The sequence below is a fragment of the Molossus molossus genome, unplaced genomic scaffold (genome assembly GCF_014108415.1).
Source record: "Molossus molossus isolate mMolMol1 unplaced genomic scaffold, mMolMol1.p scaffold_m16_p_13, whole genome shotgun sequence".
NCBI lineage: Eukaryota > Metazoa > Chordata > Mammalia > Chiroptera > Molossidae > Molossus > Molossus molossus.
This window is the reverse complement of record NW_023425348.1, coordinates 31096064-31240242: the sequence shown is the minus strand read 5'-3', so window position 1 is coordinate 31240242 and position 144179 is coordinate 31096064. Positions and strand designations below refer to the sequence as shown.

The 144179-nt window shown below is 37.9% G+C and overlaps 2 protein-coding genes and 1 pseudogene across 4 annotated transcripts; 2 read left to right on the top strand and 1 right to left on the bottom strand.

Moving 5' to 3' along the window:
- Positions 1–37351: 37351 nt before the first annotated feature.
- Positions 37352–37827, top strand: LOC118628515 (annotated as a pseudogene).
- A 13666-nt stretch (positions 37828–51493) lies between these two features.
- FOLH1B (folate hydrolase 1B) lies at positions 51494–111187 on the top strand. 2 transcript variants are annotated; one of them, XM_036257860.1, is made up of 19 exons: positions 51494–51747; positions 54330–54438; positions 59419–59605; positions 63197–63298; positions 71468–71593; positions 72522–72708; positions 75187–75280; positions 84337–84435; positions 85843–85928; positions 88109–88228; positions 90156–90238; positions 91426–91489; positions 93345–93412; positions 99292–99383; positions 101943–102033; positions 104664–104928; positions 105206–105287; positions 108584–108676; positions 110036–111187. In XM_036257860.1, the coding sequence occupies exons 1-19, from the start codon at positions 51630–51632 to the stop codon at positions 110223–110225; spliced, it is 2256 nt and encodes a 751-aa protein (XP_036113753.1). In that variant the 5' UTR covers positions 51494–51629; the 3' UTR covers positions 110226–111187. The 2 variants fall into 2 exon arrangements, with proteins under 2 accessions (XP_036113753.1, XP_036113754.1); XM_036257861.1 differs by lacking the exons at positions 51494–51747; positions 54330–54438; positions 59419–59605; ... (1 more) ...; positions 71468–71593; positions 72522–72708 and having other exon boundaries at positions 75240–75288.
- Positions 111188–127620: 16433 nt separating this feature from the next.
- LOC118627581 (tripartite motif-containing protein 77-like) lies at positions 127621–136383 on the bottom strand. 2 transcript variants are annotated; one of them, XM_036257862.1, is made up of 6 exons: positions 135976–136383; positions 134693–134788; positions 131385–131615; positions 130350–130353; positions 129868–129984; positions 127621–128105 (listed from the first exon to the last, which is right to left on the bottom strand). In XM_036257862.1, exons 1-6 carry the CDS (start codon positions 136381–136383, stop codon positions 127621–127623), a joined length of 1341 nt encoding a protein of 446 aa, XP_036113755.1. The 2 variants fall into 2 exon arrangements, with proteins under 2 accessions (XP_036113755.1, XP_036113756.1); XM_036257863.1 differs by lacking the exons at positions 130350–130353; positions 131385–131615 and having other exon boundaries at positions 134689–134788.
- Between the last annotated feature and the right edge of the window lie 7796 nt (positions 136384–144179).

The window sequence follows — 144179 nt, the reverse complement described above, 5'->3', positions numbered from 1 at the left end:
ATTCAGTCCTGGAAGATGCCAGGTGGGGATTCAGTAGAGCTAGAAGCAAGGCCGGTGTCCAAAGTTTTCATTCCATATTGGAGCTGGGTCCAGTGCAGCATTAGGCTAGTTGCAGTCCATCAGTCCACTGTGTGTGGGGTCCACATGGCCATGAGCTATGTGGGCGAATGCAGGAGTGTGAGAACCCCACAAGCCAGGAATCAAGCAAGAGGGCAAGAGTGCAAACCTAGAGAGCGAACTCCTTTGTTCAGGAGACTGAATATCTCAAATCTCCCTGAGCTTGCAGTGGCCACTCCTACTCTGGCCAATGATCTGCTCCCAGGTGTGACTGACCGGAAAGTGCCTTCCCTATGTCATCCAGACTTTACTGGGCATGTGTCTAAACTGCAACTTCCTGGCTTCTGCACAAATGACATGCCTACAAAATTCAGCCTTCCCTTTGCTCCTTTCCAGTAATTAATAACTGGGTTCAATTACAACGGCGTCACTACACTACAAGTGTAGCAAGAGGAAGGAATAGAAACATCAGAAGTTAGAGCTGGAAAGTTATAGAGACCACCTTCCTTTGCCCCACTTATTTTGAGATAAGGACCTCTTTCAGAGTCCATAAAGGTAAAGAAACTTACCAGGTAGTGGAAGAACTAAAAAATGTAGAGATGGGGCTAAAACACAAGATTTCTGATTCCCAGTCCAGTGTTTTTTGCCTAAACTAGGTGAAAATCATTAAAAAAATAAAATGCTAAAACTACCAGGCTTAGCATTCAAAATAATTTTTGCAAGGAAAAAGAGTGCTCTATGTTTCAATGTTGTCTTTGTTTCCTTCTTGTTTACTGGAGTGACATGGCCCACAGTCTCATAGTGACATCTGGTGTCCAAATCAGGATAATACAAAATATAGGAAGAATAAAAATAAAGCACCTTCCTATTTTTGTTTATTAACATTTTTCTATGGTAATTAAATCCAAAACTTGGAGGATATAATTTTTGAAGATGTATTTCCTGGTTTCCTTCCTCATTAATGAGTCTACAAAACTGTTTTATAGTAATTTTCTTTTTGTAATACCAGTGAATTCTTGGTAATCTTGTGCCATCTGAGACTAAATTACATAGTCTATTCAACAAAGATTTAAGAAAACTAACAATGTGACAAAAAAAGGTTTTAGCAAGATGAGGAGGAAGAGGGGAATAGATACAGGGAGGATAATTGATGATGGACAGAGACCTGACTTGGGGTGGTGAACACACAATACAGTGTACAGATGATGTGTTATAGAATTGTGCATCTGAAATTTGTACAATTTTGTTAACCAGTATCACCTCAATAAACTCAATAAGAAGGGGGAAGAAAAAAAGAAAGAAAGAAAACAGTTCCAGCGACCGGGGATGCAAAGATAGGTACCCATTACCTCTTTCTTCAGGAACATCACTGCCTACCTGAGAGAATGAACTCATTACAGGGAATTCTAATACAATGTGACAAGAGCTAAAATTAAGATATGTTGTCATATATGCTGAGGAAGAAGTGACTGGGAAGTCAGAAATGTTTCAGAGAAAATGAGACCTTTATGACTTAATATTAGGAAGGGTTGGGAAATCCACATGAGTTCTCAATTTATTCTCTCATATATATTTTATACTAAATATATATATATATATAAATCATCTAGCATCTAAATATATTTTTATTAAATTTCATTCTATGAGTATGACTGTCACTGATATGTCTTCAGTACTAATCAACTTGGCCCTTGTAGAGAAAAAGAGTATATCACTGTTTCTGGTCAATAATACAGGGGTATTCCTAATATTCTCAATATTTCTTATTTCTATATTTGGTAAGTAGAAAAACTTGGGGTAAAAAATAATAAGCTAGAGTTGCTAATTTTGAAGTATTCAAGTGTTACTTATATTTTTCATGGGGCTGGAGATTAAACAGTGAACAAAACCCATGCCTTATTGTACTTACATTCTAGTGGGGAGGACAGTCAATAAATATATAGTAAGTCAGATGACTATAAATAAATATTATTTTAAAAAATTAACCAGGAATGAAAGATGGATAGTGCTGGGAAGGGTATAATTTTAAATATGGTGGTCACAGAAAGCCTCCCTGAGAAATCTACATTTTAGATTATTTATACATTTTGAAGGTATGATTAACAGTGTTGATTGATGGATCAAATGCATATGAGAAAAAGAGAAAAGTCACTTGGGGGGGTGTGACTCCTAGTTTCTTAAGCAACTGGAAGGAGCTGACACTAAGAAATCAGGAAAGGATGATCAGGTTTGCAGGAGCTGGACATCAAGAGTCCAATTTAGGATACATTACATTTGAGATGTCTATTAACAGACGTCTAGAGGGAGTTGAATAGAATCTTTAATTCATTGGAAAGGACATGTGAGCAATAATTACATACAGATAATATCTAAAGCCATAGGACTGGGTAAAATCACTTTGGAGGTGAGTGTTGATAGAGAAGAGAAGGGATTTAAGGACTGAACGCCAGTGAATGCCAGTTTAAAAATGAGGACCAATCAGTAAAAAGAGCTTCAAGAGTCCGGCCGGTGAGGCTCAGTGGATTGAGCATTGCTCCATGGACTGAAAAGTCCCCGTTTGATTCCCGGTCAGGGCACAGACCTAGGTTGCAGACTCGATCCCCAGTGTGGGGTGTGCAGGAGGCAGCTGGTTGATGTTTCTCTTTGACATCGATGTTTCTATCTCTCTCTCCCTTCCTTTCTCTAAGAAATTTATAAAAACATATTTAAAAAAAAAAAAAAAAAAAAAGAGCTACAAGAAGCCACCAAAGAGATTAAGAGATTTGAAAAAGTAGTTTCCAGAAGCCAAGTGAAAAAAGGATAGAGTCACCCAGGGCATCAAAGCTGCTGAGAGCTGAACTAAGACTGAGAGTGTGTTTCCTCTATTCCCACTGAGAGTTTTTATCATAAATGAATGCTGGCTTTTGTCAAATGCTTTTTATTCTACATCCATTGATAAAATCATATGATATTTATCCTTCATTTTGTTTCTGTAGTGATCACTGAAATTGATTTGTGGATATTGAATCTCAACATCATAAAAGCCATATATAAAAAACCCACAGCTAACATCATATTCAATGGGGAAATGCAAAAAAGTGTTCTCCTTAAAATCAGGAACAAGACAAGATGTCCACTTTCACCACTTTTATTAAACATAGTACTGGAAGTCCTAGCCACAGCAATCAAACAAGAAAAAGAAGCAAAAGGCATGCAAATTTGACAGGAAGAAGTGTACCTGTCATTATTTGCAGGTGACATGATACTATATAGAGAGAACCCTAAATATTTCACTAAAAATAAAACTATTAGAACTGGTAAGTTAATTCAACAAAGTAGGAGGATACAAAATTAATATTCAGAAATCAGTTGCATTTTTATTAACCAATAACAAACTATCAGAAAAAGAAATTTATAAAATCAAACCCATTTAACATTGCATCAAAAAAAAGTCCTGGCCAGTTTAGCTCAGCGGTTACAGCATTGACCCACAGATCAAAGGGTTGGGGGTTTGATTCCCAGTCAAGAGCACATACTTGGGTTGCAGATCCAATCCCCAGGCCTGGTCGGGGTCATGCAGGAGGCAACCAATTGATGTGTCTCTCTCACATCAATGCTTCTCTCCCTCTCCATCCCTTCTTTCCACTCTATCTAAAAATCAAGAAAAAATATTTTCAAGTGAGGATTAACAAAAATAATAATAATAAGACTCAGTGAATTAGAGGACAGGGTATAAAAAAATCAATCAATCTGAAAACCAAAAGGAAAAAACAATTAAAAAACAGGAAGACAGCTTAAGAGAACTATGGGACAACTGGAAGCATAATAATATTCGCATCACAGGAGTCCCCAAAGAAGAAGAAAATGAGCAAGAATTAGAGAATATATTTGAAGAAATAGTGACAGAAAACTTCCCTAATTGGTGAAAGAAGAAGGCATTCAAGTTCAAGAAGCACAGAGAGCTCCAAGTAAGAAGAACCCAAACAGGCCTACACAGAGACACATAGTAATTAAAATGCCAAAAATTAAAGACAAAGAGAGAATCCTAAAAGCAGCAAAAGATAAGTAACAGGTTACCTACAAAGGAACCCCCATAAGGCTCTCAGCTGACTCCTCAACAGAAACACTATAGGCCAGAAGGAAGTGGCATGAAGTAATCAAGGTCATGAAAAACAAGGATCTGAATCCCAGACTACTCTACCCAGCAAGACTGTCATTCAAAATAGAAGGTCAAATAACGAGCTTCCCAGAGTCTTTATTAAAAAAAGGCTAAGGGAATACATTAGCACCAAACCAGCACTGCAAGAAATGTTAAAAGGACTGCTGTAATTAGTAGAAGAAATAGGAAGAAAAATATAACCAAACTAAACAAGAATGGCAATAAATAAGTACATCTCAATAATCACCTTAAATGTAAATGGATTGAATGCTCCCATGAAAAGACACAGAGTAGCTGATTGGATAAGAAAGCATGACTCATCTATATGTTGTTTACAAGAGACCCACCTCTCAACAAAAGACTCACATCGGTTGAAAGTGAAGGGATGGAAAAAAATCTTCCAAGCAAACAGAAAGGGAAAAAAAGCTGGGGTAGCAATACTCATATCTGATAAAGTAGATTTCAAAATGAAGGCCATAACTAGAGACAAAGAAGGCCACTACATAATATTGAAAGGATCTATCCAACAGGAAACTATAACCTTGATAAACATGCACGCACCCAATATAGGACCACCAAAATTTATTAAAAATCTTCTGGAGGACTTCCAAGGAGAAATCGACAGCAATACAATCAGAGCAGGGGACTTCAACACCCCGCTGACATCACTGGATAGATTCCCTACACAAAAAAGTAGCAAGGAAAAAGAGACTCTAAATGAAGCACTAGAACAAATAGATTTAATAGATATCTACAGAGAATTACACCGCAAAACTACAGAATTCACATTCTTCTCAAGTACACATGGGAAATTCTCAAAGATAGACCACGTGTTAGGACACAAACTAAATCTCTACAAGTTCAAGAAGATTGAAATCATATCAAGCATCTTCTCAGATCACAATGGCATGAAACTAGAAATTAATTGCAACAAGAGCATGCAAAGACATTTTTTAAAATGGAAGTTAAATAGCATGTTATTAAACAATGAACGGCTTACAGAAAGGGATAAAGGAAGAAATTAAAAACTTCCTGGAAACCAATGAAATTCATAGCACTACAGACCTACCTCAAGAAACAAGAAACATTTCTAATAGACTATCTAACCTCACAACTTAAAGAATTAGAAACAAACAGAAAGAAAACCCCAGAGAAAGTAGAAGGAAGGAAATATTTAAAGATCAGAGCAGAAATAAATGACATAGAGACCAAAAAAAAACAATTCAAAGGACCAATGAAACAAAGAGCTGGTTTTTCAAAAAGATAAACAAGATTGATGGACTCTTAGCTAGACTCACCAAGAAACAAAGAGAGAGAACCCAAATACACAAAATCAGAAATGAAAGAGAAGTAACAATTGACACCACAGAAATACAAAAGATCGTTAACAACTACTATGAACAATTATAAGGCAACAAATTCGACAATCTAAGCAAAATGGACAAATTTCTAGAAACACACAGTCTCCCAAAACTGAACCGGGAAGAGATAGAAAACTTGAACAGACCAATAACAACTAAGGAAATTGAAGAGGTCATCAAGACTCTCCCAGAAAACAAAAGCCCAGGCCCCGATGGCTTCACGAAGGAGTTTTACCAAACATTCAGAAAAGAACTAACACCCATTCTCCTCGATCTATTTCAAAAAATAGAAGAAGAAAGACTTCCAGACATGTTTAATGAGGCCAGCATAATTCTAATTACAAAACCAAAAAAGACACTACAAAGAAAGAAAAATACAGGGCAATATTCCTGATGAACATAGACACCAAAACCCTGAACAAAATACTAGCAAATCAGATCCAGCAATACATCAAAAAATTATTCACCATGACCAAGTGAGATTCATCCCAGGGATGCAAGTCTGGTACAATATTCACAAATCAATAAATGTGATACATCACATAAATAAAATGAAGAATAAAAACCATATGATCTTATCAATAGATGCTGAAAAAGCATTCGACAAAATCCAGCATTCATTTCTGATAAAAACGCTCAGCAATGTGGGAATAGAGGGATCATATCTCGACATAATAAAGGCGTTATATGAAAGACCTACAGCCAACATCATACTCAATGGGCAGAAACTAAAAGCATTTCCCTTAAAAGCAGGAACAAGACAGGGATGCTCATTCTCCACTCTTATTTAACATAGCACTGGAAGTTTTAGCCACAGAAATCAGACAGAAAGAAAAAATAAAAGGGATCCAAACTGGAAAGGAGGGAGTAAAACTATCATTATTTGCAGATGACATGATATTATACATAGAAAATCCTAAAGACTCCATCAAAAATCTACTAGAGTTAATAAATGAATTTGGCAAAGTAGCAGGATACAAAATTAACATCAAGAAATCAGAGAGAAAAAAATGGCGGCGGAGTGAATGGAAGCTACACAGACCGTCTCCCAGAACCAAACTGGAATTACAACTATAGCACAGACAAATCGACGGGAAAAATCAACAGAAAAGCAGCTTGCAAGGACCATACTACGAGGGACACTGACTCCATCCCGGTAGGCTTGCGAAGGCGCGAGACGGGGTCTGGGAGCCCACGGTCGGCAGCTCGGCAGCGGCCTTAGCTGGGAGCGGCGCCCTCGGGTTACACTCCCAGGCGGCTCCACAGCGCAGAGCCGGACAGAGGCTGAAACAGCCACAGCCACTCACCTTGGGCCCCGGCAGAGGGAGGGCAGACTGGACTGGAACTGGGTGGGGACACTCGGGATTTGGAGGGTGCTCAGAGCTTTGGCTGAGTGCAACCATGCAGGACTGTGGCCAACTTACTCCTTCCCAGGGCTCTGAGGAGAGGCAGCAGCCCCTCTCTCGGAGATCCAACCCCACCCTGTGGGCCATTGAAGTGCTAATTGAGGCTCACTAACAACCAGCATCTGCCCCACCCTCGGGAAATCCCCTTGTGCTAAGCACCTAAGGGAGCTTTTCAATCAACTGACAACCAAAAACTCATCAAGTAACCTAGACTGCTAGCCTCCAGGCAAAAAGCTAGAGGATAACAGTACCTTTCCTGGGCTGGCAACTTTAACCAGGAAAGTAAGACTTGACAGTGGTGTTCAAAGTGGGTCCTCCCTCGCTCATCTAAACACAGGAGAGGGAGCCACAAACAGCAGAACACCAACACCCACAGGGAAAACTTGACAGGCTCCAAAGCCCACAGTGATAGCCAAAATGGTGAAACAAGAAACAGAAGCCAAATAAAAGAGCAAGAGACTTCCACCGAAGATAAGATCAATGTGGAGCAATTAGGCATGTTAACAGAGCTAGAATTCAGAGGCATGATCTTGAGGAAGCTGAACAGCATAAGGACATAGAGACACTGAAAATAAGCCAACTGGAAATTAAAAACCAACAAGAAGAGATAAAAAATGACATATCAGAAATGAAAAACACATTGGAAGGTTTAAAAAGCAGAGTAAATGAAGCTGAGGACTGGATCAGTGAATTAGAAGACAGGGTACAAAAAAAATCAATCAATCTGAAAACCAAAAGGAAAAAACTATTTAAAAAAAAGGAAGACAGCTTAAGAGAACTATGGGACAACTGGAAACGTAATAATATTCACATCATAGGAGTCCCCTAAGAAGAAGAAAATGAGCAAGGAATAGAGGATATATTCAAAAAAATAATGACAGAAAACTTCCCTAATTTGGTGAAGGAAGAAGGCATTCAAGTTCAAGAAGCACAGAGAGTCCCAAGTAAGAAGAACCCAAACAGGCCCACACCAAGACACATAGTAATTAAAATGCCACAAATTAAAGACAAAGAGAGAACCCTAAAAGCAGCAAGAGATAAGCAACAGGTTACCTACAAAGGGAACCCCATAAGGCTCTCAGCTGACTTCTCACAAGAAACACTACAGGCCAGAAGAGAATGGCATGAAGTAATCAAAGTCATGAAAAACAAGAATCTGAATCCAAGACTACTCTACCCAGCAAGGCTATCATTAAAATAGAAGATCAAATAAAGAGCTTCCCAGACAAAAAAAAGGCTAAGGGAATACATTAGCACCAAACCAGCACTGCGAGAAATGTTAAAAGGACTGCTGTAATTAGCAGTAGAAATGGGAAGAAAAATAGAACCACACTAAAAAAATGGCAATAAATAAGTACATATCAATAATCACCTTAAACGTAATTGGATTGAATGTTCCCATAAAAAGACACAGAGTAGCTGATTGGATAAGAAAGCATGACTCATCTATATGTTGTTTACAAGAGACGCACCTCACAACAAAAGACTCACATCGGTTGAAAGTGAAGGGATGGAAAAAAATCTTCCAAGCAAACAGAAAGGGAAAAAAAGCTGGGGTAGCAATTCTCATATCTGATAAAGTAGATTTTAAAATGAAGACCATAACTAGAGACAAAGAAGGCCACTATATAATATTGAAAGGATCTATCCAACAGGAAGATATAACCTTGATAAACTTATTTGCACCCAATATAGGAGGACCAAAATATATTAAAATCTTCTGGAGGACTTCCAAGGAGAAATCGACAACAATACAATCATAGCAGGGGACTTCAACACCCCGTTGACAGCACTGGATAGATCCTCTAGGCAAAAAATTAGCAAGGAAACAGAGACTCTAAATGAAGCACTAGATCAAATGGATTTAATAGATATCTACAGAGAATTACACCCCAAAACTACAGAATTCACATTCTTCTCAAGTGCACATGGGACATTCTCAAAGATAGACCACATGATAGGACACAAACTGAATCTCTACAAGTTCAAGAAGATTGAAATCATATCAAATATCTTCTCAGATCACAATGGCATGAAACTAGAAATCAATTGCAACAAGAACATTCAAAGACATTTCAACACATGGAGGCTAAATAGCATGTTATTAAACAATGAATGGGTCACCGAGGAGATCAAGGAAGAAACTAAAAACTTCCTGGAAACCAATGAAAATGAACACACAACAACACAAAATCTATGGGATGCAGCGAAAGCAGTTCTGAGAGGGAAGTTCAAAGCACTACAGGCCAACCTCAAAAAAACAAGAAAAATTTCTAATTGACTGTCTAACCTCACAACTTAAAGAATTAGAAAGCAAACAAAAAGAAAACCCCAGAGCAAGTAGAAGGAAGGAAATAGTAAAGATCAGAGCAGAAATAAATGACATAGAGACCAAAAAAACAATTCAAAGGACCAATGAAACAAAGAGCTGGTTTTTCAAAAAGATAAACAAGATTGATGGACCCTTAGCTAGACTCACCAAGAAACAAAGAGAGAGAACCCAAATACACAAAATCAGAAATGAAAGAGAAGTAACAATTGACACCACGGAAATACAAAAGATCGTTAACAACCACTATGAACAACTATATGGCAACAAATTCGACAATCTAAGCAAAATGGACAAATTTCTAGAAACACACAGTCTCCCAAAACTGAACCGGGAAGAGATAGAAAACTTGAACAGACCAATAACAACTAAGGAAATTGAAGAGGTAATCAAGACTCTCCCAGCAAACAAAAACCCAGGCCCAGATGGCTTCACGGGGGAGTTTTACCGAATATTCAAAAAAGAACTAACACCCATTCTCCTCAAACTATTTCAAAAAATTCAAGAAGAAGGAAGACTTCCAAACACGTTCTATGAGGCCAGCATAGTTCTAATTCCAAAAACCAGAAAAAGACACTACGAAGAAAGAAAACTACAGGCCAATATCCCTGATGAACATAGACGCCAAAATCCTGAACGAAATATTATTAAATCGGATCCAGAAATACATCAAAAATATTATTCACCATGACCAAGTGGGATTCAACCCAGGGATGCAAGGCTGGTACAATATTCGCAAATCAATAAACGTGATACACCACATAAACAAAATGAAGAATAAAAACCACATGATCATATCAATAGATGCTGAAAAAACATTTGACAAAATCCAGCATCCATTTCTGATAAAAACGCTCAGCAATGTAGGAATAGAGGGACCATATCTCGACATAATAAAGGCCATATATGAAAGACCTACAGCCAACATCATACTCAATGGACAGAAACTAAACACATTTCCATTAAGAACAGGAACAAGACAGGGATGTCCACTTTCGCCACTCTTATATAACATTGTACTGGAAGTCTTAGCCACAGCAATCAGACATGAAGAAAAAATAAAAGGGATCCAAATTGGGAAGGAGGAAGTGAAACTGTCATTATTTGCAGATGACGTGATATTATATATAGAAAACCCTAAAGACTCCATCAAAAATCTACTAGACTTAATAAATGAATTTGGGAAAATAGCAGGATACAAAATTAATGTCAAGAAATCGACGGCATTCTTGTACACCAATGATGAACTCACAGAAAGAGAAACTGAAAAAACAATCCCGTTTACCATCGCGCCAAAAAAATTACGATACCTAGGAATAAACTTAATCAAAGAAGTAAAGGACCTATTTGCAGAAAACTACAGGTCATTGAAAAAAGAAATAGAGCAAGATATAAAAAAGTGGAAGCACATACCCTGTTCATGGATTGGGAGAATTAACATCATTAAAATGTCCATACTACCCAAAGCAATCTATAGATTCAATGCAATCCCCATCAAAATACCAACGACATATTTCATAGAACTAGAACAAATATTTCAAAAGTTCATATGAAACCAAAAAAGACCACGAATAGCCACAGCAATCTTGAAAAAAAAGAACAAAGTAGGTGGGATCACAATACCAGATATCAGGTTATACTACAAAGCGACTGTAATCAAAACAGCCTGGTACTGGCACAAGAACAGGCATATAGACCAGTGGAACAGAACTGAAAACCCAGAAATGGACCCAAAGCAATACGCTCAATTAATATTTGACAAAGGTGGCAAGAGCATAGAGTGGAGTAAAGACAGCCTCTTTAATAAATGGTGTTGGGAAAATTGGACAGCTACATGCAAAAAAATGAAACTAGACCATCAACTTACACCATACACAAAAATAAACTCGAAATGGATAAAAGACTTAAATGTGACCCATGAATCCATAAAAATTCTAGAAGAAAATGTAGGCAACAAAATTTAGGACATCATACGGAGCAGAATTTTCACTGATACATCACCTAAGGCAACAGAAATAAAGGAGAAAATGAACACATGGGACTACATCAAACTAAAAAAGCTTCTGCACAGCAAAAGAAACAATCATCAAAATGGAAAGGCAACCCACTGTATGGGAGAGCATAATTGCCAATGATGTATCAGATAAGGGGTTAATTTCCAATATATATAGAGTGCTCATACAACTCAACAAAAGGAAGACAAAGAACCCAATTAAAAAATGGGCAGAGGAGCTGAATAGACATCTCTCCAAACAGGACATACAAATGGCCAAAAGACATATGAAGAAATGCTCAACATCACTAATCATCAGAGAGATGCAAATTAAAACAACAATGAGCTATCACCTGACACCTGTCAGAATGGCCGCCATCAACAAATCCTCAAACAACAAGTGTTGGTGAGGGTGTGGAGAAAAGGGGACTCTAGTACACTGCTGGTGGGAATGCAGACTGGTGCAGCCACTATGGAAAACAATATGGTGCTACCTCAAACAAATTAAAAATTGAACTTCCATTTGACCCAGTGATCCTACTGCTGGGAATATACCCTAAGAAACCTGAAACACCAATCAGGAAGAATATATGTACCCCCATGTTCATAGCAGCACTATATACAATAGCTAAGATCTGGAAACAGCCCAAGTGTCCACCAGTAGACGAATGGATAAAAAAGCAGTGGTACATATACACAATGGAGTACTATGCAGCGGTAAGAAAGAACAATCTCTTATCCTTTGAGACGACATGGAGGGACCTGGAAAGTATTATCCTAAGTGAAAGAAGCCAAGCAGAAAAAGACAAATACCACATGATCTCACTTATATATGGAATATAATGAACATAACAGACTGAGGAATACTGTAGACCCAGAAACATGGAAGTAGGGCACTGACTGACATCCCTCAGAAGAGGGGGGGTGTGGGTGGGTGGGAAGAGATATACCACAGAACTTATATGCATGTATGCATGACCAATGGACATGGACAACTAAGCCGAGGATGGGGCGGAGGTGGGGTAGGTGGTGCCAATGGGGTAAAAAGGTAAAATATCTGTAACAAAAAAGTAAATAAAAATTTCATAAAAAGAAAAAAAAGAAATCGATGGCATTCTTATACACCAATGATGAACTCACAGAAAGAGAAACTGAAAAAACAATCCCATTTACCATCACAGTAAAAAAATTAAGATACCTAGGAATAAACTTAACCAAAGAAGTAAAGGACCTGTTTGCAGAAAAGATTAAGACATTGAAAAAAGAAATAGAGGAAGATATAAAAAAGTGGAAGCACATACCTTGTTAGAAGAATTAACATCATTAAAATGTCCATATTACCCAAGACAATCTATAGATTCAATGTAATCCCCATCAAAATACCAATGACATATTACACAGAACTAGAACAAATACTTCAAAAGTTCATATGGAACCAAAAAAGACCCCGAATAGCCACGGCAATCTTGAAAAAGAAGGACAATGTAGGTGGGATCACAATACCAGATATCTGGTTATAAAACAACACTACTGTAATCAAACAACCTGGTACTGGCACAAGAACAGGCAAGAGCATACAATGGCATAAAAACCGCCTCTTTAATAAATGGTGCTGGGAAAATTGGACAGCTACATGCAAAAAAAATGAAACTAGACCATTAACTTACGCCATACACAAAAATAAACGCAAAATGGATAAAAGACTTTAATGTGATCCGTGAATGCATACAAATCCTAGAAGACATGCAGGCAACAAAATTTCGGACATCAGCCCTGGCCAGTTTGGCTCAGCGGTTAGAGCGTCGGCCTGCGGTCCGGAGAGACCCGGGTTCGGTTCCCGCTAAGGGCACATACTTCGGTTGCAGTTTGTCCCTGGCCCTGGTTGGTCGTGCGGGTGGCAGCCACTCGATGTGTCCCTTCACATCTATGTTTCTCTCTCTCTCTCCCTTCCTCTCCCTCCCTCCCACTCTATCTGTGCAAAAAATGGAAAAATATCCTCGGGTGAGGATAAAAAATAAAAAAAATAAAAAATAAAAATAAATAAATAAACAAAATTTCGGACATCATACGCAGCAGAATTTTCACTGATACATCACCTAAGGCAACAGAAACAAAGGAGAAAATGAATATATGGGACTACATCAAACTCAAAAATTTCTGTACAGCAAAGGAATCAACCATCAAAATGGAAAGGCAACCCACCCTATGGGAGAGCATCATTGCCAATGATACATCAGATAAGGGGTTAATTTCCAAAATATATAGAGTGCTCATACAACTCAACAAAAGGAAAACAAACAACCCAATTAAAAAATGGGCAGAGGAGCTGAATAGATACCTCTCCAAATAGGACATTCAAATGGTCAAGAGACATATGAAAAAATACAAAACATCACTAATTATCAGAGAGATGCAAATTAAAACCACAATGAGGTATCACCTCACACCTGTCAGAATGGCCACCATCAACAAATCATCAAACAAGTGTTGGCCAGGATGTGGAGAAAAGGGGACTTGAGTACACTGCTGGTGGGAATGCAGACTGGTGCAGCCACTATGGAAAACAATATGGTGTTACCTCAAAAATTAAAAATTGAGCTGACATTTGACCCAGTGATCTTACTTCTAGGAATATACCCTAAGAAACCTGAAACACCAATCAGAAAGAATATATTTACCCCCATGTTCATAGCAGCACTATTTACAATAGCTAAGATCTGGAAACAGCCCAAGTATCCATCAGTAGACGAATGGATAAAAAAGCAGTGGTACATATACACAATGGAGTACTATGCAGCTGTAAGAAAGAACAATCTCTTATCCTTTGAGACAACATGGAGGGACCTGGAAAGTATTATCCTAAGCGAAACAAGCCAAGCAGAAAAACACAAATACCACATGATCTCACTTATATGTGGAATATAATGAACATAACAGTCTGCGGAATAAGGTAGACCCAGAGACATGGAAGTACGGTACAGAGTGACAACCCTCCGAAGATGGGGTGGGGGGGAAAGAGATAAACCACATAACTTATATGCATGTATGCATAACCAATGGACATGAACAACAAACCCAGGGATGGGTGGGGGGGGGGGATGGGAAGGAGGGTGTCAATGGGGTAAAAAAGGAGAAACATCTGTAACAAAAATGAAATAAAAAAATATTTTTTAAAAAGACTTATTACCAGGGTTCCTTAAGGATAGAAATCCATGAGTTGCAGCCATGAAGTCAAGGACTGTTCAGTTTGTAGATTCGTGTCCATGATGATGCCAGGGGGCAGAACTGGCCAAGGTCCAGCCCGCTGTGTGCATGCTGAGCAACACCACAGCAGTTGTAAGGGCCTGGGCCTGCCTAGACCACAGATTTGACCTCATGTATCCCAAAAGGGCATTTCTACATTGGTACATCAGAGAAGGTATAGAAGAAGGAAGGTTCAGAGGCCAGGGAAGATGTGGTAACTCTGGAGAAGGATTGTTAAGAGGTGGAGAAAAGTTTCTGTTGCATACATAACATTGAAAATGAATGTTAAGTGCCATGCTTACTTTTCAGTAAGTAAGTACTTATACGGATAGTGGGTATAGTTCCCTTGATTAGAAGAAGAAATAAATAAAATCAAGCAAGAACAAAAGTTGTACACTAAGTTAAATCAGCCAACATTAACAATGAGCATACCTGTTCTTGTCTGTTAGTATAATTCAGCACTGCTACTGTGAATCTTCTAAGTTTTGGAGTCCTTTCTGGGTCATGTTTGGTTTGTTTGTGTTTGTTTTGTTGTTGTTGCTTGTTTGCTTGTTTGGTTTTGTCAGAATGGAAACCTGGCTATATGCTTTGCTTTTTCAACCATGACGCTATGAAACCCTAAAATTAATGCTTTCCCTGTCTTATACCTGATGTAGAAAACAGCACAATTTTGATTACTAATGTTATGTTCTCCCTGTCTATATTTTGTACATTGATTAAATAATGAGCATTTTTAGTATAATTCATTTCCTTCCATTGTGGGCCTTAAGGTCTCAGTTTATTTTTTTGTATAAGCAAATAACAAGAATATTCTTGAGTTTTTCACAAATTTAAATGTGTGTGTCCTGTAGGTCAGAAGGTGAAAGTGATCTCTTACAACTTTCCTTCCTTAGGGAGGTATTTTCAAAGTATGGCCCATAGAACCCTGTATCAGAACCATTTTATAGGCTTAGCAAAAAAAAAGCAGATTCTTGAGCTTCACTGTGGACTTGGCTAAATGAGAAGTCCTGGGGATTGGAGGGAGTGTGACCTGAGGATTTGAAGTTTAAAAACAAACAATTAATGGTATTATTTTGGTATTAAATAGTATTACTGTTTGGTAACTTATTTTCAAATGAGTTATAATTTAAATTGTTGCTCTTGAGTTGAGAGTAAATTGTTTTCAGGTGCATTTATCTGTGGTGTTTACCTTTCAGTATTAGTCCTCCAGCTGTACTCTCTCTCTTGGCCTCGATATGGTCAGTGCTGTTGGTCTAGTAGGTCCTACAGCTTTGGCTAAAGGTGTAAAGTTGTGTGTTTTATTGTGAAATTTTCCAAATTGCAATGCTGCTACCTTCTTACATGTGTCACCTGGGCCCCAGAACTGCGGCTCTACCTTTAACATGTTCCTGGTAGATGCTTTTACATACTCAAATCACTGCCCTGAGATGTGGCCCTCAAGAGCTCCATTTGAACACGTACTGTTTTCCCTGTTTTTAACTCAAACCATTGTCACCATGGAGGCCAATGACCACAATTTGGTGCTAATGATATTTAGATATTTGTCAAGGGGTATGAAGACACGGTTTTCCAGCCCACACAACTATCAATGAGTTATTTCTCAGTCCTCAAGTCTCTGAGTATTTGGCTGGATCTTCTTCAGCCTTGGCTTCCAAGGCCCTCGGCCAAAAGTTCAATATATACTAACACCAAAACAATGTCATACCAGAGTTCCCTTAGGAACTGAGCACAGTTAATTCTAAAATGGAGCAGGACTTCCAATATAGTAACAGGGTAACAAATTTGACTCTAATTGTCATCTCTGAATTGCATTCCTCAAACAATTTGAAGAATAATTTTAAAAATATTTTTTCTCGATGCCAAAATCCTGAACAAAATACTAGCAAATTGAATCCAGCAAAACATAAAAAAAATTATTCACCATGACTAAGTGGGATTCATCCCAGGGATGCAAGTCTGGTACAATATTTACAAATTAATAAATGTGATACACCACATAAACAAAATAAAGAATAAAAATCATATGATCATATCAATAGATGCTAAAAAAGCATTTGACAAAATCCAGCACCAATTTCTGATAAAAGTGCTCAGCAATCTGGGAATAGAGGGATCATATCTTGACATAATAAAGGCCATATATGAAAGACCTACAGCCAACATCATACTCAATGGGCAAATATTAAAAGCATTTCCCTTAAGAACAGGAACAAGACAAGGATGCCCACTTTTGCCACTCTTATTTAACATAGTACTGGAAGTCTTAGCCACAACAATCAGACAGGAAGAAAAAAAAAAAGAGATCCAAATTGGAAAGGAGGAAGTGAAACTGTCATTGTTCGCAGATGACATGATACTATACATAGAAAACCCCAAAAACTCCATCAAAAATTTACTAGACTTAATTGATGAATTTGGCAACGTAGCAGGATACAAAATTAAAGTCAAGAAATGAATGGCATTCTTATATACCAATGATGAACTCACAGAAAGAGAAACTAAAACACAATCCCATTTACCATCATGTCAAAAAAATTAAGATACCTAGGAATAAACTTAACCAAAGAAATAAAGGACCTGTTCCAGAAAACTACAGGTCATTGAAAAAAGAAACAGAGGAAGATATAAAAAAAATGAAAGCACATATCTTGTTCATGGATTGGAAGAATTAGCATCATTAAAACGTCTATATTACCCAAAGCAATCTATAGATTCAATGCAATCCCCATCAAAATACCAATGACATACTTCACAGAACTAGAACAAATACTTTAAAAGTTCAAATGGAACCAAAAAAAGACCCCAGATAGCGACAGCAACCTTGAAAAAAAAGAACAAAATTGAAGGGATCACATTACCAGATTTCAGTTATACTACAAAGCCACTGTAATCAAAACACCCTGGTACTGGCACAAGAACAGGCATATAGACCAGTGGAACAGAACAGAGAACCCAGAAATGGACCCAAGACATTGTGCTCAATTAATATTTCACAAAGGTGGCAAGGGTATACAGTGGATTAAAGACAGCCTCTTTAATAAATGGTGTTGGGAAAACCAGACAGCTATATGCAGAAAAATGAAACTAGACCATCAACTTACACCATTCACAAGAATAAACTCAAAATGGAAAAAAGACTTAAATGTGACTCATGAATTCATAAAAATCCTAGAAGAAACTGTAGGCAACAAAATTTCAGACATCATACGCAACAGAATTTTCACTGCCACATCACCTAAGGCAACAGAAACAAAGGAGAAAATGAACACATGGGAATACATCAAACTCAAAAGCTTCTGCAAAGCAAAAGATATAATCATCAAAATAGAAAGGCAACCCACTGTATGGGAGAGCATAATTGCCAATGATACATCAGATAAGGGGTTAATTTCCAACATATAGAGAATGCTCATACAACTCAAAAAAAGGAAAACAACCCAATTAAAAAATGGGCAGAGGAAGTAAATAGACTCCTCTTCAAACAGGACATACAAATGGCTAAGAGACATATGAAGAAATGCTCAACATCATGAATCATCAGAGATGCAAATTAATACAACAACAAGGTATCACCTCACACCTGTCAGAATGGCCACCATCAACAAATCATCAAACAAGTGTTGGCCAGGATGTGGAGAAAAGGGGACTTGAGTACACTGCTGGTGGGAATGCAGACTGGTGCAGCCACTATGGAAAACAATATGGTGTTACCTCAAAAAATTAAAAATTGAACTGCCATTTGACCCAGAGATCTTACTTCTAGGAATATACCCTAAGAAGCCTGAAACACCAATCAGAAAGAATTTATGTACCCCCATGTTCATAGCAGCACTATTTACAATAGCTAAGATCTGGAAACAGCCCAAGTGTTCATCAGTGGATGAATGGATAAAAAAGCAGTGGTACATATACACAATAGAGTACTATGCAGCTGTAAGAAAGATAGATCTCGCCCTGGCCGGTTTGGCTCAGCGGTTAGAGCGTCGGCCTGCGGTCCGGAGAGACCCGGGTTCGGTTCCCGCTAAGGGCACGTACTTCGGTTGCGGTTTGTCCCCTGCCCTGGTTGGTCGTGCGGGTGGCAGCCACTCGATGTGTCCCTTCACGTCGATGTTTCTCTCTCTCTCTCTCTCCCTTCCTCTCTCTCCCTCCCACTCTATCTGTACAAAAAAATGGAAAAATGTCCTTGGGTGAGGATAAAAAAAAAAAAAAAAAGAAAAGAAAGATAGATCTCTTATCCTTTGAGAAGACATGGAGGGTCCTGGAAAGTATTATCCTAAGAAAAACAAGCCAAACAGAGAAAGACAAGTATTATATGATCTCACTTATTTGTGGAATATAATGAACATAACAGTCTAAGGAACAGGGCAGTCCCAGAGACGTGGAAGTAGGTTACAGACTGGCAATCCCCAGAAAAGGGGATGGAGGGGGAGAGAGAAACCACAGAACTTATATGCATGTATGCATGAACAGTGGACATGGACAACAAAGCTGGGGACAAGGTGGGGAGCGAGGGGGAAGGGGGAATCAATGGGGGAAAAAGGAGAAACATCTGTAACAAAAATAAATTAATTAATAAAAAATAAATAAATAAGAACTCATACAACTTAACATTTAAAAAACAACCCAATTCAAAAAGTACTAATAGGACCCGAATAGACATTTCTCTAAAGAAGACATACAGATAGCCCACAGACATAAAAAGATGCTCAATATTACTGTTACTAATAATCAGAGAAATGCAAAGAGATATCACATCACACCTGTCAGAATGTCTATAATCAATAACTCAACAAACAACGAGTGTTGGAGAGGTTAAGGTTAGGGAGGATGTAGAGAAAAGAGAACCCTCGTGTATTGCCCGTGGGATTACAAATTGGTGCAGCCACTATGAAAAACAGTATTAAGTTTCCTTAAAAAAATAAAAATAGAACTACCTCATGATTCAAAAATTCCACTTCTGGGTATTTATCCAAAGAAACTCAAAGCATCAATTCAAAAAGATATACGCACCCCTATGTTCATTGGAGCATTATTTACAATAACCAAAATATGAAAGCAACCTAAGTGCCTACCAATAGATGATAGATAAAAAAGAGATGGCATACATATACAACTGCAATTGGCAAACAAAAATGTTCAAAAAGATTGAGATTTTACCATTTAATTTAGCACTATGAAAGTCATGGGTAATTGTAAAAAGCTACTTTTTCTTTTTCATTTTTTATTTCTTTTATTTTTCTGTTTTAGTGTTTAGACCTTTGGGGTAGATTCAAGTGAGTATGGGAGTAGAGAAAGGAGACAGAGTGAACACAAGAATCTCTTTCAAGAAAGTTTGATGTATAGGGAAGGAGAAAAATTAGATGATAGTTGGAGGTTATTTTAAGGAAGGAGGTTATTTTAAAAAAGATGTTATAGTATGTTTACATGACTATGGGAATGACCCAGTCGAGAAAATTATTGCTGAAGTAAGAGAAAGAGTCCAATTGCAGATGTGAAGGAGAATGAGATCTGTTACACAAAGGTTACCAGATAGGATTATGGCCATTTCTTATTGGTAGTAACACAAAGGAAGAGATAATACATGTACAGAGAAGACAGGTTAGTCCATGTGGTAGCGGAACAGAGGAGTGACTGAGTATTCTCAGGTACAACCAAGATTTAGGTTGCTAAAGGAGAAGGAAAGTTCTCTGAAAAAGAGATCAGGGTGTGGAAATTTCAATCCATGATCATTTACCAAGATTTATGACAGGAGGGTTGTAAAAACTGATGTTAATACACACATGATACAATTCTAAAGCAATAGAGAAGAGTAATAGGTAATATACTCTGATGATATGAGCATCAAGTTGGATGACTGTTAAGGAAAACAGAGGGGAAATGATCTAGGAGAAACTGGAACAACTGTACATCTAAGTCCAGTGACAGTAGAGGTATGAGGAACAAACCAGCAACTACTTGAGAGCACATGTCTCCTATGTTTGTAACTGTGCTAGTTTTCTTTCAACAGAGATTTATTGGAATGCTTGTTATGTTCAGGTCAATTAATAAGGATTTAAAAAATACTCCAGCATTACTTGATCCTGCATTTATTTTAATAAGTTTCACTCCACTGACATCTATTGGCATCCAGCCCTTTTAGAGAAGGGCTTTCACATACCGCCAATTCCCAACTCAAACAACCATACTGTGCTTTCCTAACGTTTCAGTAGAAAAAGCTATTCTCTGCTTCCCCTCTATAGAAGTCAGCAGAAAGAACAGTGCCTGCATGTTCCCGGAGTGGGAGACTCTAATCAAGTGGTGCTTTATATTGTCTCCTGATGGTGACACTTCAAAGTGCTTTAAGTATCTCCAGAGTGTTTTAAGAGTCTGTGGAGGAAAAGCACCAATAAGACTTTCTAGGAACTTAATCATGCACCCTAAGAGGCCAATCACTCAGATATAATTGGTAGGGATTTTATTTTAATCTTTTTTTTTTGCTCACGTATCACCATCCCTGTGCCCCAGATGTTCTTTCTCCCAGACTTACAAATTGTGTTCTCTTGAATATGTTCTTTTTTCAGTTCACCCAACCCTAATGGTTCTTTTTTGTCAAGAGTCTTTCACTCTGACAGTTCAATTGAATTCATTCACATGCTTATTATGAGTAAGATCGCAGGTCCTAGGGGGACAGAGAATGAAAAGATGAATAAATTCTGGTCCCTGCTGACAAAAAGCTTGCTATGAAGAAGGAAGTTTGGCTCACACTGCCTCTCTAATCCTTTGGCTAGGCAAGAACAGAATATTGTCTCAGGTCTCCTCACATTAGCAATCTCTTGGGGTGGTGCCTAGAAAAAGGAATTATTAAAAGGCACCTCAGGTGCTTCTTGTGCATACTAAGCCTATATTTGTCATCTGGATCTTCCCTTTAGTGAGTGCTAAGGGATTCTACTTCCCAAAATTTCTTTCTCCTTCAAATTTCAGGTTACGTTACCACTCTGTAGAAGTTTTATTTCTGCATTTGCTTACTGTAAGTAAACTTTACAATCTTTAACTGGGAATACAAAATATTCTGAAATCTGCCTGCAAACTATTTTCTGACTGTGCAGTTTGAGGAACAGTACTCTTTCAAAAACAAAGCTTTAGAGTCAGAAACCTCATTCCAAGTCACAGTTATCCCTATGAGGAAGTCTTGGTGGTGTGCAGTATGGTAGAATTACATGAGTCCAAAGCAATGGTTGAGCAAACTTCAATATCCTCATCTGTAAACTGGGACAACTATAAGCAACCTCAAAAAATGTGAAGGTAAATTAGATAATGTAAATCTTTATTCTAGCCTCCAGAACTAAAATAGTAACAATGATAATAATAATAATAGCAGGTACCATTGACATCTCCTTATTCTATTTCTCTCTGCTCCAGGCAAATGGACTAGTGACCCAGAGGTTCTTTCTCTTTCCCATTATGACAAGTGAAAATGAGTTCTCTCCCTACCCTCTATCAAAATCAACTGTTCCTTGTAATTCCCTTAGTTTAAGGTCTTTCCAGACCATCCCATGCCAAGGTTATCAGTGCATCCTACTCTCTATACACAGCTGCTTCTTTCTGACTTGGCAATTATCACATATTTATTTGTATGCATAAAGTTACTGTTATAGCCTGGCTGTTGTGGCTCAGTGATTTAACACTGACCCATGCACCAAGAGGTCATCAGTTCAATTCCTGGTCAGGGCACATGCCCAGGTTGTGGGCCAAACCCCCAGTGGGGGGCATGCAGGAGGCAGCCAATTGATATTCTCTCTCATCGATGTTTCTATCTCTCTCTCCCTCTCCTTTTCTCTCTCAAATCAATAAAGAAAAAATTTTTTTTAAATATAGTTTGTCTTCTTTTCCTTTAACTTACTTATCATAATGTACAATTATTCTTTCTTTATGTGTGTTCTTAATGCACTACCCCACTGTCATCTTTGAGACTATTTGTTCCTTGGGTAGGGATCATCATCTCTTGTGTTCACTACTGTATGACCCATATTCTGATTGAGTAACTGTGGCATATTTATATCAGGCACTCAATAAATATTTGATAAATAAATTTTAGGTTGCCTTTCATTTTGTATCCCTTACAAAACTACCACAGAGAAAAGTACGTGACAGGCAAGGTTACTTTTCATGATGAATGCATACTCCAGTAGACAACAGAAACGCCAAAGAAAAAGTTTGCAGTTAACAAGATAAAACTTTTTTTTTTTTTTTTTTTTATCCTCACCCGAGGACATTTTTGCATTTTTTTGTTCAGACAGAGCGGGAGGGAGAGAGAGGAAGAGAGAGAGAGAGAAACATCGATGTGAAGGGACACATCGAGTGGTTGCCACCCGCACAACCAACCAGGGCCGGGGACAAACTGCAACCGAGGTACATGCCCTTAGCGGGAACCGAACCTGGGTCTCTCTGTACCGCAGGCCGATGCTCTAACCGCTGAGCCAAACCGGCCAGGGCAACAAGATAGAACTTTTAAGCGGAGCACCATATTATTATCCTAGGGTTGCTATAACAATTGAGTTTCTTAAAAATTTATTGTCTGACAGTTCTGGAGGCTAGAAGTCCAAAATCAACATGAGGCTCTGAGAGAAGGCTCTGTTCCATGACTCTACTCTACCTTCTGGTGGTTTGTTGATAATCATTGGCATTCCTTGGCATTTAGAAGCATCACCCTGACATTTGAATTCTTCTTCACAAGGCATTCTCTCTATATAAATGTCTATGTCTAAATATCCCCTTTTTATAAGGACATCAGTCATACTGAATTAGGGCTAACTTTAATGACCTCGTTTTAACTCGATTTTCTGTATAAAGACCCTCTCTTCAAAGAAGGTCAAATTCTGAAGAACTGGGGGTTAGGATTTCAATATAAATTTTGGGGGAACACAGTTAACATATAATAGGTATACAGAAGCACAGAGTGACATATTTCTATTCTCAGTCCAAATTTAAAAAAAAAAAAAAGATTTGAGGTGAGGTGCTTACAAAAGATTCACAAAGTACAACAGAATGAAAAATACAAAAGGATATAGGGAAGATGTGTTAAATTAGCATACTTCCCTAACATCTTATGGAACATAAAGTGATTAACCAATCATAATCCTAAATTAATTCAAAGGAAGATGTTAAATGCTTGTTACATGGGAAATGCCAGGTCATCCATATTTCTGTCCAATGGGAGGAACTTTTTTATTTGAGATCTTCATGAATAATATACTCTTTCTGTGAAGAGAACTAAATTTTAAATGATGCACGCACAGCAGTGGTCAACACACAGGGAGAAACAGAGAAGGGAAAGAGAGGTATTCTTACATATAATAGGGTAGTATGGTGAATTTTGAAAATTATGGATGTACATATATATGGTTAACTTATTTTAAGTACTAAGAAACGTCTGAATGCAAAGAGGGTATGGTAAAAGAACAGACTGTGAAGACATATAGAAGAGGATTTGCAGAATGTAGCCCAAGCAATAAAGAAAAGTTCAACCAAACCAGAATAAAAATGAGTATCATAGCCACTACTGCTTAAAGGATTACTAAAAAAAATTTAATATTTATACCAGACCAGGGCCTAAAGGTGAGCAATTCCAGGGTGCACAATCCACATTTAGCACCATTTGTGCCCCATGAGGAACTGGCTCTGACAGAACCTCATCATTTATCTTTGATAATATATTGCCCTAAGAACATTTAAATTGATGGTGTCAAAAAGTACATAGATATTATTCTTTTCTTTTTAAAAAAAAATTTTTTTCTTTATTGATTTTACAGAGTGAGGAAGGAAGAGGGAGAGAGAGATAGAAACATCGATGAGAGAGAACACTGATTGGCCACCTTCTGCATGCCCCCCAGTGGGGATTGGGCGCACAACCTGGGCCTGTGCCCTGACCAGGAATGGAACCAGTGACCTCTTGGTGCATGGGTCGATGTTCAACCACTGAACCACACCGGTTGGACTGTTTTTCTTTTCTTTAAAGGAAAGACATTTTCTCATTTTTCTTGAAAAATCACTGTGTTCCAAAGTCCTGAGTTATAGAACTTCTTGATATTTGAGCTGCAACAACTTTCTCTTCCTCTTGGTGTCAAAAATCTAGTACCCAGAATGTACCCCCACAGTAAGCAATGATAATAATAATAATAACAATAATAATAATAACAGGGATATCCTACCTGTCAAAATATGAGCTAGCACAAACATCTATCCCACTTATTTATTAACCCAAATTATGTCCCTGTGTGCAGAGTTTTAACAGAATGATCGAGGTTATCTAAGATGACAAAGTCCAGAAAGTGGTCTTTCTGTCAATAATTGACTTCATCTTCATGTGAAGTCAATAATAAAAATGGGAAGGGAAAGAAATATTGATGGCCTCATTTCTTTTCAGTTGAAGGAAGGTTAATAGAAACTTAAACACGAGACAGCTACTCTGCCCTTTTAAAAATCTTGGATTTATACCTCATTATGTAACACCATGTTCCCCCAGGGATTCTGAATAAAGGGTGTAACTCAGCTTCATTACATATCTGTGACAGTAAATATACCAGTCTTGCAATGCCCAGGCTGTGGGGACTGCTATTTGGTGGAAGTAAACATTCAGCTGCCTAGACTTAACAAAAAATAATAATAATAAAGGCAGACTTCTCTTCTATTTGGTTACTTAGCTTGACTATAAAAATTTCACTTGTCTGAAATATTGCCTACTTTTGTCTAAACACAAAGCACACTAATGATTGCACGTGTGAGGAAGGAGCAAACTTGTCTCTACTCTCAAGTTTCTTCTGGCTTATCTAATAATTAAATATACATGAGACAGATTAGCCAAAGAAAACAATCAAACTTAATACATACATGTATATGGGAACCCCATACATGAGAGAATCAGAGAGCCCACATGCAGGAGAGGTTCAGAGAGAGAAAGGGGAATTGAGGTCCCTAAGACATCCTGAGCTAGAGAGATAATGCACCTGGGAACTTCAAAGGGTCATTGCAGGATGATAAGAACAGACCTCTAGTAAACAACAGTATCTCATTTTTTCTTCAATCTTAGAAATTAGGGATGACAAAAATAGGTGGGCTTCAACTGCTTATAGAGCTGCATTTCTGGTTTCATAAAGATTTGCAGGATAAAATATTTTTTCTGGGTTAAAATGGAAGTGACATCACAGGTTGATGTACCTGTCTAACAATATAATCTCTATTTGCTTCTTTCCCTCTGGGTACATAGTTTTATTTTAGCATAGGGAGGGGGCTCAAAAAAATCCTATCAAATTCTGATATTAGTTTCCAATTTGACTAAATTTCTGGTTTAAAAAAAAGTTACTAAATCCTTTCAAATATTTTGTCAGGTTTAAGCTGGAACAAACAGTAAATATTTCTGGCATTTTTAAACAATTCAGTGAACCCCAAGAGTTTTTCCCTGTGATAACCAATGGAAGAACTGACAGCCTTCATGTCCCAGTTCCCCAGTGAGACAAAATGTCTATTTCCATAATACAATCAAGTAAAACAGATGCAATCCACTAAAGTTGACATAAACATTTCAATGTTTATAATCTTATCAATTCTTACATTTCCATAATTTTTAGTCCAATTGTAGCCTGTGTCAGGGTTTCACCAATGGGTTTTGTTACCACAGTTCAAAAATTCCCGTATCCAGTTCTTCTATCTCCTAATCATTTTAGCTACTCATGAAGAAAAAGGTTTTGGGTCCCCAGCAAGGGGTTTAGCCAAAAGACCCTGGCTGGCCCTGTTATCAATCTATGACTTGATTTCACTAGCCTGACTGTTGCCCCAAGTGATTACAGTTCAGGTTTCTCATTGTAATCACTTTCTGCCAGTCTTTTAACTATCTCTACAGTAAAGCAGACTTATTTGGAACCCTTAAATTCGGGGGGGGTGGAATATGGATCAATTTGGCCCATTCAGCCTTTGTTACAGCTGTACTAAAACACTTGCTTTAACCTCATCAATGCTCATTTTATTTAGCCCCATTTTTTTCCTAATTGGCATATTCTTCATAATAATAGTCACTGTAATTTTAGATTATATTTGCCTGGAGGGCCGGAAGCAGTTTGGTAGGACCCTAGTCATAAATGGAGTTTAGCCCCCATTTCTATCTGACCATATTTTATTTTATTTTTATTTTTATTTTATTTACCCTCACCCGAGGACATTTTTGCACTTATCTTCAGATAGAGGAGGAAGGAGAGAAGGAGAAAGAGAGACATAAAAACATCGATGTGAGAGAGACACATCGAATGGTTGCCATGCACATGACCCCAACTGGGGCCAGGGACAAACAGCGACTGAGGTACGTGCCGTTAGCATGAACTGAACCCAGGACTCTCCATCTGGTCTGTGGGCCGACGCTCTAACCGCTGAGTGATCCAGCCAGGGCAGTCTGACTATATTTTAGAGCTTTCATTCTGACAGTTACCTAGTCAAGTTCTTAGAACATAAAATTTTTAGATTGTCTTTTAGTAATATCTGGCCATTATTTTTCTTTCATTTTTATTCTTAAGTACAGGACAATTATATTTTCAATGTCCTGATTATTACAATATCTGCAAATAGATAAAGGCAAATAGGAAGAGGTTTGAGTGAACTTTGATTCTTATTCTAATTTCTGTTCTGCCATCTAATTAAGATAATTTTTATACTTAATTAATTTATTTATTCTTGTTACAGATGTTTCTCCTATTTCCCACTGATACCCCTCCCCCACACTCCACACCCTTTCCCCAGCTTTGTTGTCTATGTCCATTGTTCATGCATACATGCATATAAATTCTGTGGTTTATCTCTCTCCCTCCACCCCCTCTTCTGGGGATTGTCAGTCTGTACCACACTTCCACGTCTCTGGGACTACCCCATTCCTCAGATTGTTATGTTCATTATATTCCACAAATAAGTGAGATCATGTGATATTTGTCTGTCTCTGTTTGGCTAGTTTCACTTAGGATAATACTCTCCAGATCCCTCCATGTTGTCTCAAAGGATAAGAGATCTATCTTTCTTACAGCTGCATAGTACTCCATTGTGTATATGTACCACTGCTTTTTAATCCATTCGTCTACTGATGGACACTTGGGCTGTTTCCAGATCTTAGCTATTGTAAATAGTGCTGCTATGAACATGGAGTACATATATTCTTTCTGATTGGTGTTTCAGGCTTCTTAGGGTACATTCCTAGAAGTGGGATCACTGGGTCACATGGAAGTTCAATTTTTAATTTTTTGAGGTAACACCATATTGTTTTCCATAGTGGCTGCACCAGTCTGCATTTCCACCAGTAGTGTACTAGAGTCCCCTTTTCTTCACACCCTTGCCAACTCTTGTTGTTTGATGATGATTTGTTGATGGTGGCCATTCTGACAGGTATGAGGTGATACATCATTGTTATATTAATTTGCATCTCTCTGATGATTAGTGATGTTGAGCATTTCTTCTTAGGTCTCTTAGCCATTTGTATGTCCTGTTTAAAGAGGTGTCTATTTAGTTTCTTTGCCCTTTTTTAAATTGGGTTCTTCATCTTCCTTTTGTTGAGCTGTATAAGCACTCTATATATTTTGGAAATTAACCCCTTATCTGATGTATCATTGGCATTTATGCTCTCCCATAGAATGGGTTGCCTTTCCATTTTGGTGGTTGTTTTTTTTTTTGCTGTGCAGAACCTTTTGAGTTTGATGTAGTCCCATGTGTTCATTTTCTCCTTTGTTTCTGTTGCCTTAGGTGATTTATCAGTGAAAATTCTGCTGTATATGATGTCTGAAATTTTGTTACCTACATTTTCTTCTAGAATTTTTATGGATTCATGAGTCACATTTAAGTCTTTTTTTCCATTTTGAGTTTATATGTTGTGTATGGTGTAAGTTGATGGTCTAGTTTCATTTTTCTGCATGTAGCTGTCCAATTTTCCCAACAACATTTATTAAAGAGGCTGTATTTACTCCACTGTATGCTCTTGCCACCTTTGTCAAATATTAATTGAGCACATTGCCTTGGGTCCATTTCTGTGTTCTCTATTCTGTTCCACTGGTCTATATGCCTGTTCTTGTGCCAGTACCAGGCTGTTTTGATTACAGTGGCTTTATAGTATAACCTGAAATCTGGTAATGTGATCCCTCCAATTTTGTTCTACTTTTTCAAGATTGCTGTGGCTATTTGGGGTCTTTTTTTGTTTCCATATGAACTTTTGAAGTATTTGTTCTAGTTCTGTGAAGTATGTTGTTGATATTTTGATGGCGATTGCATTGAATCTATAGATTACTTTGGGTAGTATGGACATTTTAATGATGTTAATTATTCCAATCCATGAACAAGGTATGTGCTTCCATTTTTTTATATCTTCCTCTATTTCTTTTTTCAATGACCTGTAGTTTTCTGCAAATAGGTTCTTTATTTAGTTAAGTTTATTCCTAGGTATCTTAATTTTTTTTGCTGCGATGGTAAATTTTTTTTTTCAGTTTCTCTTCCTGGGAGTTCATCATTGGGGTATAAGAATGCCATCAATTTCTTTTTATCCTCACCTGAGGACATTTTTCGATATTTTGTTCAGATAGAGTGAAAGAGAGAGAGAGAGAAACATCGACATGAAAGGGACACATTGAGTGGTCACCACACACACGACCCAACCAGTGCCAGGGACAAACTACAACCGAGGTATGCGCCCTTAGCAGGAACTGAACCCGGGTCTCTCTGGACCACAGGCCAATGCTCTAACTGCTGAGCCAAACCGGCCAGGGCAAGTCTAGTAAATTTTTGATGGAGTATTTGAGGGTTTCTATGTATAATATCATGTCATCTGCAAATAATGACAGTTGCACTTCTTCCTTTCCAATTTGGATCCCTTTTATTTTTTAATTAATATAATCTTGCGTGGGCTAGTAACTCTAACTAGGAAAGACAGACTTGAGAGTGGTGTTTAAAGTGTGTCTTCCCTCGCTCATTCAAACCCAGAAGAGGAAGCCACAAATGGCAGAACACAACACCCAAAGGGAAAACTTGGCAGGCTCCAAAGCCCACTGTGATAGCCAAAATGGTGAAACACAGAAGCAAAAGCCAAATGAAAGAACAAGAGAGCTCTACCAAAGATGAGATAAATATGGAGCAGTTAGGCAAGTTAACAGAGCTAGAATTCAGAGCCATGATCTTGAGGAAGCTCAACAGCATGAGTAAGGACATAGAGATGCTAAAAATCAACCAATTGGAAATCAAAAACCATCAAAAAGAAATTAAGAATGACATATAAGAAATAAAGAACACATTGGAAGGTCTAAACACCAGAGTAGAGGAAGCAGAGGACCGGATCAGTGAATTAGAAAACAGGGTAGAAAAAATCAACCAATCAGACAACGAAAAGGATAAAACGATTAGAAAAGAGGAAGACAGCTTAAGAGAACTGTGGGATAACTGAAAACATAATAAAATTCGCATCATAGGAGTCCCCGAAGAAGAAGAAAATGAATAAGGGTTAGAGAATATATTCAAAAAAATAGTGACAGAAAACTTCCCTAATTTGGTGAAGGCAGAAGGCATTCAAGTTCAAGAAGCACAGAGAGCTCCAAGTAAGAAGAACCTAAACAGGCCCACACAAAGACACATAGTAATCAAAATGCCAAAAATTAAAGACAAAGGCAGAATCCTAAAAGCAGCAAGAGATAAGCAACAGGTTACCTACATAGGAACCCCCATCAGCTGACTTCTCACAAGAAACACTGCAAGCCAGAGGGGAATGGCATGAAGTGATCAAGGTCATTAAAAATAAGGATCTGAATCCAAGATTACTCTACCCAGCAAGGCTATCATTCAAAATAGAAGGTCAAATAAAGAGCTTCCCAGACCAAAAAAGGCTAAGGGAATACATTAGCACCCAACCAGCACTGCAAGAAATGTTAAAAGGACTGCTGTAATTAGTAGAAGAAATAGGAAGAAAAATATAACCAAACTAAACAAAAATGGCAATAAATAAGTACATTCCAATAATCACCTTAAATGTAAATGGACTGCATGCTCCCATGAAAAGACACAGAGTAGCTAATTGGATAAGAAAGCATGACTCATCTATATGTTGTTTACAAGAGACCCACCTCACATCAAAAGACTCACATAGGTTGAAAATGAAGGGATGGGAAAAAATCTTCCAAGCAAACGGAAAGCAAAAAAAGCTGGGATAGCAATACTCATATTTGATAAAATATATTTCAAAATGAAGGCCATAACTAGAGACAAAGAAGACCACTATATAATATTAAAAGGATCTATCGAACAGGAAGATATAACCTTGATGAACATATATGCACCCAATATAGGAGCACTAAAATATATTAAAAATCTTCTGAAGGACAAATCGACAGCAATACAATCATAGCAGGGGACTTCAACACTCTATTGACACCACTGGACAGATTCTCTAGACAGAAAATTAGCAAGGAAACAGAGATTCTAAATGAAGCACTAGACCAAATGGATTTAATGGATATCTACAGAGAATGACACCTCAAAACTACAGAATTCACATGCTTCTCAAGTGCACATGGAACATTCTCAATGATAGACCACATGATAGAACACAAATTAAATCTCTACAAGTTCAAGTAGATTTCAATCATATCAAGCATCTGCTCACATCAGAATGGCATGAAACTAGAAATCAATTGCAACAAAAATATGCAAAGACATTTGAACATATGGAGGCTAAATAGCATGTTATTAAACAATGAATGGGTTACCATGGAGATCAAGGAAGAAATTAAAAACTTCCTGGAAACCAATGAAAATGAACAAGCAATTGATGGGATGCAGCAAAAGCAGTTCTGAGAGGGAAGTTCATAGCACTACAGGCCTACCTCAAAAAACAAGAAACATTTCTAATTGACTGTCTAACCTCACAACTTAAAGAATTAGAAAACAAGCAAAAAGAAAACCCCAGAGCAAGTAGAAGGAAGGAAATAGTAAAGATCAGAGCAAAAATAAATGACATAGAGAAACCCCCCCCCAAAAAAAAAAAAACAATTCAAAGGATCAATGAAACAAAGAGCTGGTTTTTTGAAAAGATAAACAAGATTAATGGACCCTTAGCTAAACTCACCAAGAAACAAAGAGAGAGAACCCAAATACACAAAATCAGAAACGAAAGAGGAGAAGTAACAACTGATACCACAGAAATATAAAAGATCATTAACAGCTACTATGAACAATTATATGGCAACAAATTTGACAATCTAAGCGAAATGGACAATTTCTAGAAACACACAGTCTCCCAAAACTGGACGGGGAAGAGATAGAAAACTTGACCAGACCAATAACAACTAAGAAAATTGAAGATGTAATCAAGACTCTCCCAGTAAACAAAAGCCTAGGCCCAGATGGCTTCACGGGGGAGTTTTACTGAACATTCAAAAAAGAACTAATGCCCAACCATTCTCCTCAAACTATTTCAAAAAATTCAAGAAGAAGGAAGACTTCATAACTCATTTTATGAGGCCAGCATAATTCTAATTCCAAAACCAGAAAAAGATACTACAAAGAAAAAAACTACAGGCCAATATTCCTGATGAACATAGATGCCAAATTCCTGAACAAAATACTAGTAAATCAGATCCAGCAATACATCAAAAAAAATTATTCACCATGACCAAGTGGGATTCATCCCAGGGATGCAAGGCTGGTACAATATTCACAAATCAATAAATGTGATACACCACATAAACAAAATGAAGAATAAAAACCACATGATCATATCAATAGATGCTGAAAGAGCATTGAAAAAATACAGCATTCATTTCTGATAAAAAGCACTCAGCAATGTGGAAATAGAGGGATCATATCTCGACATGATAAAAGCCATATATGAAAGACCTACAGCCAACATCATACTCAATGGGCAGAAACTAAAATCATTTTTCTTAAGAACAGGAACAAGACAGCTCTTATTTAACATAGTCTTAGCCACAGCAATCAGACAAGAATGAAAAATAAAAGGGATCCAAATTGGAAAGGAGGAAGTGAAACTGTCAATATTTGCAGATGACATGATATTATACATAGAAAATCCTAAAGACTCTATCAAAAATCTACTAGACTTAATAAATGAATTTGGCAAAGTAGCAGGATACAAAATTAACGTCAAGAAATTGATGGCATTCTTGTACATCAATGATGAACTCACAGAAAGAGAAACTGAAAAAACAATCCCATTTACCACTGCGCCAAAAAAATTACGATACCTAGGAATAAACTTAACCAAAGAAGTAAAGGACCTATTTGCAGAAAACTACAGGACATTGAAAAAAGAAATAGAGAAAGTTATAAAAAAATGAAAACACATACCCTGTTCATGGATTGGAAGAATTGACATCATTAAAATGTCCATATTACCCAAAGCAATCTATAGATTCAATGCAATCCCCATCAAAACACCAAAGACATATTTAACAGAACTAGAACAAATACTTCAAAAGTTCATATGGAACCAAAAAGACCCCGAATAGCCACAGCAATCTTGAAAATGTAGAACAAAATTGGAGGGATCACATTACCAGATTTCAGGTTATACTATAAAGCCACTGTAATTAAAACAGCCTGGTACTGGCACAAGAACAGGCATATAGACCAGTGGAACAGAATAGAAAACACAGAAATGGACCCAAGGCAATATGCTCAATTAATATTTGACAAAGGTGGCAAGAGCATACAGTGGAGTAAATATAGCCTCCTTAATAAATGGTGTTTGGGAAATTGGACAGCTACATGCAAAAAAAAAAAAAAAATGAAACTAGACCATCAACTTACACCATATGCAAGATATAAACTCAAAATGGAAAAAAAGACTTAAATGTGACCCATGAATTCATAAAAATTCTAGAAGTAAATGTAGGCAACAAAATTTCAGACATCATACGCAGCAGAATTTTCACTGATACATCACCTAAGACAACAGAAACAAAGGAAAAAAAATGAACACATGGGACTACATCAAACTCAAAAGCTTCTGCACAGCAAAAGAAACAACCATCAAAATGGAAAGGCAACCCACTGTATGGGAGAACATCATTGCCAATGATACATCAGATAAGGGGTTAATTTCCAAAATATATAGAGTACTCATACAAGTCATCAAAAGGAAGACAAAGAACCCAATTAAAAAATGGGCAGAGGAGCTGAATAGACACCTCTCCAAATAGGACATACAAATGGCCAAGAGACATATGAAGAAATGCTCAACATCACTAATCATCAGAGAGAAGCAAATTAAAACAACAATGAGGTATCACCTCACACTTGTCAGAATGGCCGCCATCAACAAATCATCAAACAACAAGAGTTGGCAAGGGTGTGGAGAAAAGGGGACTCTGCTGGTGGGAATGCAGACTGGTGCAGCCACTATGGAAAACACTATGGTGTTACCTCAAAAAATTAAAAACTGAACTTCCATTTGACCCAGTGATCCCATTTTTAGGAATATACCCTAAGAAGCCTGAAACACCAATCAGAAAGCCTATATGTACTCCATGTTCATAGCAGCACTATTTACAATAGTTAAGATCTGGAAACAGCCCAAGTGTCCATCAGTAGACGAATGGATAAAAAAGCAATGGTACATATACACAATGGAGTACTATGCAGCTGTAAGAAAGAAAGATCTCTTATCCTTTGAAACGACATGGAGGGACCTGGAAAATATTATCCTAAGTGAAACAAGCTAAGCAGAAAAAGACAAATACCACATGATATCACTGATTTATGGAATATAATAAACATAACAGTCTGAGGAATTGGGTAGACCCAGAAACATGGAAGTAGGGTATAGACTGACAATCCCCAGAAGAAGGGGGGGAGGGGGGAGGGAAGAGATAAACCACAGAACTTATATGCATGTATGCATAACCAATGGAAATGGACAACAAAGCTGAGGACGGGGGCGGGGGGGATGTCAATGGGTAAAAAAGGAGAAACATCTGTAAGAAAAATAAAATTAATAAATAAATAAAAATATCTTAATGATTAGCTATTGTAACAATGAGTGCTCTCTAAGAAATAAGTCTATATATTTGTTTTTAATTTAGAAGTTTTTCCAATTAAAAAGATCCATTGTCTGGCCTTGATAGTAAGATCTACAGTGACCCGAACCAATACTATGGATACAAGTTCCCTAATAGAGTGTGGAATTAAATGCATACCACTGAGCTAGGCTATGAAAGATGGAGAGCCCTGTCTTTAAACCACTGTTTCAAAACACAGGGAATTTTGTGCTTCCCTCCCCTTGATCAGGATAAAATTTTAAATTCCCTAAGCTTCATATTTGTCATCCAACTGACAAAGATAATAGACCATGTTTGGGAGGAACAGAATAGACACCATCCTGCTGAATGTAGAGGCCAAGAGGGAAAATATTCTCACCAGTCATAAGGCCCAGCTCTCAGGACATATAACAAGATGAAAGGGGAGAACCAGACAGAGACAGCGAAAACCAAAACCCATGAGTACTTACACCAAGTAAAGAAGAATTGCTAGCCCAAGAAACTACTTTTGCAATTATTTTCTCCTGCCAATCTAAATGTAGAAGAGAGAAAAATATTCTCATGACATTTACTTTCACCAGATCCTAGAGATCTGGGGGTGTGCTGACATGGTAAGAACCCTTCCCTTCTCCTGGCCTGTGTCAGATGCCCCTGGATCTCCTCATATACAGCAGCCTCATGAGGAATTGTGGGGTTCCAGCCAGTGAGTTTATGCTACTCACAGCACCAACTGTGGGGGAGGAACAACTTTCTGTGCCCTCAAGGTTCTTCTGGCTTGTCAAATAATTAAATAAACATGAGACCTATTAGCAAGAGAAAATAACCAAATTTACTACATATATGTGTATGGGAACTTGACATATATGAGTCAGAGACCCCACATGCAGGAGAGGTTCATTTATAGAAAGGGGGTGTTGTATACAAAACATCCTGAGCTAGGGATGAGGTAAAGCAGCTTGGGAGCCTCAAAGGGTTATTACAGGTTGGTAAGAACAGACCTGTAGTAAACAGAAGACTGCCTGCCCTCTAGATAGGTCTAAGGAAGTTATCTCTGATCATCTCTTATGGGCAAGGCATCAAATTCAAATTCATCTGGTCAGTCAAAAATGGCAGGGTAAAAAACAGGAATCTGGCTCTAGAAACAACTCAAAGCCCTCCTATCTTTTACCAATTCCCAAACCTTCCTCTTTTATCTAAAAAGGCTTGCAGGTACTGTAAAAGTCTGAATTTAGGATAAAAAGACTTTTTGGAGGAACCTGCATTTTTTCTCTGTGCCTTTGAGATGTTAATGTTCTACTTGGTCTTACCAAAGAACCAAAACCTATCTCTTTGGGGGGAAAAAAAAAACTTTAGGGAGGTCATTTTTATCAGAAGGGAAAAAAGTGGGCGGGGGTGGGGGAAGCTACTTGGAAATTAGGCGAATAAAAATTCTTCAAAATCTTTTCCACAAATATTAGTAAAAGTTTAAGCCATATTAGCAGGTAAACAACATATGCATTTGTCAAAAATACAATTTGGATTCTATCTCTAGTTAACCCTGCTTTCTCTGTTCTTGTATCTCTGTGGTAATACTTCCAGCTACTTCATACTCCAATTCGACGCGTCAGCCAGAAAAGAATTTCCTCTAAATTGAATCAGGTTTCCATTCTTCATTCAGTTAATTGTGCCCAAGGGCATGACATTTTCAAGGGAGATGTACACTACAAGAATAGATTTGTATACCTTTTTTTTAACGTGCACATATCTTGAAGAATTTAAACTTCATTAGGTAGAGGAAAAGGGTAAAGATAAAGATTTCCAAGAGATGGATATGCCCATATTTTTTAGGAGAACACAAGTGTTAGTTGGGTATGAGTAAAAGAAGAGGAACCAAGGCTACTTTGTTTACTATTATATCTGCTGCACCTGACACAGTTCCTGATGCATAAAAGATACTCAGTAAATATTTCATAAATGAATGGACAGAGAATGACTTAGGTTTTTATCCGGAAGAGCAATGGTGCATGTTGCCATCCATTCAGATAGGGCAGATAGGGAAGCCTGCCAGGAGGTTGCCGAGAAGTTGAGGAGGTGGAGAGTAAATTTGTTGGCAGGGAGGATGGTTAATTTTGTATCAACTAGACTGGGCTGGAGAAAGCTGGCAAAGTGTTATTTCTGGGGATGTCCCTGAGCCTGTCTCAGGAAGAGATTAGCATTGGTTGGATTCAGTAGACGGAATAAAAAAGATCTGCCCTCACCAGTGTGATTGAGTCAGAACAGAAGCAAAAGTTGAAAGAAAGGTAAGCTCCCTTTTCCTCTTCTTGAGCTGGGATGTTTATCTTTTCCTGCCCTCTGACACTGGAAAAACTAGATCTCAGGACTTCAGATTTATACCAGAGATCCTGCTGAACCCCCTGACCCCCATGCACACCCCTTCTTCTGGGCTCCATAACCATCAGTTCCTATAATACATAGCTCGCTCGCCCTCTTTCTGATATATATATATGAAAAAAAAATGAAGGAATCTATTAAGATCAGTGATATTTGGTGACACCAGCTTCTATAACAAACAAATCCATTGGGTTAAAAAAAAAAAGTTTCCGGTAGTGCCCTCGGTATCCCTTGGATCTCTCTCTTGCTTCAAGTGTTTAGACGGAACGCCCCTTCCCAGGGGTGACCCTTCTTGCAGCCTCCGACCACCCTCCAACCTCTTTCCAGTCAACACCATAACCACCTCAGCCATACTCAGACTCCAAGACCAGTCAACATCATTTTTTTAATCTTTTCTCCTTATTGCCGAACAACCATGAGCTCCCAAATTTGTCAGAATTATTCCACCGAGGTGGAGGCTGCCATCAATCACTTGGCCAACCTGCACATGTGGGCCTCCTACACTTACCTCTCTCTGGGCTTCTATTTCGACCAAGATGATGTGGCTCTGGAGGGCGTGGGCCATTCCTTTCCTGAGTTGGTGGAGAAGAAGCACCAGGGTGCTGAACATCTCTTAAAGCTGCAATACCCGCATGGTGGCTGCGTTCTCTTCCAGGATGTGCTGAAGCCTTCCCAAGACGAGTGAGGCAAAACTCAGGACACCATGGAAGCCACCGTAGCCTTGGAGAGGAACCTGAACCAGGCCCTTGTGGCTCTGCAGGCCCTGGGTTCTACCCGGACAGACCCTCCTCTCTGTGACTTCCTGGAGAACCACTTCCTGGGTGAGAAGGTGAAACTCATCAAGAAGATGGGTGACACCTGACTCACTTCTGCAGGCTGGCTGGCCCCTAGGTGGGGCTGGGCAAATATCTGTTCAAAAGGTTCATCCTTAAGCACTACTAGGAGCCTTTGGAGCCCAGAGGACTTTGAGGGGCCCCTCTGCATTCCCCTGCTGTCTGGATTTTGCCTAAGCCTCTCCCCAAACCACTAGCCATTCTTTTAACCATCCCGGAGCCCTCTCCTATGCATTGGACTAAATGGAAATAATAAAGCTTTTTGAGGCAATATATGTATGTTTCACTTCTCTAAAGTCCAACTGGGCATTTTTTATTGCTGGTCACTCCTCCAAGCGATGATTCAGGAACCAGTGTTCCTCCATCATGAGGCTGGCCATCCTCCAGAATTCCCGATTCCTCTGCTAGATCCCATGCTTTCAGCCAATGATTGTGGTGAAAAGAGAGTGTGGAGGCTTGTGCAGCAAGTTTTGAAGGGCTAGGCTTAACAGTGACATGCATCATTCCTCCCATGTTTTATTAGCTCTTACACAGTTATATGGGCCTACCCAGCTTTGAAATAGAACTGAGACTTTTAGTCTCTATTTATATGCCTAGAAAACAAGATGTATTTGGTAAACTTCTAGCCAGTTTCTGCCAGAAATAGAATTTGAAATCTCACAAGATATACTATAGAAAGAGGAGAGCACAGGGCCAAAGGCAGAGCCTTGAGACACCCCAACATTTAAAGGGCTGATAAAGGAGGTGCTGGCAAGAAGACTGCAAAGGAATGCCAGCCAGCATGAGGGGAGTATCATCTGATCTAGAAGAGAAAGTTGTTAATTGGAGAACTATCAATTAAATGTGCTAAACTCTCTGAGTGTCTACACTGCAACACTTTGAAAAACAATGTCCTTGAGGGCAGACTTTATATAGAAAAAAACTGTTCAGAATTTTACTTTGATTTTTTATAACCAATATTTCGTTGACTGAAATGAAAATTTTAAATTCTTCTTTAATTTAGCATAGATATTTTATTCTACTTATAAATCTAACAAATATTTAACAGCTATGGCATTTTTATACTTTTAGTCTTATTATACACACTTAGTTAATTAAATACTGTCAAACATTTTAAACAGCACTTATACATTTAATTTATTCTATTAATTTTTAGTCGCTTCGATTGTCTTACAAACCTTCTCAAGCACTTGACATTAATCCTTATAAGCCTAGTAAATTTAATTTATACTTATGGGGAATTTTAACTTTTTTACATATTCCTGTAAAACTGCATATAAATACAGTAAGTAATTTCAATTTAAGACCTAGAAGATAAATTCAATTACTCAATTATACAACTTACATTAGAATCAAAGCTAATTGAGTATGCCAAATTACCCCCAAAATCAGACATTACATTTTTTTGAAATACTAAATATGCATACATTTCTTTTAGTTAATGGATTCAATTACCTATACATTTCTATGTTTAATCTATGTTTAAATATTTAGAGGTAAAAATATGCTTTCTCACAAGGGAAACATTGGTGTCACCACAGAGTCTTCAGGGACACTCTTAGGTGTTTGAAATGTGCTTTATATACATGAGATACTCACCTGGGATACCAACACGTATGCCTCTGACACCAGCTATATCAACTTACTAAATAATCATGTAGTTTTATATTCCATGTATATCTTTTCATGCTAAAGTTTAGATATTACCTGATTCTTCTTCTCACAAGACTCTGCAACCCTACTCTGGTGGTTACATCACTGGATTTGATTTTCTTTGGTTCTCATGTTATTTAAAATGCCTTCCTAGATAGATTTATGTATTTCTGATCTTCATAGAAACCTACACTTTTGTTATGCTTTTTATATTGGGTAAGAAAAGATGTTGTATGGGTCTAGATAATTCTCATGGTTATACAATTTCACCAAGCTCAGTTATTTCAGAGAGGAGAGGAGAGGGGAGGGGAAGGGAGGAGGGGGGAGGGGAAGGAAGGAGAGGAGGGGGGAGGAGGGGGGAGGGGAGGGGGAGAGAAGAATTGGCCACTGCCTTGAGAAGAGCATTTTCTGTGGAGTGGTAGAGAATATAAAACGGGTAAAACTGAACTATTTACCTATAATTGTGTATATAACTGAGATAGATTTACAACCAAGTATGTGTGATTTAAAAGACACAACTTTGGACTTCCGGTCAAGATGGCGGCGTAGGTAAACGCGGTATCGCATCCTCCCACAACCACATCAAAGTTACAACTAAACTACAGAACAACCATTATTCAAAACCGCCTGAAATCAAGCTGAATGGAAGTCGTACAACTACGGAACTAAGAAAAAAAAAGCAGCTACATCCAGACCGGTAGGAGGGGTGGCGGCGCGAGGGGAGGCGACGCAGCGGCGGAGCGACGGGCTAGTCCCACACCCAAGCGTGGTGGATAAAAATCAGGAGGCTCCCGCGGCTGGGAAGGTCCTTCCTGAGGACTGAGGGGTCCCCGTCCCACACCAGGTGCCCCGTTCAGGGTTCCAGTGCCAGGAAGAGAATCCCCATAACTTCTGGCTGGAAAAACCAGCGGAAACTGAGGCTCAGGGAAGCTGAAGCGGCTGGAGCCCCAGGCAGCTCCTTAAAGGGCCCGCACACGGACTTATCGGACTCTCTCCCTCTAAGCTTGGAGGGGAGGCAGCTCGAGGGGCGCCAGACACATACAGGGAAGAACTGAGCTGTTTGGCACTGGAGCAAGCGCTGGAGAGGGGTCTTCCTCGGGGACAAACGTGCTGTCAGAGGCCTTTGTTCCTTTGGTGAGCCCTTCCCGGGGGCGGCAGACAGAAGCCATATCTGGGACTCCAGCAACCCGGCTCACACTGGTAGCCCCGCCCTGGTGATTCCCTGAGGCCCCGTCCCACCCCAAACAACTTTCAAGTGCACCCAAGCTGTTGCCACTTGCTTAACCATAGGATTGGCCGGTCTTGGATCCTGCTTCAGGTTTTTCCTAAATTCTTTCAAACGAGCAGCACCGGGTCTCAGTGAGCCCCATACCTCTCATTAAGTAATACACAGAAACAAACACAGGGAGGCAGCCAAAATGAGGATACAAAGAAACAGGTCCCAAATGAAAGAACAGAACAAAACCCCAATAAAAGAACTAAGCGAAAGGGAGATAAGCAACCTAACAGATACTGAGTTCAAAATACTGCTTATAAGGATGCTCAATGAACTTAGTGAGAACCTCAGTGAACTTAGGGAGGGCCTCAAGAGCATAAAAAAGGACCAGTTAGAAATCATAGATTCACAGTTAGAATTAAAGGAGGCATTAACTGAAATAAAGAATAATTTACACAGCTTCAATAATAGAGTATGTAAATCCAAGGAGCAAACCATCGATTTGGAATATAAGGGAGCAGAAAATCCCCAATCAGAACAGCAAAAAGAAAAAAGAATCAAAAAATATGAGGATAGTGTTAGGAGCCTCTGGGACAACTTCAAGCGTGCCAACATGCGCATCTTGGAGGTGCCCGAAGGAGAAGAGAGAGAACAAGAAATCGAAAACCTGTTTGAAACAATAATGGCAGAAAACTTTCCTAACTTGGTGAAGGAAACAGACATACAAGTCCAGGAAGCACATAGGGTCCCAAACAAGATGAACCCCAAGAGGCACACACCAAGACACATCATCATCAAAATGCAAAAGGTTCAAGACAAAGAGAGAATCTTAAAAGCAGCAAGAGAAAGTCAGCTAGTTACCTACAAGGGAGTACCCATTAGGCTGTCAGCTGATTTCTCAAAAGAAACTTTGCAGGCCAGAAGGGAGTGGCAAGAAATATTCAGAGTGATGAAAACCAAGAACCTACAACCAAAATTACTCTATCCTGCAAAGCTGTCATTTAGAATTGATGGACATATAAAAACTTTCCCAGACAAGAAAAAGTTAAAGGAGTTCATCACTACCAAAACGTTATTATATGAAATGATGAAGGGTCTTTTTGAAGAAAAAGAGAAAATGTATGAACAAACAAAATGGCAATGAATACATATCTATCAACAATGGAATCTACAAACAAAATGAACAGGAAGAACAGAAACATTCTCATAGATACAGAGAACATTTTGTTGGTTGCCAGTTGGGAAGGGGGTTGGGGGAATGGGTGAAAAAGGTGAAGGGATTAAGAAGCACAAATTCATTGCTAGACTGACAAACCTCAAAGGGAAAGGGGTTGGGGGGGTGGGAAGAAATAAACCAAAGAACGTATATGCATAACCAATGGACACAGACAATAGTGTGGGAAAAGGTGGGAGGGGGGCGGGAGTGGGGAGGAGGGGGTCAATGGGGAAAAAATGTGGACATTTGTAATACATTTTACATCCAACAATAAAGATTTGAGGAAAAAAAAAAAAAAAAGTCACAACTTTGAGCCCTGGCTGGTTTGGCTTAGCAGTTAGAGCACACGCAGACCAGGGAGTTCCGGGTTTGGTTCCCACCAAGGGTTGCACCTTCGTTGCAGTTTGTCCCTGGCCCTGGTTGGGGATATGTGGGTGGCAACCACTTGATGTGTCTCCCTCAAATCGATGTTTCTCTCTCTCTCTCCTTCCCTCTGTCCCTCCCACTCTATCTGAAGATAAATGCAAAAATGTCCTCGGGTGAGGATAAAAAAAAAAGCCTAAAATAAATAAATAAATAAATAAAAGTCACAACTTTAAAAAGATGTACTTGTCATATTTGCATGAATCCTTAAAAGAATTTAAAAATTTTTTACATTTCTTTAGTTAATACTCTAAATCAGCGAGTGGTTCTCAACCTGTGGGTAGCGACCCCTTTGGGGGTCGAACAACCCTTTCACAGGGGTTGCCTAAAACATAACAGTAGCAAAATTACAGTTATAAAGTAGCAACAAAAATAATTTTATGGTTGGGGGTCACCACAACATGAGGAACTGTATTAAAGGGTCACGGCATTAGGAAGGTTGAGAACCACTGCTCTAAATGAATCTAAGAGTTAGCATTTTAGAAGCTAAATCTTCATTAATTTATTGTCTTGGTTATAACTTGGGCCTTTTAGATCCTTTAGGTTTTAGAATTGCCACCTACTTTTATTTTATTGTAGTAAATATTTAATGTGAGAGCTACTTTAAATTTTTTATTTATTAATTTGTTTTTGTTACAGATGTTTCTCATTTTTCCCCCATTAACACCCTCCTCCCCTTCCCCCCCACCCCATCCCCAGCGTTGTTGTCTATGTTCATTGGTCATGCATATATGCATGTAAGTTCTGTGGTTTATCTCTTCCCCCACACGCCCCCCTCCTCTGAGGCTTGTCAGTCTGTACCTCACCTTTATGTCTCTGGGTTAATTTCGTTCAGCAGTTTGTTTAGTTCATTATATTCCATAAATAAGTGAGATCATGTGATATTTGTCTTTCTCTGTTTGGCTTGTTTTGCTTAGCATAATACTCTCCAGGTCCTTCTATACCATCTCAAAGGATAAGAGATCTTTCTTACATCTGCATAGTATTCCACTATGTACATGTACCACAGCTTTCTAATACATTCATCTACTGATGGATACTTGGGTTGTTTCCAGATCTTAGCTATTGTAAATAGTGCTGCTATGAACATAGGGGTACATATATTCTTTCTGATTGGTGTTTCAGGTTTCTTAAGGTATATTCCTAGAAGTGGGAACACTGGGTCAAATGGCAGTTCCATTTTTAACTTTTTGAGGTAACACCATATTGTTTTCCATAGTGGCTGCACCAGTCTGCATTCCCACCAGCAGTGTACTAGGGTCCCCTTTTCTCCACACCCTCACCAACTCTTATTTGATGATTTGTTGATGGCAGCCATTCTGGCAGGTGTGAGGTGATACCTAATTGTTGTTTTAATTTGCATCTCTCTGATGATTAATGATGTTGAACATTTCTTCATATGTCTCTTGGCCATCTGTATGTCCTGTTTGGAGAGATGTCTATTTAGTTCCTCTGCCCGTTTTTTAATTGGGTTTTTTGTCTTCCTTTTGTTGAGCTGTATGAGCACTCTATATATTTTGGAAATTAATCCCTTATCTGATGCATCATTGGCAATTATGGTCTCCCATATGATGGGATCCCTTTCTGTTTTGATGGTTCTTTCTTTTGCTGTGCAGAAGCTTTTTATTTTATTTTATTTTATTTTATTTTTTTTATCCTCACCTGAGGATATTTTTCCCTTTTTTTACAGATAGAGTGGGAGGGAGAGAGAGGAAGGGAGAGAGAGAGAGAAACATCGACGTGAAGGGACACATTGAGTGGCTGCCACCCGCACGACCAACCAGGGCCGGGGACAAACTGCAACCGAAGTACGTGCCCTTAGCGGGAACCGAACCCGGGTCTCTCCGGACCGCAGGTCGACGCTCTAACTGGCCAGGGCCAGAAGCTTTTTAGTTTGATGTAGTGCCATGTGCTCATTTTTGCCTTTGTTTCTCTTGCCTTAGGTGTTGTATCAGTGAAAATTCTGCTGCATATGATGTCTGAGATTTTGTTGCCTACATTTTCTTCTAGAATTTTTATGGATTCACAAGTTACATTTAAGTCTTTTATCCATTTTGAGTTTATTCTCATGTATGGTGTAAGTTGGTGTTCTAGCTTCATTTTTTTGCAAGTAGCTGTCCAATTTTCCCAACACCATTTATTGAAGAAACTGTCTTGACTCCACTATACGCTCTTGCCACCTTTGTCAAATATTAATTGAGCATATTGTCTTGGGTCAATTTCTGGGTTCTCTATTCTGTTCCATTTTAAACAGATTTTTAAGTGTACAAACAGTACTGCACAATATTACCTATAGGCATAATATTGTGCACCAAATATCTAGAGCTTATTCTTCTTGCATAACTAAAATGTTATAGCCCTGATTAGCAATTCCTGGTAACCACTGTTCTATCCGTTTCTGTGAGTTTGACTATTTTAGATCTATCACGTAAGTAGAAGTGTGCAGTATTCTCCCTTCTGTGATTGGCTTATTTCATTTAGCATAATGGCCTCAAGTTTCATCTTGATGTTGTTGCTTTGCATATTGCAGAATTTTTTTTTTTTTAAGGATAAACAATATTCCTCTGTGTGTGTGTGTGTGTGTGTGTGTGTGTGTGTGTGTGTGTGTGACATTCTGATGGACATTTAGGTTGTTCCTCTATCCTGGCTATTGTGAACAGGGCTACAATGAACATGGCAGTACTAATATCTCTTCTAGATCCTGCTTTCCATTCTTCTGGATAAATACCCAGAAGTGGAACTGCTGAATCATATGGTAGTTGTCTTTTTTTAAGGTTTTCAAGAACCTTCATTCTGTTTTCCACAGACACTGTACCATTTTGCATTCCTGCCAACAATGTATAAGATTTCCTTTTTTTTTTTTAAGTCAAAACAAACAACAGAGATTCTAGCTTTTAGTTCTAATTTGAAATAAACCATAAAACATGCCTCCAATTCATACTCCTCCCTCCCCCCAAAAATTACATTTTAATTAAAACTTCAGTTTACTGTTCCCCATATTCTCTCAAGAGCTTGAAGAAGATATTTCTTTAGATACATGCTAACTCAATTCCCTTCAGTTTATATCTTAATAATATGTTTTTCTCAGAATTCCCATTAAGTACCTTCAAAACTGTGATCTTTACCTATATTTCTTCTCATATAGCTTCTGGCTGAGTAGTTACTTTTATATTCCAAACAAATCTCAAAGAATCTTTGCCCCTTACAAATCACACTCACCTTGCTTCTCACCACACTTAAATGACTAACAACCTATGATTATTTTACTGTGTGTGGAATAAAAAGTCCTTTCTACTTCCTCTCTCAGGAGAATGACTTTTCATCCTTCAAGTTCTTGAGGGCCACTCCTTCCTTTTAAATGTTTTCTCATGTGATTTCTAGTGCTACTTCCCAGGGCAGATTTCAGCTTTGATTCAATATATTAAAATTTTATATGAATCAATAACACAGAGAAATTTCTGGTAAGCTTAAAAATGAAAATTCCATTTTTCACATCTATTCTTTAAAATATTAGACAGTAAAGCTACTAAAAATAATCAAGGCAATAACTTATGCACTGGTATAAAAGTCTGCATTTTTGAGTAAAACAAATAAATTTTAAAATTTTAGGCATATATATATACACGTATATATAATTTATAAATATATAAATTTCTACCAAACAAAAAAAAAAAGTAGAATACTCAGTAAAAAAAAAAAAAAATGGCCAAAACACGTAAACTGTTGTTCTGAAAAAAAAAAAAAAAAAGAAGTATAAATGGGCAGCAACATAGGAAAATCTGCTAATTTCATTAGCCATCAGGGAAATACAATTTAATTGGCAAAGATGTGGAGGAATAGAAATTTCACATACACTGCTGGTAACAGCATACATAAAAAGTAGACCCATCTTCTAAAGCTAAACATAAACATACTTGTGACTTCTAGATAAATACACACAGAAATAAATACATATGATTTCCAAGAGGTAGGCACAAGAATCTTCATGGGAGCACAATTTTTAATAGCTAAGAATGGGAAACAATCTAGACTTCTATAAAGAGGAGAATGGATAAATAAAATGTGCCATATTTATACAATTGGTTAATCCATAGAACTGAGAATGAATGAATTATTGCTACGTGGAAAAACATGGTCCAGAGGTATGTGAAAGCCTGTTGCTACCAGGTTATAAGAGGCAATTATGGGCATCTCTTTCCAACTGCACATTCAGTTACATCATGTTGTTAGCTTGAAATCTACTATGGTGGGAGTAATTGAATCATAGAAATCAGGAAATGCTACAAATCAGGGCCTTTCTCCTCCTTGGCAGAGTTGATTTACTAGCACATCACTGAAACTACCTCACAAACATAATTCTGAGTGAAAGAAGCCAAACACAAAAGTACATATATATATACGATGTGGTTCCATTTACAGAAATGTCAAGAATAGGCAGAACTAAACATTGGGGTTAGAATTCAGAGCAGGAGAATAGTGGGGATCTTACAGTGGGAAGGGGAGTGCAAAGGGGACTGAGGAGGCCATCTAGAGTTCGTGGTGATGTTCTGTTTCTTGATGTTGATGCTGAATTACCGATGTTTTCACGTTGTAAAAATTTATCAAGTTGTACAATTATGACTTGTATACTGAATGTTGCATACATTAATTAAAAGCTTTCTTAAAAATAAAGACATAGCATGATCTCATTTTGTGTTTTTAAAGTACTGTATGCATGCATTAAAAAAAAAAAAAAAGTGTTTAGGGAAGAGTAGTAGCAAAATGTTTGCAGTGCTTACTTCTGGAGGGTGACCAAGTGTGGAAGGGAAAGAAAAAGATTATTTGAGCTTCTCATTTCCTATACTTCTATATACATTTATTAAAATAATAAACACCATTTATTCTAGTAATAAAAATTAACAGAAAAATGCATTTTACTTAAAGATTACAAAAATTATTTTAATAAAAACTGTCCTTTTATTATCCTATTCCATTATTAGATTGGAAAGAGTACCATATAGCTAAGTTTTCTACTTTTCAAAATTCCAAAAAATAAAAATAAAAACTTGTCTGCAAAGATTCCTCTAGAGTAAGTCAAGTTAGTATAAAGAAAATGGGGATTAATTACTCTGAAATAGTAGAGTTTAAATGAATCATTAAGAAATATTCTCGTTTATGCCCTACCTTATGTTTAAATCAACTTCCTTGATTTATAATTTATATAAAATAAAATGCACAGATTGACATCCCCAACTGAGTCAGGTGAACCTGCAACCAATGTGCGTGCCCTTGACTGGGAATCGAACTCACAACTCTTTGGTCTGTGGGCTGATGCCCTAACTGCTGAACCTAACCAGCCAGGGCTAAAATGCACAGATTTTAAATGTATAGTCCAAAGAGTTTGAAGCCTCCAAGTTAAAAAGATTGAACATTAAAAAAAAAAAAAAAAAAAGTATATATAAAGCACTTGGAGAAGTGAGTTAAAATTCTTATCTTTCTGTGCTATGCCGTCTAGTGTATAATTTAGAGTTCAGAAATGCTGTATTTATACTTTAAGTAGAATTCAGGAAATAGTAAAGTATTTTCTTTCCTTGAGTAAGCATTTTTGAAAAGTAAATATGTATTCAAGACTGGGGATAAAAGTAGCTAAAATAATTTAAATTGCTTTCTTTTTCAACAGATCCCAGAGATGATGTGTGTAATACTCTTTTATTTAGTTCATCTCTGTACAAAAAACAGATTCATCTTATCTTCTTTGTCATTTCTACTGACATGATCTCTTTCAACTTGTGAAAGAGATCTTAGTATTGTGCATAGAATATCTCATTTTTACTTTTTGGAATGTATTTATTTACTGTTTTTATAAGAATGAGTCTTCCAGCCCTGGCTGGTTTGGCTCAGCGGTTAGAGCGTCGGCCTGTGGTCCTGAGAGACCCGGGTTCGGTTCCCGCTAAGGGCATGTACCGCAGTTGCAGTTTGTCCCCGGCCCTGGTCGGTTGTGCGGGTGGCAGCCACTCGATGTGTTCCTTTCACATCGATGTTTCTCTCTCGCTCTCTGTTCCTCTCTCTCCCTCCCACTCTACCTGAACAAAAAATGGAAAAATGTCCTCGGGTGAGGATAAAAAAAAAAAGAATGAGTCTTCCTTAACTTTAGGTTACCATAATGATAATGTATTGGTTTTAAATGCAGGAGATTTCTGGGTACATATATTAGGGTCATATAAGATAATGATTTTATATAAACTTTTCTTTGAAGTACAGAATTTCATTCCATTATCTAAGTGCTAGACTTCTTTGCTAACCTTTTAAAACTACTATATGTAAACAGGACTTTTATCATCCCTATTTTATAGATGAGTAAACAAAATTAGCAAGACTAAGCAAATTACATAAAAGTATATGACAAGGAAATTAATGGAGAATGCTGCTACAAAGAGTTCAAATGTAGACAGAAGTGTTAAAGAATTTAGAATCATTATATAGTTCACTGGAATCCATGCAGAGTTTCTGAGTTGGGAAATTAAAAACAGAATAGAGACTTTGGAAAATTAATCTCACCTGTTTGTGATCTCAAGCCTCCTTCCACCTGAGTTCCCCAGGTATTTCTTGGCCAATAATGTTTTAAATCATTTTACCCTAACAAGGTTAGATTCTGCACACTCTCTCCAAGGCTGGTTTGCCTCCATAACTATTTTTTCTGGTTTATAAATACAGTAGTCCCCCCTTATCTGCAGGGATATGTTCCAAGACCCCTAGCAGATGCCTGAAACCACAGATACTACCAAACCCCAAATATACTGTTTTTTTTCCCTATACACACATACCAATGATAAAGTTTAATTTTTAAATCAGGCACAGTAAAAGATAAACAACTAATAACAAAAGAACAATTATAACAATATATGGCAATAAAAGTTATGTGCAGTGGTCTCTCTCTCAAAATATCCTATTGTACTGTACTCACCCTTCTTGTGATGATGTTAGACGATACGCCTGTGTGAGATGAAGTGAGGTAAATGATGTAGGCGTGGCGGCTGAGGTAAATGATGTCAGCATAGTGACAGTGTTAGGCGACTACTGGCCTTCTGAAGATGCATCAGAAGGAGGATCATCGAGCCCTGACAGACTCGGTTTTGTCTTCTACCCACAAATTGAGTATCTTTTCCATCTTAATCATTTATCATGCACTGTGGCCATAATTTTTGCAATTTGAGGTATGGCAGCAAAACTAGCATCAATTTATTTTTCCTTCCTCAAAATTTCACCCATAGATGACTCTGTTCTTACTGGAGAACTTAGCAACCTCAGCATAGCCATTATTTTTCTTTCCTTAAGTCAAGAACTTGCACCTTTTTTCTTAAAGGAAGCACTTTATGGCATATTATAACCTAGGCAGCTACTGGATGGATCCGCTAAATAAAGCAATGATTCCTGTCCAGGGTGGGACTGAGAAAGATGTCACCAATTTCATCATGCTATGCAGAAGAGCAGGCAATTTAATGAATTATTTCCGGACTTTTCCATTTAATATTTTCAGACCATGTTGACCGCTGATAACTGCAACTACAGAAAGTAAACTTAAAGAAAGCTAAACCATGAATGTCGGGATGGCAGGGGCTACTGTAGTCAATTTTAGCCAAGCATAGTGGAGGCCATAATGGCTACTACCTATGGAGCATTTGCTTTTCACCAAACAGTACAGTTCCAAGAGTCAGAAATCCCAGCTTACGAAAAAAATACATATATATATATGTATATATATATACATGTATATATATTTACATATATATATATACTTTTAAATGAATGGATTGTATAGTAACTATTAGATGATGAAAAGTTATTACCTAGTTACAAAATTCTTTTAGACATTAGAACAGTATGGTACAAAATGAAAGTATTTAAATTTAATTCAGTAATGAGAGAGAGCATTTTCATCTTTTACTAGTATGTACTCATTGAGTATTTCATCCAGTCTGAAAAACATTTCTTAATTATCACCATGGCCCAAGAAGGTCAGGTCGTATTTTACCTTATCTGCCTACCCACAAAGTAGTGTCACACATTTGTGTGTGTGTGTATGGATGGGTACATGGCACTGTAAAACATTTCAAGATGTTCTTCCAGCAAGAGCTATTGGGTATGAATCCTTGAGTATGAACAAGAAGCCCATATGGTCTGAACACAAGCTGTTGCTGTTCTTTTTGGTTCATAATCTGGTTTCTGGTATTGTTATTTATCCTTTTTTTAGGCCCTGTCTTCCCATTTTGACTAAAGTTCTTCAATAACAGTAATCATTTCTTATACCTTATAATCACTTTATTGCTTAGCATATCATTCACTCATTTCAAAGGGTGTTTTTTACATTCCAGGCTTGTGTAACTCTAGAAAATAGAAAGGAATATATACGGTCCCTAGCACCAAGAAACTTAAAATCTGAAAGGAAATAAAAGAGTAAAATTATGTACAAAAATGCTAACAATTAAAATTAAAAACTAGAGATCAGTGTATTAGTATCAGAGACTGAATAAGCATCTGTCAGGTCTTACAAAAAGAATTATTCCTCCTCCCCTCATGGAACTTGCAATGTAGTGGGGAAGGCATACCTTTTATAACTAATTAGTATTATGAGCACATTCTACAAGGTAGTCAATGCACTGTGTGCTTTAGATGAATCATTTCATGTAATTATCAGAACTTTCCCCAAAAGAATGAAATCAATGATATTCATTCGGAGAAAGAGCACAGTGGTAATTCACATGGACACCACCACCTCCTCCTTGACTATCTATCCAATGCAGTGTCAGAATGGAACACTTTTTTTTTCTACTAGACTTTACTCATTATAGTGCTATAGTATTTAATAGGATTTCAGAGCTGAAAAATATAGAGAGACAATTTAGTCTACCAACTAGCCAGGAGCCAGGCCCCTGCATATTTTCCTGGACAGACAAAAGATGAGCATTCTATTACATTACACTGGCAATCCTCAGCTGTCTTTTTGAGAAGCAGAGTTTGGTCTGGGGTTGAAGAAAGGAGACACACTTGTTCCTCTTTCCCTTCCTTCCTTTTTTTCCCCTTTCATTTCGAAATAAACAAAAGCTAGAACTTTCCACGAGACTTTTTGTAATCATTTCTCCAAAGGGGCCGGGTTTTCTTTTTATGGTCATTTCTATTGCCTCCCTCTCTCTGGGATTGGTTGAGCATAAGCAAGAAGTACCTTTAGGGCGGAGAAACTAGACCCGGGGCTGGGGGTGGATTCTAGCCTGCAGGGAGGTAACTGACCCTCCAAGCCTTAGCTGGAGGAAGCCTTTGGCCCTCGGTGGGGCCGCAGCTGAGGCGCAGGTCCCAGGAGGCCCTGGCGCCTGGCGCGATGTGGAATCCCCTTCACGAAACCGACTCGATCTTCGCCGCTTGGCGCCGCCCGCGCTGGCTGTGCGCGGGGGCGCTGCTGCTGGCCGCCGGACTCTTCGTCTTCGGCTTTCTCCTCGGTAGGGGCGCTCGCCACGCACACCGCGGAGCCCAGCTGGCAGTTCCGCGCTTTGCGATGTGGGGTCCGCGACCGCGATGTGGCGTCCCGGGGACTGTGGTTTGGTCCTGGGGAAGATGGGGATGAGCCCCCGCGAATTAGGTGGGGTTGCTGGGGGGCGGAGGGAGGTGCACGGTTGGGTTCTGGACATGGTCTTGTAGGACAGTCATCCAGTATAAGGAGTAGAAGGGAGAGGCCCTGAAACCGGACCTCAGAAGGTGCACCAGCTCGAGCCCTTGTTAACTGGTGCATTTTAGGGTGAGCGGCAGGTCTCTGGAGCAGACTGAAGCAAATCTCCAGGGTGCTTTGCAAGGAATGACTCTAACCAGTTTGGGTTCTGCATCTACTCCTGCGCCTGGAGCTGCTTCTTGTATGCAGTAGGTAAACATCGGGCACTGCTACATGCGAGCCCTTTTCTCCTCATTCTTTCGTCCGTAGGAGTAAAAAACAGAGAAACTTTGGAGAACTGGCTGACATTATTGTCCGTTCTCTAAATAGATCTTTATTAACAGTTCTTTGGCGTTGTTGTCACTTATGTGCCGATTTCTCAACTCGTTAAGAAAACCAGGGGCAGCTCAGACCAGCTGAGACCCTTGTACATTCTAATTTTGACTCTGCCACTTCTTTGTGGCCTTAAACAAGTGGCCCAATCTCTCAGCCTCAGCTTCCCAATCTATAGGATGCCTTTAATATCTACAGTTTATTGGAAATAGTAAATAAAATAGCACCTAAAGTTCTCAGTACGCCATTGGGATATTGGCACTTTTCCTTACTCCTTCTTGATGATGGGGTGCTTCTCATTGGACATTAATGCACAAGACTAGCCTAAGTTATTGCCAGGTAATTTGCCTTACTTTGAACTCCGGATTTCCTTTCCCGGACTTAAGAGACAAGGGCATGGACCACCTAGCTAGGTTAACTCATCCTTGCTCTCACCTGCTGTGTGACCTTGTGATCATTAACAAAAAAACAAACTTCTGAGCCACCCTCTGCTTATATTAACATGTGGATATTAGTAACTGCCTAGAGTTGTTTGGGGGCTTAAATGAGATAGGTTCTCTCAATTCAGTTTTCTCGGCTGTAAAAATGGCAAGGTTGGCATGTGGGTTAGAATCTGCATCTGTTCTGGGCCTGGGATTCTTAATATAGCCTCAGCTCCATCCTAGTATTCAGTGCTCAGTGTCGGATACAGAACAGGTTCTTGATTAATGTTTGTTTATTCTTCTCTAGGATTCTCTGCTCTCCTCTCTCCAACAGGCCTTCTTCCTCTTCATCCTGTTCATTCTCTAGATCTCAATTCAAGCATTTAATCTTCAGTGTGTCCTTCCCAGATCCCACAGGCTAATCCTTTGTTGTATGTACAGATGGAACTATATTTCCATTTTCTGCCAATCATTGATTTCAATATGCCTGTGTGTGTGTGTGTGTGTGTGTGTGTGTGTGTGTGTGTGTGTGTGATTAATAACTGGAAAGGTCCCTGGAAGCTGGCTGGGTGCTGATTTTGGTAACCATGTTATTCCCAGACCATATCATTTCTCAAAATAAATCCTTAGTGATGCCCCCTTCCCTCAGTTTAAAAGCCAGCTACAAAAGCTTACATCATCATCTGTCTACGCATTGCCTCTGGCCTGTGTGCACTGGGTGTCTTGCAGAGATGTTGGGTAAATTGTAGTTTCACTGTAGCTTTCTGAAGTTGAATTTCTCAAGACTTCTTCCATTGGAAACATAAAATCTCAGCATATTTTCTTTTAGTTTCAGAGCCAGAACAAATTACAGGTCTGAGTGTCCTTCAATTCTTTTAAATAGCGTATATACTTGAAATATATCCATAATTAATTCATTATATATATTGACTAAATGCTTATTCTGGATCAGCAGAGAGCACTCACTGGAGATAGAAGCTTTAAGGGAAAAGAAGGTGGATTGCCTTTTTTTTTTAATTTTTTTTTCACCCTCACCCGAGGATATTTTTCTATTTATCTCCAGATAGAGTGGGAAGGAAGGGGGAGAGAGAGAGAGAGAGCAGGAAAGAGAGAGAGAAACATCAATGTGAGAGGGACACATCGACTGGTTGCCTCCTGCATGACCCCTCCGAGGCCAGGGATGAACCTCAACCCAGGTACATGCCCTTGACTAGAATCAGACCTGCGACTCATTAGTCCACGGGCCCACACTCTAAACGCTGAGCCAAACCAGCCACGACTGGATCGCCTTTTTTTGTTACTTTTTAAAAGATCTTGTTTATCCCCAGTTGTTGAAACACAGTATTTAATTTTATTGTGAGTTTCCTCATAAAACATTTCTTAGAATAACAGCAATCTTATCAATGAAATCAGATTAAAAATATTTTGTAATTGATTTGTAATTTGAAAGTTTGTGTGCATGATTTTTCCCAAGTAGAAGTAGGCAAGAGAAATTAAATTTCAGTGAATGCTAGAGGTCACTGGTGATTTATATTTTACATATGATAGATACAACAATAAGGAAAAATAGGGCCTGTGTATGAGCTCACTTCTTATTCTTATATTTGTATGTGTTCTACAGGATGGTTTATAAAATCCTCCAATGAAGCTACTAACACTGTTCCACAGCATAACATGAAGAAGGCATTTTTGGATGAATTGAAAGCTGAGAACATCAAATCGTTCTTATAGTAAGCATATACTTGAAAGTTTATATGGACAATTTGTTGGAAAATTTTATTCTGTTTCAAAGTTTTGATCTAATATTGCACATACAGGGACTGACTTTTTTTTTTTTTCATTTTATTTGTTGAAGATCTTGTATCACATTTTATCTGGACAGGATTATATATTTCAGCTGAACTTGACTGATATAGATGTTTTAAAGCTGGAGTCAGCCAACTCTCTGTAAAGGGCCTGCCTTTGTAGACCAGCTGATCTCTGTCACAACTACTCAGCTCTGCTATTGTAGCACAAAAGAAGCCACAGGAAAGGCATAGACAAACAGGTGTGGCAGTCCTGATAAAACTTTATTTATGGGCACTAAAATTTGAATTTTATGTAATTATATCACAAAATATTATTCCTCTTGATTTTTCACCTGTGAAATGTGATAACCATTCTTAGTACATTTCAGGAAATATGCAGGATTTGGTCAGGGGAATTTACTTTCTTGACTCGTGTTTTAGAGGAAGATAGTATATTTCGGTCAAAAGAATAAACTTGGACTTTGGAGTCTGTCATACTTGAGTTTGAATTTCATCTTTGCCCATTGATAGCTAAGTAAATTTGAGTGAATACTTAACTTTCCGGAGCCCTCCTTTCTATATCTATAAAATGAGGACAATGATACGGCTGTGATGAGGATGAACTTAGAGAGAGTAAATGTGACATAGTTTACGATCTAGCTCCGTGTTTCCTGAAATAGTTATCATTAGTGTAGAGCCAAAGAGGTAAATGAGTAAATTTAAAAAGTATTTGCAAAGCAACTGAAAATAAAACCCTTGTATACAATGATTATATATAATTGATTAGACTATTTAGCTTTTCGAAACATGAAATTCATTTATTTAAAAAATTTACTTAGTGTATGTGTTCAAAAATACTTGAAGTACCTTATAGTGATTGAAAGATTCTTTATTGAATACAAGTAATACTTTTATATAAATGACAGTCTTATATATACATTTATATCTGTGCATAGATGTTACATAATCATATAAACACATATGTCTATATTAAGCTCCATAGAATTAAAATTATGAATACAAATTTGCAATAGATGCAAAAAAATCATTTGATAAAAACCATCACCCATTTATGATAAAAACTCAACAAACTGGAAATAAAAAGATCATACCTCAACATAACAAAGGTCATGCGTGAGAAACCCACAGCCAACATCATATTCGATGGGCAAAATCTAAAAGTGTTTCCCTTATAATCGGGAACTAGACAGAGATGTCCTTTTTCACCACTCTAATTCAACACAGTAGTGGAAGTCCTAGCAACAGCAATCAGACAAGAAGAAATAAAAGGCACCCAAATTGGAAAGGCAGAAGTAAAACTGTCATTATTTGTAGATGACATGATATTGTGTATAGAAAACCCTAAAGACTCCACCAAAAAAAACTACTAGATCTAATAAATGAATTCAGCAAATTAGCAGAATACAAAATTAATATCATAAATCTGTGGCATTTTTTTTTTAATCCTCACCTGAGGATATGTTTTTCATTGATTCTAGAGAGACAGAGGAAGGAAGAGGGAGAGAGAAGAGAAACATCTTTGTGAGAGAGAAACATTGATTGGTTGCCTCCTGAGCATACACCAACCAAGGTTTGAACCTGCAAACTAGGTATGTGCCCTGATTGGAAATCAAACCTGTGATCCTTTGGTGTATGGAATGATGCCCTAACCAACTCAGCCATACCGGCCAGGCAGTTTGTGGCATTTTTATACACCAAAAATGAACTATCAGAAGAATAAAATAAGAAAACAATCATATATTCTATTACAAAAAAATAATAGTAAGATACCTAGGAATATATTTAACCAAGGAGGTAAAAGACCTGTACTCAGAAAATAATAGGATACTGAAGAAAGAAATTGAGGAAGAGAAAAATAACTGAAGGCATATACCATGTTCATGGATACAAAAAATAACATCATTAAAATGTTCATACTACCCAAAGCAATCAACAGATTCAACACAATTCCTATTAAAATACCAATGGCATATTTCACAGATCAAGAACAAATATTCCAAAATTTTAAAAATTTAAATGGAACCAAAAAAGACCCCTAATAGCCTCAGCAAGCTTGAGAAAAAACAAAACAAAACAAAAGTTAGAGATATCATCCTACCCGATATCAAACTATACTACAAGACTATAGTAATCAAAACAGCATGGTACTAATGCAGGAACTGGCATATAGATGAGCAGAATAGAATAGACAGCACAGAAAAAACACATGCCTTTATAGTCATTTAATATTTGACAGAGGAGGCAAGAATATACAATGGAGTAGAGTCAGTCTCTTCAATAATTGGTGCTGAGAAAATTGGACATGTACATGCAAAAAAATGAAACTAGACCATCAACTTACACAATACAGAGGAATAAACTCAAATTGGATTACATAATTAAATGTTAAGTCATGAAACCATAAAAATCCTAGAAGAAAATAGTAAAATTTCAGACATTTCTCATAGCAATATTTTTGCAGATATATCTCCATGGACAAGGGAAACAAAGGAAAAAATACACAAATGTGACCACATCAAAATTAAAAGCTTTTGCATAACGGAAGAAACCATCAAAATGAAAAGGGAACCCACTGAATGAGGGGACATACTTGCCAGTGATACATCTGAGAAGAGATTAATTTCCAAAATATATAAAGAGCTTACATTACTCAACACCAAGAAGACAAATAACTCAATTGAAAAATGGTCTAAGGACCTGAATAGACACTTCTCTAAAAAGGACACATAGATGGCCAATAGATATGAAACAATGCTCAATATCACTAATCGACAGAGAAATGCAAACAAAAACTGCAATGAGATACCACCTCATGCCTGTCAGAATGTCAGAATGGTTATTATCAATAAATTAACAAACAACAAGTGTTGGCAGGGATGTGGAGAAAAGGGAACCCTTGTGCACTGTTCATGGGAATGTAGACTGGTGCAGCTACTGTGGAAAACAGTATGGAGTTTCCACAAAAATTTAAAAATGGAACGGCCTTTTGACCCAGTGATCCCCCACTTCTGGGAATATATCCAAAGAAACCCAAGACAGTAATTTGAAAGAATATATACACCGGTATGTTTATTGAAGCCTTATTGATGCCAAGATCCAGAAACAGCCCAAGTGTCCATCAGGAGATGAGTGGATAGAAAAGCTGTAGTACATTTACACAATGAAATATTACTAAGCCACCAAAAAATTTAATAAAGGATATTTTACCTTTTGCAATAGCATGGATGGACCTGGAGATTAGTATGCTAAGTGAAATAAGCCAGTCAGAGAAAGACAAATGCCATATGATTTCACTTATATGTGGAATCTAATGAACAAAAAAACTGACAAAATAGAAACAGAGGCATGGATACATGGAATAGACTGACAGCTGTCAGAAGGAGGGGGTTTGGGGATCTGGATGAAAGAAGGTGAAGGAATTAAGAAAAAAAAAAAAACATATATATCTCACAATTTGTATATATACAAAACACATAGACACATAGTGTGGTGATAACCAGAGGGAAAGGGGTGGGGATTAGGTAGAGGTGGGCAAAGGGATGGAAAATGGGAAAGAAAAGAGCCTTTGCTGGGGCGATGGCCGCACGATGCAGTGTGCACATGATGTTTTGTTGAGTTGTACACCTGAAACCTCCATGGTTCTGTGAACCAACGTTACCCCAATAAATTCAATTAAAAATTTGTGTTCTTTCGTTACTGTATTTTGAAAATGCACAATAGAAATCCTATGTAAGGTGTTAAGCACTTAAAATTTTACTGAATGAGGATTTTAATACTATTTTTTGTAAACATAATTTAAATTATTTTAATATAAGTATAAAAATTAATCACAGAATTTTTTTTAATTTTGAGTTATTTTTCTTGGCATCTGATTTTTCATATCAAAAGTTCAGATACACCGTAGAATTAAACATTTGAAATTGGGATCGTCATAGCAATGTTGCCTATAAGGGTTTTTTAAATCACAGTAAGCATGGAAGATTGTTGATTTTAGTAAAACCTCCATATTTAGAACCAGAGATTCATGAAGTTCAAGAAGTTAATGATCTAGAAATAAATAAATGTCTTTACATGATATATGATGCTTTGACTTGTGGAATTTTCTCTTTTTTTGTTTTTTCTTTAAGGAGTTTAAGTTGACAATATCAAATGAGCTGAATGTTCGGGGAAATAACAAATTTCTAGGAGAAAAAATTTTAAAACAAACAAAAACACCAGTATCTCATGAAAGTTATATCTAGTAACCAAAAGTTTGGTTACATAATTTACTTGTTAAAGATATTTCTGGTCAAACTAATTATCATCATTGCTTTTTAAGTGTATTACTGTGCATGCTGGATAGAGTACAAGAGGTTCAGTTTAGGCTTGTGTAAATATGTTCAGATTCTTTCTTAATGAAAATACTTCATAAATGGTTGCTAATGAAAAGGTTTCTCACTTGACTATAATTTTCAATATTTAAAAATAATTGTAATTATCAGTAATCCTTGGCATGTCACACCTTGGTATTTGGATCAAAATATTTTTCTCTCTCAAATATTTTGCACAGTGAAATAAAAACAGGTAATTCCATGAAAGTTCCAAGAGTCATGGCTCTTAAGGAAAGAATACGACATTTCCTTCATCAACTTACTATTCAGGGATATATCCACAGGGTTGCACACAACAGTTCTCTCATCAGATCAGTTTCTCCAGTTTTTCCTTTGAATGAGTACAAATTTGAGCATGAAAAGTTCAAATGCACTTTGAAAATCTATTTGATGCAACAATGCTACCATTTTCCCTTTTTAGTGTATCACATTTCTAAGTAGTTTTATGTAAATGTGCCTTAATTGTTTGTTGATTTGAGATAAAGGCTGACTAAACATTAATTTCTAACCACTTTCAATTTTTGTTTGCCAGTAATTTTACACGGATTCCACATTTAGCAGGAACGGAACAAAACTTTCAGCTTGCGAAGCAAATTCAATCCCAGTGGAAAGAATTTGGCTTGGATTCTGTTGAGTTAGCCCATTATGATGTCCTGTTGTCCTATCCAAATAAGATTCATCCCAACTACATCTCAATAATTGATGAAGACAGAAAAGAGGTAAAAAAAAAAAAAAGAGTAGAAAAGAAATTCCTCCATCTATTCTTTTCAAATACTTTCTATGAAAGAATGCACTATATATGTCCAATTATTGATAGAAATCAATATTATTGAAACAGATGAATGATGCCTTTGATATTTAATTATCAATATCAACTTTCTTATACTTTTTGGATTTAATGTGATGTTGGAAAGATTCTGAGAAATTAATGCTTGATAACAATCTCTAATTTTTCTTTTTTAGTATTATACATTAACTTAAAATATGAGATATTAGTAACCTTCCAAGCAACTAAAATAGTTATATTTTTGATAGGTTCAGACTATAAAAGATACTGCATAGGTTTGGGGTTGCTAGGAAATTCAGAGACCCAGTGTGCAATTTGAGCCAGCAGGTTTTTATTGGTTCTTAATGGTTATGTGTCATAGGGTCATGTGCTCATCTCTGTACATAGAACTCAAATGTGGGCATTTGAAGGGGAAGAGTTTTTGAAGAGAGTCTATAGAGTGATATCTAAAGTATTTACAATCTTGTCTGCAAGTTAAGAAACAGAAGACAATGCAAGTAATTGAGGTTTTTTTGTTTTTTTTTTGTAAATTGTGTTGGTTCTTTCTATTATTGCAGTAATTTTCAACCAGTGTGCAGCAAGAATTCTTATTTTATTTTATTTTTGTTACAGATGTTTCTCTTTTTTCCCCCATTAACACTCTCTTCCAATCCACCCCCCACCCCACATCCCCAGCATTGTTGTCTATGTCCACTGGTTATGCTTATATACATAAGTTCTTTGGTTTATCTCTCCCCTCCCCCTTGCACCCCTCCTCTGAGGTTTGTCAGTCTGAACCCTACTTCTATGTCTCTGGGTCTATTTTGTTCATCAGCTTATTTTGTTCATTATATTCCACAAATAAGTGAAATCATGTGATACTTGTCTTCCTCTGACTGGCTTATTTCCATTTAATATGTTCAGTATGAATGCTCAGAACTCATATATTCATTGTGAGTCAGCATACCTTAGTTTTAAAGCTACTGTACCTAACTAAAATAAACCCCTTCAATTTAGATAGCTTCCTTCAGTTCTTTTCTTAACTGGGGCTTCTAAATTGTATACAGCTTAATGTATGTCCAACTTGATCAGTGATTAAGCTTGATCAATATTAATAATGTTAAAAATATACATATGCTTAAACCTCTATCTTGATCTGTGAAATTTGGGAATTGTTTATGTACAATCAGGAAAATAGCAAACTTTCAGTCCTTTTTTCCTTCTTCAACTCCCAGTTTTGACTGTACCTTTGCTTTGGTTATTCCATTTTATCATTTTTGCCATTACAGACATTTATGCAATCCCTAAAGCCTGTTACATAATATAAGCATATCATGTAGAAGTATCATTTTGGAGATTTTCCTGAATGGTGTTAGTTGCCTAAAGCTTCTTAATTTTTGTTGTTGTTGTTATATCATTAGTTTATTTTCATTTATGTTTTCATCCAAGTTACACCTGCACATAAAGAATCACATTGTTCTCTGAAATGCCTTCCTTCCTTCCCAGTCCTCCCTTCCCTGAAGCAATCACTATTCAACCATGAGTTGATTCTTTTGCTATTTACTTCTTCTTCCTTAAATAGCATGCTTATATTGCTTGTGTTTCAGATTGAGGCATCATCTTTTGACATCCGGACAGTTCAGCTCCGTTTTCATTCCTCTGTCCTAACTATAAACACTCTCATACTGTCTCCCCATCTCCCAGTGTGATTTAGTTATTGTGACTAACTATTCATAGCTATGTGCTAAACCGTAAACTTTTATTCTTTTGTTCAACACAGACAAGTTCTGCCTCCCACAAGCAACAGATATTAGTGTTTTGTAAGATTTCAGAAATATTTTAAATATATACAGACACATTCTTTTACTTTGTTTCTGAAGAAATGAAATACCATATAGATCAAACTATTTATTGACTTTTTTGTCATAAAACATAAATAGAAATTTGTAAGCCAAAATTGTTTTCGTTGTGCTCAGCATACCTGATTTGAGGCTCTATTGGTGAATTTTGGAAACTGAGCAATGCGCACTGGTTCATATATAGTCTACCTTTGAAAAAGTCACCCAAAAAAGTTATATCTTTGACCTTACAACAGTTTTGCTAGTTATTAGAATAACTCATAAACTTGCTTTAAAACCCACTTGCTCAATAGTGCTGTAAAATTGAAGAGTAGTACAAAAGGCAAATCAAGTGAGACAAGCTTGAGTACTCCCTTGGCTGAAAGACTTGCTGATGTAGTGACCTCATTTCGAGATGGATTTTTATCGCATGTTAATATATTTTCTTTTACAGTCTTTCCCAGTGATTCAGATGAGTTTGCACCCTTTTGAATCCCAGAAAAATTATGGGAATTATGGAAGATGTGAGGATTTTTGGAGGGTAGTAGTTGATTTGGTTTTATGTTAGGTTCTGTCAGCCTCAGGAGAAGCAGCTTACTGGTGCTCTAGTTAGGACAATGTAACGTCAGCCCAGATTCACTCCCCAACTCCCATCACCCTTTGTACTGCTGCACTGGCATGACGTTGAGAAGAAATGGTGACGGTAAACTTCCTTGACTTGAGGGGAATGTTCTCAGTGTTTTCATAATTAATTTTGATATTTGCTGTAACTTTGTTAAGTAGGAATCAGATTTTTCAGTTTCCAGACTACAAAAATAAATAAAACAAATAACAAATGCAAAAATAAAAGGAAGGAAAAAAAAGAAGCATTAGAGGAAGAAAAGGAAGAGTAAAATCCATATAATAAAAGGGTATAAGTGACCTAAGTACTGTGTATTAGTAAATACATAATTATAGAATCATGAATTCTCTGGGGCAACAGTGTCCCCTCCATCACAGCCGTCACTTTTTGTAGGACAGGTTTATTTCTAGTTTATTCTTCACCCTAAAGGAGGTTGTATTTTGAAGACCCAGCTTTTATGCAGAGGTCTCCTGTTAGGTTGTATTACTTGGACAGGCTCTGGACTTGTCTTTTAACCACTTTGCCCCTCCATGCAATCCCAGACTTTGATAGATCCAGCTAAGAGAAAAACAGATTTTAGTGCTCCTCATGGATTTCCTGCTTTTGTGTTATTTTTTTTGGCTTCTGATTCTTTTTTTTTTCTTTTTTTTTCTTTTTTTCCAATTCAGTGATACACTTAAAAAGATAATATTTTATATTTGGTTCAGTGCTTTTAGTTCTTTTTAGAGTAAATGTTGTTTATATGTCTATATACTATCAAATATGGATTTCTTTTAAAATGTAATATTTTTTATTGAAGTGAACTTACTATTTAATTTACTCCTAAGTAATTATCCTTGCATTGTTATAAGTGACTATGATTACCTAAATCAAAAGCTGATGTTTGTAGCTCCTCTCAGGGTCTATAATTTATTCATCTCACAGCCTCTAGCACAGTGCTAGATATCTGATACGTGTTCTCAAAACACTGAAGGATTGACTAGCCCTCCACTGACAAAAAAGATAATACACGGTCATCCTTATTTGATTCTAGTATTCAAACTTCACCTGATTTACTTCTGATAATTGTATTTTGTTTTGCTAGGTTTTCAACACATCATTATTTGAACCCCCTCCTCCAGGATATGAAAATGCTTCAGACGTTGTGCCACCTTTTAGTGCTTTCTCTCCACAAGGAATGCCGGAGGTAAAAATCCGATGCAATGAAATAAAATGAACAGTCAGAACCCTCTCACACATCCAGACAATGATTAAGGGGGCATTAAAAGGGGTTTTTTTTTTTTTTTATACAATCCAAATTCACCCTTTTCCATATTTAAGAAACTAGAATTTCTTAGTAAGAAAAAAGAACATTTATTATTTTGTGTTCATAGTGCTCTTTAAGATAAAATGTACTGAAATGAGATGCATGAATCCAAAATGTACATTTACTGACTTTTGACAAATGCATATACCTGTGCTTTTCAAACTCCATCAACACATAGATTATTAACATTACTTCCGGAAGTACCTTTATGCTCCTTCTCAATCAATTCCACACACCGTAAGGCAACCATTCTTCTGATTTTTTTGCCATCTTTGATTAGCTTTGCCTGTTCAAGAAATACATATAAATGGAGTTGTATAGAATGTAATAATTTGTGTCCAGTTTCTTTTACCAAGCATCGTCTGTGAGATTCACATTTCAGCATTTATTGGAAGTTTGTTCCTTTTATTGCCAAGTGATATCTATTGTATGAAAATAATATGTCTTACTGTTGTATAGCACTGATTAATTTTCAAAGAATTAGAATAATTGTATTGTTCTCATTTTCAAATGAAGAGCACAAATGTCCATTCTAGAAAGTTTAATGTGATTTGCTCAGTAAGGCACTATGCCTAACAGTCGTCTTAAATTTGACAATCTCCAGATTTTTGCACAGTATATTTTTATAAGAAAGCTACATATAAAAGAGTTGAATATAACTTATTACTACCTTTTAACAAGTTCTGTCTCCTACTATAATATTTAACATGAAATAAATTTAATTTTGGACATACTGAGTTTGAGGTGCTAATTCACAAGAAATTGCTAATTGACAATTGGGTATATTAAAATATCACTCAATAGAGAGGTAAGGGCTTGGACTATTATTGGACACATGTTGGGTAAAAAATTTGATTTGCATTTAGAAATAAATTGCTATTTTAAAATCTATCTTCACCAATCAGTTAGGATTTATGAGGACAATTTAATATCAGGTAATACCATGTTTCTTAATAAGGTAAAAATAATCATTATTTTGTATTATTTTTAAGTATTTGAGTAATTAACTTATTTATAATTTAAAATTGTCACAAACTGCCCTGGACGGTTTGGCTAAGTGGTTAGAGCGTCACCCTTCAGACCAAACGGTCACAGGTTCAATTCCTGGTCAAGGGCATGTACCTGGGTTGCAGGTTAGATCCCCAGCCCTGGTCAGGGTGGTGCAGGAAGCAACCAGTCAACATGTCTCTCTCATATCAATATTTCCTTTCTTTCTCTCCCTCCCTTCCACTTAAAAAAAAAAAAGTCCATCTGGTATGGCTCAGTGGATCGACCCATGAACCAGGAGGTCGCCAGTTCTATTCCTGGTCAGGACATATGCCCAGTTTGTGGGCCTGATCCCCACTGGGGGGCATGCAGGAGGTGGCCAATCAATGTTCTCTCTCAGTGATGATTCTATCTCTCTCTCCCTCTCACTTCCTCTCTCTCTCTAAAATCAATAAAGAAAAAAAGAATTATTTTTTTAAGTCACAAACTTAGAATATTTTTATTGCTTATATAAATTTTACTTCAAATGAATAATTAAGATTATACTTAATGATACAATATTAGAAAATATTTTCCTAAAATTAGTACATAGCCCTGGCCTTTTTGGCTCAGTGGTTAGAGTGTTAGACGGTGGACCAAAGAGTCACGGGTTTGATTCTGGCCAAGAGCACATATCTTGGTTGCAGTTTGTCCCTGGCCCTGGTCTGGGTCATGCAGGAGGCAACCAATAAATGTGTCTCTCTCACATCAATGTTTCTTTCTCTCTGTCCCTCTCCTCCCTCCCTCCCACTCTATCTGAACATAAATGGAAACATATCCTTGGGTGAGGATTAAAATAAATAAAAAGTAAAAAAATAAAATTAGAACATAAATACCCTGTAATTATTTAATAATTTTATAATTGACATGAGATAGAAATAAAGGATATAACAATAAAACATATTGTTCCTTTTTTTTTTTTTTTTTTAATCCTCACCCGAGGACATTTTTTCCATTCTTTGTACAGATAGAGTGGGAGGGAGAGAGAGGAAGAGAGAGAGAGAGAGAAACATCGATGTGAAAGGGACACATCGAGTGGCTGCCACCCGCACGACCAACCAGGGCCGGGGACAAACTGCAACCGAGGTACGTGCCCTTAGCGGGAACCGAACCCGGGTCTCTCCGGACCGCAGGCCAACGCTCTAACCGCTGAGCCAAACTGGCCAGGGCAAAACATATTGTTTCTTAAATATTTTATTCATCTCATATTGGCTTAAATGTTGCAAATATCATCTAATTTTTCATATATCTGTTCATGTTACCTCCATTGCCCTTTATTTAAAATAAACCTTTAATTTTGATATTGTCTAATTGTTATCTTTATGTTTATACACTCTGGGTCTTCTTAATCCCCCTCCTTCATTATTTATGTCTGTATAAGCAGAATATAAAAAAGCACTAATTCATCTTTATTATAAAAATAACATTAATATTACCAGATTGGAGTTAAATATATGTGTGTATGTGTGTACACAAATAGTATATAGTGGCAGAAAATGTAACAAATTTAATTTAAAATAGACATAAAAAATAAATAAAATAACCATAAAATACAAAATACACTCTAAAAATCTTAAAGTTAAATGAGTGTGATCTAGTTGAACACTGAAATTTATTGAGCAGTGAAAATATTATGTATAAAGATACAGATTATATTTCTGGATGGGAAGATAATGTTATAAGGGGAAAATTATATCCACATTAGTTTGGGGTTGTACTGTATAATCAGTAAAATTGCCTAAAAATTTTTTGAACTTCGACAGAATTATTCTACTCATAAGAGAGTCATAGATATTATTAACTCACAATTTTCAAGTAGACTTAAACTCTTCCAGATTAATGGGAGGACAGAAGGAGCATGTGATTCTGCATGGGATTGTTGTCTGTGCTCAAATATTAGATGAGCTTGCTGGCTGGTGTGCCTCACTGCACCCCCTGTAACCCAGCCAGTGGAGTGTTAACACTTTTTAAAATTATGTGTGTGTGTTGCCCTGGCCGGTGTGACTCAGTGATTAGAGTGTCAGCCCACGCACCAAAGAGTTGCAGTTTGATCTCTGGCCCTGGTCAGGGGTGTATGGGAGGTAACCAATCGATGTGTCTCTCTCACATCGATGTTTCTCTCTTTCTCTCTCTCTCTCTCTCTCTCTCTCTCTCTCTCTCTCTCTTCCTTCCTCCCTCCTACTCTATCTGAAGATAAATGGAAAATAATCCTCAGGTGAGGATTTAAAAAATAAAATTATGTATGTCCGTATGTATGCTTAATGTATTTCCCTGTCAGTGATTTTTGGATCTTCATCTGAATCCTTTTGAATGTGAATTACTGGGTTTTACTTTAGCCTATCTGAAATTAGTGATGTGACAATGTCCATAAAATAGGGTCTATTCTAGGGGTCTCAAACTTCAGCACATATCAAAATAATCCAGAGGGTTTATAAAACTCCAATTCTAGTCTCTACCCCTTGAGTTTCTGTAGGTCATAGGTGAAGGTTGAGAGTTTGTTTCCAAGGTCCCCTGTGGTGTTGATTCTGAGGGCTCAAGAACCATGCTTTAAGAATCACTGGTCTTGCCTCTCACTTCTGTCTCCATTAACAAGAGCAGGAAGATGGAAGCTTGAGAGAAATGGAAAATTCTAGGATAACACTGCAAGATTGTATTTATTTCCAGTCACAGAACAATGGTGCAGTGTAAATTTTACAAGGTCATTGTCTGAAAACAAAGCTTTTTTCTAATTCACAGTGACTTCTTGCATATCTATCACACTTGTTTTCATTTTCAAAATATATTGTCATTTTAAAACTGTCTTCTTTAGTCCCTTTTTTATTATAATTTGCTTTGTGAGGACTACAGATGTATCAAAATAGAGCCAACATTTACAGACATTTAAAGAAGTAGTCTCCCCAAAGTTGGTGATATTAAATATGAATAAGCTTCAAGTAGGACACTTACACTAAAACACAATTCACTGAAATCACATTTTTTTACTTTTAACTTTTTAATTTTTTAATTAAGAATGAACTTTTGAGGGGGCTAACAGTGATAAATTAGACATACATACTAGCAATAACAGTGCATTGGCATTGCATTGGTTTTTCAAAGAAATAAAAAAGCTAAAAGTAACCTTTTTGCTGAAGCAAAGAATCAAATGTCACCTTCTCAATAGACTTTTCTGGGTTTTTTTAAAGCTAAAGTATTTTATTTATTTATTTAAATTTTAATTAATAATTTATTTATTTTTGTTACAGTTGTTTCCCTTTTTCCCCACTGATACCCCCTCCCCCTTTCCCCACCCTGTCCCTAGCTTTGTTGTCCATGTTCATTGTTCATGAATACATGCATATAAGTTCTGTGGTTTATCTCTCCCCCACCACCACCTCTTCTGGAGATTGTCAGTCTGTACCCCACTTACACGTCTCTGGGACTACCCCATTCCTCAGACTGTTATGTTCATTATATTCCACAAATAAGTGGGATCATATGATACTCGTCTTTCTCTGTTTGGCTTGTTTCACTTAGGATGATACTTTCCAGGTCCCTCCATGTCGTCTCAAAGGATAAGAGATCTTTCTTTCTTACAGCTGCGTAGTACTCCATTGTGTATATGTACCACTGCTTTTATATCCATTAGTCTACTGATGGACACTTGGGCTGTTTCCAGATCTTAGCTATTGTAAATAGTGCTGCTACAAACATGGGGGTACATATATTCTTTCTGATTGGTGTTTGAGGCTTCTTAGGGTATATTCCTAGAAGCGGGATCACTGGGTCAAATGGCAGTTCAATTTTTCATTTTTTGAGGTAACACCATATTGTTTTCCATAGTGGCTGCACCAGTCTGCATTCCCACCAGCAGTGCACTAGAGTCCCCTTTTCTCCACACCCTCGCCAACACTTGTTGTTTGATGATTTGTTGATGGCGGCCATTCTGACAGGTGTGAGGTGATACCTCATTGTTGTTTTAATTTGCATCTCTCTGATGATTAGTGATGTTGAGCATTTCTTCATATGTCTCTTAGCCATTTGTATGTCCTGTTTGGAGAGGTGTCTATTCAGTTCCTCTGCCCATTTTTTAATTGGGTTCTTTGTTTTCCTTTTGTTGAGCTGTATGAACACTCTATATATATTAGAAATTAACTCCTTATCTGATGTATCACTGGCAATTATGCTCTCCCATAGAGTGGGTTGCCTTTCCATTTGGGTTGTTGTTTCTTTTGCTGTGCAGAAGATTTGAGTTTGATGTAGTTTTCTCTTTTAATTTAAAATTGTCCTGCTTGAGTACCAGTTCACTGTTTGCCTACTCTATTTAAACTTTTTTGAATTTTTCTACAGCACCTATCACCTTTTAATATACTGTATAATTTACTTAGTTTTTAACTTTATTGTTTATTATCTTATCTCTGTTCTCCACATGAAAGTAAGTTTCTTCAAGGACAAGGATTTGGCATTTCTCTAATTCCTAAAATACTGCTGAGCACATAACAAAATAATACACCTTCAATAAATTTGTCAAATCTTAGAATCAGTTTGGAAACAACTTTATTTTAATATCTGTAATAAATTTGTTGCACACATGATATAAGAAATGTAGTCAAAGAGGAAAACAATAACCAAAATAAAAGTATAGGATGTTAGAAATCGTCCAAGACAGGGGCTTCAAGCTAGAATATGTGAAGACTTTTCAAAGGCAAACTTGGGATCATTTTAACGAGATGAGTTGCATCAATTTCTCGATGTACTCTCAAATGGAATTGAGAACTAGCCTGTGGTGAGATCCTGCTGGTACTCTGTCCCCATCTCCTTATTTACAGTCATTTTTCTCTTATTGTATTAATGAAGGACCTCACCCACTCATTCTAAACAACATGAAGCATCTTTCTGAATTGTGAAAAATCTCTGGTGCTCCAAGCAAAGACATAAGAGTGAGAGATGCTAATAGCTGGATAACAAATGATTTGACAAACCAAATGGTTTATGACTGAACTAAATTAAAGATGAGCCTAACTGAGTTTCCTGCTGGTTTCATTAGAATTAGCTTGGATAATAGATCCGTGTATGAGTTGGGGGCTGTAACTTGGAAGGAATTTAAATATTTTAGTGAAGATATCATGACAAAACCTTTTTCATTCCTATCCCAAGGTTTCTGAGAACTTATGTCTAACAACAAGAAATGTGTACAGAACTGATGCTATCCTGTCTCATTCTAGCAATAGTTTATTCAGTAACAGATCCATGGCCCAGTGTTTAAACATTCCATAGCATCAAGAGAGATATTTCAGTACAATTTTATGCTTAAGTACTATTTGTAAACATTTATAATGATACTGTTAGACTCAATTGGATACTACTAATAATTATAATAATAACTTACTTCTGAAGATTTTTCTATAACACATAGAGCCTGCCACAAGAAATACATATGTTTAAAAATGCAATTTATATATTCTTAATCAAGGAAAGTTTGACTGATTAATAAAAGACTTTCAAGCATACCCAGGCACCAAAGTGGAATTTAACATACTAGATGCTAATTAAGGAGTGTTCTCTTGGAATCGATATTTTTGGCAGGGAGAGGAAGACAGCTGTATCAAGCAGAGGGAGACATTTCACCTCAATGCCAGCTCAAGGTCACCATCAGCTGATGCGGTGGGCAGCTCTGGAGTCAGAACTGCCCATCAAAATGGTCCTGGGTTGGACTGAGATGTCCAGGTCTTACTACTTCCACATCCATCAGTCATTGAATGTGTGGCATTCTAAAACAGGACATGACTTTGAGCAAGGAGGCTATCTGTAGCTGACCCTAAGCAAGAGACGGGAAGGCTGTCTGCAGAGAGCCTCCCCGCAGCTGGAGCAAGGACCTCTCACTGAAGGGAAGTCTGGGCAGCACATGCCAGTGTCCAGCACAAATTTATTTTATTTTAGAGGAGAATGTTTTGGGGGTAAAGGGACAGAATACAAGTTCAAGGGGAAAAGTAATGATAAAACTGACTAAAGAGAAGTGTGAGTATTCTTGATTATTTTATTCATTTATTTGTCTTTATTGATTTTTAGAGAGAGAGGAAAGGAGAGGGAGAGAGAGATAGAAACATCGATGAGAGAGAACATCATTTGGCCACCTCCTGCATGCCCCCCACTGGGGATTGGGCCCACAACCTGGGCATGTGCCCTGACTGGGAATTGAACGGTGACCTCTTGGTGCATGGGTCATCGCTTAACCACTGAGCCACACCAGCGGGGCTCTTGTATTGTTTTAAATGATGATGCTAAATAGTAAATCATGATAGTATTTAAATTTTTTGGACACATAAAAGGTGAGGTAAAATTGCCTCAAAAACGTTAATGCTTATAATATGCTGGAAATTTCATTATTTGCGGCTCCTTAAGGTATGGTAAAAAAAATTTTAGATGTCAACTTAAAAATATTGTTTTTCAAAATCAATTTAGGAAGTGGGTGAGCAAAATATGTTTGAAGAATACTGATCTAATCTAACAGGCCATTTTATGAGTGACAGTAGTCTGAGAAGCGCATGTTTGGCGATTTCGTCATTGTGTGAACGTCATTGAGGGCACTTACACAAACCTGGGAGGTAGAGAACCTGGGAGGTAGAGCCTATGACACACCTAGGTTTTTTGGTATGTCTCGTTGTATATGCTGTCCCTTGTTTCTTCCTTACCTAGTGGTTGTGAAGACCCATTATGCTACTGTTTCTGAATGTACTTCAAAGAGAATAAAGTTCTCATCAAGAGCTTCTTACCCTAAGGTGCCTGGACCCCTTCAAACTGTGCAGCAATGTGCATATTTACATATATACATATATACATTCTGCTGCCCACCCCCCGTGTCCCAGCTAATTGACTTCTGGATTCAAGTTATTTTCTCTCTGAATCTCTTACCTAAGGCTTGTGCTATTCTGACCCTCTTGCATGCCCTTGCCTCTTCCCTGTTTCAAAGATGTGAAACAGTCCCTATGCAGAGAAACCTCTGTGTATCCCATCTTATATGTACTAAATCATTCGTGGTCTCCACAGGGTGATCTAGTGTATGCAAACTATGCACGAACTGAAGACTTCTTTAAACTCGAGCGGGATATGAAAATCAATTGCTCTGGGAAGATTGTGATTGCCAGATATGGGAAAATTTTCAGAGGCAATAAGGTAAAAATTCTCTTTTTTGTTCTCCATAAATGTAAAGTGGCATTGTATCGTATATGTATAGAATCATATCCTTAAAACTTTCTGGGGACCATGATCCTCTCATGTTCTGTGACATGCCCACCTGACAGGAAGGACACTTCTGCTAGCTTACAGACCGGGGTTTAAAAGTGGGTCACTGCAGTGTGGCCACTGTCATAGATCAGGGGCAATCGAGCAGAGTTTTCCATACCTGCAAATTATGCCTATGGTCTACAAAGAAGTGTGCGCTGGATTTGTGGTTAACCTTGATTCAGTGGCTTTGTTTTAAATATTAACTTTGAAAATATTTACCACATTAAATTTTAATATGAATTGTTATAAGTAATGAGGAAAACCAATTTATACATACATAGCAGTTTTTAAAGTTACTATCACTTGATTTGTATAGATATATAGATATATAGATCTATATATTTATCTTTCATGGAGTGTGGGTAGTAACCACTCAATGCGTCTTTCTCACATCGATGTTTCTCTCTCTCTCTCTTCCTCCCTCTCTCCCTCCTGCTCTATCTGAAGATCAATGCAAAAATGTCCTCGGGTGAGGATAAAAAAAAAGGGGGAAATTAAATTTTAAAAACATTCCCTTTCAGCCATAGAAAAAATGGGAATCTGGCTCGCTTGTTGTGCTTCTAGACTAGTAGAAGGAAACAGCATGAACTTGCTACCTGTGCATTGCTGTATCCACATAGGCTCTGTGAGGGCTGACACTTTAGAGCTTGTAGTAGGGGGTTGGGGAAGCCAGTTCTCTGTGAGATGTTCTTAGTTGTAGGTCTAATGATAAAAGATTAAAGATGAAGAGCTTGGTTACTTATTTAAAAATACTTTTGAGAATATAACCAAATTTGGAACAACCAACCTGAAGCAAGAGAGACATTGTGTTTCACAGGTTAAGAACGCCCAGCTGGCGGGGGCCAAAGGAGTCATTCTGTACTCAGACCCTGCTGATTACTTTGCTCCGGGGGTGGCACCCTATCCAGATGGCTGGAATCTTCCAGGAGGTGGTGTCCAGCGTGGAAATATCTTAAATCTTAACGGTGCGGGGGACCCTCTCACACCTGGTTACCCAGCAAATGGTGAGTGATCAGGCCTTAATTATCGGAGGAGACTTAACACTTTAATTGATTTTATTAAAGGACTTCCTTTGACAACAAAATATGTCTTTTTTTCTTATTCTCTCTGCATCTAAGAAATAAATGGAAGAATTTTGAACTCTAAACATTATTGGTTCCGATCCTTTACCCCTTGTTTGGAACCCTTGGGCCTGATTGGTTTTGGAACTCAGACATTTTCAGATATTTTAAAGTAATACAGTGCATATACCATACATTGCATAACACACACAAAGTCTAGGACAATACAGAAAGCAAGTACATAAATATTTTTGCAGCAAAATGTATGAATAATCATACCGAGCTGGGTTATAGAACTAGTATAAATAAACTTGCATCTGCTTAAGTCAAATTTCGCTGTCAAATGAGTTTACATCAAATCAGGTTTTCTTGCCAAGTAAATTGCTTCCAAATGTATGATTTTCACAGTTTGGGAATTTCACAGTTGTGGATAATGGTTAGTAGAACAGAAGTTCTATATGCCCTGAGATGGAACATTTAGAACATAAAGTCCAGAAGACACTTTTTGCATCTTTGTTATATAAAGACAATCATATAACTTTCAAGAGTTTTTCCTAAACGCCAGCTCTTCACATGATTAACAATTATTTAAGGTAAGTAATGTTATCGTCTCTATTTGATAGGAGGAAAATGAGGTTAGGAGAAGTAAGCAGTGTGCCCCGGATTATCACATCACTAAATGAAGACCTGGGGTTCAAGGTCAAGTGGTCTGGCTCCAGCATCCACATGCTTGTCTTGTGCTGAAATAGTCTCCTGTTCACTGTAGATCATTAACAAAGGGAGCTAATTTACTTGAATGTTCTTAGCTATTTGATGACATCTACAAAAAACTATGATCATTTAGTTTGTGTGGTTTAAAACTAACTGAGGTGTGTAACTTGGATGCAATAGGTTGCCAAAGTGTCTATGGCATTTCCATATTTACTCTTCATCTGGGTTTTTTAAATTTTTTTACCAAAATGTAGATTCCACCAAAGTTTATGAACTTTGGCTTTGTAAATCTTTTTGAAACATGGTACATTGTCACAGATTATTTTTTTAAGTGCAACTATTATCCTATAATAAAATTACATAAACATACCTGGACTAAACGTCATTTTTAAATTCCCAAGTTAAAAAATAAAGCAATTTCTCCCGAGATCTGTTAGTTATGTAAAGCTAAAACTATGGACATAAAATGAGAGTAACTTGAATATTTCTGTGGATTATTCTCTCATTTAAACGATGGCATTTTAGTAAGGAGAGTCATGTTATCCCTATGAGGCATATATTTATCGAATTCCCATTGGTGCCCTATTCTTTTAAAAAAATATATGTGTATATATATATATGTATATGTGTATATGTGTGTGTGTGTGTGTGTGTGTGTGTATACTTTTTATTATGGAACAGTTCTAACATACATAATGTCATATAGGTAATATACATAATATATAACAATATATAATGTGTGAAAGAGGTAATTATCAACATTTTGTCAATCTTATTTTATCTGTTCATCTTTTATTTATTTACTTTTGATTGTTATTACTCTAGACTATTTTTAAACAAATTTCATGCAACATACCATTGTTATTTTACCCATAAAAAGAAATAGACTTTATAATCGTGAAGTTTTTAGTAGACAATTTACAATTTTTCTTAAACTAAAGAAATGGCAGAATGTGGGTGTACATGCACTAAAATTTACAGATCCTAAGAGTTCAGTTCAATAAATTTTTAAAAACTGCCTCCATCTATGTTTCTCAATATACAATAAAGGACATTTCCATGAGTTCGGAAATTTCTGGTCTGTTTTCACTGCACTCCTCAGAAGCAACCACTGTCTGATGTCTGTCATCATTGATTAGTTTGCCTGGTTCTTAACTTAATGTAAAATGAATCAAACAGTAGGTATTCTTCTATGCCTTGCCACTTTCACTCGGTATAATGATTTGAGATTTATCCATATTACTGAGTGTATTAGTAATTTGTTCCTGTTAATTGCTGAGTAGCATTCTGTTGTGGGACTCTACTATTCATTCATTCTCCTGTTGACAGACACCTGGACTGTGTCCAGTACTTGGCTAAGATAAATGGGGCTATGATGAGCAATTGGTACAGGTCTTTTTGTGGACATACGATATGTTTTCATTTTGGGGGGGTATTTACCGAGAAGCAGAATTGCTGTGCATAGTGCACATTTCTGTTTAACATTGCTTTTCAAAGAAGTTATCCAAAGTGACTGTATAATTTTACACTCTCACAAGCAATGTATGAGAGTTTTAGTCACTCCACATTCTGGCTAACATTTGAAATTGCCTTTTTTTTATGTTAACAATTCTAGTAGATGCAATATGAAAATATGTTTAACATGACTTACAGAAAATATTTTGAAAAGGATCAAATTTTTATTAGAAAAATATTCAACATTTTTTTCAGAATATGCTTATAGACGTGAAATCCCAGACGCTGTTGGCCTTCCGAGGATTCCTGTTCATCCCATCGGATACTTTGATGCACAGAAGCTCCTGCAGTAAGTTTGTAAGAAACAAACAGATGGCCTACTTCTCTTTATTGGCAGACTTCCACTTCTGGTTTTTATCTCTATTATTTGATATTGAAATTCTCTGAGGTGGGTGAAGCAGCCGATTTTATCACCATTTTATAGAATCATGGTTCTGTCCTGGAGTTTGCTCTACATGTTGGTATGCAGTGTGTGACAGCCGTGAACATGAGCCTTCCAGATCTCCAGATGCGGGAGCACGCTGACGAACTGCTGCAGCCGCTGTGCTGTGAAACGGGTCACCCCGAGTCAGAGCCCTGCCCCCCACAGGGGCTCCCAGGGTGGACTCAGCGCATCCAGGATGTAAACCAGGCGCATATGGAAATCACGGGGCTGTTCTGATGGGAAGTTTTGGTTCAGGACTCCCCCACAGCCTTGCTCAACTTGATGCTACCGCCCAGCACTCTTTCCTTCCTTCTCTTTCTCATGACCCCTCTCAGACCTGCAGAGCCGGCCAATGGCTTTCTCAGCCTTCCCTCCATCCCTGCTATTTTAAATCTCTTACTCCCCTAATCCTCTTACTGTCTACTTCTTGGAGGACCTGAGAGCAATTTTCATGTCTGTTCGTCTACCCCCTATGCTTGCTTTATTCAAATGTCTCCCAATGTGTTATTGCTTAACCTGGCTTTGCCACGTTCTCCCCTGCCTTCTCCTGCCTGCCCTGCCCTTTAGGACCGGAGGGAACACCGACTTCTGAAAGCAGGATTGCTAGGGACCACTGCGTCTGGCCGCTTCGTCCCTTTTCATCTAGTTGAAGACATTCTTGATGGCTTTATTTTAGTGACTGTAAAAAACTTTATGTAACCTAGTGCGGTGTTGTCGTTTTTAGAGCTGAGGAGCCTGACGTCAGAGAGTTGGAGGGATCTCTCCAATTTGAGGGCACATTAAGGGATAGCTTCCTGGTGTTTTTATCTTTGGGACTCTTAGCTTTACCACATGGATTAGGATTCAGGGTTGGCATGGATTTTTAGGGCACCATGGATTATGCTTTTGTCGAAACATGTTTATAAATAAAGTCTAAATAGTCATGATATTTAAAATATAAATGTGAAAAAATAAAAGATGAAAGTGATGTTAACATTACTTCTACAAGTGACAAACAAAACTACACAAATCTTTAATAATTGATAAATATTTAAACACACTGGCTATAACAGTGCTGGAAGCCATTAAAAACATTCTGTACAAGATAATTTAATGATACAGAAACATGTATGTGCTATGCTATTAAGTGAAAAAAGCAGATTTCAAAACAATGTATATTGTGATCGCAGTTACATAAAAAAAACTACATTTATATAGTTCAAAATTCAAAGGGGTATACAGTAAAAGGTTTCTCCTTTACCCCAAAGGCATTCAGTGTCACATGTATCATATATCATTGTATGAATACTTTTAAAATAACTTTTTATTGATTTTTTTTTTAGAGAGAGAGAGAGGAATGGAGAGGGAAATAAAGATAGAAACATCGATGAGAGAGAACATCAAATGGCCACCTACTGCATGCCCCCTCCCCCTCATTAGGAACTGGGCCAACAACCTGGGCATGTGCCCTGGCCAGGAATCCAACCTGCGACCTCTTGGTGCATGGGTTGATGCTCAACCACAGAGCCACACCAGCCGGGCTTATTGTAGAAATATTTTATGTATAACAAAGCATGTATGTATATGCTTCTTCACTTACCTTTTATGCCTTTTTATGCATACTAAATTCTTTGCTGTTTTAACTGTTGATTAAGCTTTTTGCCAGTGTAAAATGCCCATTCTTGTTAATCGATGCTTTGTGTGTGAAATTTTATTGTAAATAGATAAATTTGATGGGACATTATTTTAAATTATATTTATTATTTCTGTCTCCGTAGTGAAATAGGAAAAGGAAAATAAGCATTTGCCTGATATAGCATTTTATTTTTTTATTTTTTTTTTTTTTGTTTTTTTTTTTGTGTTTTTTTTTTTATTTTATTTTATTTTATTTTATTTTTTATTTTTTTTTTTGTTACAGATATTTTACCTTTTTACCCCATTGGCACCCCCCACCCCACCCCCCCTCCACCCTGTCCCCGGCTTAGTTGTCCATGTCCATTGGTCATGCATACATGCATATAAGTTCTGTGGTTTATCTCTTCCCACCCCCCACCCCCCATCCCCTCTTCTGAGGGATGTCAGTCTGTGCCCTACTTCCATGTGTCTGGGTCTACTGTATTCCTCAGACTGTTATGTTCATTATATTCCGTATATAAGTGAGATCATGTGGTATTTGTCTTTTTCTGCTTGGCTTCTTTCACTTAGGATAATACTTTCCCGGTCCCTCCATGTCGTCTCAAAGGATAAGAGATCTTTCTTTCTTACCGCTGCATAGTATTCCATTGTGTATATGTACCACAGCTTTTTGATCCATTCGTCTACTGGTGGACACTTGGGCTGTTTCCAGATCTTAGCTATTGTAAATAGTGCTGCTATGAACATGGGGGTACATATATTCTTCCTGATTGGTGTTTCAGGCTTCTTAGGGTATATTCCCAGCAGTGGGATCACTGGGTCGAATGGAAGTTCAATTTTTAATTTTTTGAGGTAGCACCATATTGTTTTCCATAGCGGCTGCACCAGTCTGCATTCCCACCAGCAGTGTATTAGAGTCCCCTTTTCTCCACATCCTCGCCAACACTTGTTGTTTGATGATTTGTTGATGGCGGCCATTCTGACAGGTGTGAGGTGATACCTCATAGTTGTTTTAATTTGCATCTCTCTGATGATTAGTGATGTTGAGCATTTCTTCATATGTCTCTTGGCCATTTGTATGTCCTGTTTGGAGAGGTGTCTATTCAGCTCCTCTGCCCATTTTTTAATTGGGTTCTTTGTCTTCCTTTTGTGGAGTTGTATGAGCACTCTGTATATACTGGAAATTAACCCCTTATCTGATACATCATTGGCAATGATGTTCTCCCATACAGTGGGTTGCCTTTCCATTTTGATGATTGTTTCTTTTGCTGTGCAGAAGCTTTTTAGTTTGATGTAGTCCCATGTGTTCATTTTCTCCTTTATTTCTGTTGCCTTAGGTGATGTATCAGTGAAAATTCTGCTCCGTATGATGTCCGAAATTTTGTTGCCTACATTTTCTTCTAGAATTTTTATGGATTCACGGGTCACATTTAAGTCTTTTATCCATTTCGAGTTTATTTTTGTGTATGGTGTAAGTTGATGGTCTAGTTTCATTTTTTTGCATGTAGCTGTCCAGTTTTCCCAACACCATTTATTAAAGAGGCTGTCTTTACTCCACTGTATGCTCTTGCCACCTTTGTCAAATATTAATTGAGCGTATTGCCTTGGGTCCATTTCTGGGTTTTCAGTTCTGTTCCACTGGTCTATATGCCTGTTCTTGTGCCAGTACCAGGCTGTTTTGGTTACAGTCGCTTTGTAGTATAACCTGATATCTGGTATTGTGATCCCTCCAACTTTGTTCTTCTTTTTCAAGATTGCTGTGGCTATTCGGGGTCTTTTTTGGTTCCATATGAACTTTTGAAGTATTTGTTCTAGTTCTATGAAATATGTCGTTGGTATTTTGATGGGGATTGCATTGAATCTATAGATTGCTTTGGGTAGTATGGACATTTTAATTATGTTAATTCTTCCAATCCATGAACAGGGTATGTTCTTCCACTTTTTTATATCTTCCTCTATTTCTTTTTTCAATGACCTGTAGTTTTCTGCAAATAGGTCTTTTACTTCTTTGGTTAAGTTTATTCCTAGGTATCGTAATTTTTTGGAGCGATGGTAAATGGGATTGTTTTTTCAGTTTCTCTTTCTGTGAGTTCATCATTGATGTACAAGAATGCCGTCGATTTCTTGACGTTAATTTTGTATCCTGCTACTTTGCCAAATTCAATTATTAAGTCTAATAGATTTTGATGGAGTCTTTAGGGTTTTCTATGTACAATATCATGTCATCTGCAAATAATGACAGTTTCACTTCCTCCTTTCCAATTTGGATCCCTTTTATTTTTTCTTCATGTCTGATTGCTGTGGCTAAGACTTCCAGTACAATGTTAAATAAGAGTGGCGAAAGTGGACATCCCTGTCTTGTTCCTGTTCTTAATGGAAATGTTTTTAGTTTCTGTCCATTGAGTATGATGTTGGCTGTAGGTCTTTCATATATGGCCTTTATTATGTTGAGATATGATCCCTCTATTCCTACATTGCTGAGCGTTTTTATCAGAAATGGATGCTGGATTTTGTCGAATGCTTTTTCAGCATCTATTGATATGATCATGTGGTTTTTATTCTTCATTTTGTTTATGTGGTGTATCACGTTTATTGATTTGCGAATATTGTACCAGCCTTGCATCCCTGGAATGAATCCCACTTGGTCATGGTGAATAATTTTTTTGATGTATTTCTGGATCCGATTTGCTAGTATTTTGTTCAGGATTTTGGCGTCTATGTTCATCAGGGATATTGGCCTGTAGTTTTCTTTCTTCGTAGTGTCTTTTTCTGGTTTTGGAATTAGAATTATGCTGGCCTCATAGAACGTGTTTGGAAGTCTTCCTTCTTCTTGAATTTTTTGAAATAGTTTGAGGAGAATGGGTGTTAGTTCTTTTTTGAATGTTCGGTAAAACTCCCCCGTGAAACCATCTGGGCCTGGGCTTTTGTTTGCTGGGAGAGTCTTGATTACCTCTTCAATTTCCTTAGTTGTTATTGGTCTGTTCAAGTTTTCTATCTCTTCCGGGAATAGTTTTGGGAGACTGTGTGTTTCTAGAAATTTGTCCATTTCGCTGAGATTGTCGAATTTGTTGCCATATAGTTGTTCATAGTAGTTGTTAACGATCTTTTGTATTTCCGTGGTGTTGGTTGTTACTTCTCCTCTTTCATTTCTGATTTTGTGTATTTGGGTTCTCTCTCTTTGTTTCTTGGTGAGTCTAGCTAAGGGTCCATCTATCTTGTTTATCTTTTCGAAAAAACCAGCTCTTTGTTTCATTGATCCTTTGAATTGTTTTTTTGGTCTCTATGTCATTTATTTCTGCTCTGATCTTTACTATTTCCTTCCTTCTACTTGCTCTGGGGTTTTCTTTTTGTTTGCTTTCTAATTCTTTAAGTTGTGAGGTTAGACAGTCAATTAGAAATTTTTCTTGTTTTTTGAGGTAGGCCTGTAGTGCTATGAACTTCCCTCTCAGAACTGCTTTCGCTGCATCCCATAGATTTTGTGTTGTTGTGTGTTCATTTTCATTGGTTTCCAGGAAGTTTTTAATTTCTTCCTTGATCTCCTCGGTGACCCATTCATTGTTTAATAACATGCTATTTAGCCTCCATGTGTTGAAATGTCTTTGCATGTTCTTTGTGCAATTGATTTCTAGTTTCATGCCATTGTGATCTGAGAAGATGCTTGATATGATTTCAATCTTCTTGAACTTGTAGAGATTTAGTTTGTGTCCTATCATGTGGTCTATCTTTGAGAATGTCCCATGTGCACTTGAGAAGAATGTGTATTCTGTAGTTTTGGGGTGTAATTCTCTGTAGATATCTATGAAATCCATTTGGTCTAGTGCTTCATTTAGAGTCTCTGTTTCTTTGCTAATTTTTTGCCTAGAGGATCTATCCAGTGCTGTCAACGGGGTGTTGAAGTCCCCTGCTATGATTGTATTGTTGTCGATTTCTCCTTGGAAGTCCTCCAGAAGATTTTTAATATATTTTGGTGCTCCTATATTGGGTGCATATATGTTTATCAAGGTTATATCTTCCTGTTGGATAGATCCTTTCAATATTATGTAGTGGCCGTCTTTGTCTCTAGTTATGGTCTTCATTTTGAAATCTATTTTATCAGATATGAGAATTGCTACCCCAGCTTTTTTTTGCTTTCCATTTGCTTGGAAAATTTTTTTCCATCCCTTCACTTTCAACCTATGTGAATCTTTTGTGGAGAGGTGGGTCTCTTGTAAACAACATATAGATGAGTCATGCTTTCTTATCCAATCAGCTACTCTGTGTCTCTTTATGGGAGCATTCAATCCATTTACGTTTAAGGTGATTATTGATATGTACTTATTTATTGCCATTTTTGTTTAGTGTGGTTCTATTTTTCTTCCCATTTCTACTGCTATTTACAGCAGTCCTTTTAGCATTTCTTGCAGTGCTGGTTTGGTGCTAATGTATTCCCTTAGCTTTTTTTTGTCTGGGAAGCTCTTTATTTGATCTTCTATTTTGAATGATAGCCTTGCTGGGTAGAGTAGTCTTGGATTCAGATTCTTGTTTTTCATGACTTTGATTACTTCATGCCATTCTCTTCTGGCCTGTAGTGTTTCTTGTGAGAAGTCAGCTGAAAGCCTTATGGGGTTCCCTTTGTAGGTAACCTGTTGCTTATCTCTTGCTGCTTTTAGGATTCTCTCTTTGTCTTTAATTTGTGGCATTTTAATTACTATGTGTCTTGGTGTGGGCCTGTTTGGGTTCTTCTTACTTGGGACTCTCTGTGCTTCTTGAACTTGAATGCCTTCTTCCTTCACCAAATTAGGGAAGTTTTCTCTCACTATTTTTTTGAATATATTCTCTATCCCTTGCTCCTTTTCTTCTTCTTCGGGGACTCCTATGATGCGAATATTATTACGTTTCCAGTTGTCCCATAGTTCTCTTAAGCTGTCTTCCTGTTTTTTAATAGTTTTTTCCTTTTGTTTTTCTGATTGGTTGATTTTTTCTACCCTGTCTTCTAATTCACTGATCCGGTCCTCAGCTTCCCCTACTCTGCTTTTTAAACCTTCCAATGTGTTTTTCATTTCGGATATGTCATTTTTTATCTCTTCTTGTTGGTTTTTAATTTCCATTTGGCTTATTTTCAGTGTCTCTATGTCCTTACTCATGCTGTTCAGCTTCCTCAAGATCATGGCTCTGAATTCTAGCTCTGTTAACATGCCTAATTGCTCCACATTGATCTCATCTTCGGTGGAGGTGTCTTGCTCTTTCATTTGGCTTCTGTTTCTGTGTTTCACCATTTTAGCTATCACTGTGGGCTTTGGAGCCTGTCAAGTTCTCCCTGTGGGTGTTGGTGTTCTGCTGTTTGTGGCTCCCTCTCCTGTGTTTAGATGAGCGAGGGAGGACCCGCGTTGAACACCACTGTCAAGTCTTACTTTCCTGGTTAAAGTTGCCAGCCCAGGAAAGGTACTGTTATCCTCTAGCTTTTTGCCTGGAGGCTAGCAGTCTAGGTTAATTGATGAGTTTTGGGTTGTCCGTTGATTGAAAAACTCCCTCTGGTGCTCAGCCAAGGGGCTTTCACGAGGGTGGGGCAGATGCTGGTCGTTAGTGAGCCTCAATTAACACTTCAATGGCCCACAGGGTGGGGTTGGATCTCCGAGGGAGGGGCTGCTGCCTCTCCCCAGAGCCCTGGGAAGGAGCAATGTGGCTACCGTCCTGAGTGGCTGCACTCAGCCAAAGCTCTGAGCGCCCTCCAAACCCCGAGTGTCCCGACACAGTTCCAGTCCAGTGTGCCCTCCCTCCGCCGGAGCCCAAGGTGAGTGGCTGTGGCTGTTTCAGCCTCTGTCCCGGCTGCGCTGTGGGGCCGCCTGGGGGTGTAACCCGCGGGCGCCGCTTATAGCTAAGGCCGCTGCCGAGCTGCCGACCGTGCGCTCCCAGCCCCGTCTCGCGCTTCGCAAGCCTACCGGGATGGAGTCAGTGTCCCTCGTTGTATGGTCCTCGCAAGCTGCTTTTCTGTTGGTTTTTCCCGTCGATTTGTCTGTGTTATAGTTGTAATTCCAGTTTGGTTCTGGGAGACGGTCTGTGTAGCTCCGTTCACTCCGCCGCCATTTTTCCTTCCTCGATATAGCATTTTAAAACCGATTATTTATAATTACTTTTTTCATGAGCAGATAATCTTATCTATTGTTTCAGTATTGGGTATGCAGTCGATTCTAGGTCAGGTTCTAGGTCAAGAAGAACATATTGTTCTCCAATATGTAGGAAGGGAACAAGCACTTGTAGGCAGGCACAGAAAAAGGAGGAAACTGATGTTTTCCACTCTCAAGTTTGTCTTGAATATATTCTTTTATCCGCTGTTACTTAGCAAAGGTACATTTGGTTTCCATGCTCGGATCAAGAAAAAGTCAATCCATGTTTTTTTGTTTGTTTGTTTTTAATGTTTTTATTGATTTTTTAAAGAAAAAGGGAGGGAGAGAGACATTGAAACATCGCTGTGAGAGAGAAACATCTGTCAGCTACCTCCTGCACACCCCCTACTGGGGATCAAACCCGTAACCTGGGCATGTGCCCTGACCTGGGATTGAACCTGGACCTCTCAGTCCATGGGAGATGATCAATCTACTGAGCCACACAAGCCAGACTCAATCCATGTTCTTAATTCAGTCTAGGTGGAGGCGTTGAAATAGACCTGCAAGAACCCCACCATCCCATAAATATTATCAGATCTCTTTCTCAGTCCCCTGCGAGGAGTTAACCAGGGCCGGTGGCATGTGCTGGCTGGTCTGTCTGAATCCCACCTTTCTGAATGAAAAAAAAATGTGTGAAACTTTCAGGGACTGCTGATTGAAGTGAAATCTTTCCCTTGTTCTTCCTCTCTCCCTAATGTATGTGTGTAAAAGTACTTTTGTAAATGATGACCATATACATATTTTGAATGTATTCATCAGTGAGAGAAGTAACATAATGGGTGGAAAATCCCGAAAAGTTTGTTATTGAGCTGTCTCTTCAGAGTATGCCCTGGAGAGCACGCTTCACATGGTTTACCACTGGAAATTGGTAACACGGCGTTTGAATTCTTAACAAATGTTTGAATCTCAGCTGTACCACTTGGTCTGCAGGACTCCTGTGTTACCTAAGCTCGCTCCGCCATGTGCCCCCATCTCTGATGATACCACTGGCTTCGTAAGGGTTGTAGTAAGGACCGAAATGTCATATCAGATGCAAAGCACTTTGCACTGTCGCTGACTCAGAGAAGCTCTGATGAACAGACACACAAGAAAGCAAGTTCATTGACATTTTAACTTGTAACTTCAAAGTTTCCTTCAGCTAACAATAAGTTTTGTGTTCCACAGAAACATGGGTGGGACAGCAGCACCCGATAGCAGCTGGAAAGGAAATCTCAACGTGCCCTACAACGTTGGTCCTGGCTTTACTGGAAACTTCTCTACACAGTTAAGAGAGTCTCTCTCTCTCTCTTTTTTAATCCTCACCTGAGGAGACTTTTTCCATTTGTCTTCAGACAGGGTGGGAGGAAAGGAGGGAGGGAGGGAGAGAGACAGAGAGAGAGAGAGAAACATCAGCGTGAAAGAGAGACATTGATTGGTTGCCTCCTGCAGGACCTGGACCAAGGCCAGGGACTGAACAGCAACCGAGGTACATGCCCTTGACCGTAAACAAACCCAAGACTCTTTGGTCCGCTGGCCGATGCTCTAACCACTGAGAAAAACTGGCCAGGATGAGACTCTTTTTATTTTAACTCTTTTTTTTTTTTTTTTATCTTCACCCGACGACATTTTTCAATTTTTTTGTTCAGATAGAGTGGGAGGGAGAGAGAGAGAGAGAAACATCAACATGAAAGGGACACATCAAGTGGTTGCCACCCGCACGACCCAACCAGAGCTGGGGACAAAATGCAACCAAGGTATGTGCCCTTAGCGGGAACCGAACCTGGGTCTCTCTGGACCGCAGGCCGACGCTCCAACTGCTGAGCCAAACTGGCCAAGGCTATTTTAACTCTTTTTAAGGGAAAAAAACTTTTTCTTTTTTAAAAAAATGTTTTTCTTTATTGATTTTTTTTTTATTAGAGAGAGAGGAAGTGAGAGGGAGAGAGAGAGATAGAAACATCAATGAGAGAGAACATCGATTGGCCGCCTCCTGCATGCCCCCCACTGGGGATTTGGCCCCCAAACTGAGGCATGTGCCCTGACCAGGAATCAAACCAGCAATCTCTTGGTGCATGGGTCAACACTCAACCACTGAGCCACACCGGCCGGGCTTTTTTTTTTTTAAAGGGGATCAGAGAATGAGGCTATTACAGATGGGGGCAAACAAGTAGTTTTTTCTTATTGTTTTTTAAGATGTTTTATTGATTTTTAGAGAAAGAACAGAAGAGAGAAACATCGATGTGGGAGTGAAACATCAATCGGCTGCTTCTTGCACACCCCTCCCCAGGATCGAGCTCACATTCCTGGCATATGGCATGTGCCCTGAACGGGATTGAACTGGCAGTCCTTTGGTGCACGGGACAGTGCCCAACCAACTGAGACACACAGGCCAGGGCAGAAACCTTTTTTAAAAAAATTTGTATTTTTTAAAATGTTTTTATTGTTTTTTTACAGTGAGAGGGATGGAGAGCCGCCTCCCACGTGCCCCCTACCAGGGATGTGCCCTGGATGTGCCCTGACCTGGAATCGAACAGGGACCTCTCAGTCCATGAGATGATGCTCAATCCACTGAGCCACACACATCGGGCAGAAACCATTTTTTAATTAAAGAAAAAAAAAAAGAACAATTGTGTATGATTGTGTGGTAGTCTGTTAGCCAGTGTTTTTCTAAAGTGTTCTTTCTGTCTGCATCAGAAAAGTCAGGATGCACATCCATTCCAACAACAAAGTGACAAGGATTTGCAATGTGATTGGAACTCTCCGAGGAGCCGTGGAACCAGGTGAGACAATCAGCAAATATCAGAGGGACAAGTCTTCTGTGCCCGGTACCGGTCTGAGCTCTGGGACTATCAGGTGAACAAGCAAAACAATGTTCTACCCTAATGGAACATACGTAGACACAAAGTACATAAGTATGAAATAATTTTGTATTTGTGATATATATTGTAAAAAAAAAAAAAAAAAAAAAAAAAAAAAGGAAGGAAGAAAGAACGAAAGAAAAGTAAATGGTGGGGCTAGGTTGGTCAGATGACCAAGGTTGGGGATAAAATGTGCATGCTTTGCTTAAAGCACCGGTTCTCAACTTGTGGGTCGCGACCCTTTCACAGGAGTCACCTAAGACATAACAGTAGCACAATTACAGTTATGAAGTACAATGAAAATAATTTTATGGTTGGGGGTCACCACAACATGAGGAACTGTATTAAAGGGTTGCGGCATTAGGAAGGTTGAGAACCACTGGCTTAGAGGATCAAAGGGAGGAAGGGCAAGGAGCGGTGGATTATAGGTGTTTTCTCGAGTTTTCTGGATTTATTTACTACATAGTTTTGCATGTGGATATATCTTCATGATAATTCTAAATATCTATATAAAAGACATCACTCAGAAAATTAAAGTAACCAAGCCCGGCTGGTGTGGCTCAGTGGTTGAGCGTTGACCCATGCACCAAGAGGTCGCCAGTTTAATTCCCAGTCAGGGCACATGCCCAGGTTGTGGGCCAAATCCCAAGTGGGGGGCGTGCAGGAGGCGGCCAGTTGATGTTCTCTCTCATCGATGTTTCTATCTCTCTCTCCCTTTCACTTCCTCTCTCTCTCAAATCAATAAAGGGAAAAAAAAGAAAGAAAATTAAAGTAACCTTGAATTAATGAATTTTTTTGCAGTTTTTTTTTTTTTTCATTGACGTTGATGAACTGTTTAGACACATGATTTCCATAGGATTTCAGATGACCTGGAGATTAATACATCTAATAAAAAGTCTTACTTCGTTATGTTTCAGTTCTTCAGAAATTATTTGGTTATTTGTTTTTAGCAAAACAGATCCAATTAAACTCTATATGTTTCTGACAAGAAGCCAATGCTGTCCTTCAGTGATCGAAAATATTGATATGTTTCCAGTGAAAACTAAACAATACATAACTGCCTGTCTGTTGAATCTTACTGAGTGCCTATTTTTGCCAGCTCTGAGCTAAGCACTGGGGATGGCAGGATAAAAAAAGACACCATGTGAGGACAAGGAACTCAGGGCTGGGAGGGGAGCCATACATTTAAGTGTGGTAAGTGCTCTTCCAGATATGAAAAGATTGCCCTGAGGGCTAGGTGGGGAAGCATTTCTCTCCCACCCTGGAAACTAGGAATGGTTCATAAAGGTGGAAAATATTTGTTATTTTTTTCCTCTTGTATTTTTTTTTTTTATCCTCGCCTGAGGACATTTTTTCATTTTTTGTTCAGATAGAGTGGGAGGGAGAGAGAGAGAGAAACATCAATGTGAAAGGGACACATCGAGTGGCTACCACCTGCACAACCCAACCAGGGCTAGTGACAAACTGCAACCGAGGTACGTGCCCTTAGCGGGAACCGAACCCGGGTCTCTCTGAACCGCAGGCTGACGCTCTAACCGCTGAGCCAAACTGGCCAGGGCAAGGTGGGAAATCTTTGACCTGTACCTTGAAAATAAATAGAAGGACTAGGAAGTGGAGAACTTGGTATGGGGCCATTTTGTTCTCTTAATCTGAAAATACTGGAAACAGTGCTGAGTCAGTAAGAGAGGAGTGAATAGGATAAATTTATACCTAATTATCATTACACATATACCTATAATTACTGTAATTTGCTTATCACTTTCATATTTTCTTTGTATGTCAAAATCAGAAAAAAAATATATAATGTGTACACAAGTCGCTGTCTTCCTTTGGGTCTTTTTACTTATTTTTTATTGATTTGAGAGAGAGAGAGGAAAGAGTTATCAATTTGTTGTTCCACTCATTTACACATTCATTGGTTGATTCTGACTGGGGATTGAACCCGCACCCTGACGTATGAGGACGAAGCTCTAACCAACAGAGCAACCCGGCCAGGGCTTCCTTGAGTCTTGATGCTCTGAGTTCAGCTGCTCTTCAGTCATTTGCAGTGTGCTATGTTGTTTACCTGGAGTGACAAGTAATGTTGCAATGATGCTTTCTAGACAGATATGTCATTCTTGGAGGTCATCGTGACTCATGGGTGTTTGGTGGCATTGACCCTCAGAGTGGAGCAGCGGTAGTTCACGAAATTGTGAGGAGTTTTGGAATTCTGAAAAAAGAAGGTAATTTAAACAAAGAGGTAAAAAACCTACTTCTCTGAGTCTCAGCTTAGTTCTCTGTTGAGTGCGTGTGAAAATGTTACTTCACAGGTTTGTGTGAGGGTGAACTGAGAGGACACAGGCAAACTGTCATATGAGTAGCTCAGAATAGCTTTCAATGAACTGTGACTATATTATTTATGCTAATTATTAACTATATTGCTTATTCATGTTTATGTGTATATACTAATATTTATTGATACTTTTATATTGAACTATAATCTGAAATAAAGGAATTACACTGTTAATGGTTGTTCTTAGCAACTAAGAAGGTGGAAATGGGTTTCCTCACAGAAGGGCACACACCAGGATTAGGTGATAAGCCAAAGCTTCCTGGTCTGGGAACTGTGAGCAGAACTTCTTCGGGCTCTTCCAGCCTCATACCACAGGTCAAGTGTGCTAAGTAACTGAGGAGATCAAAACTTATTCGGAAAAATACTGGTCTTCTTGACTAATAGGATACTGTCAAAAATTCAGTGTCTGCATCCTCAAACCCCCAGCTTTGGATTGCTGTCCAAAATTTAGGGTTATACTGTTAGCAACATACTTCAGTCATTTTAGAATCTTCATATAAAAAAAAACAAATAAAATTTAATTGAAATAGTTGCTTTTTAAAATAATTTTTATACAATGAGAGCAAAAGTCTACTCTCTTTACTGACCCTGCAAACAAGGTGTCTTGGGGCTGTAAATGTGATCCATATTTTTTTTAGCAATAATAAACACAATGGTAAAAAATAGGTTAAGTGTGCACGGTACTTATTTTCTTAGAGAAACGGTGTTTTCACGTGCTATCTATTTTGAACTAATAGCAACCAGGGAAATGTTTACCTAGTTATTTCTTTTTGCATTTTACAACTAAGCTAACTAAGCTTTATATAATCAAGTAATTCACTCAAGGTTACATAGCTAGTGTGTGGCAAAGTCAGAGAACCAAGGCTTAAACTCAAATTTCTGGCTTTCAATTCATAAAACCACAATGTCTTTCTTTAAATAAAGTGTAAATGTGCTCTATATGTTTCCCCCTAGTTAGCTATGCTATATTTTTAGAAAACAGAACTATAGAAACCTGAATTTACAGTTTATGAATTCAGTAGTGTGTTATATTCTTACAAAGATTTTCATGATTTTGTAAGAAGATTCCCTATGGTAAGTACAAAACATTGCTGGGACAATTCTAGTGCATGCCAAAGATGAGAAATAATGTTACAGGAAATCTGAATAATACTACTAACAAACCTGAGAAAAAATGAAACACTGGACTCAACAGGTGTAGGGATACACATTCTCAATAAGCACAAGTGATATAGTTACGTACTTAAAATAATGGCAACTTAGAATTTTTACAAAGTGCTGTATTTATAAATCGTATTCCATTGTATCCTTCCAACAATCAAGGTATCTTTACTTTGTTACTCCTGCTGTACAGATGCAGAAACTAAGGCTTAGTAAGTTTGAATAGCTTTCCCTAGGTCACACTGCTAGTAGGGCCAGTGTTCATGACTCGGAGCCATAAGACCTCCCTACTGAATTATGTAGTTTTCAGTCACAGCAGACATTGGTGATGTTAGCTGAGCTTCTGTGGACTAATCCTGGCAGAGCTGGGTGAAATCACAACCAGCTGACATTGAACAATCATGTGATGCCAGAACAGGAAGAGCTGTCAAGGATTTTCTCTGTTTTATCTGCTCTGGGAACACAGACCACATCTAGCGCCCTTTGTCCGCACTGGGCAGCTGTAGGTGACAGAGGGTTTCCTGTGCATAGCCAATCATCGCAAACCTAAACAATTGATGGTTTTGTTTGTTGTCATTTTTCCTGTTGGGCTTGGCAGTGTCTTAGACATATTGTGCACTTTTTTCAGCATTTATTTGTATATACATATATTTTAGGATGGAGGCCTAGAAGAACAATTTTGTTTGCAAGCTGGGATGCAGAAGAATTTGGTCTTCTTGGTTCTACTGAGTGGGCAGAGGTTAGTTGGTCATTTGCTACAATATATATTTTCATAATAAGAAAGCAGTTCAGATTTAATTCTTGAGGATGTAAAAATAACAAGTGACTCCAGTGAGAAAATATTTAAACTTTTTTCCAGAAAATCTAAAGCAACATATCCGTGTTCAAAAATCAACAATAAAAAGAACTAACTTCCATTTGAACATGTTAGAGCCAGTTAATGTCCACTTTCAAAATAACTTGATTTTCTGGAGTGTGATAGGAACTAAGTAAATTCACTAGAAATCAAGTAGAAAAATAAGATATCATGTTTCTATTACCCTTTCCAAATTAGCTCCTAAAGCTAACCACATTTATATACCCCAAGTTTTTTCTATTTTCTTTCTTAGAGTCAGATGCTTTGGAAACTGCATGTTTAAGAGATTCAGAATCCACTTGATGTCTCAAAAAAAGTTTGTGCCTTGGAGGGTTTTGCTTCGTGGTTAGGACGTTGGTCTGCCAAAGATTTGATTCCTTGCCAACAGCACCTACCTGGGTGGCAGGTTCAATCCCTGGTCCTGATAGGGCGAGTTTGGTAGGCAAAAAATTGATGAGTCTCTCTCACTTTGATGCTATCCCCCCACCCCCCAACTCCCTCAGTGGAAAAAATATCCAAATATTGTCCGGTGAGGATTAACAACAACAAAAAGCTTGCTGAGTATACTTGCTTTCATTTTAAAACTGCAATGATTGATGTTGACCAGTAGATGGTGGCATCCTACAGGAAAACTTCATGACACAGACTACTGAAATGTACTGTTTTTTAAACCAGCATGTTTGAAATAACTCATTCTCTGGGAATCAGGCAAGATTCTATACTTAAATAATGAGATATTCATGAGAAGACTTCCAATGAAAGGATCTCTTAGGTTGTTCATATTTGCTAGGAGAATTTCTCAAAGGATAAATTATAGTATGGTTCCTTTCAGCAGATGAAAAATGTGGACAGTTTTAGCTTACATTTTAGTCTCACAGATGTTTTACTGATTATTCTTACCAATAGTTTTTATTAAAATTCTTTCAAAAATAATTTTGGTAATCTTATATGTCAAGTTTGTGGATAATCTGGGCCAGCGTAGTTCAGAAATCTGTACACAGTTAATGTAGATGCAGTTTTGGGGTAAGGTTATAGCTATATGTTTATATTGTCTTTCTTTCATATTATAGGAGAATTCCAGACTCCTTCAGGAGCGCGGTGTGGCCTACATTAATGCTGATTCCTCTATAGAAGGTGAATGTCATTGGTCTCATAGGAAAAGACGTGATCATGGTAGTAGGAGCAGTTTGGTTAATAAATTATGCACTAATAAGGAAGGCAAGCTGATTGGCATGTGACTAGGGAATCTGCTGTTGCTTTTCCAGGCTCCTGCCCAGACTCACGGCAGCTGTAGGCCCAGAGTGCTAATTCGGGAAAGCCGAACTCTGTGCTTCATCTGGTAGATTACTTGTATATGGTAGGAATTCAGTAAATACCTGTCAAATGAATAAGTGAATCATGGGACTAAAGATTTCGCTGATTTTAGAATGAGGTAGCAAGAAAGGTATCATGTTTTGTTGTTGTTCCCAAAGTAATGGATGTTTATATATATATATATATTTAATTTAAAGTGGTGTTCTATTGCAGTTGACACTCAGTATTATATTAGTTTCAACATAGTGTGCAACATAGTGATTAGACAGTTACATAACTTGCTAAGTGGCACTCCAATAAGTCTAGTACCCACCTCGCACCATACATAGTTACTGCAATATTATTGACTATCTTCCCTATGCTGTATTTTACATCCCCGTGACTATTATAAAACTGCCAATTTGTGCTTCTCCATCCCGTCATCTTTTTCACCTAGCCTGCAAACCCCTTTGGATGGAGGCATGTTGGCCTTTACATTTTCTTCTTTGTCAACATGTGTGAGCTACATTGCCTCCTAACTTAGTTTATGCAGTACATTCGAGCTATTGTTTCCTTCTTAGGTTCATGGCTAAGGGCCTGGCCTTATTCCTGTCACTGGTACTTTCTAGTTTTGTGACCTCAGATTGGTACTTATTTTCTGTATCTTAGTTTTCTCACCTGTAAATGGAGTTACTAAGAACACATATCTCAAAGGCTCCTGTAAGGACTGAAAGGTTAATATTTGCAAAACTCCCAGACCTGTGGCTTAAACAAACTGAATGTTAAAACATGTCAGCTTGTATTATCATTACCCTTATTTTAAAACACATAGTAAGATGAGACACTTTGCCACGACTAATATATGCCAGACTAATACTCCATATATTTTTCAAAAGTAGCATAATGTTCTCTTTATTGCTAGTTTTTTTAAGATTTTATTTTTAGTATGTTTTTCGTGCTTTTCATTTTTTAAACTCATTCTCCCATCTGTCCTTTTTAATGAATGTTTTTAAATCATTGGGTTTTGCTGATCATGTCATTCTCTGTTGTAAAGTGCTGCATTGTCTCCCTATCATTTTCCAGATCAAAAACAAATGATACAAACGTATGTAGAATTTAGCTCACACAAACCAACAGTATAGCTTTACATGTAAAAGTTTATTTAATGCTCTCAATAAGCCTGTGAGGTAAGTATTATTACTTCTCTTGTATGGAAGAGGGAACTGAGATTCAGAGGGATTCATTAACTTTCCCAGGATCGCCCAGATTGTAAAGGGCATAGCTGAGATTCCAATCAAACTGGTCTCTTTCCACTTCATCCTTCTCACCACTGCATTATGTTGCCTCTCACTACCTTATACGGGCTTTTTAGATACTACCTCTTCTGGGTTCTGCATCTTGACTTTTTCATTCAGAGAAAACCTCAGAAAACATGACATTAGACCAGAGGTCTAAGTGAAGTAGGAGAGTTAGTCATGCAGCTGTAGTGCAGAACACTGGGGGAACAATGTGTACAAAGACCTGGAGAAAAAGTCTGTGTGGGCAGAGTGCGGTGGCTTCATCTATGGCACTGAAGACGATGAGTTTTGATCAAACTCAGGTTTTAAAATGATCATTTGGCTAAGGAGTTAGGTGGTCTTTGGATGAAAGACTGAAATAAATAAATGAAGTAAAAAAATTATCCTCTATCTTTCAGGAAACTACACTCTGAGAGTCGATTGTACCCCACTGATGTACAGCTTGGTATACAACCTAACAAAGGAGGTATAAATAATTACATGTAATTTTAGAAAACCTGAGTGCTGCAAATGCTGTTATCTTGAGGTACCATTATTATGTTAAGCATCTCTAATGTTTTATGACTTTTCAAAAAATTTTTTCTCCCTCATTGATTTTAGAGAGAGAGGAAGTAAGAGGGAGAAAGAGATAGAAACATCAATGAGAGAGAACATCAATTGGTCATCTCCTGCATGCTCCCCACTGGGGATCTGACTTACAATCTGGGCCTGTATTATCTATTTCTCATATAGCAAATATCCACTCCATAGAACATTACATCTAATAAAACATTTACACACATTATCTCATTTCTCCCCACACCACCCTGAGGCAATGTGTCTTCATTCCCACTTAAAAATGAGAACACTGGAGCTTTAAAAGCAGTAGCCACCAAAGTTATACAATGTGTCCAGTAGCTGAACCGGGTCTTGATCCTGTGCTTTAATTCCTTAATTTTAAAACTGGCTTATATTCCTTAATCTAATGAATGATATCAAGTAATTCAGGATGCAGGAAGACTTAAAGTTTCTAACTGAGAAGGGGTATGATTAAAAACACACCAAGTGCTGGGGATTCCAAAATGGCAGCGGAGTGAATGGAAGCTACACAGACCATCTCCCAGGACCAAACTGGAATTACAACTAAAATAAAGACAAATCGTCGGGAAACAGCAACAGAAAAGCAGCTTGCGAGCACCATATAACCAGGTACACTGAATCTATTCTGGTAGGATTGCGGAGGCGCAAGAGGGGGGCTGGGAGCCCATGAAAGCAGCAGTCTTAGCTGTGAGCAGAGCCCTCTGGGTTACACTCCCAAGCAGCTCCACAGCGCAGAGCCGGGACAGACACTAAAATAGCCACAGCCACTCACCTTGGGCTCTAGCAGAGGGAGGGCGGACTGGACTGGAGCTGTGTCAGGACACTCGGGATTTGGAGGGCGCTCAGAGCTTTTGCTGAGTTGCAGCCACGCAGGATGGTGGCCATATTGCTCCATCCCAGGGCTCTGGAGGGAGGCGGCGGCCCCTCTATTGGAGATTCAACCCCACCCAGACCCAGATGGCTTCACAGGGGAGTTTTAGCAAACATTTAAAGAACTAACACCCATTCTCCTCAAACTATTTCAAAAAATTCAAGAAGAAGACCCAAACTCATTTTATAAGACCAGCATAATTCTAATTCCGAAACTAGTAAAAGACACTACAAAGAAAGAAAACTACAGGCCAATGTTCCTGATGAACATAGATGCCAAAATCCTGAAGAAAATACTAGCAAATCGGATCCAGCAATACATCAAAAAATTATTCACCATGATCAAGTGGGATTCATCCCAGGGATGCAAGGATGGTACAATAATCAGAAATCAATAAATGTGATATACCATATAAACAAAATGAAAGATAAAAACCACATGATCATATCAATAGATGCTGAAAGACCATTTGACAAAATCCAGCACCCATTCTATAAAAACGCTCAACAATGTGGGAATAGAAAGATCATATCTCAACATAATAAAGGCCATATATGAAAGATCTACAGCCAACATCATACTCAACGGGCAAAAACTAAAAGCATATCCCTTAAGAACAGGAAGAAGACAGGGATGCCCACTTTAGCCACTCTTATTTAACATGGTACCGGAAATCTTAGCCACAGAAATCAGACATGAAGAGAAAATAAAAGGGATCCAAATTGGAAAGAAGGAAGTGAAACTGTCATTGTTTGCAGATGACATATTATACATACAAACCTTAAAGACTCTATCAAAAATCTACTAGACTTAATAAATGAATTTGGCAAAGTAGCAGGATACAAAATTAACATCAAGAAATCAACAGCATTCTTATACACCAATGATGAACTCACAGAAAAAGAAACTAAAAAAAAAAAAAATTCCATTCACCACCACAGCAAAAAAATTAAGATATCTAGGAATAAACGTAACCAAAGAAGTAAAGAACCTATTTGCAGAAAACTACAGGACATCGAAAAAAGAGATAGAGGAAGATATAAAAAAGTGGAAGCACATACCTTGTTCATGGATTGGGAGAATTAACATCATTAAAATGTCTATATTACCCAAAGCAATCTATAGATTCAATGCAATCCCCATCAAAATAACAACTACATATTTCACAGAACTAGAACAAATACTTCAAAAGTTCATATGGAACCAAAATAGCCACAGTAATCTTGAAAAAGAAGGACAAAGTAGGTGGGATCAAAATACCAAATATCAGGTTATATTACAAAGCTACTTTAATCAAAACAGCCTGGTACTGGCACAAGAACAGGCAGATAGATCGATGGAACACAACAGAGAACCGAGAAATGGACCCAAGACAGTATGCTCAATTAATATTTGACAAAGGTGGCAAGAGCATACAGTGGAGTAAAGACAGCCTCTTTAATAAATGGTGTTGGGAAAATTGGACAGCTACATGCAAAAAAAAAAAAAAAGAAACTAGACCATCAACTTACACCATACACAAAAATAAAATCAAAATAGATAAAAGACTTAAATGTGACCCATGAATCCATAAAAATCCTAACAGAAAATGTAGGCAACAAAATTTCGGACATCATACACAGCAGAATTTTTACTGATACACTACCTAAGGCAACAGAAACAAAGGAAAAAATGAATACATGGAACTACATCAAACTAAAAGGCTTCTGCACAGCAAAAGAAAGAATCATCAAAATGGAAAGGCAACCCACTGTATGGGAGAGCATAATTGCCAATGATACATCAGATAAGAAGTTAATTTCCAAAATCTATAGAGTGCTCATACAACGCAACAAAAGAAAGACAAAGAACCCAATTAGAAAATGGGCAGAGGAACTAAATGGATACCTCTCCAAACAGGACATACAAATGGCTAAGAGACATATGAAGAAATGCTCAACATCACTAATCATCAGAGAGATGCAAATTAAACAACTATGAGGTATCACCTCACACCTGTCAGAATGGCTGCCATCAACAAATCAAACAACAAGTGTTGGCGAGGGTGTGGAGAAAAGGGGACTCTAGTGCACTGCTGGTGGGAATGCAGACTGGTGCAGCCACTATGGAAAACAATATGATGTTACCTCAAAAAATTAAAAATTGAACTTCCATTTGACCCAGTGATCCCACTTCTAGGAATATACCCTAAGAAGCCTGAAATGCCAATCAGAAAAAATATATGTACCCCCATGTTCATCGCAGCATTATTTACAATAGCTAAGACCTGGAAACAGCCCAAGTGTCCATCAGTAGACGAATGGATCAAAAAGCAGTTATACGTATACACAATGGAGTATTATGCAGATTTAGAAAGAAAGATTCCTTATCCTTTGAGATGACATGGAGGGACCTGGAGAGTATTATCCTAAGCGAAACAAGCCAAGCAGAGAAAGACGAATATCACATGATCTTACTTATTTGTGGAATATAATGAACATAAACAGTCTGAAGAACAGGGTAGACCCAAAGAGGTGGAAGTAGGGTACAAACTGACAACCCTCAGAAAAGAGGGGGCGGGAGATAAACCACAGAACTTATATGTATGTACGCATAACCAATGGACATGGACAACAAAGCTGGGGATGGGTTGGGGGGATGGGGAGGAGGGTGTCAATGGGGAAAAAAGGAGAAACACCTGTAACAAAAGTAAATTAAAAAACAAACAAACACCAAGTGCTGGCTCTTAGGGACAAGTCCATTTGGGGCAGAGTCTAGGTGAGGACATGTACCCCTTTCCTGACTTCCTGACTTTGGCTCCAATCCTCTGAGCTGTACAGGGCTGGGCTGACAGCTAAAGTCATTTTCATTCTGACAGCAGCTCAAGGTACTGAACATGGTGGAGAGTTGATGCCTGAATTCCTAAAGGACAGGCAACTCTTCACTTTAGTTCTCCTGCCCCATAAATCCACAGTTCCTAAAGTTAGTCATAATGAATGAGTGACAGTTTTTTTTCACTGCTAATTACCTGATTTGCATTGGAAAGGAAACAAAAGACTTGACTATTTAATAAAAGTACAAATTGAAATGTAAATACCAAGTTAAAGGTGACATTTCCTTTCAGGTAGGGATTTTAAATAAGACAAATATTGCTAAACTTTGGTTTCAAAAGCATGGAATTTAACCTTATAATTTAACTCTTTCTACAAAAGTACAAAACACTAATTTGAAAAATGTCTATTCATGTTGTTTCTTATGAGCTCCGTCATCGCCCTGGCCAGTCAAGGGCAGGCACCTGGGTTGCAGGTTGATCCCCAGCCCAGGCTGGGGTCATGCAAGAGGCAACCAATTGAACTGTCTCTCTCACAATGATGTTTCTCTCTTTGTCTTCCCTTCCACTCTATCAAAAAATTAATGGAAGAATATCCTTGGGTGAAGATGAACAAAAAAATTAATTAATTAAATAAATAAAAATAAAAACTGCAAAGCTTTAAAAAAAAAGAGAGGCACTCTATCATTTGCGAAATGTGTAAAAATTTAAATATCTGAAACAGTATTTCAGAGAGTTTCCACTGTTCATGTTACTTATTTTGTTTATTGGACATTTGGCACCCTGGGATTATTGCAAAAACACTCCTCTTCAGGTCAGCGTTGAAATTATGTGATGTTTGACAATTTTCAGTTTTGTTTCATTCTGTTTTGGGTTGTTTTTTTTTTTTTTTTTTTTTTGGAAAAGTGAATTGCAACTTTTCAACTTTTAGTGATAAACTGAGAATTTAGTTATATGTTTTTATAATATTCCAGATGTGCATTTCTTAGAATAAATGAAGTGATACTGTCCCTTATACCAAAGGGTTGTGTAAATTTATAAACTTGAGTAAAATAGTGGGAATATGAAATTTGTCTTATCAAACTTTGTACCCCCAACATTCACAAAAAGTCTTAAACATCATAAGTACTCTATAAACATTTTGAAATTGAATTTGTTGAAAATAGAACATAGGACTTTTATTAAATAGAAAATAAAAACATTCTATACCATACATTATTCAATAACCTATAAGTAACTATAGAACATCAATTAAAGATTATTTGCTAAATGTTTTTGGCATAACATCTAATGCTCTAAGTCTAGAATTCAACAATAGGTCATATTTTACTCCCTTAGTCTGTAAGACCGGAAAATGTATTTAAAACCCAGTATGTTATGCAATTGCAATAAATTCTCAACTATTTAAAATATTTATGCATTTGCATCATTATGTATTATTTAATGATTTTAGCAACCTTACTGGCAAAGAAGCAATATTAAAAGGAATCTTCTTTCTTAACTAATTGCTTCTTTTCTATTGTTTTTATAAGAGGAGAAATAATGTTTTTGAAAGTAGCTTCCCTTAATTCAGAAAAATAAATAAAATTCTTAAAATAATATAACCATTCCTTCAAATACAGTGACCTGGCATAATTTGGTGCAGCCTCTTTTCCATATATTTCATGTATTATTTTAATAGTAGTTGCACTTATAAATAACATTAGCATTTTTCCATATTGTCAGAAGCTCATTATTGTAAGTCTTAATGACTGCTAATATATGAATTGCTTCCCTTGTTTTGTTTTCTGTTGTTTTTTTTAAAATCCTCACCTGAGGATATTTTCATTGATTTTAAAGAGAAAGGAAGGGAAAGAGAGAAACATCAATTCGTTGCCTCCCAGAAATCAAACCCACATTTCAGTGTACCAGACGATGTTCCAACCAACTGTGCCATCTGGCCAGGATGCTTGCTTGTTTTGTTGAATATAGTTTAGCTGTTCATTCCCTGGTTAATGGACATTTAGATTTTAAAACATCTGATATAAGTATTCTCTCTCTCTCTCTCTCTCTCTCTCTCTCTCTCTCTCTCTCTCAACTTGTGTAGCTCCAAAGTCCTGATGAAGGCTTTGAAGGCAAATCTCTCTATGAGAGCTGGAATAAAAAAAGTCCCTCACCAGAGTTTATTGGCATGCCCAGGTAAACAAACAAACAGATAAAACTCCCTACTGAATTTAGTATGGGACTGTGTTGGAAATAAAAGGGTATTTTCTTTCAATCATTAATAACAAAATTTTAATTTTTCAAAATTCTTCATCATCTGATGGAGAATCAAGCAAAAGTGATGTTCAGGTTCTCAAATAAAATAGTATTGTGTATTTTGAATGGGAAATCTGTAAGCCATCAAAAAATGCTTTCCTTTTGACTAGGTAATATTTACACATGGTATATAAATCAAAGGTTATAATGGTGGAAAGTAATTCCCCCTCCTATTTCTGTCCCCTATGCACTCTATAATAATTACCTTTTTTTCTGAACATTGTACAATTAACAAATATTTTAGTTACTCTAAGAAATACCTAGACACTATTTCAGTTTGGGTTGTGTAAATAAAAAATAATTTTAGCCGGGCTGGTGTGGCTCAGTGGATTGAGCATCGCCCCATGGACGGAGAGGTCCCAGATTGATTCCTGGTCAGGGCACGTGCCAGGGTTTTGAGCTCAGTCCCCAGTAGGGCGCATGCAGGAGGTAGCCGATTGATGTTTCTCTCTGACATCAATGTTTCTACTTCTCTTCCTTCCTCTCTCTCTAAAAAAGGAAGGAAGGAAGGAAGGAAGGAAGGAAGGAAGGAAGGAAGGAAGGAAGGAAGGAAGGAAGGAAGGGAAAATTAATTTAGACTGTGATAGAAAATAGAAAGCATTTGTTTGAGTAAAAAGGACCTGCAGCCCATGAGACACAGATCAGGGAGCAACCTCACTTGTCCACTCACCCCCTCACCCTCACAATGGGAGGCCATTTTTAAAAAAATACGTTTTTATTTATTTTAAAGAGAGAGGAAGGGGGAGAGAGAGAAACATCAATAGGCTGCCTCCTGCACACATCATGATTGGGGATCAAGCCCGAAGCTCAAGCATATGCCCTGACCAGCAATCGAAGCAGTGACCCCTCCATGCTTTGGAAGACACTCAGCCATCTGAGCCACACCAGCCAGGGCAGGAGGCCACCTGTTACAGTGAAAGTTTCCACCCCGCTTCTCAATTAGGTCCCTTTTATGTAGATGAGATATCCAAATTGTGCAGTCCTGATTGGACTGGGTAGGTCTCAGTTATGTGTAGAAGAGGAACCCAGGGTTTCCCTGCAGTGGTTGACTCCGGCCGCATAAACAAGGCAGGCATAGGGCAGGAAGGAAGAGCTCAGTGTGAGACTCTTCCTGGCAAACTGACTATGTGAGGAGCCACCGTCAACAAACTAGGTTCTCGGTTCTAAAATGTGGGCCCTGGGTTGACCTTGGGGAGTCCATCTCACCAGATAAACTTCTTCTTCTCAGAGGTCACAACAAATGAATCTTTATTCTTGGAGTCCACAGTTGTATCTTCACAAGCAAGGAAACATGTCTCAGTAGTTTAAGATTATAGGTATCAACAATATGAATAATTAAAAATGGTAAGAATAGAATTTACACCTGAATTATTTGAAAAATCTCTGCTTCTTTAACTGTGTTATATACAATAAATATAGATGATAAGTTAATAAAGGAAATATTTTCCTACTTTATGGATCTTTAAAAAAAGCAATATACTATTGTTATATTGTGATTTATAATAAGAAGTATACATTTAGTCTTTGTCCCCTTTCTGGCACTGAGCTCCTAAAACTCCTGGAATTTCCTGAGTGATGAGAGCTGCAGAGGTGATTCTTGTTCTGTGATGGGAGCTGTTTGCCTGGAGAACCAACCACATGATTAGAGGGTTGTAACTTTCAGTCCCAATTCTGACCTCCAGGGACAGGAGAGGAGCTGGAGGTTGAATTATTCAACAGTGGCCAATGCTTTTAACAACCATGCCTATATAATGGAGGCTTCATAAAATCCCAAAGGACTGGGTTCGAAGAGCCTCAGGTTGGTGAACATGTGGAGATTCAGGGAGAGAGAGCCTAGAACTCAGTGTCCTATCCTCATACCTTGCCTTATGCATTTCTTCCCTCTGGCTGTTCCTGAGTTATATATACTATATATCCTTTTATAATAACCAAGTGATTTACTATGTAAAATGTTTCTCTGAGTTCTGTGAGCCACTTTGGCAAATTAATTGAACTCAGGGAGGAGGTCATGGGAACCTCCAGTTTTTATCTGGTAGGTGAGAAGCACAGGTAACAACCTGGGCTTCAGTTGGCTTCTGAAGTAGGGAAAGTGGCGGGACAGTCTTGTGGGAATGAACCCTTAACCTGTAGAATCTAAGTCTATCTCCAGGTATATAGGGTCAGTGTTGAGTTGAATTGTAGGACACCTAGTTGGTCTCCTGAAGAACTGATTATTTTTGGTATGGGGATAATCCCCATCCACTCATAGGAACCCAAAAAACAATGGTCACCCCACCCAAAATCTTCTTATAGTAGAAAGGTTGTGATCAGAACTGCTTGTCTAAGGCAATACATCTAAAAATTATATTTAATTTTTAGTATATTAAGAATGGAATTTAATCTTTAATCTGTACTTGATGAAAAAATTGCTCAAGTAATCCTGAGTTTTATTCCTAAAAGGATTAGCAAATTGGGATCTGGTAATGATTTTGAGGTGTTCTTCCAAAGACTCGGAATTGCTTCAGGCAGAGCACGGTATACCAAAAATTGGGTAAGTCTATACATAAGTACTTCAAGGTTATTTATGAATATATTTTAGCCAAACAAATCATTCAAAGCACTATGGGAATAGAGGAATTTGAAGCAGAGGGAGAAATCTCAATGTTTGAGATGGTGCTACTATTGGGGACATTTCCTGCATCTGGTATCTTGAGCCTTATAACTTGGACTTCCATGTACTCCCTTAAATATATTTTCTGTTTCATTTAGTGTTATTGCATTCACCTAGTTATTTCAACCAGAAATGTAGGAATTGTCTTTGACTCCTCTCTACTCATCGTCATTCAAAACTAATCTTGTATCAAAACCTGCAAATATTTTAATTTTTATCTGACTATGTCTCCAACCATTAACCACGAAAGTTATAATAACAAATGACATAATAAACAGTGAATAGATATACAAGTCATGGTTTTCTTTATTGTTGTTGCTGATAATAATGACAATTTTATAGTTTTTACTTTTATGAAAGAAACATAGGTATTTGGTTCATAAAATGTCACAAGTACTAGAAGAATTTATAATGAAAAATAGTGGTCCCTTATCCCACCTTCATGCCTGCCCACCGTTGATTCTGTTCAGCAGATTAAAATTCTTTCAAGTAATCAGTTTTATGTACTATCTATTTATTTCTTACTAGGGAAGATAGGCATTCAGTTTTCTTACATTGCTTTCTTCTCTCAACCCACAAATACTTAACTCTCACCACATTTTCTCAGTTTATAGTTGCACTATACTTGTTGATTAGGAAACCTTTATTTCTTCCTCCATGTATCCATAACTAATTTACCACAAACTCTTCATCTATTCAAACACATCAGGTGATCTGGCAGATTTCATTATCCCCCTTGGGGGCTCTTCTCTGGCTTCTCTGGTTCTATGGTGGTTCTCTCTGCCTGTGCTACAGCCCTTGCCTGTGAAATTTTCCTTCATGGAGAAATCTGAAAGTACATTCATTTATCTCCTATATTGTACCTTCTGTTTTCTGGATTTTGTTTCTTCCTTTTTCTTGTCTACTTTCTACCTCTTTTGGAGCACGTCCTTCAGGAACTTCTTGAAAAAGGTGTATGAAATCTAAAGAACTTGCATGTCTGAAAATGTTATTTATGCCACACACAATTCTTTCATAGTTTGGCTGGGCATAGAACTTTTGGTTGACTATCCTCTACCTTCAGAAGCCATTTGAACTCATGGCTTCATTGTTGTCTAGCCTTCAGGATTGCTGTTGAAATTTTGGGGTCATTTGATGCAAGTTGTTTTATCTCTGGAATTTTTTAAAGGAATATTACAGAATCTCATGTATTTTACTCAGTTGTCCTTGGTATACATTTATGGCTTGGTTATGCCATTTTCTCATCCACTGGGCTATACACAGAATGGGCCCTCTGGTCTGAGAACGTATGTCTTGCAGTTGGAGAAAATGTGTTTTCCTTGATTATTTCTTCCCTCTTTTCTCATTTTTGAACTACTATTAGTTTAGCATTTGAGGAACTTTTTTGATGTATTTTTGCTCTTTTGTTTCTATGTCTTTTTCTCTTTTTGAAATATTTTTCTCAACTCTGTCATTCATTATTTATTGAAAAAGTTTTTTTTTTATTAAGACAGGAGAGTTATCAAGAATGTCTGTTCTAGGAGCTTCATTTGGAGGCAACCAATACTGAGAATGTATAGGCCTTTTCCCTTGTACCAGTTGTTCTCCCCTAAAAGGAAGTCTTTCATCTCTTACTATTGGGGTAGGAAGTTAGGCAGGGTTAGATAGGGTAGTGATGAGGGTAGATTTTAATATTATCTACATTTCACCTTGGAGAAAACTGCAGCAAGAAAGGTTAATAACCTTTGGGTTACTAACCACCAAAAATTATTTGTAGTGAGTCCTAAGCCTGGATTCAAACTCTGACAGGCTGATTCCAGAGTCTCAGTCTTTTCAACACACCAGAGAAAAGGTGTTCTTTTATATCAATAAAAGATAAAAAGCAGCCAAAAAAAAAAAAAAATGGGTGAAAGGCATAAATCAACAATTCACTGATTGAAAAAATGTCTTTCTCTCTTGCCTTTTGCGTGTGTTCCTGGTTTCTTGTACCCATTCTATCATTCCTCTCTCTCCTTAGTGAGATTTTGGATCCACTCCCAAAACCCTCGCTGCTCAGACACTTAACTCTTCCTTCAGCTTACTACTTGGTACAGAATTGTCTGTTCAAGGGATTTCAGTCATTAAACAATTTGCAGCCTTACCCTGTATTATATTGCATAGTGCTTATTTTCCTCTACATATTCTGTCTTCTTAATTTTTTACTCAAATGCAACATAACTTTTCTTTGTTTCTGAAACATTTCCACATCTCCTGTTCTCTTAAAGGCATGACTGTTAGGCCTTTTTCAAGATACTTTTTTATAGTATCATTGATGTTACATACACACATTTTTTAATTAGTAAACGCCTGGGACAGGTTTTAATATTATATTAACCCTTTAGCTAGTGGCTTATTGAGGTACTTAAATATTTCAGTTTATTCATTACTGACCAAAATAGTCTCACTAATATTAATAGTAAATATGGCACTATGTATTTGATTATAAGCTATCTTACAAGAGGTATATTCTGTTCTTTGCTCTTTTTTTGTAGGAAATAAACAAATTCAGCAGCTATCCACTGTATCACAGTGTTTATGAAACATATGAATTGGTGGAAAAGTTTTATGATCCAACTTTTAAGTATCACCATGCTGTGGCCCAGGTTCGAGGAGGGATGGTATTTGAACTAGCCAATTCCAAAGTGCTCCCTTTTGACTGTCGAGATTATGCTGTAGTTTTAAGAAAGTATGCTGACAAAATCTACAATATTTCAATGAGACATCCACAAGAAATGAAAACATACAGTGTGTCATTTGGTATGCTACACTTCCTCTTTCAGTATTCCTTACCTGTATATTTCTGTTAATCTCTTAAATATGATGACCTACCTTAGGTCCACTTATTACTTATTGCTGTTCCATATGATCAAACATATTGCTTACATCTATAAATGTATTTTTTATTTCACTCTTGCTCATCTTGTAACATACAAAATATAAATGCCTTGTAAAATACAAAGGACAACAGCTTTCTTTATTGTTCCCTTTGCTTAAACAATAGAAAAATGCCATTAGGTACTAATTTCTCTTTCAGATTCACTATTTTCTGCAGTGAAGAACTTTACAGAAATTGCTTCAAAGTTCAGTGAGAGACTCCAAGACTTGGACAAAAACAAGTATGTTCTACAATATACAAGTTAGGTATATAATGGATATAATTAAGAAGAGATACAAATTGCCATCTATTTTGAAATAGCTTTACAAGATTTTTTGCTGCTCCTGTTTCTCCACTCTGACACATACAGGGCTGCCTATTTCTGACAGTCTGAGTGGCAAAGGCGCTGCTGAGAAATGCTGGTGCCACCTTTACTACCCACTCATTAAGTACAAAATCCCCCCTTAACACTGAAGAGCCTCCACTGTGTGACCAAAGCCTTCTCCAGCTTTGTCTCCTGCTCTTCCTGTGTCTGTCCATCTTACTTCAACCAAAATCTCTTATTCCTGAACACACCTTCTTTCTCCCTCTTCTTAATGTCATTGCCTCCACAAAGAGTTCTTTTTGTTCACTTCTGCCTGGGAAAATTCTATTTATCTGGAATAACAAATATTGTAAAGCCATTATTTTAGGATTAATCCCGTATGAAGTCACAAAAATAAAATGTAATTTGAACAGATTTTTAAGATGGGAGAAAAATAATGTGAGAATGTTAAGGAAATTTTTGTTTTGTTTTGTTTTTGTTACTCCTCATCCGGGGATATTTTTCCACTGATTTTTAAGTAAAGTGGAAGGGAGGGAGGGAGGGGGGGAGAGAGAGAGAGAGAAAGAAACATTGATGTGGGAGAGACACATCGATTGGTTACTTCCCACACGACACCAACCAGGGCCAGGATTGAACCTGCAATTCAGGTACATGCCCTAGACCAGGAATTGAACCTTCAACCCTTCTGTTCATGGGCCAACACTCTAACTGCTGAGCCAAACTGACAAGGACAAGGAATTTTTTTATGTAGAATTTTGAGGGTGAACATCTACTTTATATTAAACATATGATAATACAAATATCAAATCCTTGGGGATTTATGTAAGAACACACAGAAAAAGCAGACGGTCTACAAATAAGCTAGTGATATATATGAGGGTGTATTTGTAATGAAAGATACATAAAAAATCAATGGGGAAAGAAAGACATATTCAAAAATAATGCTGTATAAGCTTTTTTAGCAACTGATAAAAAAGTGAACTCATTTCACATTGTATGCAGACCTAAGCAACAGGTGTGGAAGATTTCTTTACTAAAAATAGAAATTTCTTGGAATTGAAATCCAAGTTTAGAAGCAACGAGGAAATGACAATGCAGTCAGATTTGAGAACATTGCAGTGGTTGATAATATGAAAATGCATTATCAATAACAAAAATAAAAGAGTGGGAAACCTCTTGGTAGTCCCCAAGGGACAGCCTGTCTCCTCACTAGTGCCCTAGTGCTGAGCGGACCGGGGGCAAGAGCTCTCATTGTCCTCACTAAGACTTCTTTCCAAAAAAAAATGCCTGGAAAACCTCATTTTCAGCAAATTTGGAAAGGGGGTAATATAGACATTATAAAAAGAATATTTTGGAAAATTAGTAAGAAAATCCCAAAGATCAAAGTTGGAAATACTGGCAATGGACAAGATAAAAAATTCTAAAAGAGGATACCACCTGTACAGCAACAGGTATAAAAAATATTCAAATTCATTGAGAATTCAAATACAAATGAAAATATTGTTATACTATTTGCATATCAAATTAATAACTATTTAAAATATGGTTGTATCCATTGCTACAGGCTATTCACTGAAGCATTGTGAGTTGTTTAACCTTTTGAAAAATATAAATGCAGCCCGGCCGGTGTGGCTCAGTGGTTGAACGTTGACGCATGCACCAAGAGGTTGCCAATCGATGTTCTCTCTTATTGATGTTTCCGTCTCTCTCCCTTCTTCTTTCTCTAAAATCAATAAAGAAAATGAAAAATATAAATATGTATTGCTAAAGTTTTAATAGCCATCACATAGTTCTTACAATTTGCTATAGTATTTCTGTTTCTTGAATCTTTTCTTAAGGAAAAGTCGCAAGTTTGAAAGAAAACAAAAGGCTTCTCAAAAACAAAAAAAAAGAATTATAATACCAAATAATTAAAACTAATCTTAATGCCTAAGACAAAAGAAATTACTAAAAAATGATGTAGATGTCCACCAATTTAAACATTTTGCAAGCATTAAAATTGATGATTATAAAGGAAATAAGATATTTATAATAAAATGTGAAGTAAACAAAAATGATATAAAATTTTAAATATAGTTGATTTCATTTTTATTGAACAAACATGGAGAAAAAGTAAAACAATTTGTGCGATAATTGTGTTATCCTGGGCTGATTATGGAGATTTTTTGTCTTATAATTTATAATCCTTTCCAATTTTTTTATGTGTAAAAAAAAAAATTAACAATGAAAAATAAATTTTGAAAAGATCCCAAACACCATATATTTTATGAAGCTGAATTTCTATTCTTAAAATGATATTTTCTCCCCCTGGCAACCTAGCTATGGCTCCAGTTATGGCTTTCTAGAATACTCAGCTTTCACTTCCTTATGCATTTCTGTATTTGTTTTATTTGCTATAAATGATACTTAAGGTACAGTTTGTGTCTGTGTTACTATGTTTACAAATTCTGAACATCCAGAGCAGTGCAGTGCATCTCATAATAATAAATGCTGGCTAAACAAAACTGAACTGGATGTAGAATTTCTCAGCTAAAACTGAAATCTGAGGAGGAGGCACTTCTTTACTTCTGCTGGTCTTGAATCAAGGGACCCATCAAAGGATACAGTGTTGACTTCATGGTACCTTCCTGCTCACACCTTCCTGTATTCAGCCTAAAGAGCTTAGTTCTCCAGTCTCCCTAGGGAGGCCAGTATGCTTCGGGAGTGAAAGATCCCATGTACATAACTCTGATGCTCTGAGTATTACTTCCCGGGGTTATGTCAAATTGCATTTCTCTGTGTACAGAATGTTTGATGATTTTCAGTGTTAGCCTCAAGATGAGAGAGGGAGAGGGGGAGAGAGAGAGAGAGAGAATATGTGTGTGTGTGTTGAAATTACTTCCTTGAGTAAATTAATAGGATACCTAAGATGAAAACAGTCTTACCTGTGTTTAAATACCTGGGTTTATTAATTAATTATTATTTCAATATAAATAAAAGGTATTGTCATTCTTTTATTGGCACACATAATCTGTGATTTTATAACCCTCACCAAAATAGTATTTTATAAAATTTTAAAATATAACTACATTATTGTTTTTAATGTGACAGTATAGGAATTTAAAATATATTAGCATTGTTTAGTTTCATTCTAATTTTTTTTTTTTTTTTTTGGTTTTCTAGGTAGTGCACACATTTTCATGATGTTATAACTGTATTCATTTCCTTTTTAGCCCAATGTTATTAAGAATTATGAATGATCAACTGATGTTTCTGGAACGAGCATTTATTGACCCTTTAGGGTTACCAGACAGGCCTTTCTATAGGTAAGGGGGAAAATAACTCATTATAATAGCATTTCTGTTCTTTGCACTGCAGAAAAAAATATATATAATTGATTTACTTCAAGCAAATAGAAAATGTTAAAATACATATAGTATTTGATATGTTTCTTCTTCTTATAATATAATATGATCACTATGTATCTTTCTTGTCAGTATCTTGTTTTTGATTATAAAAGGGTATATGTTCATTGTAAGAAATCTAGAAGATCCAGAAAGTCACAAGGAGAATATAAAAATCTCCCCAATTCCATCAGTCACATATAAAATCATGTTTATGTTTTAATGTATATAATTTTATCCCTTCCCTCATTTTAAATAGATTTGTGTTCATGTATACACATAAGACACAATGAATATATACAGGTGTGCTCATAACTGTAAACCTAATTTTGCCCACGCTGTATTTATACATAAATATATACAATATATTATAATTTACTCACTCTCTTAATGTTGACAATTAAATTATTTTTTAAAATTTTTACAGATGTAATTATTTCTGTCCCCAAATTAATCATTGACCATCAGAAATGATCTCATCTTTCTGTTTAGAGATTATCAAAGGATTAGAATTGGAAGTAAGGGCATTACCCAAACAGGGTGACGGGTTTACCAGTGGTGCCATGATTGTGCCTCTTTTCTTCTTTTTCACTCTGGGACTTGTTCTTCCTTCTCAGGGCTGTTACAGAAGTGGACATAACTGTCCATAAAGCTTCACCTTCTGCCTGAGTTAGATTGAAGACTGCAGAATTGTTTTTAATTGATTGTTCATGCTTTAAGCTAGGCATTCTAACATGTTTGCATGGCTTCTTTTGTAAAGAGAAAGAAAAACAAAATAGTGAGTTGGCTAGTCACAAATAAGACTTTAATAATCAGAATTCTTCTGCTATAATTCAGGGGACAGAGTGATATAGTGTGAAGTCAGTAGTTATTTGCAATATGCCTTGAGACAGATCACTTAATCACCTAATCTCCCAGGCCTCAGTTTCCTCTTCTTTGAAGTACTAATATTAACTTTTTAGAGTTTATTTTTAAGGATTAAAAAGATTATAGGTAAATTCTGTCAAGCATGGTCCATAGTAGGTGACAAGCTATTTTTGTTATCATTGTTATTTTTGTTGTTCAGAACCACTTTAAGTCATCTGTTTAAAGTCAAAATATAACTAATTAATACATATTTCATAGACTAGTCCTTGGAGGTGATTGAACTTGGAAGCTGAGTTGAGAAGTGGCTTATTGAAACCATAAAATTAGAACGACATGATCCAGGGATTGTAGCATGCTCCTGTTTTTCTCTTGTATTGAGCAACTAAGAGACAGCAAACTCTTTTTTATCAACAGGCATGTCATCTCTGCACCAAGCAGCCACAACAAGTACGAGGGGGAGTCCTTCCCAGGAATTTTTGATGCTCTGTTTGATATTGAAAGCAAAGTGGATCCCCACAAGGCCTGGCGAGAAGTGAGGAGGCAGATCTCTGTCGCAGCCTTCACGGTGCAGGCTGCAGCGGGGACCCTGAGAGACGTGGCCTGAGCGCTTCTGTTGAGAACCCACATTCAGCTGGTATGTTCATCGCTCAGAAAAACCATCAGGGGTGTATTGACAAGCAAAACACTGGAGCTGTGTGCATCTTAGTATTTTTGTCTTCTCCCTATGGATCAAAAAGGAGAGATAGATGATTTTTATTCTATAATTGCAAAAGGTTATTCCGAAGTCGGGCTATGTGTTATAATTAAGGACAACAGCCTAATACATTAAAACGCTTATGTGGCATTATCAGGGAATCAAGTCTAATTCAGCATTTCCAAACCTACTCCTGGCATTGGGCATGGAGAAAACATCCGTTTGTAAGAGCACAAGAGGAAATCTGTAGCACTGCTCTAAGCCAAAGGCCTCAAGCCTTGCCTGGCTCCTGAGGCTGAGAGGTGCTATCTTATCACACTCATTAGACAATATGTACAGTGAAAAACAATACAGAAAATAACAATAGTAAACCCCCAACCCCAATAACCAGACAAAGAAAAGGATCACTACCAGGACCCTTGGTCCCTCACCCTTGCACTGTCGACCTGTGGCCTTCTCTTCTGCCAGAGATACTCACTTTCTTTAATTTTATGCTGCTCTTTCCTATTATTTATAATTTTACCACATATGGCTAGATCCCTTATGTGTTTTTGGCTTTGTGCATTTTTTGAATTATTTGTAATACATTACATTATATATACCATGTGCACTATTCTAGGACTTGATTTTTCACTAACCTTTGAAGGTCGATCCATGCATTATTATGGCTGTGGTTGGATAAATTTCACTGACATAGGCATTCTGTTGCATGAATATAACACTTATGAGTCAAGGTCAAGTCAAGACAGAGAAACCATGAAGACACACAAATAGGAAAAGTTAATATAAAGAATGATTGAGCCCTGGCCGGTTTGGCTCAGCGGTTAGAGCATCAGCCTGCAGTTTCGGTTCCCGCTAAGGGCGCGTACCTCGGTTGCAGTTTGTCCCCGGCCCTGGTTGGTCGTGTGGGTGGCAGCCACTCGATGTGTCCCTTTCACATCGATGTTTCTCTCTCTCTCTTTTTCTCTCTCTCCCTCTTACTCTATCTGAACAAAAAGTGGAAAAATGTCCTTGGGTGAGGATAAAAAAAAAAAAAAAAAGAATGATTGATTGTAACAGCATTGCAGCAACGAGGTGCTTCTACTGAAAGTCAAAGAGAACTCTAGAGAATACAATAGCAGATACCGGGAATGCTCACTGTCCTTAGGTCTGAGATGAGCAGCCGATGAACAGTCTTCCCACCCCATGGGCCTCACTGCACAGCAGAGAAGCAGCTGTGGTGCTGCACATCTACATCCCAAAATCCCCCAGAAACTTGACTCTAGACCTCTGTGGGAAGCTCTTTATAGAAAAGTGTCTTGCCAAAGGTACCTGACTACAAAACTGGTCAAAAAAGCTCCTGCTGCTGGTTTTGCTGGCCACCTTGAACTGCAAGAACCAGGTAGATGTTATAGCAGCAGCCCGTGCTCCAGGATGGGTGCGCTGATGAAGCTACGTCCACTTCAGGGGCCAGATGCTGGAGAAGGCATTGCATGCAAGAGCTGCCTGCCAAGGAGCACAGGAGAACTGGGAAGGAAAACCCCTCCTTTCAATGTCTCTCCAGTGCCTTCTACTCACAAAGTTTAACATCATGCCTCTTGGCAAGGAAAACATGTTTAAAGGGTTCAGATCTATTTACAAAGAGCAGGCAATGAGGAGTAAGTTTGGAAGTACTGTAGTAAGTTGGATAATTGGCCCATAACAAAATGCATTTGTTAATTTTTCTGCTGGTGGGCATTTGGAATGTTCTCTGTATTTTGCTCTGTCAATACATTTATAATAAGTATCAACTAGGAATCTTATATATAAATAAAAATAAGTGACTATATATCAAAGCTACTTTCCTATCTCAGGGATAGTACTATGTATCTCCATCTTTTGCTGTATATAGTTTATTAATTTTTAGAAAGAGAGGAAGGGAGAAGGAGAGAGAGAGAGAAACATCAATGTGAGAGCACAACATCATCAGCTGCCTCCTGCATGCCACCTACTGGGGATCAAGCTGGAAACCTGGGCATGTGCCTTTGAGAATCGAACTGCAACCTTCTGGTTCACAGAGCCACAACTTACCGACCGGCCAGAGCTAAATCTCCATCTTCTTATATGGGATTTATTAATCCACAAGTTTAATGCCCCATCCTCATGTGATAGGAAAGTTTATAAAACATACAATGCTTTGAAAACTGGAAAGGTTATAAAGATCAATAGAGGTAGAATTTTGCCCCAGCTTGTTTGGCTCAGTGGTTGGAGCATCAACCTGCGGACTAGAGAGTCCCAGGTTCACTTCCCACTAAGGGTATGTACCTTGGTTGCAGTTGGTCTCTGGCCCCAGTTGGGGTCGTGTAGGTGGCAGCCAGTTGAAGTGTCTCTCTCACATTAATGTTTCTCTCTCTCTTCCTCCCTCTCTCCCTCTTGCTCTATCTGAAGATAAATGTAAAAATGTCCTCGGGTGAGGATTAAAAAAAAATAAAATAAAATAAAATAAAGATTAATAGAGGTGGACTTTCATCTCTGGTTATTAGGGCCCGTCACCAAGATTTCTCATTTCAATTCAGACAATGTCCACATTTACTTGAGTAAGTCAGATCCTCTGGGTTTTCAATAAATGGTTTGAGGCTATTTGTAAAGAAGTCAAAGTCAAAAGCCAAATAGTGAAGTTTCAAATAATTAAACTCATTTATATTTATTCCAAAATATATTTTTTCAAATTTATATTTTAATCAGATAATTTAGATTTAATTTATATTCAATCTAAAATATATTTAAATGCCAAAATTAATTTCAGATATAATAAACCATTACATGTGAACCATAAAGTCAGAAGAAAATGGGGGTGTGGTTTAATAAGTCTAGGTGAGCTGCTAAACCTAAAAATTTGAAAAATCACAAAGTGAATGAAAACAGCATACTTGGAAACATATTTGCAATGAATATAACCATAACTAATTTAAAGACACTTCAAATAAAAAAAATTAATGTTAATAATTAATTTCCATCTCCCTCCCCTAAGGGTGACTGTGTGTGTGTTCAAGTTAAGAGAAAAATATGAAAGGCATAATGACATAAAGCCAAGCCACAAAGAAATATAGATTTCAAATGCATACTGTTAAGATTTCTACCCTTCTTGAAATTCAGCCACAACCTTAAGATAGGCTTAAATCTATTACCAGGAGAAGCAAAAAAATAAAAAATAAAAGTAGTAGTAGGAGGGCAATATGATGGCAAGCTTAGATGCAGAGTTAAAAGGATTACTGAACAAGAGTAAATTAGGGCAGTGGTTCTCAACCTTCCAAATGCCACGACCCTTTAATACAGTTTCTCATGTTTTGGTGCCCTACAACCATAAAATGTATTTTTGTTGCTATTTCTTAACTGTAATTCTGCTACTGTTATGTCTTAGGCGACCCCTGTGAGAGGGTCATTCAATCCCCAAAGGGGTCGTGATCCACAGGTTGAGAACCACTGAATTAGGGGGACATGAAGATCAGGTCACAGAAAGGGTTAATCTCTACAACGTATTGACCCAGAGTTGAAAGCACCCCTATACCAAGTAGACACTGCTCAGCCTGACACATTTCATCAAAAATGTGTTGATTCCTTCTTCTTTATCATAGTTTCAGGAGGTTTAGACAATGCTTCAGGAAAGTTCATTAGCCAACTCCAAACTTTTGATCTGTGAATTCATTGTGCTCTGCTACTTGGGCATTTTTCTAAGCCACTACAACTAATTTATGCTTCAGAGTACTGATTCAATGATCCACAATGGTTGCAGTTTCATACCCATAATTCAGTTCCCATAGACAGTGCTGCTGTTGAGTAGTAAATTTATCTTCAAAATCAATCAAACTTTTCTTGTTTTGTGAAATGTTTTTAACTTTAAAAAGCTCACAAACAGAAAAAAGTGGTTCTTTAAAATAAAACATACATACCAAGTGCTTATAAACCACTTCAACCTAAAGGACAGGTTTCTGACAGGACTCACAGTATTTTTTGTTTTGTTTTGTTTTTTAATCCTCACCTGAGGATATTTTTACATTTATCTTCAGACAGAGTGGGAGAGAGAGAGAGAAACATCGATGTGAGAGAGACACATCGATTGGTTGCCACCTGCACAACCACAACTGGGGCCAGGGACGAACTGCAACCGAGGTACGTGCCCTTGGCCAGAATCGAACCCGGGACTCTTTGGTCCACAGGCCGATGCTCTAACTGCTGAGCCAAATTGTCCAGGGCTCAGGTTTTATTTATATCAGAAAATATTTATTTTTAATTGCCTTATAAGAAAAACATTCTCCACTATAAAAAAAGATTTATAATCAAATAATACAGGTGGAGCATAGAGGATTTTTAGGGCAATGAAACTATTCTGTATGATACTATTATGATGATTACATTTTATTGTTAATTGTCTAAATTAAGAGAATGTACATCATTGAGAGTGAACCCTAATGTAAACTCCGAGTTTACCTATGGGACTCTGGGATTAAAAAAAAAAAAAAAAAAAAAATGTGTCATTGTAGGTTTCATCAGTTGTAACAAATATACCATTCTAATGGGAAATATTGATAATGGGGGAAGCTATACATGTGTAGGGCAGGGAATACATGGAAATTTCTTGTATCTTCTCTTCAATTTTGCTGTGTACATAAAACTATTCTAAAAAGTTTATTTGAAAAAAAAAACATGCAAAAGATCTATTGTAGTTAATATAGCTTAGGTTTATAATGAAGTGTCACTGAAAGGCATACATAAAGTCACTTTATGTGGGCATAAAAATGTAAGATCAAATAATAGCATTAGAAAAACTTCTACCACCAGCAGCCATTTGTTTTTTTGTTTGTTTGTTTGTTTTTGGTGGTATGTGCCCCTAGCGGGAACCGAACCCAGGACTCTCTGGTCTGCAGGCCGATGCTCAACCACTGAGCCAAACTGGCCAGGGCTGTTATTGTTTTCTTAAATTAAGTGGTTACGCAAATCGAATCAAAAGATTTAACTCCTGTTTACACCAACCATAACCTAATCTCTGGTTAAGAGTGTAGTACAAGTCTTTGGAAATTCTACAAAAGGATTTATGAATTAAATTCAGTCCAGAAAATAAAGATCTTCACTGGTTGTCAACCACCAGTGAATGGTGTCCTATAAAGCAACCAGCCTGGTCAACTTGGACAACGTTTCCTCTAACACTATCATCATAAGACCATTTATATTGACCATCCGTTGGAATTTAGAGTATATGGGTTTCTACCTACCCTCACTTCCTAAGACCATTTAGAATTGTTATGTCAGCTAAGGATTTGAAAATAAAGTGTCTCCATGTAGATGGGTGGTTTGTCTAATTTTGTCTTGTCTTATTGGGTAGTCACATGCAGACACTGAGAACCTGAAATGTGAGTGGTCTGACCTGGGCTGTGTTGTCAGGGTAAAATGCATGTGCAATGTAAAAAATCTGGTAAAAAAAATAAGAATGCAAAATATCTTATTAATATGTTTATAGTAATTATATGTTGACATGATAATGTTTTAGATGTAGTAGGTTAAGTATATTATTAAAATTTATTTTAAATGTTTTTAACTACTTTTTATTATGTGGACACTAGAAAATTTAAAAATACAGATGGGGGTCAGAGTATATTTCTGTAAAACATATTTACTAGTTAACAATTTTAATGAATTAAGCATTAATTTGTATTTTATTAAATCTTGTCATTAAATAGGGCATAATTGTTTTGTATTTGTCTATGTTCCTTATTATGTAATAAGTTTCCTTGGGAAGAGGGCTCAGCTTTCTTGTTTGGTTCACCCCAGACACCTGAAACTGCAAACAAGTGTTTCATATAATTTGGATGATTGTGTTGAATCAATTGGGAACCCAGGTAGTGGAATGCAGTTCTTCGTATATCTTTAAAATCTTTAGTTTGTAGATAGACAGATGTAAAAAACACTACTTCAAATTTATTGATCCATAGCTCATAGTTACATGTTAATCAAAATATCTGACCAAAAAAAAAAAAAAAAAGAGAGAGAGAAAGAGAAAAGATTATGTTTTCATCTTGGAAACACAAATAGGGCATCCTTAGTTTACTTTAGAAGAGATCACTGAATTTATTTTATTTTTTAAGGTATAATTTATTACATGGTTCTGAATCTTATTATAATTTGTTGTTTTGAGACTTTAAAAATATGAAAGGGAGCTAGATCTGTAAGAATCTAAAGAAAAATAAAATCAGTCTAGGCATTTAAGACGGGGGGTGTAATGCAAGGACTTGGTTTTACTGGTGAAGAAAGAGCTAAGAAGCCAAACAAGAGACCATGAACCAACCAGACATTAGCATCAATAGGAGCCACTGCCACCCTCAACCATGGAATAGGGAGACTGAGATACTACTAAACTCAAAGCCAAAATCATGGAGGGGGGCAGGAACCATGAAGGAGATGGTGCCCCAGGTAGACCGGGAGTGGAGAAATACAGTGACTTCTCCCTTCCTCTTACCTTCTAACATCCTTCCAGTGTCTGCTAGAAGCCAGTCTGTGTAAACACTCAGGGATCTTGGTCTGCAGTGCCAGGCTACCTGTGACCCAGAGAAAAGGAGGTGAGGAAAGAGGCTGAGCACAGGAGTCCCAGCCTGGCACAGTCCACCCATTTTGGCACACAGTACTTATTCTCCTATGTAGTTCTCATACAATTCCATGGATTAAAGGAAAAACAATGGTGGAAATTATTTTTTTTAATTTAGTAACATTAAGGATGCATCCAAACAAAAATTTTGAGATGCAATTAAAGTTATGCTTACAGGAAAATTTGTAGCATTAAAGGGATATATTATTTTTTTAAAAAAAGAAAAGCTTATCTCAAGGAGGTAGATAAAGAAAAGCAAATCCATGCCAAATAAATTAGGAATATACAATAATAACTACAGAATATACTAAATATTCTGTAGATATTACAGTAGATAATATCAACAGCATCAAATATTGACTCTTTGAATATATCAATTAAATGGATAAACCCCTGGCAAGACTTATTCAGGAAAAAAAGGGGGAGGGTGTTCAAATCAAGGATATAAGATCAAGAATAGAAAGTCAAACATGCACATTAATAAGACATTAATGAGACAATAAAATGATTTTATAAACAATTTTATGCCTATGCATTTGACAATTTATGATATGAACACATTCCTTGAAAAACATTTTTCAAAACTATCACTAGGATGGGTTTCATAAGTACCTCCGAAATATTTTAAGTTGGGTCCCTGGTGTGCTAGTGAGCAGTACTTGCATCGCAGACGTATTAGGAAGTGTGCTAGGATAACTGTGCTCTGCAGGTGCCATAAAATACTTTCCCGAGTTCATCTGAAATCCAGTCCTGACAGAGCTTAGACATGCTGCATTCAGGCTCTTGCTATCCAGCATACTGAGAATGCCAGGTTGACAACTGGCGTTAGGGTCTGGGTTTGTTCTAAATCTTCCAGTCAACAGTGGTTCACATGAGCTGAAAAGCAGAAGACCAGGCATGCCTGATGTGGGCGGTTTTTCCTATGTGTTCACATCTAGTTCTAGCTGCCCAGGGAGTCCTGAAAGCAGTTCTCCAAGTGTTCTTCAGCAAGAAACACCAACCCTTCCCTGCAACCACACTGATATCAACTGGAATTCATCAGTGGTTGCTAGTTACAAAATCAGGCGACTCCACTCAGGCTGTGGAGGTGCCAGAATGTGGGGGAGCCTGGTGCCAGGCATGTTAACATTTGTTACGGCGCAGGTAGCTGCCCTGGGTTCTCACAGCATCCCCCACCTGTCCCCGCCCTGTCACGTGAGGTGAAATGAAGGTCTGTTTTTACCAATCCTGTGCAAACTGATCTTCCACGGGAATCTCTAGGCATTACAGAGCACTCGTGTTCTTTTGAAAATATCATTTGGTCCATCTGTTTCTTATTTCCAAAGTGTCTGATATTTGAGATATTAGTATTTATTTAGCCTAGGGAACACTCATTCTTTGACATTCTAGTTTTAGATTTTCACTTTTTAAATTTTTAGCAAGGTTATACTATCTTTATATGTTGTTGAAGTTACTATGTTACCTAACAAAACTTAGTCATGATGGCTTAGTTACTATATGTATTACTTGAGGTAGGAATGAGATTGCAAGGCCTGGGTTATAGGACCTTAAAATGCTGCATGTCACAACTCCAGGAAATAATAGTGCAAGTGAATGTTGGAAAGTCCCTGTAAGGAACAGCACCATGTAACAGCACTACAGGGGGCATCCTGTTTAAATATTAATTTGATTTGGGCTGAAAAATGAGAACACTAGAAACCTTCCTCTATATGCTTATGAAGATGACTTGCAACATGTTGAGAAATGTTTGAGGCAATTTCCACAGAATTAATTTTGGAAAAAGTCCTCATATACACATCTATGTGTACCTTAATAATATATGCACTATCCCTTTCTTTTACTTGGTCTCCTCAGAATACGTTGTGTGAAGTATCATTGCTGGTCAATGATGCTTACATTAATTTACAATCCTATACATTGAGTAAGAGGACAGCTACTTCACCTCTTTCTATCATATGTGGGTTTGATTATTCATTTCTCTTTATTTTTTTTTTCTTTAATGATTTTAAAGAGAGAGAGAAAGGGAGAGGGAGAGAGAGAAATATCAATGAGAGAGAACATTGATTGGCTGTCCCCCAGTGGGGTTTGGCCCACAACCTGGGCATGTGCCCTGACTGGTAATCGAACCAGCAACCTCTTGGTGCTTGGGTCAATGCTCAACCCCTAAGTCACACCAGCCAGGCTGATCAATTGTTTTTCAATAATTTTTAAAATGTGGATTTTATTTAGATTTTTACTTTTCAAATTTCTAGCAAGGTTAGATTATTTTCATATGTTTATAAAAATAGGATCTAAATTCCCAAACATTTGATGATTTAGTTAAACAACTAACATGGAGGGGGCATCAGTGATTTGTTAAATTGTTATAGGGGTCAACAAAATACAGGTAGCATGGCACCTCTGTTAAAATTAATTTTCTACAGTGTTTATAAGATGGTGACTATGGTCAATAATTTTGTATTGCATATTTAAAATTGTGTGCATCTTACTACAAAACATGTTTACATTCTGTGAGGGCATCAGCCCCCAAGTGTTGTTTTCTATATGTTCCATGTAACCTAACCAACCATGTCAGTGTCTTTTGAGGACATTAGCCAATCTCAGGAAGTGGGTGTGGCCTTAGGTGAGTGGAATCATAGAAATGGCACATTTGTCCAGAGACCACTTCTTCTCCATTGGCTGCTGGAGGCAGCCAATGGATGTTTTTCTCTCACATCAATGTTTCTCTCTCTCTTGCTCTCTCTCTCTGGAATCAATTACAAAAAAAAAAGGAACATGGATTTCCTCTCTACACTAGAAAATCCAGAGATGCTGTTAGTGGAAGCATGGCCAGTATGTCATTATTTCTGATATTCCCCCATTGTGACCAATGCCACTTCTGGGAAATTCTTACAGTTATTTGACCTATTTTAAAGTTTTATAATTTAGTCTGGAAACTGAAGATTTTAAATAAATAGCAAATAGGACCCTTACAAGGGTTTTCTAAATAATTTAACATATTCATTTTTTAGTTTGATGTATATGGAGACTCTTACACACATACATTATGTTGAACATTTTAGGTGGTTTATGATTTCCATACTTGCATTAAAACTAGAGAAATCACTTTTAAGACCTAAAAATCTAGTATCAATATTTCTCCCTGTATAGTCATATCACAATGATCAAGACTGTACTTTGCAACTTATAGTATATTGAAACTAATAAGATACCTATTTTTAATTACATTTGAAATACATAGAGGAAGAGAACTATGAGGTTGGTCATGTGGTTACAAAAAGATAGAATATTTAGTTCTAGTAGCAATTAATATTGTATATTTATTTAGTTTACCCCTCTTAAAAGTTTAAATATGGCATTGATGGTTTTTAATCTTTTGTATATTGCAAATGCATTTATCATGCATTGCACACAAAAAATATATTTATTATTTATAAAATCAGAAAGGCCAAAGAAAAGACTAAAAATGTCATAAGCAGAATAATTTTAATGTTGTGATCAGTTTCAAAACCACTGACAGGAGCAGGATCTGTGAGCATGGCCCAATCATATTAGGCCCATGGTCTAGACCCAAGGGCTAAAATCGAGATTAGACCAAATGTAGGTCTGAACAGAGAATATAAAGCCAGAGCATTCTCTTCAGAAACTTCTAATTTATGCATAATGTGTTTTTCATCAAATATTTGATTCTTGAAAATGTACCACGTACAATTTACACTCCAATAATTACCCACATAATAGCAAAGTGCTGTCTACTTATTAAATAGTATCAAGGACAATCAACACAAGAAGAGATTTTTAAAGTAAAGAAAAAGTTTTAGGTGTGACCCGAGACAAACTGTCCAGGGGTTGACATCAAATCACTGCTTCACATGGTTCATGACATGTGCAGAAGTTTTTGTTTGTGTGTTTTTTCTTTTTCCGTATACTTTGAAGGATTTCAGTGAGCTGTAGAAGTAGTGATAACTTTTGTTCCTTGTAGATGAGCCAGTCTGCACTCTTTTTGTTGGTTTTATTTTTTATTTCCTTGGAGAAGGGGCAAATGAAGAGACTGCCCCTCAGGATGTGGAAATGACACCGATTGACCTGATTTTTGCCTTTCTGCAGTGGATAATGATCTGAGTCAGGAAACCATCAGCCACTGTATGAGCCTTTCTGAGGATGTTAGGAGTGGGGTGCTTGGTGCTGACCATCACAGCAGGTCCAGGGGGCCCCCGAGAGTGTGGAGTTTTGAAACATGGGGAACTCAGACCTTCACCTCTGGTCGGCATTACTAGGTGGTGGATGGGCCTCACTCCTCAACTTAGATTCTGGATGACTATAAAGATTCCCTGATAAGAGATACCAATGTCATTATCGATTCTGAAGAAGCATCTCCTCTATTTTTGTTGAAAATCAATGATCATTTTCATCTCTCCACTAAATGCTCACCCTTAACTCACTATGTGAAAGGCTTCTGGGTAAGATTGGAGAGTTTCTGGATTATGGCAATGGAACTGTGAGCTTCTGGGATGCTGGCGAAGAGTCCCTTGTATGTAGTGTAGTTTCTTCCTCCTTCTCTTCCCCTCTGAAGCCCTGTCTTTGCTTTTCCATGAAAAGGTTTTGGCCTTTTATATGATGAACTTCCATGTCTGAGAAAACTTTTTCATGAAATGTCCTGGGAGGCAACAGAATGATACCTGACTCTCTTCAAGCATATTTTAATTTAAGGAAAAATAATTATTTTATGTTTATGAAATGGCATTACCATATTAAATTTATACATGTGTTTATAAATTCTCTTTTAATAAAAAAAATATTTATAATGGAGCACTTCCGAAATATAATCAATGAACTCAATGGTGTTAAAAAAAAAAAAAATACAGCAGTTGTATTAAGGTAAAAGTTATATACCATAAAGATGACCCCTTTAATATATTTAATTCAGTAATTTTTAGGAATGTTAAAATGTTGTGCAACAATCATAACTATCTAATTTCAATACATTTCCATCACATCCAAAAGAAACCAATACCTCTTAAGATTTTCTTCCCATTTACTTCTCCCCATTCTTTGTCAACCCCTAATCTACTTTCAATCTTTATGGATCTGTCTAGTACATATACACGTTTCAAGTAAATGAAATCACACAATGTGTGGCTTTTTGGGTCTGGTTTCTTTCCCTTAGCATAATATTTACAACAGTGTTCCTCCACACTGTAACCAGTGTGTTTTACTTGCATATTTGAACCAAACTGGGTAGAAAAACAAAGGAGTAGATATTTCAGTTTAGTAAACAAAAGAAATGGTGTTTAATTTCCCCTCTAAGTCTGACCTAGTTGGGTAGATTCTGATGTCTGTCATAATTTATCATTTCTCTAAATTTAGTCTTTCATCACATCTCAGCTCAAGTAGCAGTTTGTTTTTTTTTTCCCAATTTTTATTAATTTATTTTTGTTACAGATGTTTCTCCTTTTTTGCCCCCTAGACTCCTTCCCAAGTAACAGTTTTTAAAGGAAGTCTTTCCTGACTCCACAGACCAATGTAGTTCCTCTTAATCCAAACTTTCTGAGCATATTATACTATCTCATCATAATAGTCAACAAATTTTTATCAAATCAGTAGATAGTGATTACTACTAGACTGAAAATTCTGAGTAGGGACAGTATTTATGTTAGTTATTACTATTTCAACTATCCAATGCAGTACTTAGAACAAAAAGCATAATAAATATAAGGTGAACAAATGAATAAATACGTCTGTGATGTGTTCACTCCCACGTAACTGAGAAAATTTTCCTAAGTAAGGAACATAAGTTACTAACCATAAAGGAAAATAAATTGGAATGTAATAACTTCTGTGCATTGAAACACCACTGAAAAAGCAAGGCAATAATGGGAGAAGATATTTGACATATCTGTATCTAGCATATGACTCTAGAGAGGAAATAGGAAGAATTCCAAAGGTCAAAAAGAAAGACAAGTCAACTTGGTTAAAAAGTGAAAGAGGTAATCTGAACAAACATTTTACCAAAAAAAAAAAAGAATCTAAAAGGCTTGTCTGAAAAGTGTTCAGCTGCATGTGTCCTCAGGTAAATGCGAGTTCAAACCACACTGTCAACCACAAAATGACACAGATATTAAAACAGGTAATAATCAGTGGTAGCAAAAGAATGAAGGAAACCGAGCAATCATCTATTGTAAAATGAGTAAACTGGCAAACCTTTGTTAGTGTAAGTTACTGTATTACGAGCCAACGATTTCACTCTGAGTGACACACCCAGCAGCAATGCATACGTATCATCACAAAGTGGACACACGCCGTGTTTTCATGGCAGCAGTATTGACGCTCATCCAGGTGGAAATGAACACGTTCATAAAAAGCAGAAAAGTCGAGCAAATTGTGCTCTACTCATAAAGTGGATACTCTGAGACAAAAGAATAAAGACAATTGCTACACACAGGAGAGTATATAAATCTCACCAACATACTTTTAAAAGAAAGAAATCACACACAGAGGAGTATATGCTCTGTGATTTTATTTATCTAAATTTTAAGACATGATCATTACAATCAGGGCATATTTATCACCAGGATATGATTACTTTAATGGGAGAGGGGGTTAGACTTGGGACAGGGTAGGCAACATGGGGAGCTAGATGTAGGAGCATATTAGCTTTGTGTTATGAAATAGAACATTCTTTTGACAATATCTTCATCGTTATTCCATAATGTTTAAAGATCACTGGACAGGGAAGGTATATTTTGGGGTCAATGAAGTGGAACTGTATACTTTCACTGTGTTTCCAAATATTTCAGTTATGGTTTCTTACCTTATGAATACCAGGGACCTCTGAGGGCATTGTTTGTCCCATATCATCGATAAAAGAGACACAAAATTGCTGTCAGTGAACAGCACTTTCTAAGATGTGGGAAGTCAGCTCAAATGACGCTTAAATTTTGTCTGATTCTGTGAAACACATTTATTTTCCTGATTAAATGTGAATCTGTAAGTCCAATTTCATAAATATGTTCCTATTCAAGAAATACTCATCTCTTTTGTTGTGTTGCCTAACATATAAGCTACCGTTTGTAATCTGCTTTGAACATGATTCTATACGTTACTCAAACTTATCAAACTAAATTAAAGTTGTACAATTAAAGTTGATAAGTGATATTATATCTAAGTTATGCATCAAAAAAGATAAACCAAAAGCAAACTATCAGAGTAAAAAAATGCATAGGAAGATGGAAATAAAGATACAAAGGGTAATAAAAGACTAAAGACACAGCCCTGGCCGATTTGGCTCAGCAGTTATAGTGTCAGCCTAAGGCCCAGAGAGTCCCTGGTCTGTTCCTGCTAAGGGCACATACCTCGGTTGTGGTTTGTCCCCACCCCCAGTTGGGGTCCTGTGGGTGACAACCACTCGATGTGTCTCTCTGTTTCTCTCTCTCTCCACCCCTCTCTCCCTCCTGCTCTGTCTGAAGATAGATGCAAAAAATGTCCTCAAGTGAGGATAAAAAAATAAAATAAATAAAGACACAGTTAGAAAAAATGGAAAAAACAGATTGCAGATATCTTAGAGTTTGGGACTTGCACCTGATTCTGGGCTTTATGTATTTTTCCAATTGATAAAATTTTGAAACAGGCTGAGATATCTGGGTGTGGGAGAGGGGAGGATGAGAAGAGATAAACCAAGGAATGTATATACTTATATGTATAACCCAAAGACACAGACAATGGTGTGTGGTGAAGGCCTGTGGGGATGGGTAGGGGCTGGGCCGAGAGGTGTAAAAGAGGGGACATCTGTAATACTGTCAACAATAAAATATATATATTTAAAAAGTGGGGGGACTCAGCCAGGCCCAATAGCAACCTTCAGGCTTGCATCTATACCACCGCTCCCTGCAAGGCCCGCCGCAGCATGGCCACCCCCAAGCGGTTCCTAAAGGTTTTGTATCTGGGGCAGCGGGAAGGGACTCTCTTCCAGGTGCTCAGTAACATCACCAAGCAGCCCTGCTGGTTCCATTCCAAGTACACGAAGTTCACCTCGCGGTGGCTGGTGGAAGCGATCTTCATCCAGTGGAGAGCACATTCCACATGTCCAGTGTGTGTCGCAGACCCTGCTTCTCGTCAATCAGAGGGTCCTCGAAGGTGAGGCTGAAATCTGGATATATGGTCGGCCTTCTTGCCAAAAGGATGTGTCCAAGATGATCTTTTTAAAAAAAATTGTTTTCTTTATTGATTTTAGAGAGAGAGCAAGGGAGAGGGAGAGAAAGATAGAAACATCAACAGGAGAGAACATCTACGGGCCACCTCCTGCATACCCCCCACTGGGGATTTGGCCCATAACCTCAGCATGTGTCCTAACCAGGAATCGAACTGGTGACCTCTATAGTGCATGTGTCCACGCTCAACCACTGAGCCACACCAGCTGGGTCAAGATGATCTTGAACTTGGCTTACTGTCACCTGTCAACTCTGGGCGCAAAGCTCAGAGAGGAACGCTGCCCGGAAGACTGAGAGGAGACCCCGCGCTCCCAGGCTGCAGTCCAGGAGGTGGGTGACCCAGAGCTCCCCCGACACTGCCCAGGGTCCAGTTCCCAGGTTATGAAGGCATTTCGGGGCCCGGAGAAAGAGTTAGGCAAGGTTCAAGTGGAAACCCCCATATGGAGCCCTATTCTTCGAAATGCTGCTCCTACAGCAGGAGCTGGGGGGAAGGATGGTGCGGGTAGTTCTTGCCCCCCCCCCCGTGTTCAATGTTTGCAAACTTAAATATAAAAAGTTCTAACAAAGAATCAAATTACCCTAATTAAAAAACAAATTAAAAAAGAGGATGCTAACCATAGAGGAGTATGTTTCACAACTTTTCCAGGAGAGTCTGTCTGTGAAGACCTGTGAGAAAGTTAGTTGTGGATAGTTTTTGTTTTCTTTCTCTCCTATTATAATCTTTTGTTCTTTCTTCTTTCTCTGACCCAGTCATTCTAAGAGATTTCAGCACTTTGCTAAAGGAGATGGACATTCTGTCCAGTAGGTATAGTATTTTAAACGAGCAGGGTAACTCTCAGGAACACCCTGGTAATGTCAGAAGCCAAGATTATCCTGCATCCCCTCTCTTAGAGGAGTGGCCCATTTTCCTTTCCCAGTTTGGTAATTTTATTTTTTTTCCCTATGGCTGTGAGAAACCTATCTTTTTCTTCCTGGTGTTTGTTAGAGAATTTTCATTTAAAAGGTTGCCAAGGAGCCCAGCCGAAGTGGCTCAGTGGATTGAGCTTTCTCCCATGGACTGAGAGGACTGAGAGGTCCCTGTTTGATTCCCAGTCAGGGCACATGCCTGGCTTGTGGGCCTGATCCCCAGTAGGGGGCGTGCAAGAGACAGCCGATCAACATTTCTGACATCAATGTTTCTATCTCTCTCTCCCTTCCTCTGTCTTTAAAAAATCAATAAAAACATATCTTTAAAAAAAAAATGTTACCAAAGGGATCTCTGTCTTCATCTCTTTGTCCATCCATTCCTTCATCCTTGACCCAATACCTGGAATCAAACGCTCAAATGGGTCCAGGAGGAGGAGAAATCCTTTGAAGCTGCTGAACTTTCTCCTGTAAAATCTGAGGAGTTATAATTACCATAGAAAAATATTCATAATTACCTGCAGTGGGAGGGAGGAGAGTCAGAGGAAGCAAGCATGTTTCCAGGCTGCTCTACAAAGTCTTAGAAATCTTCTTGGACCTCATCACCAACTTCAATGTCTCACGAGGGCAGAAAGGCTGGATGGACTGGGTCTTTACCCAACTAAGTTGTGCAGAGCCAGGGAGGTCATGAGGACTGGACATGCTGGCGACCCTTCTCTCTCATCGGCTGACCCTCTCTTGCTCGTTCTTGGGCTCCCTCTGGAGACTTCATTTTCTCCCCAGGTCCCTGTGTATAGCTGCTCCCCCATAATGCACTTTTTTATTTAATAATACTTCTCAGCACTTACTGTCCTACTAACTGGGTCTACATCATAGTAATTTGTGTTGATTCTATAGCCTATGCTTTTAGTAATTTTCCTACACATCTATGCATTCATTTGTTCAAATACTTTTTCTATGTGTCTCATATCCTCCGCCTGGTATTCATTCCAGGAATGTGGCTGTGCAGAGCACTGACACTGACCATCCTTCCTTGTAATTTGCAAACTAGGAAAAAAAAAAACAAAAAACACCCAAATTCTGTTGTGAGCGTCACAAAAGAAAAGGATCGGCGGACCTGAGGTCATACTGTAATGTGACCTAGTCTAGTTCAATAAACTGAGAACTGACAGAGGAATAGAATTTAGCCAGATGAATGAAGGGAAGAGAGAATTCCTCACTGACATTGGGTTTTGACAAGATATTTCTGGAAGGAGAGGAGAATTCTATGTACTTTGCATTTATTCACGTAACTGGATTTCGGCACCCAAGTATTTTTCACCTCTAGTAAGCTTAGAGAGCAAATGAAAAGTACATATATCCTACACAGTATAAAAAAGTGATTAGATTTATTTAAATAAAATAGAAAAGCAAATATCCATACTTAAAATGAAATATACCACTTTAAAATATAATACAACAAATATATCTCCTGGAGGTAAATGGATTTAAAGACAATGAGGTATAACTGATTTTCTCCATTCAAGCAGTCACTAGGATACAAGCCTCCTCAGCTATTAAAATTCCCAAGACCTAGGTCATGTTTGTATCCTGTTTCTGCTCATTTGGGTCCATAGCAAATGAAAGGTTTGAGAGGGAAAGAAAAGGAGCATGAGAGGAAATTACAGATGAGGGAACTGCTGGCAACATTAACAAAACTAACTATACCAAATTCATAATCTAAAAACACCCCTACCCAGCCCTGGGGTCTTTGAATATATTGGCGTCTTAGTGGGGAGGTAGAGAAGAGAGCGAAACGGTCATCCACTTTGACACACAGAAGTAGAAAGATACCCTCAGAGTTAAGTAGCATATTGTTCCTGTCTGCCCAGGATTCCTTGCAAAGTCCTATGATCCAATTACAGGAGTGACCCATATCCATCTCCCAGTAGTGTTTGCCAGAAGTGAAGATCTGAGCTCCCCATGAAGATGAAAACTCTAAACTTGCTGGGTTATGGGACGTGTCTTGACTGCATTGCAAACGTCTCAGTTCTTCAAACAGAGGTGAGTCACACATGTTTGTCTTATGTTCCAAGGTAATATACACTTCAGTAAAAAGAAAACAGTGATGTCAAAGGACATAGCTGAAAAATTCTGGGGCCAAGCACAGTGGTGTTCTAGCAAAGATTTAACAAGGAAATCTCTGAAACAAAATACAAGGGTTTGTTTCATTTGCTGGGAATACTCCCACCCCACCATGGCCACTTTCAAAGTAACAACCATTTAGGAATTGCTCATAAAATTCCAGAACATGTAACAATTAGTTTTCATGAATCAGTATTGGATGGTTTCAGAACACCCCTTTATCATAGTGAATATAGAGAGTATGTCATTGGAAATATAGAGTCAGATCAGCAAGGACTTCTTGTCTATCTACAGAGCAGTAAACCTCTGACCATACACTTAGATCAAAGTAAAATTTGAGTATGCATAACAATGTAGAATGTCAGACTCTGGTATCATTTTCACCAGCTCATTAAAAATTTGGGAGCTAGTTCATAGATACCAAGTAAATAGCAAAATGGCCCTCAACTCACGTAAGCCTTCTCATTAATCAACTGTAACAAAATATAATAACAGTAATAAATATATTATACACTATATCTAAAACATATTATTATTATTGTTATTATTATTTCGTAAATAGTGATCACTTTGCCCAAGATATCAGGGCATAATATTTAAACAAGCAAAAAGAAAATTAACTGGAAATCTATGTCTTTTTTTTACAAGTGTTTTCTCCCAGAATTTCTAAAGTTGCACCATCGAGTCAGAATCTCCTCCCTTCCCAGGTCAGCTTCCCCTGCGTCTGCCAGCCTCATCCTCTACATTTGTCTCAAGTTGCCCTGCACACAACAAATCCTGTTCCCTTTGTTTTGTGGTTGTACCTGTTGTTTATAAACATATTTTTATGCCTTTTAAAATCTTATGACTTTTGAAGTACATTTATTAAATATGTAGATAAACATTTTAATAACATTAAAGTGCTTCTAAATATCCAAACATCTACATATAATCACAGTTAACAGCTAAAAGTTAAAATACACTGAATGAATATGCTGTTTTATGTACCAGAGAGCTTTTTTTTTTTTTTTAAACTCACTGAAAGTAATCATATAATAAACTGTTATACAGTGATACCTCGGTTCTCGAACGCCTCGGATTTCGACCAAATCGGTATTCGACCAGGAGATTCGAGAAACAATTGTCTCGGAATCCGAATCAATGAAACCCAATAGGAATAATGGAACTGGATTAATTTCGTTCCAAGCCCCAGAAAATGGCGTATTTACTGGCCCTAATTTGTATATAATATGTAGAAAAACATCAGTCTCAACAAGGAAATAAAAGTGTACCCGTATGTCTACGGGTTAAAGTTCAGGTAAAGCGTGACTCTCTCACAAAGCGTGACTCTCTCTCTGCACTCACACTGATGACGCAAGCAAGGGCATCGCTGGGCCGAATGAACGCCATTCGGCTCAACTCGGCTCATCTCGGAAGTTCGAGTTCCAAATATTTGTTCGGATTCCGAGACAAAAGTTTCTCGAATCTCCTGGTCGAATACCGATTTGGTCGAAATCCGAGGCGTTCGAGAACCGAGGTATCACTGTATTTGATTGACTGTTTCCATTAGCTTTTTCTGACAGTTAATTCACAATGAATTATAAAGTTATTTATAAGGTTTTGCATATTTATCTGCTTCCCTGTTCTCTGGAAAAAAATAATAGAGCAATGAGGAGAGGTCAATTATGTGTACCTATTCACGTAGGAAATGTTGCTGCTGTCACACCACAGCGCTGCCTCTCACCTCGGAAGTTGTTTAGCCTTTCTGACATCCCAGAGATGGTCCATGTACTGAGCTGTGGATCCATGGGCTGAGGCATGTACAGCTGCACTAACTGATGCCTGCAAAGAAAAACACCCACTTTCCTGCAGACTCAAGGGTCTCATTCATGATGCATTGAAGAGGCTTCCTCAGAACCCTCACAATGAAGTTTAAAGATTATAAATTTAATTCTACAAATTGAGAAATACTACAGTTATTACAGTATTTTATAATCTGCTTCCCTACTGTTACCACATCAATCCCAGTAGAATATATCACCTCACTCATAATGCATCAGTTTCCTCCTCCCTTTCAGCTTCCCTAGTGGAGCCACACCGCAGTTCTCATTGAATTCCTGAAATCCACGGGGTGCCAAGGTTTTGAAATGTGCCACCTTGTACTTAGGGAGCCTCAGCTCTATCGTGGGTTCTTTCTTCTTGATGCTCCCTTTTTCCTCTTCTCACTGTCCTTCTACCTGCTGCCTCTCCATGTTTATTTGCTTTTTCCATATAAGACCTGAAATTATCCTCAAACAATGAGGATGTTGAAAATCACGAGCAAGAAAAATAATTGTCTTCTTGCAAACTCTACATTAAACCTTTCAACTAAAACCATACCCCCTCGACCCTCAGTCTTACTTAGAGATAGTCACTATAAAGCCTGGAGGCCTTTTACAGAAAGAAGAAATAAATACAGACAGAAACTCCTCACAAAAAGTGGGGGTCCATCTCAACAGAAATGGCCTGACCACTGGCACAGTTTCCAAGACTTCGATGGATGGGTAAACTTACCTTATCACTGCATTTCCTGGATCCTGTAAGAGAGGGAGAGGAAAGCTTGCTTAGTTTTCAGCACAAGGTGGCTCTTCTGTTTATCCTAGTTTGAGGATATGAGAGTGGACTGGAGAATTCAGTATCTCCAGCTTCCTTCTGTTGGCAAATGCATGTGTCATTCTTGTTAACTAAATAATCTCACATTTATATACAGTTGATCAAGTCATGGACTTGATAAAATTAAAAATCAGATGTTTTTAGGGTGAACAAATATGACTATGCTTTATCCCAGTCTACAGCGAGGTTCACAGAGGTCTCCCCGAAGTTCTTACAAGGATGTGTGGGCTCCAAACCTAGACCTTAAAAATAGAAAGAGTGAAACATCCCACATGTCCACCTATTGACAAGTCCGCATATGAAACTCAATTATCCAGTCTTAAATTGTTCTGTTGCAGTTGGTCAGAAGCTGTGGGTATTACAGAAGAAAACATTTTCTGGACCTGTTACTCTAACCTTTTCACACAGTTTTCCTTCTCCTGCATAAGACAAATGACCCTGGGTCACCAGGTTATACTGGAGGACAAAAATCTGCCCTCTCAAAGTCAGAAGAGGCAGAATATAAACTTTGGAACTAATGGAGGTCAGAGAGAACAGAGACTTCAGTGGATACTGATGATTTTCAAGCAGCTGATGTTCGGAACCCTAACATCCTGCCTCGGCCCTTACCTGGAGCAGGTCCACATCCGCTTTACAGCATAGTTCCTTCAGCTCCGCATAGATTCTTCTCAGCAGTTTCCCAGTATGAATCATTGTGGTTATATTTTTCCTGAGTTGCTCAAAAATAATCCTGCCTTCATTTGTCAAGCTCTCTAAATGCTTTTGCAGTTCCTCATGGAGGTATCGACACACCTTCGGATATTCAGCTCTGATCATCATCATCCGCAGATTTACAAAACCCTGCAGGGACATTGGGTTATTTAGATCACATATGTAGATTTTTTTCATTCTTCCCTTATCATGGATCATCTATGTGTTATGTACAGTTTACTTGTAGTCTGTTGAAATTGCTATAACAAAACACCAGGGCCTTGTGTAGGTTTTAAACAGCAGACATTCGTTTCTCGCAATTCTGTCAGCTGGGAAGTCATGCTGACAGATTTGGTGTCTGGTGACAGGCCAGTTCCTCAAGAGCCAGCTTTCCGGGACTCCTCACATGGCAGAAGGGACAAGGTACTTCTCTGGAGCCCCTTCCATAAGGTCACTTATCCCATTTATCAGGATTCTGCCCTCATGACCTAATCACCCCAAAGGCCCACCTCCCCTTGCCTTCACCTCGGGGAGCAGAATTGCAGCATAGCATTTGGGGTGGGGGTAACACAGACCATGGAAGTACTACGTACAGCTTTATGCCTTCCCCCCATTAAAAAAACACACATTTTGTTTCTTTCTTTCCTTTTTCCCCTCCCTTCCTTCCTTATCATTTATTTATTTCCCTGCACCATTGTTTCTGACTACTTTCCCTCAAATTTCACATTTTCATTAAAAAATAGAAATTTAAGGTCAACTTTCTTATTGTTTTCTATAATTCATTACTATATCAAAATCATAATTCATTCTCCTCCATACTCATATTCACACACTGAAGTTTTGCTGTCAGCAAAAGATGACAATTTACTTCCTAAGAAAAAAGAAGACATCAGACATAATCTTTTTAAATTACCTCAATGTCCAAAAAACTGTTTTTACTGATGATTAGCTCTGCCTGCCTGTTAGTACCCAGGGCTACACCTACCTCCTCCTGGATGGTCCATCCTGTATTGTCCCCTCAGAGATATTCTCTAGATTACTAACCCCCAGTCTCCGTTCTCTTCTTCACCTGTCTCCCTTTGTCTCTCTCTGTCTCTGCCACGCTATCTCTCTGTCCCCTCTTTCAGTGTGTCTGTCTCTGTTTCATGCTCTCACTCAATCACTTTTTCACACACAATTTTCCCTTCTTTTCACACAGCCTTTAAACATGTGTAAATTTACCTGATTATTTTGGAAAACCCCAATTAAACATCCTTATTCTAATAACCTTATTTTGCTTCTATGCTAACACTTTTATCCCCATCAAAACCAAACTTATTAACGAATTCTGATCAAATTCACCGTGCCCATGTGCCCAATTTTAATCATTTCTCCAGGCAATGACTTCTTCCTTCCATCTTCCAAGTCACCAAGAGCCTTCTTTATTTAAATCCAAGTACAGTGATACCTCGGTTCTCGAACGCCTCGGTTTTCGACCAAATCGGTATTCGACCAGGAGATTCGAGAAACTTTTGTCTCGGAATCCGAACAAATATTTGGAACTCGAACTTCCGAGATGAGCCGAGTTGAGCCGAATGGCGTTCATTCGGCCCAGCGCGCCTTGCTTGCGTCATCAGTGTGAGTGCAGAGAGAGAGTCACGCTTTGTGGAGTCACGCTTTCCTATTGGGTTTCATTGCTTCGGTTCTCGAACAATTCGGTTCTCGACCGTCCTCCTGGAACGAATTATGTTCGAGAACCGAGGTATCACTGTAATAGCATTCATTCTTACATTGCTTTACTCTCCTTCCACATTTGACACTACTTACTACTCGTTCCTTTCACTAGTACCTTCTGTTAAGTCTGCTTCAGAAAGGTGTCTTCTCAGAGAGCTGCTCCACTCCCCAACCTTTAGCTCTCTGCCCTGAAGGAACCTTCCCAATGGGTCTTCCCTAATCAGCATACATTCCCAAACCTGCACACTTTTTTTTTATCCTCACCTGAGGATATTTGTCCATTTTATCTTCAGATAGAGTGGGAGGGGAAGAGAAGGAGAGAGAGAGAGAGAAATTGAGAGAGATAGAGAAAGAGAGAGAGAGAAAGAGAGAGATGTGAGAGAGACACATTGATTGGTTGCCTCCTGTACAGCCCCAACCAGGGCTAGGACCAAACTGCAACCAAGGTACATGCCCTTGACCAGAATCGAACCCACGGCTCTTTGATCCATAGGCCAATGCTCTAACCACTGAGCAACCCTGCACTCTTTATACCCAGTCTCTGCTTTAATTGTTCACAAGTACTTCACAAAAGTCATGTATTATAAATTTTACTTTTTTATTTGTTAGAGTGAATTCTCTCACTAGACTATAAGCTCCCGAGGTCAGTGATTTGTTTCTATTTTTGTCAATGTCTCTACCTCTCTGCTGGCCTACAACAGTGATCAGTACATCCCGGGCCTCATATGAATGAATGGTTCATTAGGAAATTCATCCTAAATGATCAAGATGATGCTGTTATCCCCCTTTGGCCATGTTACAGCTTCATGTACTGATTCCGGTTAATGAACCATTATTGTATAACATTGCTTGTGTAAAAGTCTCCTTCTTTGAAGATAAAAAGTAGTTTACGTCTTCAGTTTTAGGTTCTCAATTCTATTTTGTGAATCAATGAATGATACAATTCAAAATTCTTAGCTAGGCATTCACGTTCTTGACCTAGCCATGATTGCATTTCTAGCCTTCTCATCACTTCCTGACTCAAACCCTATCTACTAATCAATAGAGCTACAAGAAGGTCCCAAACAATTCCATGTCTTACTTTTAGCTTTCATGGCCCTCAGAATTTTCTGGGACTAATGCCCATGCATTTACTAATTCTACTAACACAGCATCAGATTGACTTTTACTTGTCTGCCATGCTTTTCTTCACATTTAAAGTTTACTAAATTCCTATAAAACTCTATTACCTCCATTCCAGTGATCATTGCATTCAATTTGTGATAGTGCATTTTCTTGTCCCTGCTGATGTATTTGTGCTACATATTGTTTTATACAAAAAAATCAGAAAAAATATTTTGGTTACATACTGAGTTCAACATGAGATCTCACACTGAAGGTTAGGGAAACATGCATGGCTCTCTTTCTCATTAATCATTCAAGAGACATTATGATTTAATTCAAGTTCTTTCACTGTAAGTTATTATGATATCTTTCCCAAGCTGGTCCCAAGGAAAACAGGGCCTATTGCTTACCTTCCATACTTTGAGTATCTTGGTCTCTTTGTTTAGATTTCTCTGATTTTTCTGTTTATTCTTCCAAGTAGACTTCATTTGCATCAGAATATTCTCCTGCAAAAGAACTATAAATATGAGCACTAAAAAAAAAGTAGTACATTTCAGATACAGTAGTTCCCCATTATTTGTAGTTTTGCTTTCCATGGTTGTATTTACCCAAGGTCAACTGCAGTCTGAAAATAGTAAGTGGAGAATTCCAGAAGTAAACAATTGTTAAGTTTTAAGTTGTGTGCCATTCTGAGTAATGTGAAGAAATTTTGCTTCATCCCACCTGGGATGTGAACCTTCCCTCTGTCCAAGATATCCATAATGTATGTATATCCAAGGTATACATACATTACTTCCTGTTAGTCACTTAGCAGCTGTCTTGATTATTAGATTCACTGTCATGGTATCATGGTGCTTGTGTGCAGGTAACCCATGTTTTACTTAATAAATGATCCCAAAGTGGAAATTGCAAGTGATGCTTTCAATTTGAATATGCCAAAGGTAAGCACTAAAAATATATGTATATGTAGGAAAAAGACGGTGTCTATGGGGTTTGGTACCATCTGCAGTTTTTAGGCATTCCCTGGGGGTTTTAGAATGTAACACCACTGGATATGGTGGGATGACTATACCTCAAAGAGTGATAAGGGAATAGATGTGAGACAAATAAACAGGAAAAAGAGCAGAAATGTCGTTGACTTTCCTTGGAACAGTAATTGCCAAATCTGAGAGATCAACCAAAAATAGAGTTCCTGAATTTGAAAAATGTATCCATTATCTGAGGATTCTGGCACTGCTATTGTACATAATCTGGTCAATTTTCAGAAGTAAATCTTGCTTGATATTTAATGTTGAAATGTTAGCCCTCAGTTTTTCTAAGGCCCTCTTAAAATGTATTGGCCAGTATTTCTAAGTCTGCTCTCATTAGAGCAGATTCAGTGTGATCATGGCTGTGGTAGCCCGTGGCTGCCACTGCAACTAGATTTATCTATGTTACTTATACTAAAATACCAGCACCCTGATCCTCATCAACTCCATCCTATTCCTCTCCCTTAGCCCAATAGACTTTTAAAAAGAGAGCAAGGACATTTGCCTAGTTTCTCCTGTTTTTTAGAATAGTGCCTGGCACATGGTGTTCAGAAATTCTATTTATTTATTGCAGAAAAGAATAATAATAATCAATGCATTTTTCCTCTTTTCCAGCAGACACGAGGTTTTCCACATTTCAAAGTGCATTTGGAGGCATTACTTACCCTGTAGTGCTCAGCAGCCTTCTTGACTGAACAGTGTTTGTGAGTCACATGCCCTGGGGAATAACAGCAGAGCAAACACAACAGACTCTTGTCAGCTGGACAGAAGAAACTCTTCATTGCTTGGTGTGTCTTACAGATCTGCTTGACAGAGCTTGGTAACTGGTAGATAGTTGACTCTCCAGTAGGAACTGCTTTCTTAGCAAAAATAGTGCTTTTGAAGTCCATTTGCTGTGATATAGCCCTGCACACAGGGCAGCAAGTAGAAGTCTGGGTATCTTCCCACAACAGGCAAAGACAAGGAGTACAAAAGCTGTGCCCACAGATAATGGTGACAGGGTCTGTGAAGTAGTCCTCACAGATGGAGCAGATGAGCCTATTGGGGGAGCACCGCACGAAAGCAGAATCCATGTCTCTGAGAAAATAAAAGGAAAGAGTATTCTCTACACCTGTGCATGGGAGTTCAGTTTAAGCCGTCTCTCATCAACACCCCTATGCACTACAGTAGGACAGGTGATATTTTGAATAGGATGGTAAGTCACACAGAGAATCCTACAGACTGATAACATGCATTATTGTTTGCAGACCTTGGCCTGCAGCACTATGTCTTAGTTTCTATTAAAAAGCTAGTATTTTTCATATATGTTATCTCTTTTACAAAGACAAAGAAATTAAAGGTCCTGGACTCATTCTTAGTCACAGACAGTGGGTCATATTTTTTCCAAAACTATCACAGTTTTTTCCTCTCTGATTGGTAAGCACACACTATGTGCTTTAATGCTGGCCAATGAAATAAGAAAGATACCTAGTTCTAAAAGTCTGATTTGCAACATTATATTTTAGTTAACAGTGCTGTATTTTATACTTTAAAAATATGTTAAAAGGGTAGATTTTCTGCAAAGTGTTCTTACCACAGTACAATAATAAAAACAAAACAGCAAAGGAAACTTTTGTAGATGATGGATGGATATGTTCATTATCTTGATTGCGGTGAAAGTTTCATTTATATAGTGAACATTTTGAAATTGTACGTTTTAAGTATGTGCGGTTTATTGTCAATTATATCTCAATAAAATTGTTTTTCCCCTAGGAGTCAATAGGAAACCTCTTCAGGATTCCCTGCATCCTCTACTGGCTTCCTTGTCTTAGCAAAGCCCAGCCAGAAAAATATTTGGCCTGAATGAGAATAAAAGTGCTCACAGGAATGTTGAAAAAGAAGAACAAAGTTGGAGGAAACACACTACCTAATATGAAACTAAACTTCAAGGCCATAATAATCAAAACATATGGTTCTGGCATAAAGACAGACATATAGATTAAAGGAACAGAATAGAGAGCCCAGAAATAAACATACACCTTTATGGTCAATTAGTATTTGACAAAGGAGGCAAGAACATACAATGGGACAAAGATATATTTATTCAATAAATGGTGCTGGGAAAATTACACAGGTATGTGCAAAAAACATGAAAGCAGATCACCTTCTTTATGCTATACACAAGAATAAATTCAAAACGGATTAAAGACTTAAATGTTAGAGTCAAAACCATAAAATTCTAGAAGAAAACATAAGCAGTGAAATCTTGGACATTTCTTTATAGCAATATTTTTTCTGATATATTTCCTCAGGAAAGGGAAACAAAAGTACAAATAAATAAATGGGACTACATGAAACTTAAAAGCTTTTGCACAGCAAAGAAAACTATGAAGAAAATGAAAAGGTAACCCATTGAATGGGAGAACACATTAGCCAATGATACATCTGATAAGGGTTCAATATTCAAAATTTATAAAGAACTTATAAAACTTAACACCAGACTTAAGTTCATAGGTAAATGCTTTATCACCTCCTCCCACAACCACATCAAAATTACAACTAAACTACAGAACAACCATCATTCAGAACCACCTGACACTGAGCTGAATGGAAGTCCTACAACTACAAAATTAAAAAAGAAGCCACATCAAGACTGGTAGAAGGAGTGGAGGCATGGACTGGCTGGTCCCACACCCATGTGTGGCAGATAAAAATCAGGAGGGACACCTTGACTGTGAAGGTCCTCTGTGAGGAGCAAGGGGTCCTTGTCCCACACCAGACTCCCAGCTCAGGGTTCCAGTGTCAGGAAAAGAAGAACCTATCACTTCTGGCTGTAAAACCAGCAAGCACTGAGGCTGAGGGAAGCTGAGGCTTCTGGAGCCCCAGGCAGGTCCTCTTAAAGGGCCTGCACATGGACTTACTTGGACTCTCTCTTTCTGAGCTCCAGTATTGAGAAGGCAGCTTGAAAGGCACCTGAGACATATGGGGAAGAACTGAGCTATTTGTCATTGGGGTGAAAGTTGAAGGGGCAACTTTCTCCTGGACAGACTTGCTGTGGGAGTCTGTTGTTCCTTTGATGAGCCTTTCCCTGGGTTGGTAGATGGCCGCCATATCTGGGACTCCAGCAACCTGGCTCACACTATTTGTCCTGCCCTGGTAATTCCCTGAGGCCCTGTCCCACCCAACATTCAGGCCCACCCAAGCTGTTTCCAGTGGCTTTACCGCAGGAATGGCCTGTCTTGGATGCTTCAGATTTTCCTAAAATTTCTCAAACAAGCAGTATCTTGTCTCAGCAAGCCCCATACCTTTCATTAAGTGGCCCCAGGCCTGGCACTAGAAGCAGCCAGCCTTGGTTCACAACTTGGCTTTTCTTGGGCATCTCCAAGTCCAACACAAGAAGCAGCCATTTGCAGGTCACTCTGTAGCTTTTGTTGGGTGATCCCGGGTAGTGGCTGGCCTTCCCTCAGAGTCAGTACACCCAGTGGACAGCTTCACACCACACTGAAGCACCACTACCCAACCACCTCCACAAATGACACACTCATTTAGTGGACTTAGTGGGTACCAGAGCCCTGCTGAAGTAAGTCTTGCTCTATGTGTTGGGCCCCTACACCACTGATCCTCCAAGAGAGTCAAAGCCCATTGGTCAGTGAGCACAGTTAGTCCTTGCAGCTGATCAGCCTGAGTAAATCTCTCCCATTAATATGGCAACAGCAATCAAGATTCAGTTACAATAGAAGTGTGTACAGTCCACACTAGGGGTGCACCGCAAGGGCCCAGTTTGGGTGATCAGGGAGGCTATGCCACTGGACCCTACTGGATACCTACAACAATAGGCCACCCTATGAAGCCTAGAAGACATAACAACTCTACCTAATACATACTAACAAACACAGGGAAGAAGCCAAAATGAGGAGACAAAGGAACATGACCCAAATGAAAGAACAGAACAAAATTCCAGGGAAAGAACTGAGCAAAATGGAGATAAGCAATTAGTCAGATGCAGAGTTCAAAATACTGGTTATAAGATGTTCAAGGAACTTAGTTAGAACTTCAAGGAATTAAGGAGAACTACAAGGAACTTAATGAGAACATCAACAACACAAAAAAGGACCATTCAGAAATGAAGGATGCACTAACTTAAATGAAGAATAATTTAAAGAGAATCAACCCTGGCTGGTTTGGCTCAGCAGTTGGAGCGTCGGCCTGCGGACCAGAGAGTCTTAGGTTCGGTTCCCGCTAGGGGCACATACCCCCCCCCCAAAAAAAGAATAATTTAAAGGGAATCAATAGTAGAGTAGGTGATGCCAAGAAGCAAATCATTGATTTGGAATATAAGGAAGCAAAAAAATACCCAATCAGAACAACACAAAAAAAAGAATCCAAAAAATGGAGTACAGTGTAAGGAGCCTCTGGACAATCTCAAATGTACCAACATTTCCATCATGGGGGTGCCAGAAAGAGAAGAGAGAGAGCAAGAGTTTGGAAACCTATTTGAAAAAATAATGACAGAAAACTTCCCTAACTTGGTGAAGGACGCAGACATACAAGTCCAGGAAGTACAGAGAATACCAAACAAGATGAACCCAAAGAGGTCCACACCAAGACACATCATCATCAAAATGCAAAAGGTTCAAGACAAAGAGAGAATCTTAAAAGCAGCAAGGGAAAAGCAGTTTGTTACCTACAAAGGAGCTCCCATAAGACTGTCAGCTGATTTCTCAAAAGAAATTTTACAGGCCAGAAAGGAGTGGCAAGAGATATTCAAAGTGATGAAAAGAAACAACCTACAACCAAGATTACTCTAACCTGCAAAGCTATCATTTAGAATCGATGGACATATCAAAAGTTTCCAAGACAATAAAAACCTAAAGGAGTTCATCACCACCAAACCATTATTACATGAAATGTTGAAGGATCTTCCTGAAGGAGAAGAAGAACAAAAATATAAACAATAAAATGGCAATAAATACATATCTATCAACAATTGACTCTACAAATAAAATGAACAAGCAGAACAGAAATAGACTCATAGCTACAGAGAACTTTTTGTTGCTTGCCACATGGGAGGGGTTTGGGGGATAGGTGAAAAACGTAAAGAAATCAAGAAGTACAAATTAGTTGTTAGACTGATGATCCTCAAAGGAAAGGGGGGAGGGAGGGTGGGAAGAGATAAACCAAAGAACTTCTGTGCACATATGCACAACCAATGGACACAAACAATAGTGTGGGGAAGGCAGGAGGGGGGCAGTATTGGGGAGAAGGAAGTCAATGAGGGAAAAAGATGTGAATCTCTGTAATACATTCAACAATAAAGATAAGTTAAAAAATAAATAAAAATTAGACTAAAAAAATGCAAATCAAAACTATAATGAGATATTACCTCACACCCATCAAAATGGCTCCTATCAGAATGTCAACAAGTAAGTGTTGGTGAAGATGTTAAATAAGGGAACAATCGTGCACTTTGGTGAGATTGTGAATTGGTACAACCATTGTGGAGAACAGTATGTGGGTCCCTGAAAATATTACACATAAACTACCATATGATCCAGTAATTCTACTTTTGGGTACTTATCTGAAGAAAACAAAAATATTAACTTGAAAAGATATATGCACCCCTATTGTCACTGCAGTATTATTTACAAATAGTCAATATTTGAAAGCAACCTATGTCCATCAATAAATGAATGGATAGAGAAATGTGATATATATGTAATAGAATATTACTCAGCCATAAAAAGAATGAAATCTTGCTATTTGCCATAACATGGATACACCTAGAGGGTATTACACTAAGTGAAATAAGTCACACAGAGAAAGATAGTTGTCGTATGATTTCACTTATATGTAGAATCTAAAGAAACAAAAGAAATGAACAAGCTAAACAAAATAGAAACAGACTCATAGACACAAAGAACAGAATGATGGTTGTCAGAGGGGAGGGGGCTGGAGGCTGGGTAAAAAAAGTAAAGGCAATTAACAGGTACAAACTTCCATTTATATAGTCAAGAATATTGTATTAACTTTGTATGATGACAGAACATTACTAGGTTTATCATGGTGATCGCATCATAACATAAATGTTGAATCATTATGTTGTACTCTTAAAACTATATAATATTGTATGTCAACTATGCTTTAGTAAAAAAATATTTTTACAGATAAAAACAAAACACCAAAAAATATATATAATAATCCAATAAAATGGGCACAGGACCTTAATAGACTTTCCCCAAAGAGGACATACAGATGACCAATAGACATGAAAAGATGGTCAATATCACTAATCATCAGAGAAATGCAAATTAAAACCACAATGATGTATTACCTCACACCTGTCAGAATGGCTATCATCAATAAATCAACAAACGAGTGCTAGCAAGAATGTGAAGAAAAGGGAACCCTTGTGCACTGTTGATGGGAATGCAGATTGGTACAGTCACTTTGGAAAACAGTATAGAGTTTTCTAAAAAAATTAAAAATTAAAAACAGCAATTCCACTTCTGGGAATATATCCAAAGAAATCCAAATACTAATTCAAAAGAATATATGCGTCCCTATGTTCACTATAGCATTATTTGCAATAGCCAAGTAACCCAAGTGCCCATCAGTAAATGAGTAGACAAAAAAGCTGTGGTACATTTACACAGTAAAATACTACTGAGCCATGAAAAAGGAGAAAATCTTATCTTTTGTGACAGCAAGGTTGGACCTGGAGAGTATTATCCTAAGGGAAATGAGCCAGTCAAAGAAAGACGAGTGCCATATGATTTCACTTATATGTGGAATAACAAACAAAATAAACTAACAAACAAAATAGAAACAAATTTATAGATACAGAGAACAGACTGATGGGGGTTTGGGAAGCAGGTGAAAAGGTGTAGGGATTAAGAAAACAAAAAACCCTCGTAGACTCAGTATGGTGATTATCAGAGGGAAAGGACGGTGTGGTGAAGTTGTACTTTATTGGGGGGAGGAGGGAGGAATACAACCTAAAGTGAGGATAAATGGTGATGAAAGGAGACTTGACTTGGGGTGGTGAACACGCTACAATATATAGATGATGTATTATAGAATTATACACCTGAAACCTATATAATTTGATTAACCAGTGACACCTCAATAAATTCAATAAATATTTTTAAAAATTTTTAAATGACTCAGTGGAAATCACCCCATAGTTGATAGGTGCTACCTTCACTCCCGCTGGAGAAAGAGACTTGGGATGAAGTTAACACTGAGGACAACAAAGGAGAAAGGGGAAGGACCTAGATATTAAATGACGTTCTCGAGTTACTGAATCAACCATCCCTGAAATCTACACATTTAACTTCCTCTTGAAAGAAAAAAACAAACAAAAACAAAATATATTATCAAAGTAAGCTTGTTTGAGTCTGGCTTTTTGCTAATTTGCAGTCCAAACATACCTAGGAAATACATTTTTAGCCCTCAGAACCTGACCTATAGTCTTAGTTTTAAAGGGATAATTAAGATAATGTGCATAGCCCTGGCCAGTTTGTCTCAGCGATTAGAGATCTGCCCATGGTCCAGAGAGACCTGGGTTTGGTTCCCGCTAAAGGCACGTACCTCCATTGCAGTTTGTCCCCGACCCTGGATGGCAGCCAGTCAATGTGACTCTCTCACATCGATGTTTCTCTTTCTCCCTCCCTCCTTCCCTCTCTCTCTATCTATATGAAGATGAATAAAAAGTGTCTTCGGGTGTCCTGGGGTGAGGATGAAAAAAAAAAGATAATGTGCATAAAAGAGAAAGAGAGACTATATAGGTACTATACTGCTAAGAAGCTAGAGGAATTATCCAGCATTTACTTACAGAGGTTGTGGGAATACCTTTAGGACTGGATTTTACGAATATTTGACAATGGAGCTAGAACATAAAATAGGAAATGAGAGAGTTTACTGGCCTGGGGCACTTTCTCAGGATATAGAATATAATACCTTGACAACATCTTTAAAGGATGGGGCATGTTGGCTGATTGTTGGCTCCTATGAGCCTGGAAAAAGTGATGAATAGTTTATGCTTAGCAACACTGAAATGCCTGAATTGGCCCAGTCTGTGTGGCTGTGATTGAGTATCGACCCATGCACCAAGAGGTCACTGGTTTGATTCCTGGTCAGGGCACATGTACAGGCTGTGGGCCAAATCCCCAGTGGGGGGCAGGCAGCCAATTGATGTTCTCTCTCATCAATGTTTCTCTCTCTCTCTCTCACTCTCTCTCCCTCTCACTTCCCCTTTCTCTAAAAAAAAAAAAAAATTAAAAAAGAAAAAAATGAAAGAAAGAAAGAAATGCCTGAATTGCTTTGTCAGATGGTAGAGAACATAATTAAAAGGCAAAAGGGCATTTTTATTTTGGAGTGGATATATTATGAGGACAGATGATCATGCACAGCACTCAAGAAAGACAAGAACACTGACCAGTTTGGCTCAGCGATTAGAGCATCAACCTGTGAGCAGAAGGGTCTCAGGTTCAATTCCCAGTCAAGGGCACATGCCTGGCTTGCAGATTCAATCCCTAACCCCAGTCAGCATCATGCTGGAGGCAACCTATTGATGTGCTTCTCTCACATCAATGTTTCTCTCTATCTCTTTCCCTCCCTCCATTCCACTCTATCTAAAAATCAATGGAAAAATATTCTCAGGTGAAGATTAACATAAATGAATGAATGAATGAATGAATGAATGATAAAGGAAAAGAAAGCCAAGAGGATACACACTCACCAAGGTCATGGGGAACAGGCTGACGAGAGGGAACTAGCCTTGGTCAGAAATTTAGTGGTAGCTATTCATTCCAAGTTTGAGATGATGATAAAAGTGTTTACAGACCTTGGCTATTGATAGCATTCAGGTGTTAGGGCATTTAACTGCAAG

Excerpts from the sequence above, each read along its gene's own strand:
- LOC118627581 (XM_036257862.1), bottom strand. The coding sequence starts at position 136,383 with ATGGATTCTGCTTTCGTGCGGTGCTCCCCCAATAGGCTCATCTGCTCC. Across the intron at positions 134,789-135,975 it reads AGGCTGCTGAGCACTACAGG|GAGAATATTCTGATGCAAAT; the intron begins GTAAGTAATGCC and ends GTTCTTTTGCAG. Across the intron at positions 131,616-134,692 it reads AGATACTCAAAGTATGGAAG|GGTTTTGTAAATCTGCGGAT; the intron begins GTAAGCAATAGG and ends ATGTCCCTGCAG.
- FOLH1B (XM_036257860.1), top strand. The coding sequence starts at position 51,630 with ATGTGGAATCCCCTTCACGAAACCGACTCGATCTTCGCCGCTTGGCGC. Across the intron at positions 59,606-63,196 it reads TTGATGAAGACAGAAAAGAG|GTTTTCAACACATCATTATT; the intron begins GTAAAAAAAAAA and ends TTGTTTTGCTAG. Across the intron at positions 105,288-108,583 it reads CAAGACTTGGACAAAAACAA|CCCAATGTTATTAAGAATTA; the intron begins GTATGTTCTACA and ends TTTCCTTTTTAG.